Below are 144,179 nucleotides of genomic sequence, written 5' to 3'. Positions count from 1 at the left end.
AAACAAAACAAAAAAAAAGCGAAGCCACTTCCTCTTTCACGAACCCGCAATCTTCAGCAAATCTGAAGGATGAAATGACGCTATATTTAGCAACGTCCGTACCGCCACTATCTACGAACCCATTTGAACAGTGGGAAGACATGAGAAGTGTATTTCCACAATTATATAAGCTGGCTAAAGGATACCTGCCAATCCCAACCATGTCCGTGCCTTCAGAAAGATTGTTTTCGACCACTATGTCTAAAAAGCGAAATAGGCTATCACCAAAACAGTTGGACAAACTTCTATTTTTAAGAGATTGCACAGAGAAAGAATGGGAGGTTTGAAATACATAACCATAATTTGGATTTCATACTGTGAAATATTTATACTAAATAAAATGTTTGATTACTTGAAATATTGCTTATTATTTTCAATGTTAAAACATTCACAGGGCTTGCAGTGTATCTTCTACATAGGTATGTATTATGCTGTATGGGGCAGACTGTACTGTGTCTTGTGCATTAGATTATTGCTTACCAATTGTATCTTACGACTTGACTGGAAGTTGTAAAGTTTAAATTTCTCAGATCTCAAAATATGGATAGATATTGAATTTGTATGAGATGAAGTACAGTTTTAGCAAAAAATATCATAGAAAATTTGAAAACATACGCCGAAGTATTGATACTTTCAATTTTTCTACGATGATATTTTGTAAATGTTCGTATTTTGTTCGAAAAATCGATCGATACCGAACGTATCGATAAATTGGGGTACCGATACGTACTGTCGACACTATTGTGAGTACGGTACTTTTTGACCGATACTACTCATGAGTACAGTACCGATACTTTTCAATCGATCCGTGCCGTGTTCCTAAGTCTGGGCAAGACAATGCGGCGAAGTCTAGCTGGCAGTCCGCGCTGTCGCAGGCTATCGCCGCCCCCCCCCCCCCCCCCCCCCGTCTCCCGCCAAAGACCATTGTGCCGGGAGAAAAGACCGGGAAGAGACGGCCTCCGCTGGGAGAGCTTTGCGGAGTGACTCGTAGCTTCCTTACAACTTCAAATTAGTCTACTTCCATCGGAAGTAGCTCACAAAAATTCACTTCTTCCAAAAATACGTATCTATATATCATCCATTTCAAATACCATCATTGAGCTGGGAAAGACGCCGTCACCCTGTACTTGACTCACGCCGAATTCGAAAACCCAAGTTAACCATTTCAGAAGAGACAGCATCTCAGAAGAAAACACCGGCTTAAACCCAGCCATTTCGAAGTCAACGACACTTCGTCAGAAGATGATGAGAATGACGCTTATCGAAACGTTGGGGAATTTGAATGCAGACACTCGGATGGAAGTGATGGTGATTGTCTTTTTTTTATTTATTTTAATGGAACTGAGAATCTTTTCAGGAACAGTTCCTGAAAATCAAACTGTTAATCAACGTTACTACCTTGAAGTTTTACCTTAACTCTGTGAGAAAATAAGAAAAAACAATCTGAATGGCAGAAGAACAAGTCATGGGTTCTGCATCAAGACAACACACCCGCTCATGCCGCATTGTCTGTTAAGAGGTTTCTAGCGAAGTACAGCATCCCAGTGGTATTCAATCCACCTTATTCGCCTGACCTAACACCATTCCCCATGGTCAAATCTGCAGTAAGAGGAACAATATTTCAGTCCGTTGAAGCAGTGAAAGGAAAAGCAGCATGCGTCATCAAAGAGCTCACAGAAGAAGACTTCTAGCAGTTCCCATTAATGGCAAAATTTGCCTGGAGCGTTGCAGGGGTAGAGGAGGGGTGTATATTGAGGGTGGTGGTAACTAAATATGTATGTTTTTGAAATAAAATGTTTTACAGGAACAGTTCCATATTTTTATAGCCACACCTCGCATTTTCGCTGGTGTTGCGGCTGATATTTGCAATTACGTTTTTACAATGGGTTGCTGGACTCGGTTCAAACAAATATGTTCATGACTTTCATGCAACGGAAATCGTCAGTTTGTTTCACTGTACAAAAAAAATGATTTTTAAATTGGAATTTTAAGTGTCCATTCGGTAGAGCAGTCCTAAATTAGTCTAGTGCGATATTTGTTTAACCGTCATGTAACAAAAGGGACATTAAAACCTGAAGAATAACCAGTACTCCATCAGAGACTGAGCAGCGCTGTCACAAGGTGGTAGACTCAGTTAGCACGAGCTGGGACGGTACACGAGTGTATATATATAGTTATGGTTTTCTGTTAAGTTAAAAAAAATGGCTCTGAGCACTATGGGACTTAACTTCTGAGGTTATCAGTCCCCAAGAACTTAGAACTACTTAAAACTAACTAGCCTAAGGACATCACACACACCCATGCCCGAGGCAGGATTCGAACCTTCGACTGTAGAGGTCACGGGGTTCCAGGCTGTAGCGCCTAGAACCGCTCGGCCACCCTGGCCGGCTAAATTCAAAAGAAACTGTAAGTTTAAAAGGAACTGTAAACTGTTGGTATATTTCACCATTTAAAATCAGTCCTACAAAACTGGATTCAAATGGTTCAAATGGCTCTGAGCACTATGGGACTTAACTGCTGAGGTCATCAGTCCCCTAGAATTTAGAACTACTTAAACCTAACTAACCTAAGGACAACACACACATACATGCCCGAGGCAGGATTCGAACCTGCGACCGTAGTGGTCGCGCGGTTCCAGACTGTAGCCCCTAGAATCGCTCGGCCACACTGGCCGACTACAAAACTGGGCATTGCAGACCTGCCCTTGGTGCGTTCTTCTCCCAGGTTTTTCTTTTTTTTCTGGCCTAGGAGAACTCCAAGAAAGAAACCTCATCCTAGGTGCTAGTGAACGAAAGCATAAAAGGAAACGAGCAACACTTCTTCAGAAGTACTTGTGTATTCTTCACGCAGCAGATAAATAACGAATGACACCATTTCACAAATATTGAGAGGCACCCACATGCTTTGCTCATACTGTGGCATCAAGCAGTCAGGCCTGCAAGATGAGTGGTATGCCAAGCGAGTGGATTTATTCTTATTTATCAAGTAACATGAATGACTGACTATGAGCTCTAGTACTCACAATTAAGCTACAAATTATTCTCCTGTTTGAATATTACGCAACGGAAACGGATAACGCACATTTAGTAATTTACACAACTCTGATTGTTCACTACGCACTGGCAGTACCACATTTTCTTTCTTACCAAACGGCTTTGATCAACACGTGGCCATCGCACTGAATATGAATGGCGCACACATTATAAATTCTGGATATCATGACTACATACTATTCGAAGAACAAGGCCACCAATCTTTTTCTTTTCACTATCTTTTTTATTCCGATAAATTCTATTATGATTCAAAGATAACCTAAACACAACATAACGTTTTATACAACAATAATTGCACATGAGAAACTCCGCCCAGTGGGCATGGCTTTACATTGGTGATTCTCTATCTTATGGTCTCGTAATTATCTAACGCTACAGTGCACTTTCTGGATAGGATGGTGGATCTTTTGCTGTATCTCACACTTCGACTCTCACACCCATCATCACGAAAATTTCCTCCAGACCGAGCGGTAAAAAAAGGAACATGCATAACCCACTGCCTCTGAACCTATCTTGCTACTCTCCCACGCCAACCACACATATTTAAATTACATGAAATACCTCACACTGGCAACATATAATACATCACAAAGTATAGTCACAACGTTAGAATCACTTCAATTTCAGCTTTCCCACTTCAAATAGTATTCATCCCAGTTTCACACGACACTGTCCCACTTCGTAACTTTTCTTTCCTACTACGAACCCTGGAGAATATATGCACGTCTTCCTGTGTAATGCAAGCCAAGTGGCGTTGCTGGATAGACGGCTGACTCACCTTGCTTCTGTCTCAGAGTATTAGAGTTTGAATCCAGCGTCACACGGAAACATAACACACAAAGGTAATATTAAGATCATATTCATCTTTCCTACCACGAACTATGGAGGATATATGCACGTCTTTCTGTGCAGTGCAAGCCAAGTGGCGTTGCTGGATAGACGGCTGACTCACCTTATTTCCCTCTCAGAGTATTAGAGGTTCAATCAAGCGTCACACGGAAACATAACACGCAAAGTAATATTAAGAACATATTCGTCACACACGCGAGTCCTCAACTGATACCATGGACGAGTACTTCTCTTTATCCTTTGTCTCATACACAGATTGAGACTCACACAGTACTCACCACGTGGGAGTACTCATCTCTAATTTCAAGTCCAGCACACGCCATTTCTTAAATATTTCCAACTTATAGTACACACGCAAGTAATTCAGCTTAACTTAAGCACTCGGAAGTATTTCAACTTATTGCTGCACGTGGTTTCATTGTGACCGTTGGTCACTTCAGAAGATTACTACGATCCCCTTAATATTACCTGCCTGACATTTAATTCTCTCCCCAAAAGTTCCTGAAATAGAGAAATAATTATTCCAAACTACTCTTAAGTATTTCACATGCATACCATTGTCTCCACTCTTTTGTCTTTACGGAGCACACCTAAGACAGGTCTTACCAACACAAGATCCAGCGCCAGAGTGCTGAAACATGGCCGTTCTTCAGGTCATCTCGCAACTCCGCTGAGGTGGGGGAACACCATGCTACCGTATTGGCCAGCCACATTTCAGGCGCTCAAAGCTCAGGTAAATTTCATCTCTTTGGTTCCACCAAAGGTGACCAAAGGACCGTCTCAAAGATGATCATATATTACACATTCACTATCTGCAGTTAGCAGACGACCATACATTCATTCATTTCACAGATCTCACCAAATTGGATATAGGGATTTATTTTGTAGGAGTGCACATGTGATCAATGAAATAAATAAATTGTCCTTCTTTCCTACACTGGTATCCGGCTTCGGTGTATTAAGTGAAATTAAGTTGTTATTACAAAAATATGTTGTTCTGACAAGAATAACGAAGAATGTTGTACCTATTTTCAATGTCGGGCGGTACTGTACCTTTTCAATATATGCACTAAATAACTGTCCTAAGATGAATTCAAATCCAGATATACAAGGTATCCCAGGAGCAACATCAGTGTTCACAGATAAGGCAGGAACTATCATTCGGTTAAAAAAGGTGAAGTAATCATGGGATCTAATATGAATACCGTCTTTGACATTCTTCGACACTTTGAAACAAACGTCTTCTACTGTAAGCTATTTTTTTCAGTATTTTAAGAGGAGGTAGTGTGGACCAAAACAAGAAAAAGTTGTCTAGTAAACATGGGCTCTGAAATGTATACCTTAACAGCTACGAACTCTCATTAGGGGGAAGAGGCGTGTTTCTCAGTGCCGTAGGTCAACAAATACTCGTAGCTCTTAAGGCAGTGATTCCCAACTTGGGCATAATTACTCCCTGAGAGGTAAAATGAAATTTTCTGAGGAGTAAAAACTAAACGACTAGATTCTGTTCCAGTCACGAAACTAAATAATTTTCAAAAGATCATTACCATTACAACAATTCTGTAAGACTCTAATATTGATTATATAAGTTATCAAAAATTACTTTCTCTAAATTAGTAGCATTAATGAGGTGAAGGTCACACATTCCTCACATAGTCCACCCACTAGACATATTGTGCTGCAATTTGTCCCTTACATTGCTGATGATAAAAGTGAGACATACACGTAACAAATGCTAACTATCACAAGAAAATGTCTTCTCTAAGTTGTAGCTAGTACCTGCAGTAGTCCATAATAGTGTGTGTGTGTGTGTGTGTGTGTGTATGAATGTTCTATCTCCGATGAAGGCTTTGTTGGCCGAAAGCTCATTTTCTGACAGTCTTTTTGTTGTGTCTATCTGTGACTCAGCATCTCTGCTCTATGGTGAGTTGCAACTATCCTTTTCATAATACTGAATGACAGAATAAAACAGAAGGTAAGCTAGACAAAGAAATTAAGAAACGTAATGCGCAATTTCACACTCGTGCTGTTTTCATCAATCAAATAAGCGAGAGGATTAATAAAATCTCAAACACATAAACTGTGGCTGTTAATGCATCTAAAGAAATGCATCGACAGCAATGCACAAAATTAGAATCTGTTGCAAATGAACAGTGTAAACTTAACAATAAAATTTCCAATGGAAAAACCAAATAATAGTGGTTAGGGAGAGAGATAATGTGAATTGTTCAGATCTTACGTAACGTTGTGGCAGTTGTGGACCATTGATTGAAGTTTAATTTCTTTGAGTTTTGGTGTACGGCTTGGTATCTAGCTCGTCTCCCCAAGGATGTACAACGATGCCGGCGTGGCTTCGTCGGCAATTCTCTCTTCATGTCGACTTCTCCGAAAAGGTCCATATAAAGATGCAAGTCGAACCGAGAGGGAGATATTAAGCTGTATCTCGGCAGGACTTCTGCATATTATAACTTTTAATTAACACAATATTGGAAGCATTTTTATCGCACCGCCTCAAAAGACAGACACCCTGGTCGGTGGAAAAAGCAATTGAGGTACATAAAAAAATTGATAGTATTGCTTTCTGTCAGCTCACACTGATGTAATCATACCTCTCTACGATACCTTTGCCGCACGGGGAAGGAGCAAATAAGAGTCATTACAAATATTTATTTACATGAGTGGGCCATTTAAAGAACCTACATAAAATCTAGAGACAACACAAAGCTGATTCAAGTTAAACTCAGAGAAATCGAAGAAAAGGTAGAAATCTTCTCCAGATACAGGCTGTGACTAGTCATGTTACTAAAACAGAAAGGAAATTAAATAGACATTAGAAACATGGTATGAACAATAAAAGCGAAAAGACAGTATTCGTGTAGGCGATTACGAAGATTATTTTAGTACATGCAGGTTCCACCAGTTTTCAGTAAAAGGCAACATACATCCTGGGGCATTCATTCGACAGCCTGAGAATATTATTCCTGAAACCTGACCCGAACTAGAACATATAAAGTGGGTTATTAGCAGATTTGAAGGCGATATCATACCACGGGGAACAGAAGTGTCGTACGTAAAACGTAAGGCAAATTTGTATACGTGTTTCTAAACCAATATAGGTTTAGTAGCACACAGAACAGTGTCAGAAACGAACTATTTGAAGATAGAAGCTTCTCTAGTAGTTCTTATAGCATTTATAATACTGAAATTCTTGGTATCAGTACAAAAGAAACATATTAACGTCAACAAACATGATGCCAATAAATTGATTGATATACTTGGGCAATTAGATTCGCTATCTGACAACTGACAAGCACAGGAGCAAGAGGTGGTGAACAGACAGGTGGAATGACCAAGAGCAAGGCAGAGACAGCGGTGCTGACAGGAATGAGATGCATTTCATGGCCGAGAAGACAGTAGACAAACGTGAAATAGCTACAGCCACTCTAAAAGACGGAGAGGTGCATTTCAGTGGGACATGAGTAGAGGAAATTATCATGGAAGCAACAAAGAGTACCAAAATAGTGAAAATCGGGAGCACTCGCCTGAAAGAGGTAGAAATCGTGATGTGCCTTGCAAGGTAACTGATGATTATCAGGTCCCCAAGTTAACTGACATTATTTCATCTCCGTTTCGTATTGTCAGTTCTTCCTCTTCTTACATCCAGAACTTCATCTATCATCTTTATTATTCTTCAGTTTCAGAGATGAGAAAAGGGGTAATAGCGAGCCAAAACGTTATGACCACCCGCTTAATAGCTAGAGGAGCAGATAGTGGACTGACGTAAGTATGTCCTCCAGGCTGTTTGGATGCTAACATCTTCACTGAAAATTGAACAATATTTATATGACACTGGCCCATGCTAATTATTTCACCGTAATGATTTCTTCACCACACCTGTAATACTGCTGCGACACAGACATGGAAAAATCAGTATATCTGATTTGTAACTGACTCGTCTTTTTACTGCGTCCAAAGTTTGGGGGTCAGACCCCCCACCTTTACCACTATATAAGCTAACTAGTTCATGGTGCACCCATAATAATGCTACATTAATAATCTTCCCTTGTTGAAATTCCACTCGGCTAGTTTGACTTGACCTGCTTCCCTCTGCTTTTTGAGTCGCCAAGGAATGTGTCGGAATTTTTACTTCGCTGCTCCCAATATATTATTTCAAGGCGCGACATTTTTTTCAGGCTATAGTTTATGAGATACTTATTAAAATATCAAAATGCCTTTGAGGATATTTATGACAATGTCAGTGAGTGCAGTATTTTGTGAATGCTGTTTCAGCTAATTAAAAACGCTAAGTTAATTAAAAACGCTAACAACAACTCAAAGTTGGGTATGGTAAAAAGCAGATCGTGCAACTTAGCTGCCCTGCGACAGAATCCGACGTAGTTTTTAAACTTGACACAATCTAGGAGTTAGCTTCACTCAAAGCATGGAAATGCAAAGTAATATAATAAAAAATAGAATTCCTGGAAACAGATAATAAATTGTTAATTGCGGTTCTTGTCATTTATTTGTCATCAATAATTTATACAGTATAAACGATTTACGAACATCAAATAAAATCTGTACTTTACTATACACCATACGAAAACTAACGTCAGTAACTGCTGTAAGCAATAAGATATAAATTTTAATTCCCTTTCGATTTTTCATAAAATTATATTCCATAATTTTTTTTGTTCTACTATAGTGAGACATTTCATTTATTCTGTGTTTCATTTTTTGAATATTATTCATTTAAGTAATGTTTTTCAATATTGCTTTACCTTTCCTAAATTTACTTGTAAGATTTGCTAAAACTGGGTAGGAATAATTCCATGGCGGTAGTTTCACTGGGAGGGGTGCGGGTGGAGGCGTAACTCTGGCAGTGCTGACTGGGGTGCAGGATCACCTCCGTGCAGCTGCTCTCAATGTCTAAACAAACTTGCTTTGTTAAAGGTTTGCCCCACAGTGAAGAAACGCTAGCTGCTATCACACCGCCGGCCGGTGTGGCCTTGCGGATCTAGGCGCTTCAGTCTGGAGCCGCGTGACCGCTACGGTCGCAGGTTCGAATCCTGCCACGGGCATGCATGTGTGTGATGTCCTTAGGTTAGTTAGGTTTAAGTAGTTCTAAGTTCTAGGGGACTGATGACCACAGATGTTAAGTCCCATAGTGCTCAGAGCCATTTGAACCATTTACTATCACATCGCTTACTAGTAACGTCAAAATATTCTGACTTTCACTGGTTTTGCCACACAGTTCGGAGAAATGACGCTAAGGCCTGCACCTATGTCAATTGCCACAGTAACCAGGAACCTTCCAATAGTGATAGTAATTGACAATAGATTTACTACTGCTACAATTCTGCTTGAGACTAACGAACCAATAGTTTGTCAAGCAAGTCACCTTTGTAAAGCTGGCACGTGTTTGCTACTGTCTCTTGTTACACCACTAACCAGTCGTTCGGGACGCTCACTGGCGGTCTAAGTTTTCCCTGTTCGTTCTGTCTCACGTGACTTGTGGCCAGTTTGCATGTCCCTCGTTTCTGTTTGTTTTTCGAGGGCTGTCTGGGTTATTTCGGCACCAGTCATCACTGACATCTTGGTAGGTGGGGTCATAACTGTTGCTATGTCTCTGATCCCAGCACGTGTTATTGTGTCAGAAATCGAGTTTGTCACGCCACACCTCCCATTTAGTGTCCAATGTCGTCTTGAGTATTCCCCGCATTCCTGTCACATGCACTCGTCGATTGCCTATGTTGGGAAAACAAGACCAAGTCGCTGAATGCCGCATGAAACTCCTCGACATCGTGTTCATGTACATCAAAAGTTTTTCACGGATATGTGTTCGATTAGTCTGTACTGTGCGCAACATATCTGCCAATGGCATATCTCTATCACGGTACTTTGCTTTGTTGAAATACTTACCAAATTATAGGTGCAGGTTACTGGTAAAGTTCCTATAAATCTCTGGGACGACAACTTCACTCTGTAAGTGCATACCAGTGCTCCAGCATTTCATGAGGAAGTCTTGTTGAAAACTCGAGTATTTCCTACTGCTTTCAGCAGCATCAGCCATCCACAATGGAGCATCACCCTGCAGGTGATCAGGTACAAAACGAAAGTGTTGCTTATCGTTCTAGTTGTTTGACAGCATGCCACAGAACGATTTTATAAAGACCACAAGGTGGATGTCTTTTTGGCCTAGTGTGATAGTGGGTGTTGTAGAATACCGTCATCGACAACGAGGAGGATCAGAACGCTTTGCCCTAGCCCCCACGTTCAGTCACATAAGTGTGCTGTTATCAACCTGCACAGAACTTGCTTGCTCTTCTTAGGCGCGTAGACCTGCGAGCTCTATTCGTAGATTTTATACTTTACCAGAAACACCAAATTTTGGTTTGTGAGTCTCAGGGCGTAACTGTAGCAGTAACAAATCGATTGTCAACTCCTATCAATATGGTTCAAATGGCTCTAAGCACTATGGGACTTAACGTCTCCGGTCATCAGTCCCCTAAAACTTAGAACTAATGAAACCTAGCTAACCTAAGGACATCACACACATCCATGCCCGAGGCAGGATTCGAACCGACGACTGTAGCGGTCGCGTGGTTCCAGACTGTAGCGCCTAGAACCGCTCGGCCACAAGGCCGGCAACTCCTATTATTATCGGAAGGATCCTAGGTGTAGTGGTAACTGACATACACTGATAAGCCAAGCCGGCCGCTGTGGCCGAGCGGTTCTAGGCGCTTCAGTCTGGATCCGCGCGGCTGCTACGGTCGCAGGTTCGAATCGTGTCTCGGGCATGGATGTGTGTGATGTCCTTAGGTTCGTTAGGTTTAAGTAGTTCTAAGTTCTAGGGAATTGATGACCTCAGATGTTAAGTCCCATAAGCTCAGAGCCATTTGAACGATTTTTTTGATATGCCAAAACATAATGACCACCTGCTTAAGAGATTGTTTGTTCGTCTTTGGAATGAAATACACCACTGATTCTGTGCATCAGGTTGGTTGGTTGTTTGGGAGAAGAGATCAGACAGCGAGGTTATCGATCTCATAGGATAAGGGAAGGATGGGGAAGGAAGTTGGCCGTGCCCTTTCAAAGGAACCATCCCGGCATTTTCCTGGAGCGATTTAGGGAAATCACGGAAAACCTAAATCAGGATGGCCGGACGTGGGATTGAACCGTCGTCCTTCCGAATGCAGGTCCAGTATGCTAACCACTGCGCCACCTCGCTCGGTGCGCATCAGGGATCCGATAGTTTGTTGGTAGATTTGTGGAGGTATGTGGCACTAGATGTCTAGGCACAGGGTGTGTAATTCACGTAAATAACGGGCCGCTGATACGTGTACGCGGTGATGGCCCCCGATAGCGAACCAGATGGGTTCATAAGATTTACATCAGACGAATTCGGTCGCCGAGATACCACCACGAGTTCACTGTAGTGCTCCTCAAACCACCGTAGCATGGTTCTGGCTTCAAAACACTTACCGTTATACTGCTGAAAGATGACGTCGCCGTCTGACATCAAGTATGAATGGATGCAAGGGGTTCGCAAATGTCAGCGTGTCTTTGACTACTACCACATGTCCCATGCAAGAGCAGGAAAATGTCACCCATGGCATAATACTGCTCCCACCAGCCTGCGTCCGTGGTGCGCTGTACGTTTCGAGCGATTGTGGAGACGACCATCGACGTAGAGCAGCAAAAATATATTTCACCCGAAGAGCCGTCACGCTTCCATTGATCGACGGTCGAATCCCGATGGTCCTGAGCCCATTGCAGTCAGTCGTAATTGACAGTGTCATTGGCTCTACATGTGAACACGTAGGGGTGGTCTGCTGCGGAGCCCCATGTTCAACAGTGTACACCGAAACACTTGTCTGTGCACCAGCACTGTGCTCTTTAGGCAGAGATGCCACAGATCACCATCTGTCCTACTTTACACAGCAGACAAGCCTCCGAACGCCACGTTCTGTGAAGAGTCGTGGACATCCAACTATTTTGGACATAGTGGTAGTTTCACTGTCCTTCTACCTATTTGCATAGGCGCTCACGACAGTAGCAGGTAAACATCCGACCAGCTTCGTTGGTTTCGAGATATACGAGGGTTACTTAGAAAGTAGGGAACATTTTGGCACTAAAAGAAAAAAAGAAGTACAAGAAATACATTTTATTATATACATCTGAAAGAGCGACTGACATACTACTTTTCCACATAGTCACCAAACACATTGAGGCACTTACCATAGCGGTGCACAAGCTTTGAAAGACCTTCGTCGTAAAATTCTGCCGCCTGAGACTTCGGCCAGTGAGTCACACCCGCCTGGAATTCCGCATCGTCGTCAAAGCGCTGCGTTGCAAGCCCTTCATCTTGGGAAACAGTTTAAGTCACTTGGTGCAAGATCGGGGGCTGTAGGGAGTATGAGGGAAAATTTCCCCTTTGAATGAATTAAGTAGCTCTTTAGTGTGATTTGCGATGTGAGGTCGGGCATTGTCGTGCAAAAACAAAATTTTGGACGTCAGCTTCCCTCGGCGTTTGTGTTTAACTTGTGGGAAAGAAAGCGAAAGCTCAGTTATTGTGAAGCGACGGTTTTCGCGAATCGTTTCATCAAGTTTAGCGACAAGATCGTCAGTCACAATGCTCGGGCGTCCACTCTTCTCTTCATCATGAACGTTGGTTCGACCATTTTAAAACCGAATGCACCATTTCCGGAAGGAACATTCACTCATTATGTTGTTGCCGTAGACATCGCACAGTTCACGACAAATTTCTATAGGTTTCAGGTTTTTTGCCAACAAAAACCATATCACAGACCGCACCTCACAACTGGCGGGATTTTCTATTGCAGCGACGTTTCAAATTCGAATATCGGAAAAACCAGACATGCAGAGAAGTTTCCACTGTCACGGATGGATGCCGACTGAGCTGCCGAGCACGCACACACCAAAATATACGCGATCAGCGGGCGCCTAGCGGCGTCAGACGGAAACGTTCCCTACTTTCTGAATAGCGCTAGTACGATCACAGGCTCTGCGTAATAATAATTTGCCCTTTGTAAAAGTCGCTTATCTCAACGGATTTTCCAATTTGCAGCCCATATCATCGCTAGGTGAACTCCAGTCTGTGTCTGCTCCGCTTATATACCTTTGCTACCGTGTCACGTGCCCGCAACGCTACCAGGCGGCGTCCGATGTAGCGGTGTGCAGTGGTAATAATGTTTTGGCTTATCAGTGGATGTCAGTTATCATTGCACCTAGGATCCTTCCGATAATGATAGTAGTTGACAAGGATTATCAGTGTAAGTGCAGACCTTAGCGTCATTCCTCCAGAACTGTGTGGAAAAGTCAAAGAAGGTCGTCTTTATCATATTCTCTGACGCATAGCTTTATTGTTTTAACTCCTATCTAAACGTTTGTGCCTTTCTTTGAGTCTTTGAATCTTTGTTAACGAGTTTATTTACCTCGTCAACTTTCATAAGCTCACCATTTACAAACCTGGCAATTAACTTTTCTTCAATGATATTCTCTGCTTTGCCTTGCTGTTCAGAGAATGAATCAAGAAATCTCTTTCTTAATGCTTCGTACTGATTTCCGTACCAGTCTTGTTGTGGGTCAGTCCTTTTAATAAGTTCTTGTCCTGGCTTTTGTATAAAAATGCAATTAATTTGGCGAGAGCGAGAGAGAGGTACGACGATAACACCATGATCAATAGCACCTGTAGAAAGCACCATGCAGCCCAAGACAATAGGTGCTGCTTTCCATCTCCTGTGACATAAACTAGAAATGATTAACTTAGAGTGTTCTCTTCTTGTTAATGATAATTACCTCTTTTCTCTGGTAGTGCGACGACGTCGATGACTATTCGGCGGTCGTCTTCTTGAAGATTATTCCCGTGCATCCGAAGATTTGGCTTAGTAGTTCGTGATGGCATACACGGGGAAAGAGGTGTACTTGAAACTCGTAGAAATAAAATACTTCTCTTCCAAGGGCTATCCACTTTTTATTTGTTAGGCGCGTATAGAACAGGGCAAGTCTGTACATCACGGCAGACGAGAGCGGAAGAGCTATGTTACAAGCATTAAAACAAAAGAGATGGTGTTAAAACAGATGAAGGTATAGTGTTTTTAATTTTACCGCCGCCCTCTCAGATACATTAATGCGGCGAATATGAATTTATGTATATTTGATGCACACATGAATGCGGCGAATATGAATTAATATATATTTGATGCATTCAACTACCTCCTATATTAATTAATACATTTCGTATCTCTATGCAGGTAAACCTAACCTAACCTACACAATTGCACCCTATTGGACACTGACGTGTTCCACGATCACTGGACAACAGTATACAGGAGCGGTGCCAATCCAGCATTTTACATAATTTTTTTGCCCTGTTTGGGTACGAAAGACCTTCATTTATCCCTGCACAAGGACGTGTCAGCGTTATAATACGTACATTTATGTTCGCAAATAATTTAGAATAAGTGGATTTGGAGGTCAAAGTTTTTGCTCCCCTTGTTGCAGTATAATCGTTGCCTGTTGCCGGCATGGTTAACCATATGCACGTCACTTGGTGTACGCTGCGAGCGTACTTTATGAGTTCATTGGTACCGCAGCTACAGATAGGCTGTATGAGGTTGTAATACCATTTCACTTTGTATCACAAAGTTTGTTGCGAAAGTGTTCATCCCGTTGCTTCAAAGTGGTATGTTGTAGCGTGTGCATACTTATCGGTACTGCGACGAGTAGGCTCATCATTTACGGCCCAGGGCAGTGGCTCGCTGTCGTAATTCACATGTTTCAGTGATCGAACCCCTAGTTTGTGGCATTTGTTGAGTGTTCGTAGAACTTCACAGTCCTTTTTTGAGATTCGATCTTTCAACGTAGTTCTGGTCTTACAATGGAATACATACAAATGAATTTTGCAATACATCATAATTGTCTTAACCTAGGTAGCGGTGTCTAAGGATTTACTTGCTTTGTTTACTCGCTAATTATTCTGTATATAAACATATTTTTATGTGTTAGTTATATTTGTCACCTACGAGCACCGCTCGAAACTATTACTACTACAAACCTTTTTTTATATTCTTTTCTTCGCATGGACATTTTCTTCTTCTTCTTGCGTTACGGCCTCTGTAGGCCCACGGGTAGCCCCTTCGTGGACTGCATTTTCCTCTTCTTCTCCCAGAACCTCTTCATTCTTTCTCTTCTTCTCTCCCGCTCTTCTTCCGAGATCTTCAGTTTCCGTTTCTACTGGCGGCTCCACTGGTGACATTCTAATCTTTTCCTGTATTCTTCTCTGTCATTGATCTCCGGCAAATTTGTAGGTGTATATTTGTTCCTCTAATTTTCCTTTCCTTCGACCTTGATCCCCAATTCCAACCAGTCCTTCCGAAGTTCAACAACCCACTTGGTTCCTGTCTTTCCCCTTGTCCTCCCTGTTGTTTACCACACTCTCTTCGTCATTCTGTCCATGCGCATCCTAACTACATGCCCAGCAAACCTTGTCCTTTTGAGTCTGATTTCCCCAGATATTGTTCTCATATTCCGGTACAATTCTTCCCTAGGTCTTCGCATCCACCTCTCTCCACCTCTTTTGGGACCTAGTAATTTTCTCAATATTTTTCTCTCTTCTTTCTCTGGTTGTTCTGCCCCATTTCTTCCTAGTGTCATCGTCTCAGCAGCATATAATACTGCATTCCTCACTGTTGCCTTGTAGTGGCTTATCTTTGCCTCTGTGGATATATTCTTTTTATTGTATATCTCTCTCGTCATGCAGAAGGCTGACTTCGTCTTCTTTATCCTTTCTGTTATTCCCTCCTTGCTGCTGTTCCTTCCTGTTATAAATTCTCCCAGGTATTTAAATTTGTCCACTATTTGCACAGTGCCTTCCGGTGTTTCCCAGTCTGCAGTGGTGTTTAATGTCTTTGTCTTGTTATAGGCGATACTCAGTCCCACCTTACTTAAGTTGTCGAGTTGTGTCTTTGCGTCTTCTTCCGTCTTACTTACTATTGCTATGTCATCTGCAAAGGATGGGCAGTCCACTTGGGCCCTGTTGTCCTTTTTGTCCTCCACATGGGTCTTTGGAATTCCTATTTCCTCGTTTATTGTTCTCCACTGCCTGATCACTTCGTCCAGTGCTATATTGAACAACAATGGTGACAATCCATCTCCATGTTTAACACCAGTCTTGATCTCAAATTCTTCTGACAGTGCACCTCCGAATCTCACACTTGCTTTTGTGTCCGTCAGAATTTCTTTTATGAGTTCTTGTGTAGTTCCATCAAGTCCTCTGTTCTTCAGGATCCTAACAAGAGTCTGTCTGTCGATGGAGTGATATGCCTTTGTGAAGTCCACGAAGGTTATTACTGTCTTTTTGTGTTTTAAAGCCCTGTGTTCGATCAGTTGCTTCAGGATAAATATCTGTTCTACACAACCTCTTCCCTTCCTGAATCCCGCTTGGTAGTCGCCAACTGTACTTTCTACCTGTTCTTCTACTCTCTTGAGCAGTAGTTTTGACAGCACCTTGTATCCAACCTCTAGTAGCGATGTTCCTCTGTAGTTGTTTTCATCTCTCTTGACCCCCTTCTTGTGTATTGGTACTACAATTGCATTCTTCCATCCTTCTGACAACTTCTTTGTTCTCCAGATCTGGTGAATTATGTTGGTCATGTTGTCTATTGCTTTCTTGCCTCCCCACTTCATTATCTCGGCTGCTATACCATCTTCTCCAGTTGTTTTATTATTCTTCAGATCGCTTATGGCATGTGCGACTTCATCCCTGGTTGGAGGGCGTGGCTCTCTCTCTTGTGTGTCAGTCCCCAGTTCCAGTCCTTCTTCAGGTGGTTCACAGTTCAGCAGGTCGTGAAACTGCTCTGCAAAAATCCGACAGTTCTCCTTCGCACTGACAGCCAGCTCCCCTTTCTTATCTCTTATAAACAGTTCTCTGCCCTTGTATCCAATCAGACTCTTTTTGAATTTCCCGAAAAAGTGTGGACATTTTCAGCATTTTATAACGATTTTATGGTATTTTACAACCTTTGCTTTAAATAAGGCATCAGTCAATCCAATTTAAATTTGACCTTATGATATTAACAGGACAAGTGTACATAAGTCTCACGTGACGTGAGCAAACCTCCCTCCATACATCGTATCTTACGCGAGCGTCTGTCATTCCAGATGCTGAAGAGAAGAAAATTTCACGGCATGTAAATCGCGATAAGCCATCATAGTCTACTAGCAGATGTCTACTACTCTACAGGAATACAGTCCTTCGTTTTCTATAAGATAACCATTGAGTACATTCTTTGTGAAAATTTACTTGTTTTTGTGTTAACTCACTTATTTAGTGTTTCCTACCTACTGGTGAATTCTGACAGTGTACCGCCGTATTATACAAGTCATTAACGTCAGCTGTTTGAAAATACTGGCAATAATTGTCCTTCAGTGTTTGTGACTTAAAACTTTTTTTTATCACAGGTGATCACTCTTGTGTATTATGATGTGTGTCAATATGTCACTACGAACATTGTATCAGCAATTAGCTGTAAAGCAATGTTCGGTTAGCTCATGATCATATGCAAACACACCCATGAATATACATGCTAGGCGCTCTTATCAGCAACTTATAGTATCTGGTCTAACCCCATGCGCTTTTGGTAGTACGATACCTCAGTTTAATTATTATAACGTCTGACGTACTGTAGTCTTTTCATACACAGATATTCATAAACATGTGATTCTTCAACTTCTCCAGGCGTATTTTATGAAGAAATAAATCTCGGGTGAACAGCCTGGTATGAGTGTGCATAGGACACAATATTTTGGCAATCGACCACGTTGCCATCATCAGGTGCGCTGTTGTACTGACCGGCGGTGGGCCGGCGCCCTGTATATATAGGACAATCCCCTTCCCGATCCTCCCTCAGGCGCTTCCTATGAGTCGGTGCGGTCCGCGCCCCGTGCGCGGTCCCGGTGCAGCGTCCGTTCTCCTGCCGTCTGGGCGCTGCGTCCTAGGTCTTCTCGTCCAGGAGAGTCTGCCGGCACCGCTCTCGTTATTCTTCCCTCCTCCCCCGAGGTCGGTACACTCTGGGAAATATCCCTTTTCTTCTGAATCCAGGTGATGGCGTGTTCCCACGCCATGCTAAGGATGTAGCCGCTGTCACGATTTAGTTGTGGCTGCCTTACACTGATCTCTATGCCTTCTTTGATGACACAGTCCCAGTATTTGGAAGTCTGTGACAGGACTTTGGTTTGGTCATAATCCACGCTGTGGAGTTCCGACAGGCAATGCTCAGCGATTGCCGACTTACTGGGCTGTTGCAGTCTAGTGTGCCGTTGATGTTCTCGGCATCGGTCCTCAATGGTACAAATGGTCTGCCCTATCTATACACTACCGCATTGGCAAGGTATCTGATAAACCCCTGATTTACGTAGACCAAAGTTGTCCTTGACACTACCAAGAAGGCTCTTGGTTTTGCTTGGAGGACGGAAGATGGTTTTCACTTGGTGTTTACGCCTGAGGGAGGAGCGGGAGGGGGATTGTCCTATACATACATGGCGCCGGCCCACCGCCGGTCAGTCGGCAACGTGGTCGATTGCCGAAATATTGTGTCCTATGCACACTCATAAAACGCTGCTCATCCGAGATTTATTTCGTCATACACACACATTTTTTTTAATAATTATAGTTAATTATATTACTGTGGGATCCTTTTGCTTTTGAACCCAGCCGGCCGTTGTGGCCGAGCGGGTCTAGGGGCTTCATTCCGGAACCGCGCTGCTTCTACGGTGGCAGGTTCGAATCCTGCCTCGGGCATGGATGTGTGTGATGTCCTTAGGTTAGTTAGGTTTATGCAGTTCTAAGTCTAGGGGGCTGATGACCTCAGATGTTAAGTCCCATAGTGCTTAGAGACATTTGAACCATTTTGGTACCTAACACCTGACCACTGAGTTCCCTGTTCATCCCAGGACGTGTCAGTACAACGTTCACTGGAAGAAAACTTAATACCAATTTAAAACTAGTTACGTAGTTGCTCGATGGCTACTAATACATCACTTTTTAACTATAGACATATCCATTTTCCATCAATAGTCAGCTGCATTCATCAGTCATCTCGTGTTACAAGAGCGCAAATTTTTATGTTGCAGTTGTAATTTTGATTTACCTCTTGTACCTGAAAATAAAAGTGTTGTTATAGGTGGAGCCCAGTCTCATTAACTTTCGCAGCTTATTCAGGATTTTACATCTATTCCTTCCTTCCTTCCTTGTACATAGATATCTTCCTACAGTGTTTAGTGTAGCTTGTATATAGTCACTTGTAAGTGTATGTATAAGGTACATAATATGGCGTGTAGATATTTTTTCGTAATTAGTTTTTTTTATTTTGTTTGCTGTAAATATTCCTGAGATTATCTTTTCTCTCCTTTTAGTTTTAGCTTTATAGTGTAGAATCTTCATCTCTATAATAGTTAACTTATATTGTAAAGCCTCTAAAACACAGCTTGATTGGCGTTCATTTGCTAAGCTGCTTCAGTCTGCCAGCCATGCAATGCGAGGGGCTCGCTGCGCTGTGCGCATGCGCAGCGGCTGTTGACTTGGAAGCTCGTCCCACTGCGTGTGCATAGTGTCTCCCTCTCTTCACTAATTCACGTGTTTTGTGTCTCAGGCGTATTACTACTGTGCGTTTAGGAAGTACACAGATTATTAAAATAAATCTCGCGCTCGGCGATGGAAATGTTTTCAGCGCTTTCTATGGCTCATGGGCATTTTATCAAAATCTTAAATAACTAAACCTTACATTCTATTCAATTAACAAACATGAAATAAGTATTTGAAAATATTTCTTTAATATTAAGTGTAAAATAGTGATACACAGGTTCAAATGAACAGTTTCGTCTCATGTATATACACAATACTTCTTGATTTTTGACCTATGCTAACTTTTCCTAGTGCACAAATTGCCGCAAATCCTAATGTGGATAGAGAGTCCGTCGTCCTTGCCACTGTTCACGTAGGCTAACCTGTAAGCGCCTGGATGTGAGATTTTAGATATGACAAATGGCCCTGTATATAGACCATTTGCGATTTAACTTCCCATACGTTGTAGATGTTTGGGTGTGTTCTTAGGAATATCTGTTGTCCTTCATGAATCTGAAAAGTGCGATCTCTTTCTTTGTTCTGCCTTTTCCCCAAGATTGACCAATACTTGACGTATTTTACCCTCAAGCGGCATTTCCTTTCGAGGAATTTTAGGCAGTTGTTTCTCTCAGTCATCTACCTGTCTTCTTCCAAACAGTAATTCATTTGGTGTGAAGCCAGTAGAGATATGTGAAAGAATGTTGATAATTTGCTGGAATGGTGTAACATACTCAGTCCATTTTGTGTGTTTTTGATTGGAATAGGTGCGGATTAATCCATTAACCTCCTTAAGTATTCTCTGAATCAGGCTTGCCTCTGGTTGGAAATGGGACTCTAGCATATGTTTAAGGGGACCCGGAACGTCCTATACCTCCAATGTTAAATGTAAGGAACATTTTCTTATGAAGTATTAACACCAGAATGATGAAACTTTTCGAATATAATATTACAATTATTTAATTCCATGTACCATATGGATTTTAATTTATTGGTGTTTTTTGGGAAGATATTAATTATTTTGTTACTGAAACTAATTGACACCTTTTTGGCATAGTATCTCTGAAATAAAATCTGTTATCAATTATGTATCACAAACAGGCTATCATAAAAGGTGTATATTGGCACTGTTTACATTCCTTGAAAATTTTAAATCTTTATCTCTAATAGTTTAGCAGAAAATGTTCCTTATATGGCAAAGAAGTGAACTTGTGGAAAACGAGTTTCAAAGTTTCACTAACATTTTAGTGGAGTCTAGCACCATAAGAGGGGTTTTCACTGTCACTAGACATCTCCCCATCTAGCCTTCTTTTCACACCTTTCATTCTTTGTCTGGCTTGCCTCTCACACTCCTTTTCTTTCCTTTCAGCATCCTGTTTCCTCTCATTGTATGTCGACATCATTGCACTCACCATGTACTTTCCAGGCATCACATCCAATTTCTGCAGCACATTGCACTTTATATTACCTTTGTTGTACATAGCAATGGCATCATATACTCCAAAATGAAGAGTATGAATTTCCACAAACACATTTTTTGGGATTCTGGTCCAAATTACATTATTCACACTCTCATTTTGATTTTGTTTAAGTCTATGGAGACGTTTCTTCTAAAGTTCAGTTGTAGGAAGATCTCTGAAAACTAGTTTTATAGCCTTCATGACAGTTTCTGGTAGACTGTGATGATGCTTGTATACACGTTCAGATCCCTGATATGCGTTGTACTTGCTTCAGGAATTGGGTCCTAGCGGGCATATTCCATGTAGTGGTTCCTCGTAAGTCGATAAGGTGTGGTAGTAAAGTGCCATTACAGCCTTTTCCATTACATCAACACTGTGAGTATTTTGTCTTATTGCCAGTCCATAGTCTCTCTGCAATCTGTTGATTACCTCGTCTGTCAATCTTTTAGCTCCACCCAAAGGTTTTCCATCACTGAGTACTTGGCCTTTCACTGTGGTCTTGAGTCGACGCAGCCTTGTTTCCTATACGTTTCTGAATGTGATCTATGCACTCCTGTTTAGTAATGGTAACATCATTTCCATAAGGTTTCAGCTCAGATACAGCAGCAAAAGACTTCGAATCACCATCACCCAGGAGCTGTAGGTATCTGACCTTGTACCACAGAAGAGAGTGACTGAAAATGTCTTTCACACCGGAAACTTCCATGGCCCGACTAGACCCACTGTAATTCCTTCGACAGTTTTCTGCATGCTCATCCTTCACTCTTTTAGGACACCTACAGTGCTTGGATTTAATTACAACATCTATAACTTTTGTAGTATCAGCACTTGTTGCCGTTATTACCCTATTATGTGAAGTGTGCCCGAGCTTCTGCCACGTACCATCTAGTGCGACAGTCAGGTCCCGAGGATTTTGAACATCTGGAATTTCTTCATTCACCGCCACAGCCTCCTCCACCGCTTCTTTCATGGATTCTTGGGCAATATCTTCAACACAGGATCCAACAACCGAGTTATATTTTGAGAATTTCGTTGGTAGTGGTGGTAGATTCATTACACCACAAAACATTTGACCAGCAGAGTATTCCTTACCGATTGACCTTAGAGCAAAGACACATCTAATATTTACACCATAGTACTTGCTTTTCTCACTATCAGTTTCACCTTGGCCTATTTCGACATATTCTGAGTTCCAAAATGAAGCACTGTAATGACAACTAGTACAATGGAGACAGATTTCTGCTGCAAGTCCTATGTGTCGCTTGACATTTACTGACATACTCAACTTGCAACATTCCTTACACAGTACTGAACTCTCAATCACCTTTGAGAGCAATGAAATGTTAATTATTTCGTTCACATTGTCCTCACTACACTTCTCCAATAAATTGCAGTATTTTTCAGTTGATCCATGCAACTTCTTGCTTGTGCTAGAGACAGGAGTAGATTTCACTTCATGAATAACCTCACTATTTTCAGAATCATTTCCCAAGGTCGGAGAAATTGTCACAGTTCACTAGTGTACCTCGGAGGAGGCTTCTTCCTCTTGTAATCTCTGTTACTAAATCGAGGCATATTTGATAAGTTCCAGTTACGCAATAGAAATACAACACAAATCGTGCAATAACCACCAAATGCTCAATGTAAACAACAGTATCCAAAGACTACAAGACGCAGACAAAACAATTGCCTATCAAATCGTGTTGGCAACATAAAATAAAGTCTTTGGAAAGACCGGAAGTTTTGAAAAACGATGTTTTCAATGAACAGGTATCCATGGAAATTCAATGTCGCGACGTGCCCTCTACAGCACATTATTGAAAATTATATTTTCAATACTTGGAGTTGAGCTACAGGTAAGATTAATATGTCATTTTAAAGAGGAAGATATGTAGTATTTTATTTCACAATAAACTGAAAACTCAAAATTTCATCATTTTTAGGTTCCGGGTTCCCTTAATTCTGTTTATGTTAATGAACTCTTTCTATCGTTTATCCACAAAATATGATGCTTTCCTACTCTCGAGAGATAGTTTTCTGTGATTCTTCTAATGATGTTACTTGCAGTCACCGACCACACAGCATACAGTCTGAGATATTTTGAAAAACCATCATATAAAGCAACAATATATTTTATGCCTCCTTTCCCCTGTGGGTAGGGCCCAGCCACATTCAAAGATACTATTTCTAAACGTATTTTTGGCCATATTGGGTGCAAGCTCAATTAAACTGGGCTTGTGCAGACAACCTGTCGGAGGGGCAACCACAGTTATGAGAATTCATCTTGGGTATTAATAACTGCGTAAGCTGTATTTTGGTCCTTTATTACTATACCACTACCGCCTTCGTGGCGTTAAAGCCACATCTTCAGGTGACATATGATTAAAATATTACAGCGGTAAAACTCGGAATCTTTTTCCTAACAGTCGTTGTCCGTCAAACACAAAACACCGTTAAAAAACGGTTTGCCGTAGATTAAAAATTGCCAAATTCCATTATAGTGGATAGGTCCAAAACAAATTCTATCAAAACGTACAGATTGGAGAAGCGATCACTATGATACGATTTGTTTTGGACCTATCCACTGTAGTGGAATTTGGTAACTTTTAATCCATAACATATCGTCTTTTAGCGTGTTTCGTATTTAACGGACAACGAATGTTGGGGGAAAGATTCCGAGCTTTTACCGCTCTAATGTTTTAATCATGTGTCAGCTGAAGATGTGGCTTTAACGCCACGAAACCAGTATTGGTACAGTAATAAAGGACCAAAATACAGCTGAAGCGGTTATTAATATCCAAGACAATCCGGGATTGTTTGAATGTTTTGTCTTTTTCCACCTAATACACTTTCGTATCACCTGAAGGACTTAACGTCGCAAATTAGGATAGTAACAGTAGGTATTTACTTTTGTAGTGCACTTGTAATCGCTGTATTGACTCCAAATGTTGTGAGTATGTAACATAAAATGGTACACATTGTCTTCTGGCAAAGAAACACACCGCTGGCTTTGATATGGGTGGTGTGTCGATGAAACATTACCCCCTTATAAATCGTACAAAATTTCTTTAAATTACCACCTCCGTTTTGTAATAGTTTCAATCTTATCCTTCGCCATTTCAAATCTGCTTGTTGAACTGTTCCATATTCTTACACAGAGGTTAATGTAAAATGGCGGTTGTTATTGCGTTAATAAAACCCTGATTTCTGAATTACGTTCCATAAATTTTAAGAATTTATCAAGTCCCTGAGGTAGCCTTGGCAAGGCATCTGCAATTTCATTTTGGTCGCCTTTAATACATACAATCTCAAAATTGAAATCCTGCATATACATCACCACCTGGGTGTTCTCCGATGTAACAATTTGCAAGTTAAAAGAAAGGACAAGAACTGATGGTAGCATTGTCTGTCCCACAGGTAGTATTCAGACTTTTTAAATGACCATATTACCGTGAGAGACTAGACTTCTGTTACAGAATAGACCGTTCAGACTCGGATAACGTTCGACCAGCGTAACTAATCACATTGGGGGTAAGATCTCCAGCCTCATCAGTGATCTGGAACACACAAGCGCCTAGCCCTTGCGAGGACGCATCGGTAGATAAATAGAAATCTTTAGCCATATCAGGGTGGCGTAAAATATTGGCATTCAATAGGACTTCCTTAGGCTGTCAAAATCAGCCTGACACTGGTCAGTCGATATCCACGGGTGGTTCTTTCTTAGAAGATTTAACAAGGTATCACTATTAAAAACTTCTCTCGGTACGAATTTTCTAATACAAATGACACTAGTCCGAGATATGCCTTATGCTGCTTCTTATTCTGAGGTAGATGACAGCGTTTGACTGCGTCAAGTTTCTTAGGATCTGGGAGAATACCTCGTGGAGATATTATGTGGCCAAGGAATTTAACCTTTTCTTTACCAAAATGGGATTTCATTAGTTTAACTGTGACTTCTAACTCGAAAACCCATATAGAACTTGCGCTAACACTCTTGGATGTTATGCTCAGATGGAGATATGCTATTAGTATGTTGTCGACATAAGCAATGATCCTGCTAAGTAATTCAGGCCCCAGGACTCAATCCAGGACGGAAATGAATATGCCCGCGATTACGTTCAGGACGAAAGGTAAGAGGCGGAATTCATAACTTCTGCCCCCACACACAAAGGCGTATGTTTTCGGCTATCCTCATATAATGCGGTCTGCCAGTACATGGCTCTAAAAACTATTATTGCGAGATATTTGACATTACGGACGCGTCCTAACTGATACACTAATTTTATTTATCCCTCGGAAGTCAAGCACGAGGCGGCCACTACCATCTGGCTTACTCACAGCCAAGATAGGACTACGATATGGGGAGAAAGAAGGTTGCATAATTTCCAAATCTATTATTCTACTGATTTCCTTTCTCACTGCCTCCTTCTGCGTCCGCGGAATGGGGTATGAAGAGAACAGAAAGTTTCTTGGGGATGTACCTTCATTTCATATTTATATCCTTTTATTATGCCAGAGCGTCTCCTAAAAATATGGGCGTATCTGGCTATCAGTTCCTGACGTTCCTGTTTTTGGTCTTCGGTCAAATACGCAAATTCACTAACCTTGTGTACGATGTTAGAGTCCGTGTCCTCTTCTGGTAGCTGTTCAACCTCCTGTATATTTAAAAACGTGACAGCTGGGTAAAATAATTATATGTGGATATTTGAGGTGTGCTATTGTTTATTTTTATTGGTGTTTGTTTTAATCAACTCTACTGAGGATTATTGGTCGTTTAATATAAAATGATATTTCCCTTTTCCTATATCAATCTGTGCCTGCTATTTCTAAAAGGGCCCATACCAATAAGGCAATTTACTATCCATTTCTCAACTTTTAGGAAAATAATAAAGAAAAATTAGTGATTTTAACAAGGATTAATGCTTGCAGTTTGACTGCCTTAGGCTTGTTTCCTACTGCTGCAGTTGTGAACTGGAAGTGGTGGTAAGCAGCCTCGCTTTTGCAGTTCATCATATTGTCACTAACGTATCACGTTAGTATCATATGTACATTTAAGTCGAATATTTGGGGATTAGTTATTGCTTGCACTGTTTCCTCACTTTCCCCTTATGGTTAATGGTATCTTCCTGGTACAATTCACGTTTGATATCTCTGCTCTGATCATATCCAATAAAACAGTTTTTAATTAGCTTTATGCCCCCATCCCCTTCACTGGTCGTCGAACGGGGGCCTGTCGAGACCTGTTTAAGTTTTTCTGGCTAACAAGAGTATTGACCTCATTTGAGGTGATGTCAACTACACTGAAGCGCCAAAGAAACTTGTATGGGCATGCGTATTCAAATACAGAGATATGTAAACAGGCAGAATACGGCACTGCGGTCGGCAATGCCTATATAAGACAAGTGTCTGGCGCAGTTGTTAGATCGGTTTCTGCTGCTAGAGTGGCAGGTTATGAAGATTTAAGCAAGTTTGAACGTGGCGTTATAATCGGCGCACAAGTGATGGGGCACAGCATGTCCGAGGTAGCGATGAAGTAGGGATTTTTCCATACGACCATTTCAAGAGTGTACCTTGAATATCATGAATCCAGTAAAACATTAAATCTCCGACACCGCTGCAGCCGTAACAAGATCCTGCGAGAACAGAACCGACGACGACTGAAGAGAATCGTTCAACGTGACAGAAGCGCAACCTTTCCGCAAACTGCTGCAGATTTTAAAGCTGGGCCATCAACAAGTGTCAGCGTGCAAACCACTCAACCAAATATAATCGATATGGGCTTTCGGAGCCGAAGGCCCACTCGTGTACCCTTGATGACTGCACGACACAAAGCTTTACGCCTCGCCTGGGCCGTCAGCACTGACATTGGACTGTTGACGACTGGAAACATATTGCCTGGTCTGATGAGTATAGTTTCAGATTGTTTCGAGGGAGTCGACGTGTACGGGTACAGAGACAACCCCATGAATCCATGGACCCTGAATATTAGCAGGGGACTGTTCAAGCCGATGGAGGGTCTGCAATGGTGAGATTCGTGCGCAGTTAAGAGTGATATGGGACCCCTGATAGTCTAGATACGACTCTGACAGGTGACGCGTACGTAAGCATCCTGTCTTATCACCTGCATCCAATCATGTCCATTGTGCATTCCGACGGACTTGGGCAATTCCAGCAGGACACTGCGACACCCCACACATCCAGAATTACTACAGAGTGGCTCCAGGAACAATCTTCTGATTTTAAACATTTCCACTGGCCAACAAACTCCCCGACATGAACATTATTGAGCATATCTGGGCTACCTTGCAACATGCTGTTCAGAAGAGATCTCCACCCCATCGTGCTCTTACGGATTTATGGATTCATGGTGTCAATTCCCTCCAGCACTACTTCAGACGTTAGTCGAGTCCATGCCACGTCGTGTTGCGGCACTTCTGCGTGCTCGCTGGGTCCCTACACGATATTACACAGGTGTATCAGTTTCTTTGGCTATTCAGTGTAAGTGTACGTTGTTGGTTTGGTTCCTCCAATCGGTGTCTTGTGCAGCTGTAGATTCGAAATTTCGATGGCCTTACCCACTATTTGCAACGTAATTGTTGTTATGTTGACTAATCAGATGTTGGCGGATTGCTTGACTGCCTGTTTGCGTTTCGTCCTTGCTGAATGCGGCACTGGTTAGTAACACCAGTCGGCGGTGCTTTGTGCTGGCTGTACCCTCTCTGATCAGTATAGCACGATCGGTTAAAACTTTGTCCTTGATTGTTCTTTTAACCCCGTTTATATTTTTGGCCTTTCCCGTTGCCAAAGTGGTTCCTGTCAGCGTTGTTGCGAGATGGGTACGGTTGCCAACCGTGTTGGTTATTCTTATCATTTCCACCTTGCTGTTCGCTCTTGGGGGCTCGACCTATGCGTTGTAATTTTATGTTTGCGCTGACCTTTTCTCAAAAATAAGTTCAATGGAATCAAGTACTGGGAAAAAATAATCTACGTCATTGTAACGTCCCCTTAGAAAAATTGGGAATGACAGTGCTGAAAAAACTCTTATGTTATTTGATACAGAAACAGCTGAGTAAGAGTGAACGTACTCAGATAGTTCTCTCCTTACTTATTCTGATCATCACTAAACTGACACACAATATTATTTTAGCGCAACGCAATCTGACTTCCAACAATCCCTGCAAAAGAATGGCCCTGACTACCAACAACCTATACCTTTCATGAGTCACTTACCTCACAAAAATCTTCGTTACTCGAACTAAGGCAATACAGCGAGCGCCAATACTGACAGGTAAATAAAAGATTCTAACTACTGAAGGCATAGTTAGCAAATGAAAGATTTTGATAGAGAACAAACAACGTATTTACCTTAATAGTGTTCAAAAGTTATATGTATAATTTTATGACATCTAATTTAAAAAATTCCTTTTTCTGGCGGGCACACGTCCAGATCGTCCGCTTATAGTAACTTCTCAAAACTCTGACATCTCTCTCTCCACATCCACCACTGCTGGCGGCTCACCTCCAATTGCACAACGCTACGTGCTGTTCACATCCAACTGCCCACCACTACACAAGCGAATATTCCAACAATGATTCCAACCAGCCACAAAAATGGTTCAAATGGCTCTGAGCACTATGGGACTCAACGTCTGAGGTCATAAGTCCCCTGGAACTTCTTTATTCAATACCATTACAATTATACAAATATAATCCACTGCCTTAATTCATTAGTGGGTCCTAACAATGATACATTTACATTAAATTTTGCAGCTTAGTGTACTGTTAGTGTGTGAGCTACAGTTAATGTTAGTAACAATGGGCAACTAATGTCTACTTGTACTATTTATACCTAATTACTATTACTAATTTAATTATATATGTATTCTGCAGCGTCACATTGTGCCAGTGAAGAAGATATAAACCTACTTTTTCACGCCCTGCTCTTCGAGCTAATCCCGAAGAGCATGCCCCTGGCACTGGGCGGGCCTCGATGTTAATTCGCTGCAGTCTCTATCTTAATTTCCTATAACTAAGTCCTACAAACTAACCTATCCTACGTCATGTCCGGTGTGTGTGTCACAATTAGTAGTTGTTCCCCACTCCCCCTAGTCCTGCACGTGGCGGATCCCAACTTAGATGTAGTCGGCCAGTCCACGAACAGGCGGTATGGGAATAGGGCTCTTTGACGCAATTGGTGGTTATTGTCGCTTATTGTTTACTGTATCTCTCCTAAATAGTCAATTAAAACTTTTCGAGATACCTCGTTTGCCAAGGTGTTTAGAGTCTGAAAAGTCTCCTCTCGTCTAAGTAGTTGGTGTGTGTCACGGTTGGGTAGTCTGTCTCGCAGTGTGTTGGCGATATCATTGAAGAGGGGACACTCGTAAACTACATGCTCAGGCGTGCCTTCCGGATCGCCACAGTCGCACGCTGGTGTTGCCCTTTTCCCAAATCGACATAGATAAGTCGGGTAGGGTCCATGGCCAGTGAGAAAGTGGATCAACCCTCGCGTGGGCTCGAAGTACTTCCCTCACATCGGGTAAGAACTGGAAGGTTCTTCGTCCAGTCTCTTCTGCCTCCCAAGTCTCCTGCCAAAGCTCCTCCCCTCTTTTCCTTATCTCTCTTTTATCCCCCACTCTGGTACCCATAATATCAGCAATCTTCTCATAGTTTCCCTTCTTGGCCCAATACCAAGCCGCCTGTTCTCTTATCTTTATGTCCAGGGGGCAGAGCCCCATTATGACTAATAGGGCCGCCCCTGGAGATGTTCTATACCCACCCACGGATCTTAATACCACGCTTCTCTGTACCCTTCTCACTGCCATGGCGGGCACTACCCTCGTGAGCCTGTGCGCCCAGACTCCCGAGCCACAGCCCACAACTGAGGTTAAGATACTATTATGATATAGTCTAATTAGGTGTGGAACTCAGAACAACTTAAACCTAACTAACTTAAGGACATCATACACATCCATGCCCGAGGCAGGATTCGAACCTGCGACCGTAGCGGTCTCGCGGTCCCAGACTGTAGCACCTAGAACCGCACGGCCACTCCGGCCATAGATTGCACACAGCGCAGTCAGAGATTTTCATACCGAGCATTATGTGGCATTACCAACATAAAAATCTACACAGCCTACTTACATCATGTTCTGGAATGGTAATTAATTTTTCACGGATGTGGATGGGCGGACGGTTTTCCAAAATCTTTAACACGTCAACATGGGTGATCGGGTTCGTCCAGTATCGAGTTTTTTTCGAATACTTCTCGAAGTATTTTATTAGCCCCTCATGATTGCTATTGAATGGTGACAGATTAAAAACTTCACGGCGCGAAATTTATCCAAAAATGCTGTTTCGAACTGTTTATATAACTGTGGCATCTTTCGGCCATGTTGTGGCCCATAGCGAGATATCGCCTTTTGTCTCTCTTTCCAGTTTGTAGGCCCTTATGAACACTACCGGGTTCGTTCCTTTGCCTTCTGATGAGAAAAAAATAGGGAACGGTCTAAGGCGTAATAAACCTTCTTCAGCTAATAAGTGGAACAATATGCTGCACTGTTGTTGACGGTGTGGCTTTGTTTTGATACATGGGATTGTAGTCTGAGTACGGCTGAGCAACAGGTACAGTAGTCGCCAGCACCTGCTGATTCTTGTAACTCGTATCTACTTCGTCTGAAGGGCTTGTAACAAAGTGCGTATATGTACTAGGATTATCTATCCGATCTAATGGCACTTGTCTGCTTGGCGTCGGATTTTCTTTTATTACTTTTGAAACATGATTAGGCCGCTGCTTTAATGCTCGAATACATCTTAGCCAATAGTTCATTCTCTTTTTCCTTCATCACCTCCTCGACTACTTCCATGTAAGTTCTATGTTCCTGAACCGCCTTTTGCGCCAGGTTACTATCTTGGTCTAGTATACCTGCTTCAGCCCTATCCTTTAATTCTTTTACATCTTCGGCAACTCTTTCCTGCTCTTTTTGCACAAACTCAGTGTTTAAATTTAAATAATTTAGTTGCAATGACAATTCGTGTATCTCTTCTGGTAAACCTATATACACTGACTGCAACTCGTTTACAGCACTGTCTTACATGTTTGCGATTGTATCTGTTGTATTTTAGTTTGCACATCGCTCACATCTTTTAACTCACCTGCCATTTGTTCTTGTCCTCGTCTACCGATGACACTTTGTGATTCAAGTTATTTATATCCAGGGATAAGTCAGTGAGCATCTCTGCTTTTAATGCTTTCCGATGTTTACAAGATTACACGTTAATTCATTGGACGGGTCAGCACGTAAATTCTGACTACAGTCGTCGAACTGCTGTGTTAAACTACCCTTACGACCGTCAAACGCTCGTTTTTCTTCATTTTTAAGAGTTTTGAAATTTTGTGTTTGTTTTTCAGCAAATTTGTCAAACGTTCGCTTTTGTTCCTTTGTAAAATTATTTTTCAAATCATTGGTCTGTTGTGCTTGTGTACTGAATTTCGCATCAAAGTATCTCGTTATCTCTTGCATTAATTGCGTCATGTTCGGGGTACCGGGTGTGTCCATCATTAGATGTCTGTGTCACAGGAAAAGTATAAATCAACGAATCTGCGCTATCGCTCCTTTCGTTCTCGCCACGAGAAAAAACGCTTCCCGGCGAAAACTGAGAGGCCGTTTCGTCTACTGTAATCATTGTAGCATCACAGATTACAACATTGCTGTCGTCTTTGTCCATAGCATTTAAAGGGTAGAATTGGCTGTCGTCACGGCGTCCGACATTTCCAACTTCTCTGTTATTTGTTGTTAAGTCCGCTTTGGCGACATCTTGTGTCCGCATGGACTATGGACCTGTCTGATGTACTCATTTTTTCTACTTTCAATAAAACAGCTAAGCATCTGAAAATTGTGGAATGAAACAGCCTTTTCACATAATTGTGACGACATCACTTCACAGCCTAATCTGTGGTGCGTCACTGATTTATATTACAACCCCCTATTAGAGTGATCTAACTGAAGCACATACTTCTCAATATCAAAATAATTTCTTAACATAAACTTCCATTTTTTTGAAAAGAATCCTTCAGATCGGGATATAAGTTGGGAAAGGTGCTATGACTACTCTTCGAAGAGGCGCTATTAAGTGCAGTCATGCAAGAAATACAACACAAATTTTCCAACCTTCTAGTCACTCTTTTCGGTATTCTCGATGTTAACTCTCCAATTAATCCTCTGTAGGCCATGCCTCTCCTCCTTTACGATGGCAACATGAAACGAAAAGAGACAATGACAATTACTATAATGAAAGATTACAAAATATACAATTATGTAACATTGAAACAAAAACCTGATTCTTTCTCTCCATGGCACCGACCAAGGAGCTGTCGCTATTGTATAAAAATAGAATTAATTTGACGAGAGAGGAGGTATGACGATAACACCACGAACAACAGCACCTGTCGAAGTTTTTCTTTTAAACAAGAACCATGCAGGACATGGTTAGTGGGTTGAGTTGTAGATTAAATTGACTAAACGGCATGGTTTTCAGTCCCTTTTTCCTTAGTAACACAGGTCTCGCATTAAAACATACCCCAAAAGAATCCTATCGCATGAAATCCAGGGAAGGAACAAACTGCGTAAAACTGTATTTGTAACCACGCTGAAGAAGAAGACGAAAGTAGCAAGCCAAAATTGGAAACATTAACTAAAAGGAAAAAAGCGGTAGAAGGTGTTAAAACAATTTAGCAGACGGCCTTGGCTGGCTGATCGTAATAATAAAAAGGATGAGCTAGCCACTATATAACACACTAAAATCTCCAACCTAAAAACACAAGGCAAGAGAAATATAGATAGTGAAAAGAAGAACATCAAGTCGATCAAACAGCACCAGAAAGAGCGAGGACGAATAAAAAATGCAGGTAGGGTGATGGCCTGGGAGATAAGGCCAGGCGCCTACCCTTCGGCTGAGGGATAAAAACAACCCTCTCGAATAAAACTTAAAACTAGATCAGCCGTTGAGGCATTGTCACCTAACATCATAGGCAGTGCGTCAGGGAGGTTAATAGTCTGCCTCTGGGTGGATAGATTGGGACAGTGCAACAAGATGTGGGCTATTGTCAATCGAGAACTGCATCGATACTGGGGTGGGTACTCGCGGCGGAGGAGATGACAGTGAGGCTGCCAAGTGTGGCCGATGCGGAGCCGGCAAAGGAAAATGGAGTCCCCACGAGTGGCTCGCATGGATGACCTCTACATACTCGTTGTCTCCTTTGTAGCGCGTAATTTATTTGGCGTAGTTAGGATGTGCCATTTGGTATTCCAGATCCCAAGTACTTTACAGCGGAACTCTGATCGGAGATCAGTTTCCGGTGTGCCAATCTCCAGAGCCGATTTACTGGTAATCTGTTTGGCCAGCCAGTCAGCAAGTTCATTTCCTGGGATTCCGATATTTACTATGGTCCAGAAGAAGGCCACTGAAAGTCCACGATGTTCAAGGGCATAAACACACTCCTGGATAGTCATTACCAAAGGATGGCGAGGGAGCATGGTCGAGAGCTTGTAGGCTGCTTAAGGAGTCACTACAGATGATGGACTCACCAGTGCAGGAGCGGATATGTTCAAGGGCGTCAGAGATGGCTGCCAACTCTGCAGTGAAAACATTGCAGCCATCCAGCAAGGAGCGCTGTTCAGTGTGTCCAGCGTGAGCATAAGTGAAGCCAACGTGACCACCCACCATTGAGCGATCAGTGTAGACTATTTCTGAGCCCCAGAACTCGCCGAGAACAGGGAAAATTTGGCAGTGGGGGGCCTTGGCATGAACTGAGTCTTTTGGACCTTTCGATATGTCCAGACAAAGCTGTGGCCGAGGTTTGGACCATGGAAGTGTACGTGAGTGGACTCGGAGGAAAGGTGGTAGAGGGAAAAAATCGAGTTGAGAAAGAAGGGACAATACATGGACTATTATCATAATTCCTGACCTAGGCCGCCCTTGCGAGAGATGGATTACCCTGATTGGGCAAAGGAGAAAGTAATTCAGATGTTTAGATGAGCTACAGACATGTGCAGCATAATTAACAAGCAGTTGTTGGCGTCTGATCCGCAATGGAGGAACCCCAGTCCCCACGAGATGGCTGCTCACAGGGCTAGTTTGGAGGTCCTGTATTCGCAACGCTGAGGGCGATGCCGAACCATAAGCCAGACTCCCATAACCAAGGCAGGACTGTATTAGGGCTTTATAGACCTGCAGAATAGTAGAGTGATCTGCACTTCAACTAGTGTTAATCAGGCAGCGAAGGGTGTTAAGACGTTGCCAGCACTTTTGCTTAAGCTGAAGAATATGGGGTAGACAAGCTAGCTGGGTGTCGAAGACCAGTCCTAAAAACGATAAGTCTCCACTACGTTAAATATTTGGTCACTAAGGTAAATTTCTGCTTGTGGTTGGACAGTACGACGATGGCAGAAATGCATGATGCAAGTCTTGATGGCTGAAAACTGAAAGCCGCGGGTGATGACCCATGACTGCGCCCTTTGTATGGTTCCCTGCAGTCATCATTCAGCAACATCGATACTAGAGGAGCAAGAGTGAATGTAAAAATCATCAGCAAATAGGGAAGGTTATACTGAGGACTTCACAGTTGTTGCTAGACCGTTAATGGCTACTAAAAATAGAGCAACACTCAATACAGAGCCCTGCAGGACCCCATTCTCATGTATATGGGCTGAATTGTGGAAAGCACTGATTTGAGCCCAGAAAGTATGGACCGACATAAAATTATGTATGAAAATCAGTAGTGGGCCCTGGAGACCCCTCTTGTGTAATGTAGCGAGGATGTGATATCTCCATGTTGTGTCACAGGCCTTTTTTAAGTAAAAAAAAGACTGCAATAAGGTCGACGGGCAAAGGCTGTACAGATAGACTCTAGGTACACCAAATTATCAATGGTGGTGCAGCCTTGGCGGAAACCACCTGAGATGGAGCCAGAAGGCCCCGAGACTCAAGGAGCCAACACAGGTGCTGGCTCACCATGTGTTCAAGCAACTTACACAGAACATTGATGAAGCTGATGGGGCGGTAGATGTCAATTTCTAGGGGGTTCTTACCATGTTACAACACTGTGACGATGACGCTTTCCCACCACTGCGATGGGAACGCGCCCTCGCTCCAGATGCGGTTGAAGATGGCAAGGATGCAATGCTGGTAATCCACTGAGAGATAGTAAAGCATTTGATAGCGGATACAGTCAGACCTTAGAGCTGTATCACGGCAATGGGCAAGGTCAATGAGGAATTCCCACTCACTGAATACAGCATTCCATGACTCAACGTGGCATGTAAGAAAGCACTTTTGTTCCATCCGCTGTTTTAGGGTATGAAAGGCAGGCTGATAATTCTCAGACGCATACTTTAAAGCACAAAGAGAAGCAAAATGTTCACAGATTGCTTCTGGGTCGGTATAGTTGGCTCAATTTGCGGAAATCCCACGTACATCTGCAGAGGTCTAGAGTCCATAAAGACGACTGACCTTTATTCAGACCTGAGAAGGAGAGGTGCATGATCCAATGGTTGAAACGTACCGCACCCTCCTCCTCTTTATTAGTTGGCATGCCCGAGCACAGAGCCGTTTAAAAGCAATGAGGTGTTCCAGCGATGGAGGCCGCTCATGACGTTGGACGTTGGACAGCCAGCATACGATCTCCAATGGTTTCCATGATTTCTGGAGACCACCAAGGCACTGTCTTTCGCTAGAGGGATCCTGAGGAACTGGGTACTGACAAGTCAGCAGCAGAAACAATGGTCGCTGTTGTATTTTGGACCACCCTATCGATATTGCCATGTGGTGGAGATCCAACAGTGGCAGAAGAGATGAAATCAATCCAGTCAGCTTTTTTGAGAGTCCACCTGGGCAGGCAGCCAGTGAAGTCTGGCTGGAGTGGGCACAGAAAGGTCTCAAAGTGATCACTGCCATACAGGTTGCCATGAACTCTCCAGTGAATAGATGGTAGAAGACCAGGCTGCAGACTGGAAGATCAATGGCCGAGTAGGTGCCATGTGCAACACTGAAATGTGTGAAATCACCAGTATTTGAAAGATAAAAATCGAGATGTGTCAGTATATTTCCACATCTTTCCCATGGCCAGTGCTCATGGTTCCACCCCACAGAGTGCTAGGAGCATTGAAATCAGCCAGAATTAGAAAAGGTGGGCAGAGTTGAGAAACCAGTGCAGCCAATACATTTTGAGGTACTTCACCATCTTGGGGGAAGATAGACATTGCAGATGTTAAGACCCTGTGTAGTCCTTACCCTGACAGTCATAGCCTCTGATGTTGTTTGGAGAGGCACATATTCGCTATATACAGAGTCAAGGACATGTATATATGCTCCACTTGAGTCATAGTCAGTACGGTTCTTGTAATATACCTGATAGCCATGAAGAATAGGGGCCCACAATGCTGGAAACTAAGTTTTCTGTAGGGCAATGTGGAAAGCAGGTGAAGAACTTAAGAGTTGTCGCTACTCAGCCAGGTGGTGGAAAAAACCGCCGTAATTCCACTGGAGGATTAAGCTTTCAGTTTATGGAGAGGGCATGAAGGGACTGAGGAGGCAGTATATGCCACAAGGTCACCTGCTACGGCCAGGTGAGTGCTTCTGGTGATTCTGAGACTCTGGAGAGATCTAGGTCCTTGTTGGACACTAGGATCTTCACCTCATCCTCAGAACTGGAGCCTGCCAGAAGTGGTGGTGTGGAGGCCACTGGGACCTTTTTCATCTTTATAGGCTTCTTCTTTTTCTCCTCATACTTCTCCTTAGGTTTCGCTGGCCAGGTGGGTTTCTCTGTGCTTGTCTCAGGAACTGATGATGAACATGAAGCCCTATGAACAGCAGCTTGTGACCCCTTCAGCCACTGGCTGGTGTCCAGATTCACAGTAGCAGAAACCTCAGTAGGTAGTGTCCTGAGGAACCTCTTCCTGGCAAGAGAAGCTCCAGCTGAGGTATGGGGAATGATGTCCCTAATGGCTGGAGGAGGGGGGGGGCGGGCGATAGGCATTGCTCCCAAAGAAGGTGGGAATGAAGTCACAGAAGAAGGAGAGCCACAACCATCAAGAGGGCAGGAATAGTTTGGCAGCTCTGTGGGTCCACTTCAAGAGGCGTAGTTGATGGGGATGCTGTTTACATAAAGGGCGTTGTCATTGTAGCCATAGCATATGATGTCATGTGTGCAGGATTAAGATGGTCATACCTCTTTCTTGCCTCTTTGTAAATCACGCTGTCAGAGGTCTTATATTCCATTATCTTCCTCTCTTTCTGATAGACTGTGCAGTCTGACGAACAGGGGGAATGGTTCTCTCCACAGTTGACACAAATTGGAAGAGGGATACAAGGAATGGTCGTGAGTGATGGACAGCTGCATTCTCGACACGTGGGGCTGGCATTACATCAAGAGGATGGGGTGGAGCATAGGGTTTAACATCACACCGATATACTATCACCTTGACCTTTTCAGGCAATGGATCACCATCAAAGGCCAAGATGAAGGCACCAGTAGCAACCCTGTTGTCCTTAAACCCACTATACACACGTCTAACAAAGTGAACACTTTGTTGCTGTAGGTTGGCGTGCAACTCGTCATCGGACTACAAGAGGAGATCTCTATGGAACATAATCCCTTGGACCTTGTTTAAGCTCTTATGGGGGATGACGGAAACTGGAACATCAACCAGCTTCTCACAGGCGAGCAATGCCCATGACTGGGCAAGGCAGGCTGTTTCTATCAGGACGGATCCATTCCTCATTTTGGACATTTAGGCCGCTTCCCCAAACTTGTCCTCTAAGTGCCTGCGAAAAACAGAGGCTTGGTTGTTTAAAACGATTTCCCATCAGACCTTGTGTAAACTAAATGTTGGAGGGAGTATATCTCTCCTTGGTCCTGCGTTCCTCCCACGGTATAGACAGGGAAATGAACGGTTTTGGGTCGTATCTGTCAGCATTATACTGGCCTTTTCCTCGTGCAGAGACTGCTGGGGTCATTTGGTAACTAGAATCGAACAACTTCATCCACTTCATTGCGGGTCATCCACCCTGATGCCACACACTCTGATCAGGGGCTCTCCCCATGGGCGCCACCCAGCCATAGCAAAGACCACCTGGCGCGATGGCCATTGCAAGGAGACATGATGCCCCAAGAAGAAAGGCATCTACTCCTTGGCATATGTGGGGAGTTTGGATCTCAGGCATCAGCAGCGAGATCCCTGTGTTGTCAGAGGGCTACAACGAAGAGGATACATGACGACCCCTCCACTACGGACTGGCTACCATGCTGGATACTGTGTGGAGAAAGATCCATTATTATCATGCGTGCAGGACATGACAGCACATAATGGATGTAAAGGATGTACCCAAAAGACTTCCTTGCCGAAAAATCTGTAAGATGGGTGCAATTACATTTCCACTACAATAATAGGTACAGAAAGTCTCAGTGCACGATAGATACAATATGCACCGCATAAGGGGTCCTTCCCCAAATGGCCTGCACTTCTGTAGAATTAGGAAAGGTGGAGGTCAAACCCAAAAAATACACCATAACTCATGAAGCCGAAAGATAGGAATATCCTTTTAGTCGCCTCATACGGCAGGCAGCAATACCGCGGGTCTATTCTAGCCCCCAAACCCGCAGGGCGAGGCAGAACATGATGACAGATACTGCTTTCAGTCTTCTGTAACATAAACTAGAAATGATTAACTTAGAGGGTTCTCTTCCTGTTAATGATAATTACCTCTTTTCTTTCATAGTACGACAACGTCGATGACGATTCGGCGGTCGTTTTCTTGAACATTATTCCCGGGGATCCGAAGATTTGGCTTAATGGTTTGTGATGGCATACACGGGAACAGGTGTACTCGAAACTCATAGAGTAAAATGCTTTTCATCCTCGAGCTATCCGCCTTTGATTTGTCAGGCGCTTGTAGAACAAGATACATACGTACACCATGGCGGACGAGAACGGAAGAGCTATGTTGCAAACATTAAAACAAGAGACGTGGTATTGAAAGAGTTGAAGGTATTGTGTTTTTAGTTTTTCCGCCGCCCTCTCAAACTATATTAATGCGGCTAATATGAATTAATATATGTTTGGTGCATTCAACTGGCGCCTATGTGAATTAATACACTTCGTTTTTCTATACAGGTAAACCTTATACGTGCAGTCACACTTTTCCTGAAATTTTTGGCTCACTATTTCTGCCTGCTTTCTGTGGTAACTAATCTTGTGCAGCTGCAACTGCGTCTACGATGGCGATCTTTTCTTCATCTGCCCTTCGCTAAGCTGCAGTTTTATCTACTGTCGCAGCTGTGTTGATTATGACATGGAACTGGGCAAGTGAAGTGATGCATTGTTCTGTGGAGACCATATTCGCAAAATTGAACTATTCCAGAAACGAGTTTCGAAAAGGTAAAAATAGATAAAATTATCTACCTCAAGGATTTAAATATTTTCCCTCATCATAAAACAGAACTCAACCAGTCCTGAGCTGCTTACATATCAATGCTTGCACATGTTCGTGAAGTCCACTACCACTCGCGCTTGCAGACTACAAACACTAATATCGGACGCTCTAGGCGCCAAATAATCTCAAACTACGCTAAAACTTAACTACTAACTTATTACTGCCTGGCGAAAGCCTTTTTATATCTGATTAGACATTGTAAACTTGCTCAGGTGCTGCCCTTCACAAAAGATTGGTACCACTCTTCTGCCTTGCCATTAATGCTTTTCTCTTTCCTTTTATTCCGCGTTCTTCTATTTTCCTCCTCGTCAGATTCCCAGTAGGTTTCTATTGGGAAAACATGTAACGGAGATCACATAATGTGTTTGTCTTGTGACTGCTCTGATGCTGCCCACCATAATTTCGTCTCCTGTGCCTACCTCTTCATCTCACAGTAGCAACGGTTTCTCAATTATTTGCTGGATGTGTACCCATCTCCGTCTTCCTCTACAGGGTTTAACACAGTTTTCCGTATGTTCCTTTCCTCACCAATAATACGGAGAACGCCTCATTTCTTACTTCAGCACTCCATCTGATTTTCAACAGACATTCATAGCACCACAACTTAAACGCTTAGATTTTCCCACGGTCTATGATTCCCTTCTATACAATATTATGCTCCAGACCCGTATTCTCAGAAATTTCTTCCTCAAATTAAGGCAGATATTCAATACTAACAGACTTCTTTCTTCCAGGAATACACAGTTTTCCTGTGCTAGTCTGCTTCTTCTGACTTCCTTACTTCATATATCGCGTGTTATTTTTCCCGAGGTAGCAGAATTCATTACTTCATCCACCTCTTGGTCATCAGGTGTATCTAGCAATGTCATCAACGAATCTTTTCGCTCTCAATTTCAATCCCACTTTTGAAACTTTCTTTTATTTTCGTAATTGCTTCTTTCACCAATGGCGGCGAAAGACTGCAGCTCTGTCTTATACCCTCTTTAATCCGAGCACTTCGTTCTTGATCTTCCGTTTTTATTGATCATTCTTGGTTTTTGTACAGGCTGACATTACCTGTCTTTCTCTACGTCTTAGACCTATTTCTCTGAAACTTTCGAATATCTTGCACCATTGTACGGTGTCAAACGCTTTTTCTGATTCGAAAAATTCTATCGAAGTGTCAACATAACAATTGTTGTTACATATTACTACTAATACTGAACAATCAATCGTCACCTTCATACTATCCGTCATAGGCTCACATACGGATTTTTTTCAGGAATCGGACTTTTTTTAAAAAAAAGTAGACAATGTAGTCGACAAATATAATTGTAAGTCACCAGCACAGTTGTGTTTTGTAGTAATTTTATGTAACCATGCAACAACATTATATGTGTAATTAGCCATCCCACAAAACGTATGTGGTTTCTAAGCAATTTCGTGTCAGATATTATTGTTCTACGTTAGTTACTTTTTATTCCTTTTTTTTACAATAATATATAGACGAAAGAAGGGAGCATGTGCAAGTAATTCCGCTGCTTTAACACTCCCTGTTAATTTTAATACTAACGTTCTGTTGTTGAACTAAATATTCAATATTATGTAGTATGGCAACAGAGTCCCGTTCCTTACAGGGGTGGTGTGGTACTACAATGTACAGTTCATTATGAGTGATGCATAGGCATGGTATTGAAATCAGTAATTCGAGTTAAAATTGTGAAAGTAAATATTTATTGATTAATATTTACAGCCTTATTTACATCTATGCAGTACCTGATATAGTTACTTGTTCTGATGCTAAAAGCATTGCGAAATATGGAAAATAATTCCTTATATAGACAACTGAAATATATTCACTTTTAAAGAAGGAAAACCTAAAAACTAAACTATGAGTAAGTTATCTTTATAAAGCAAGATTTCGTCTCATGAGCAACACTATTAACCTTCTTCAGTGCATAATTTAAAACGGGCTGGAAAGAATGTTTTCAAAAACGCGCAAAATTTTGCAGCTGTCTCTACAACACTTGTTGTTACCTCTGTGGTTGAGAGACGTTCCTCAACTTTGAAGAGTGTCAAGTATTTTCAGAAGCATGGCAAACAACACTGGCATTATCAATACTCTCCGCTGGAAAGAACATTATTCCAACCCTGCCTACTTTCAATCAAAAGATTAATGACTTGTTTATTTCAGAAAGGCAGAATACTCGACTTTTTGTGCAAGTGTAGGCCATAGATGTTTCTGTATCGTGTACAAATGCTGTTTTTTGCAGTAAAATGGTATGTATTTCATATAAATGTCTCAATGGATGTCATGTACATGGAAGATTGTGAATTCACAGTCACAGTATAGTCACTTAGACACGAATATCAGAAATCTTAGAACATTACTACATCAAAATAACAGAAATTCGCTGACAAAATATTAATAGAAAGAAAACAGAAAATAACAAAATTAAATAGAAACCGGTACTGTGTGAGGAGCAAGTAGCATCAATTATCAACATTAGTGAAGAAGAGGAAGTTTGAAGCATACATTCCAACATGGTCCACAGGCAGGTTGCAATTTGCAGCATTCACATGGACACAAAAAATGAGGAACTATTGGAGCAGAATTACATAAAAGTCATTGGGACACTCACTAAGAAATTGTTTAGTGATAATGCCAGAACCAAAATGAAACTATGAATGTAGATTTTGACTTTTGATGGATAGACTCTCTCACCTGTTTTTCTATACGGAAAATTATTAAAGATTTTATTACAACCTGACGATCCTTAAGCGAGACTCTAGAAAGTTAACAGCCTGAGCAGACGTTGATGGAGCCTGGTAGGGCAATAAAAGCATGAGGTGTTTTTATGGTTCTTAGCTCGTAGAAACAGGAATTTGGGAGTTGGAAGCAATTGGCGGCGAGCCCATCCCTCAGTAAATCTTGCTGGACAGGCCTACAGCTGTACAAGGCAGACAGAGCAGCCCCTAGTCGAGACAGGTCTCCAGCAGAACAATGCTGCTATACCTGCATTGGCGCCAGCCGAAGGCTGGGCTGGAGGCAATGGACTGAAAGGACGCATCTACACAGTGGAGTCGTAAACAGGGCATTGTGTGCAGAGATGAACATATTCTAAACAGTACCAGTGCTATTTAAATGGCGTATAAGTTACAACTAACAATACTTTATACAACTTTTAAAGTGGATTTGCAGCGTTTAGAATATAAGCAGCATATGAAAACAGTTGTGGTATTGTGACTGTGTTTGTATGATGCAACAAGCAACTGTCAGCAATATGTATATGAACATAGCCTGTTGCACAAGGTGCTTTATATTTTTAAATATTTTAGCGTTGACAAACCTTTTATAATGTGCTATTTTTTCCATTTGACTTTCTGTGCGTGAGTTCAGCGTAAAATGGAGATGTTTTACAACAAACGTTTTTAGGACCTGAATATGACAGCATAGTCTGTTGAAACCGGCTGTCTTAAATAAAAAAGTATTTTATGCGATCTTGGTCGTTGAATGGTTTTTAGAAAAAGGCATGGTTAACAAAAACTTTGGACTCCAACTACCAGAATCGCTCTTTGGTCAGAAGTAAATTAGGAAAAGACCATGCTTATATGACGTTAATTAGAATGAAAGGCTTAGGAGGTTGCGATTTGTGAACATCACAAAAATTCGATCATATAAGAACAAAAAAAAAAATCTCTGCAGGCAATATAGTCTACGCAAGCTTAGCAGCGGGTGCTAAGCTAGTAAGTATATTAAGGATATGATAATGTAACGACAGAAGTAGGCAATTTTGTGAACGACCATTATGTCAGATCAACTGAAGTGGTACGCCATATTTGTGAATTTCCAATGCATTTTCAGTCGCACACTATCATTAGGTTTGATATTCATTTACCACATAAACAAAACGTTTACTTCAGAGCAAGACAAGGGCGGAATGCAGTTAAAAACAAAAAGGAAAAAAAAAACAAGTCGGCATCATCCTCTCCATTAAATTAAGGTGACCCATGGGCGAATGCTTACTGTTCTCCTGACATTCCTTTGAACTATGTTTGGGTAGATGGTTAAAAAACAGAAGAAGAAAGTACATGGTGATGATAAAATTATTATACTCGTATGTATGTATGCATGTAGTGTCTCCAAGGAATACAGAACTTTTTCTTTTATGTTTGCTATTATTCCTAAATCATTTGAAGATATTGTAACTTATAATGGAATTGTTTACAATACATTTACTGGAGCATGTCATCCTTACAATATTGCTCCAAACAACAAGGATTGGCATGAATGTGTAAATGAAGCAAAGGAACCCGAATTCATGAAAGCAAATGCATCATTTATTTGGTATAATTTGTGAACTGAACGTACCAGCAAAAGCCTTAGCATTGTGACTCGAATTTATTTGTGAAGAGGTCTTATGGAAATACAATGAAAAAATTTCTCACAACGGAGCACTATTAGGGATTAATGATATTCGAAGTGGTCATAATTTGATATATTGATTACTTGGATTACCTGTTCCAATGTTAATGCCAGAATTTACTGAAGTAGATATTTTAGATACACTCCATAAAGAGTTACACTTTAATGAACTTTAAAAAATATCTGTGAACAGTGTGCTACGAATGACCATGTTACTTGTGAAGTTCAGAACCATGACAAAGATTCCAGTGTGTTTTGCTTAACTGCTCATGAAGTTTGTGGTAAAACGTTCACACAAACTGATTATTCATAAAATAAATTAGCTGAATCTTCGTTGCATTGCAGCAGCCTTTAGTGGTATAGCTTCAATTTTTGTATTTGGATGTAGATTCTCACACAATGCATTTAAACTGCCCATTCCAATTTTGGAAAATTCAGTCCCCATTATAACATCAAAGAATACCTATGGTCAATACATTACCTCCTGTTCACTGATTCCTATTTATGAAGTTCCCATGTGTCCACTTCAAGTACTGAAACTCATAGACAGATTATTTAGAGATCTGTGTAGAGATGAATGAAATAAACATAAAACTTTTGGAGATAGAACTGATTTTTGACAAATTTTACCAGTTGTTGCACATGGATCACATGCAGCTTTGCTTGAGAACTGTGTTACAAGTTGGAATGAGTTTCATAAATTGCATCATGTTAGTTTAACTCAAAATATGAAGGCTTTGCCACATGAAGTAGAATTTGCTGGTTTTTTTAAACAAACTGATAACAACCAAACAAGGAAATATCCACAGTTTGGTGACAATGTTATTCAAATATCATATTTATTAGCCAGTGATCAAAATAATATCGTTAATGGTATTTATAATAATATTGCAGAAAACATTTTATCGCAGTGCATGTTAAATTCAGTTATTGTAGCGCCAAGAAATGAAGATTGTGCCATAACAAATAACAATATACTCATTCTGTGCTAGGTGAAGCAAAAATTTATCACAGGTATGGTAAAATAATTTGATAATGTAAACAAAATTAATAATTACCATCAAGTAGAATTATTGATTTCTCTGCCTGTAAGCGGTTTACTACCACACAAATTATGACAAAAATAAATTGCATTATTCATCTTATTAGAAATGTAGATATGAAAGAAGGATTAGTTAATGAAATCACAATATGTGTGAAATGTTTATGTAATAATGCTGTTGATTGAGAAGTTTTTTTATCGTTCAAATGGCGCTGAGCACTATGGGACTTAACTTCTGAGGTCATCAGTCCCCTAGAACTTAGAACTACGTAAACCTATCTAACCTAAGGACATCACATACATCCATGCCTGAGGCAGGATTCGAAACTGCGACCGCTGTGGCCGGATGGTTCCAGACTGAAGCGATTAGAACCGCTCGGCCACACCGGCCCACTGTGAAGTTTTAATTGGAATCACAGACAATAAGCGAATATAGAGTCTGCATGGGCATATTATTTACTCAGGTACAGTTTCACCTTTTCAGTTTCAAAGAATCCAATTCCTAACTATTCCTGCATTTGTTATTACCATTAATATGTCACAAGAACAAACATTCAGAAAGGATGGGATTTTATTAAGACAACCAGTTTTACGCATGGTGAGTTATATGTTGCAACAAGTAGAGTTGGATCTGTCGATGGTTTGAAATTTTATATTTGTGAACATAACAAGCAAGGGCATTAACGAATGATGAAAGAATATTTACTACAAATATTGATTACACTTAGTTTTTGTATCGTTAAATTGTAGAATAAAGCATTTCTTCCCTCGCTTGTGTCTTTCGTTGTCTCATGCTTCTGCTTCTCCCTTTATTATTCCTTTACTCACAGCGTTCAGGTAACACCTATAAATCTGCATAGTGTTCAGATAAGAGTTAAGAATCTACATACAAATAAATTCCAACTACTCATATAAAAAATTGAATTTCGTTATTTTGTAAACACAACTAGTCGAATTTCAACCACAGGTGAGAGTAATTTGTTTAATAACACAAATTTCCAATTTCAGGAGATGATTGTACAAGAGTCCTAGTCTGTGCCAGTCCTTTCTGAGCTTAAGTCTACAAGGTGTATGGGACAAGTACTGAGACTGATTTTTTCTACCGAAGTTTTTATTCTTTCAAACAACGATATAATCCTCTTCAAAGTAGTTCCATTCGGCATATATACACCAGTGCAGTCGTTGCTTCCAGTCTTGGTAGCAGCGCTGAAATGCTTCAACTGGTAGGACCTCTAACATAACGCCACATTCTTTTGAACGTTGTCCAGAGACATAAAATGACGTCCGCTTAAGACGTTTTTCAATTTCGGGAAAATAAAAAAGTCACATGGACTCAGATCACGAGAATAGGTGGGGGGGGGGGGTCTGTGGAACAACAGGAATATCTTTCAGCGTCGAAAATTGCGTGATGGAAGAGGTTGTGTGACACAGGGCGTTGTGATGATGCAGTATCCACCTGTTTAGAATCTGATTTCACTCACTTCACTCTTTCCCCGAGTGTTTCAAAGATATTTTTGCAAAACACTTAGTTGACAGCGTGTTCTGGAAATACAAAATTCTTATGGATGATATACCTACTTTGAAAAAAGCATATCAGCATTGTATTGATCTTTTATTTGCTGCCGGCCGGAGTGTCCGAGCAGTTCTAGGCGCTTCAGTCTGGAACCACGCGACCGCTACGGTCGCAGATTCGAATCCTGCCTCGGGCATGGATGTGTGTGATGCCATTAGGTTGGTTAGGTTTAATTAGTTCTAAGTTCTAGGGGACTGATGACCTCAGCTGTTAAGTCCCATAGTGCTCAGAGCCATTTGAACCATTTTTATTTGCTCATCCGAGCTTTTTTCGGCCGAAGAGATATCACAGCGTGCAACTCCTCACTTTGCTGCATTGTCTCAGGATCATACTCAGAAACCCAGGATTTATCACTTGTAATCACACGACTAAACCATTCGTGGTCATTGGCAGTTCTCTCAAGAAGATCAACACACAGGTTTCTTCGGTTGTCTTTCTGCTCAGTTGGAAGTTTTTTCGGCAGCATTTTTGCACATACCTTTCACTACCCTTAAGCGGCAGTCTGATCTCACAAAAGCACGCACTCGTTCGACGTTTTCGTCGGTTTTTGAAGTTGAATGTCTCCCCGAGCGAAGTTCATCTTGAACGTGTTGTCGCCATTCCAAAAATGACCTGTGCGAGCGAAAAACTTGTGCTCTTGATAACAAATGTTCCCCACAGGCCTGTTTGAATTTTTCAAAGGTCACAGTCTCAGATTCTCCAAGTTTAAGAGAAAACTTGATGGCATAACCTTGCTTTATATGCCGCTGTTCCATTTTCGGCGCTCTCAAAACTCACATGGCTGCTGAACAGAGCTGAAATTCGGACTGTGCATCAGGAAGGAGTAGTAGAACAACACAGCGTTGCCGGATCGCTTGCATTGTTGCCAGTCTCGTTACTTTTCTCGCACACCTCGTGGTTTGCTTGTGGAGTCACTTCACCTGTTGAGTCAGCCTTCCTGTGCAGCTTGCCTGGTTTGAAGGAAGACTATCTTGCAGGAGTTGCGACTAACAGTTACCGAAGCTCATTTCAGACTAATGGCTGGCCATGAGAAAGACATTGTTGCTGTCTGAAGTGAAATGTGTGTGTATAAAATTTTGAACCCTGTATTCGCTATAATTCGTTAAAAATTTAATAATGTATTCTTAATACTGTGCTGTATACACAACAATAATGAATATTCCGTTATTTTCTACACTTCCTTTAATGCCAGTAAGATATTTTCTTCAATACCTTGCGGCATGGCGAATTATATTGGTTACACAACTTATAGAAATTGTAGAGATTATACTGATGTGTTTCAGCCTACAGCAGACTGTGCTGACTTTATAACGTAATTGGCAAAGCGTTTTAGTCTATAAGCGATTAAGAACGAAAGGTGCCAGTGATTATGGCGACATAGCAAACGATACTACTATTTAGACAGAGACTGAGGAGAACCATAGACCACTAGCGAGAAAGGCACCACAAAACATGTGAATCAGGTTGTAACAGCAATAACGACTTTTAATTTAAAAGGTGTTGCTATCATCAATAAATATGCTTGGCAGAGTTATTTTATCTTAATGCATCAGTTTGTAATTTTTAGTGGTTTGCAGCTACTTAAAAAAAAAAACAAGAGAGTAACTAGAATGTTCACTTGCAAATACTGTTAAATATAAAGTATGAAAGTTTTTAAGGGTACTACCTATGAGTAATGTCCCTTGGATGCCAGTTCGATATGGGTCATTGGCACGTTTGGATGCATACCTGCCTACAGTAAATTTTTATAGTTTTAATGGATGTTTTTTCTGGTAGAGATCTTGAGACCACATTTAAAATTTTGAGAAGTGCAACAAATTCAATTGTGAAAGCGTTTTGTGAGTATTTTTAGGTTTTTTGTGTATTTTAACTAATAAAGGTTTTGAGGCACATTTGCAGGATGGGGTTGGATATGTAGCAAAAACATAGGTATAAGTTCAGAATATAAATAAAGACTTGCATAAGATATTAATTAGTATAAGCAGTTGTATCGATTGTGGGTGCAGCTGCTGAAACATTAGAATAATTACGCAGTTCAGTTGTCCGGCCGATAAGACGGCGCCTTTTTGTTCTGGAAGCCGTTCTCATCGGACGCATATCTGCCATCGCTGCACACCGCCATTATTCTATGAGACCCAGTCTCACTAGGCTCACTCAGAGTTACACAGCAACAGAATTGATGTATAAGGTGAGCACAAAGTCTTGCCCTGATTATAAGAATTTATTAAAGAATAACTGTTACATAATAAGCTACATTTGATGCCGTTACATAGCCGGCCGAAGTGGCCGTGCCGTTAAAGGCGCTGCAGTCTGGAACCGCAAGACCGCTACGGTCGCAGGTTCGAATCCTGCCTCGGGCATGGATGTTTGTGATGTCCTTAGGTTAGTTAGGTTTAACTAGTTCTAAGTTCTAGGGGACTAATGACCTCAGCAGTTGAGTCCCATAGTGCTCCGAGCCATTTGAACCATTTTTTTGATGCCGTTACATAGGTTTGTGTTACTAGTTTTTTTAAGACCACTTACGTTAGTAAACCTCAACGTGTGCTCCCTTGGTAGCTCGAAGAATGTCGAGGGGGTATTCCAGTTCCCGCCAGGTGTTTCGTAACATGTGTTCTGTCACAGTACCCACAACAGCTTGTAACCTAGCTTTCAGTTCGTCGACGTCAGCAACTGGTTTGACGAAGACTCTGTCCTTGCTATAGCCCCAGAAGGAAAGTCAAGGGGCGTAATGTCTGGAGAGTGGGGTTCAGGCGTATTTATTACTGCTTTGAATACTGTGCTTGGTGATGAGTTGGTTGAGACTGTTACACATTATGTCGATGATCGTTTGATAGCTACTAAGACTTGGAATGAACTTCTTCAAGCAGTTAAAGGCGAAGAGGAACAGGTAAAAGTCATTGGATTTGCAAGCCGTACTTTAAGTGAGGGTGAACTTACTTATTCAACCACTGAACTTGAAACTCATTCTATTGTCTGGGCTTTCAAAAAGCTTAACTATTATTTGTATGGTAAACACACGAAAATTTATAGAGATCACCAAGCTCTGATATTTTTGTTAACATGTAAGTTAGTTCATCCTAAATGATTACGCTGGGCTTTATCTCTGCAGAATTACTCATTTGAGATTGTATACATTAAAGGTCGGTTTAGTGGACCCCTCCAGCCCGTCTTCCACAAGGTATGGATGGTTGTAACACTTTTCTTGATAATGTGAACGACTACAGAATACTCCTAATGCAGGATAAACAGTATTACCAATATTACATTGATTTGTGTAGGAATATGGCAGCTTTACAAAAATCTGATCCTCACTGGTACAAGGTAAGAGCTTTAGTCATAAATCAACCTGACCATCCACTGTCTAGACGTTATCTGATATATAACGACGTGTTATTCTATCGTCGTCATCCTGATGGCTCTAACTGGTGTTTGTGTATTCCCAAGGGCTCGGAACACAATCTGGCACACACACTGAGTTTGGGGACATTGCGGAACGACGAAATGCCTTGCAAAGCTTAGCACATATTGTTATTTCGCTAATATGAGACAAAAAATTCACAATGCACTTAAAACATGCATATCTTGTCAGACATCTAAACCTCAGAACCTATCTTCAAAGACAGATCTACATTCCATACAGCCCAGCAAACTTCTGGAGACTGTAAGTACGGACATAAGTGGTCCCAATCGAGTATATTTTAGCATTTTATGACATATTTTCTAAACATGTTTAGTTGTACACCATAAAATCTGCAACTGCTAACGCAGTCATCAGATGATTCTCACGTGACTACATTCCTCACGTGGGAAAACCCTTGGCAATTTTATCTGACAGCGCCACGTACTACACAGGGTACAAGTGGTGTAAATTCTTAAAGGACAATAGCATTAAGAGCATCTTTATCTCAAAGTTTAGGCCACAATCTAACCCTACTAAACGAATTTTCAGATAAATGAACAGATTCATGGAGACATATATGCCTACACAGCATTCTAATTGGGTAAGTTATTTGTTACTGTTTGAAGAAGTTCACAACAACCTGATAAATGACACAAACTATACACGTGACGAGCTTATTTTCGACCACAAAGAATCATATAAGTGGAGCAATCCGCTGCCAAAGCTTTCACCTCAGCAGCTGTCGCATGATGAGAAGGTAAGAGAAGTATTAACCACACTGACGCAGCATGCTAATGCAAGATCAGATACTACTCTAGTACTATTAAACGAAAGCAGGAATTCAAGGTAGACATGCAAGTGCTATTGCGTACTCACGACAAATCTTCTGCACTAAAGTGGCGCAACGCGCTGTACGACGGTCCGTATGTAACTGTCAATATACCGTATCCTATTGCATATCTGTCGCAGAACACAAAAACAAACAGAATCATTGGGCTTTACGCTCATCGAGACTTAAAGAGTATTTCATTCTAAGGAGTAAACGTATATCTATTAGTAATGAGTAAGTAAACTGTATATTTATAAAACACACGTACCTCAGTACTACTGCAAGGAAAATAGGTAGCATAAGAAATTTTATTTCAGCTGATCCAGCCAGCAGCAGAAGAAGAACGTAGATAAACAACTTCAGCCTAAATTTTAACGCAGATGTTACGACGACATTTACGCAAGTGTGATGAAAATATTTTTGAGACACGCATTTGACTAACTATAACTAAGATAAAAACTTTGTAACTACGAAACTGTAAACAGCAGCGTCTAAACTATTAATTTCTTGGCAACAGTTCCTGAAATTATAACAATCACTTTAGTGTAACGAAAGAACTTGAAGGACTCTTTCCCGCCGGCCGCGGTGGTCTCGCGGTTCTAGGCGCGCAGTCCGGAACCGTGCGACTGCTGCGGTCGCAGGTTCGAATCCTGCCTCGGGCATGGATGTGTGTGCTGTCCTTAGGTTAGTTAGGTTTAAGTAGTTCTAAGTTCTAGGGGACTGATAACCACAGCAGTTGAGTCCCATAGCGCTCAGAGCCATTTGAACCATTTGACTCTTTCCCTTTATTCTTTACAGGATGCTATAATCCCTACAATAAAGTAGTCCAAAAATCAAAGAACATTGCTCCTGCCTTCAAATTTCGCATTATTCTGGGAGCTACATTTTGGTCAACAGGTCTTTGTATTTTAACTGCCTTGTCTGTAGAGCTGTCACTGCACCACATAAACATTGACACAATGAGTAAAACAAATTCCAAGAAACTTTTTGTTGATACCGTACTGTAGTATTGTTGATGAATGTGTAGTGCTTTCTTTCCCAAATACAATCTTTACATGTCACTGTAAAATGAATTCCCTACACATAGCCCTCACTGTTTATCAAATTAATTAGTTAGTTTGATATGAGCACAGAATTGTACACCTTTTGCTGCATTCATATGGAATGAGGTGCTCAAGGCACAGCAGCAACAGTGGCTGAATCATAAAACGTTGTAAGTAAGCCATTGAGTAGAAATCCACTTCCGATGCTTTTTCTAATTTGCAGTTTTGATATCCTACTAGATAATATATCCTAAACTAACTCACATTGGCGAGCAAACAAGTGTGAGCCGAAGCAATAAATCCAATATATTATTTATGCATATCGTGATAGAGCTCAGTTCACATTGTTTCCGTGTTTAATACAGATATATCTCTACTATAGTTATTGAGTTCTGAAGACAGACCCAAACTGATATTTTAGACACTACTTCTGGTTTGCAATATTGATTTTTATATAGATTGTGAGTTAAATACATCCATTCCTTCTTTATGTACCATTTCTGTGTGTGTGTGTGTGTGTGTGTGTGTGTGTGTGTGTGTGTGTGTGTGTGTGTTTCAAAATAATAGCAGCTCCATTGAAAAAATCACTACTCTTCCTCATTTGATCATACTAAGAATCTATGTAACTTCACCTGTTTCAGAAAATACCTCAGCTTCCTACATGCTGGATTATTTGAAACCTGTTTAAAATGAGCTTTTGTGTTAATCTAGATTAATTCTAATAAGTATTGCTTACGAAGTACTGTTCTGTTTCGCTTTTGAATATTTGTTGACTTCCAGTTTCCTGCCTGGTGTCTACTGGCAAACTTTCAAAGACTTTTGCCTCAGAAAATAATTCTGAACCCTTGACAGGGACCTCTAGTGAATGTACAAATCATTTTTACTTCCAGTACTATTGTTATGAATTTCACATTTCATCTTATTTTCACTTTCATTACTAGCCAAAAATACTATGAAAGAGTAAATGTATTGAATTTTAGCGCAAAAATCCTAAGGTCCCTGAAAAGGCTTTTGATAAATGTTTGGTTTTCGATTTCACATGATTTTGTTAGTGTATACTTCTTTGAAATAATTAGTTTTGGACCATAGATACTTTGTCCCATAAGATTATACCATATTACAATTTTTAGTGAAAGTATGCAAGGTATGTTAGCAATCCATTCTGCAGGTCAACTTAATCAGAGACTATTCTGTGAGCAATGGACATTCTGAGCAGTTTGGATAATTTATCCATGTGCTGGTGCTACCTCAGTTTGTTATGGATGCATAGAGTTTTTAGAATGGCCCAATTGATATCTACTTTGGGCTCCTGCAAGTCGTTTTTGTTTGTCTGGATTCCAAATTTATGAGTTTGTGTAAGATTAAGTATGGAACTGTTTACTGGAATTCATTGTAAGCCTGTCACCTTACTTGTTTGTTTGTGTCTGGCATGGATGTGTTTGAGCCTGTACTGTTATCCACAGCAAAATCACTGTTTTCCTATACTGCCCATTTCACCTTCAGGAAATCGTTTGTATATGACCAGGACATGAAGCTTACAGGTCACTATATGCAAGGTTTCCAAACTCTGAATTTAGTTTGCATACTGCATCATTGTTAGTAGTAGGGTAAAGAGAATTCTGCCCCACTTTTGATATCAAATTGATATGCAAATTAATTAATTGTGACAGCTGATTGATTTATGACCTTAACCTATTGTTCTGCTAAGTGGTTTTTCATGTAACCCCTCCCCCACCCTTTTACATAATGTTATACTAATTGCTTTACAACCAGCTGGGAATAATCTGTCCTTCTGAGAAACCCCAAGCTCTTCCCCTTCCCTTAATCTATTGTTATGCTAATTCATTTATGTCTCCATGCAGATTAATTTATGACCCCCTCAGGATAATCTTTCTGGGAAACCCCCACCACATTCCCCCCCTCCTCCTCTTCCACCCCTCTGGGAAATCCCCAACCCCTACCACCTCCCGCTGACTGACACCAGCACACTTTCGATATCAAATTAACTGACTAATTTAGTCGATAAATTAATTAACCCCTCCCCTCAGGGGAACTTTATATAAAATATACAATGTACTGTATATTGACATTTATGGCATGTACTGTAATGGTTAATGTAATATGGTGGCTTAAACCATTTTAACCATCATCCATGAAGATGGTCCAAGACTGGAACCAGTTGATATTTGGGCTTAAAATAAACGCAGCTGATGGTTCAAATATGCATTTTATACAAACAGTATTTACAATGTGCCTCTGTGCACACTCTAACAATCACTGCCACGAACTGTCAGCTAGCAAATACCTTCCAGAACAGTTGCTGCATGGTTTTAACAACATTCTGCTGTACATCTATTGAGTACATACCAGTTGACTGCTGTGTTTGATGATTTCCTGGAAAATGGAACCATCTGCCTCTAAATTGACATGGATCTGTGGTAAAGGATGATAGAAAGTAGATGGAGCAATCGGTTGAGAGGGACGGTAACGTGGTATGATTTAATGGTAGACTGATGATGCATTCTAGAAAGATGGAGATGTTGCAACAGGTCTTTCAGCACACATTTCATCGCTTTTTCCATTGTTCTCTCGGGTATTATAACCTGCATTTGACTCGTACACAGCTGTGTATTCCATGTGTAACTTAGAGCGTTATCTACCTGCGATGGTTAACAGCAAATCTCTCCATACCGCAGTCAGCAGAGGACTTCAAATGCATGTGTGATGAATCTTGCTTGCCAAACCGATGGAAATCTATTTTGGCACTGTCCTCTAGACGAACGAAGATGTATGCGAACTACTCCATTCCCCTGCCACATCTTGGATATAAACCATGTCTTCAGTTTAATAGCTGCAGTGAATCTAAGTTAATGACATGGATTTGTGAGGTACTGCAATCCCTGTGGATACATTTGCTTCATAGCTGTCGTGTGTGGAAGAGACAGTCTTCTGTTCAAGCAGTTAAAGCAGCATGGTATATGATTTCACATGTTAAGCGTCGCTTCTATGCATTTGTCTATCTCCTCATAAGATGTCGTTGTGTAATGCATTTTTTGAGGCTGACAATCATTTTACAGGACTGATGCGAGCATAGTACAATTTCCTAACCATAATCAGATGTGATCATTGGGCGCTGTATACCTCTATACCTCTGGAAAGCTATATAGTGCATAGTTCACAAAGAATCTATGTTTTGTTTTTCCTTGATGTAGAAGGTAGTTGTTTTATCATCTTAAATTTCTCATCATAGAAGACAGATAGAAAACTTGCAGGGTGAATGTATATCATGTATCGAAAATATATTTCCTGTATTGGAGTATTAACAGTGTTTCATTCCACACAACTAATGTAACAGAAACCACAATGCTTTAACATTATAGGATGCTTAAGTGCAGAACCATGTAGCCTTAGGAGTGTGTGTCTATGTTCTACAATCATTTCTCTGTTCCCAGTACCTTCCCTGTTGGTTGGTTGGGATTGGTTGATTTGGGGGAGGGGACCAAACAGCAAGGTCATTGGTCCCATTGGTTAACGAAAGGATGGGGAAGGATATCAGGTGAGACCTTTCAAAGGAATCATCCCACCATTTGCCTGAAGCAATTTAGGGAAATCATGGAAAACCTAAATCAGGATGTAGGTTTGTACCGTCGTCTTCCCGAATGCGAGTCCAGTGTGTTAATCACTGTGCCACCTTGCTTGGTACCTTCTTGGTATATAATCCAAACACCACAACAATTCCACAGAATTGATAGCCCAAGTGATTTAAGTAAAATGTTTCACACTACTTCTGTCTGGAGCTCCATTATGCGTAAATCATAAGCTTCTTCTTCATCTTAACCATCAGTACTATCAAATGTCTCAGGCTCACATCTACCATACACCAATAAGGAGTGATAAACTCCTAAGCATGGAAGATCATGTGTAATTGGACAGGTGATGTGAGTAAGATTGTTACAGAACAATCTTCATAAAATGGCAGTTACAGTACTTTAACCTCGCAGAATGTCAGTTACAGTATTGGAATGAGAATACCAGTCTAAATCACTAGCATCGGTCAGAACAAGTTTGGAACACGTTTTATACTCTTTGTGAAAGCAAATTATTGAAGTGTATTGATTACGTGGAACTGAGCTTGTTCTTTTCGTTCTTGAGACGTCAAATGTAGTGGGCAAAGTATGCACCTACTTCTGGTTAGTTTCAAATGAAATCAAAGACAATGCTGCAGGGAGGGTTGGTTAAAGACAGAAGAAAAGTTACAATATGCCTACAGAGAGGCCATCTAGAGTTTTGCTCGGGGTCCTTAGCCGAAAGGTTCAACGAGTGGGCAGCTCATTTCAAAATAGAGGGGAGAGTGCTAGATCTTTGAATCTGCACTTTCTCCTACGAATGTGACAATAATTTGTGCCTCACATACGTATAGGGAATGAGACAAATCTTAATAAAATCCTACCGAATTTAAAAAAGTGTTTCAACTAAGGAAAAATAGTTCTTGCACCTCCTCTTAGCTCATGGATATTTCCTACACTAAGAAGCAGTATTTGTGTCATGTGATGTAGGCAGTGTAACAGAATTCACAATACGTCCACATGTACATGATCCTCGCAAGTAATGGAGGGTGCGATTTAGCAATAATACAGAAATTGAGAACCATGCTGCACCATCACTGGCTGACAGCATTACGAGATCTATGCAATGAGGCGTTTCGTTAACGTAACAACTCGTCAATGGTGGTGGTTTGGACTTCGAGTAAAATGCATTGAAATTACGAAAAATCTGGTAAAATTAATAAAAATGATGGAAAACGCGTAAAATTTGGGAAAATACAATAAAAAATGTGGAGGGATGAGGCTACTTTTATGTTCACCTGGGTGTATGAAAATGAACTATTCCTCCACCAGTAGGATTGACAGCTGATGTTGCATACTACCTGTGCTCTATGGGTTTAAGTCCTGCAGAATACCCTAGTTCCACATGTGATTATGAGCTGTAAGTCATAAAAATGATAGACATAGTTTATAGTTCATAGTTTTACTCTGTTGGGTGTTACAAAAATAACGAAGAGAGAGAAAGAGAGAGCAACTGTGCTGTCAGTGAGTCTCTGACACCATTACACTGTGGTATTTCTAACATAGCGATCATAGGAGTCTCATGACGAAGATCAGGACCTGTATAGGGTGATATTATAGACTGTCATTTGATAGTCATGAATTATATGCTATGGTTCTGAATTTCTTTCTGCAGTCCGCATATTGTCCTCTTGTACATTAGGGTACCATTTGTGACCGTCCTCTTCCTAGTCAGTGATGGGTGGAGGACTAGACAGCCTTCTAACTAATAGAACAGTGTTGTCAGAAAGTGATGGGATTTCGAGAGAATTAGCAGGGGTCTGTAACTTTGCAGGGGACATCTCTTACTCATGGAATTCAAATGGTTCTAATGGCTCTGAGCACTATGGGACTTAACACCTATGGTCATCAGTCCCCTAAAACTTAGAACTACTTAAACCTAACTAACCTAAGGACATCACACAACACCCAGTCATCACGAGGCAGAGAAAATCCCTGACCCCACCGGGAATCCATGGAATTCATGCGAATTCAGATACTATATATCGAGGTCTGGAAGATTCGTGAGACTATGGCAGTAAACGAGACTGCCATGAAAGGAGGGTTGAGAGGTGAGCTCTGTACCACTTCTTCTAAGTGTTGTGGGCAAACATATTACAAACTCTCATATTCGTCTGGCGGAATAAGTACAATAAGAAAATTAGGAGCTAATATGAAGATTTTTACTGAGGGACTATCAGCAGCAGAAGTTCTGTTTTTTGCTTTCTTAGTAAATAAGAGGCAACATTCTGCTGTGAGTTTTGCGTGCCTATAAATGGGTGGAGTGACATCTTAATAGACAGACTAAAATTACATTTACATATATATGCTTACTTCACAGTGTGTGCCAGACAGTACCCTGTGCCACAACTAGTCATTCCCTTTTCGCCGGCCGGTATGGCCGTGCGGTTCTAGCCGCTTCAGTCTGGAACCGCGTGACCGCTACGGTCGCAGGTTCGAATCCTGCCTCGGGCATGGATGTGTGTGATGTCCTTACGTTAGTTAGGTTTAAGTAGTTCTAAGTTATAGGGGACTGACGACCACAGATGTTAAGTCCCATAGTGATCAGAGCCATTTGAACCATTTTTTAACCATTCCCTTTTCTATCCACTCACAAATAGAGCGAGGGAAAAAGACTGCCTATATGCCCCCTTATGAGCACTAATTTCTCTTTTCTTGTCTTCGTGGTCCTTAAGCGTAATGGATGTTGGTGGTGGTAGAATCATCCTGCCATCAGCTTCAAATGTCGGTTCTCAGAAGTGTTCCTTAAAAAAAAAAAACAACGTCTTTCTCCGGGGATTCCCATTTGAGCTACCTGGCAAGAGTAATCCGACTGCTGAAAAAAGTTACTCACCATACAAAGTGACTGTCATGATTAATTAAATTAATTAGCAAATCAGTTTGATGTCAGTGCCATGCCGCTGGGTGGGTGGAAGTGAGGGTTAGAGTACCACGGATATATTTCGGAAGTTGGAGCGGTAATCAGCCATTTTTTTTTATTGCGGCGATATTGTTTAACGAATTTTCAATCTTCCACCTACACAGGGAGACAGGACCATCGTAATAAAATGAGCTATGTTACCGAATTTATATAGTGATACATACACTACTGGCCGTTAAAATTGCTACACCACGAAGATGACGTGCTGCAGACGCGAAATTTAACCGACAGGAAGAAAATGCTGTGATATGCAAATGATTAGCTTTTCAGAGCATTCACACAAGGTTGACGCCGGTGGCGACAACTACAACGTGCTGACATGAGGAAAGTTTCCAACCGATTTCTCATACAGAAATAGCAGTTGACCGGCGTTGCCTGGTGAAATGTTGTTGTGATGCCTCGTGTAAGGAAGAGAAATGCGTACCATCACGTTTCCGACTTTGATAAAGGTCGGAGTGTAGCCTATCGCGATTGCGGTTTATCGTATCGCGGCATTGCTGCTCGCGTTGGACGAGATCCAATGACTGTTAGCAGAATATGGAATCGGTAGATTCAGGAGGGTAGTACGGAACACCGTGCTGGATCCCAACGGCCTCGTATCAATAGCAGTCGAGATGACAGGCATCTTATCCGCATGGCTGTAACGGATCGTGCAGACACGTTTCGATCCCTGAGTCAACAGATGGGGACGTTTGCAAGACAACAACCAACTGCACGATCATTTCGACGACGTTTTGCAGCAGCATAGACTATCAGCTCGGAGACCATGGCTGTGGTTACCCTTGACGCTGCATCACAGACAGGAGCGCCTGCGATGGTGTACTCAGCAACGGACCTGGGTGCACAAATGGCAAAACGTCATTTTTTCGGATGGATACAGGTTCTGTTTAACAGCATCATGATGGTCGCATCCGTGTTTGGCGACACGCGGTGAACGCCCATTGGAAGCATGTATTCGTCATCGCCATACTGGTGTATCACCTGGCGTGATGGTATGGGGTGCCACTGATTACACGTCTCGGTCACCTCTTGTTCGCACTGAAGACACTTTGAACAGTGGACGTTACATTTCAGATGTGTTACGACCAGTGGCTGTACCCTTCATTTGATCCCTGCGAAACCCTACATTTCAGCAGGATAATGCACGACCGCATGTTGCAGGTCCTGTACGGGCCTTTCTGGATACAGAAAATGTTCGGCTGCAGCCCTGGCCAGCACATTCTCCAGATCTCTCACCCACTGATAACGTCTGGTCAATGGTGGCAGAGCAACTGGCTCATCACAGTACGCCAGTCACTATTCTTGATGAACTGTGGTATCGTGTTGAAGCTGCATGGGCAGCTGTACCTGTACACGCCATCCAAGCTCTGTTTGACTCAATGGCCAGGCGTATCAAGGCCGTTATTACGGCCCGAGGTGGTTGTTCTGGGTACTGATTTCTCAGGATCTATGCACCCAAATTGCGTGAAAATGTAATCACATGTCAGTTCTACTATAATATATTTGTCCAATGAATACCCGTTTATCATCTGCATTTCTTCTTGGTCTAGCAAATTTAATGGCCAGTAGTGTAGTATAAACCTGATACTTACAACTTCTCTGCACTGTTACCTTCAAAGGCATCGTATGTGAGAAAGCATTTGGTTACTTTAAGAGAGTTGGAAAGCGAGGAAGCATCCTGTGACAGAGCTAGATCTTAGCATATCATCATGAACTAAAACTAAGTTTAATATTCTAGTCTGTGATGCAGTACATAAAAGATATTAAACTGATTAGAACAGATTTTTAACTGATGAGATGATACTTTGAGGAAATATAGCGTATGCCATACAGTTACAGGATTTTTACAACAAGTAACGATAATTTAGTGACATGAAAACGCGTGTGTGCTCAGATTTCTTCTGTCTTCGAAAATAACTCGTATAAAAACGATAAATCTACATTTAACGAGAGAAATTTGAGATGTGTGGTCAACAACATCCTTGTCTCGGATTGAGTAAAGTGCATTTTCTTTAAAACTGGGGAAGTCTATGTCGAGGTGGTACTACAATTACGAGGGCTATCCACAAAGTACATTACGTTTTGGAATTAAAAATAAATAAAGTATTGGAAATTTTTTTATTATATACAGATGAAAGCCACACTTAAATACTACTTTTCTACATAGTTGCCATTTAAATTAAGGCACTTATCGTAGCGATGGACGAGCTTGGAAATTCCTTCCTCGTAAAATTCGTCCGCCTGCGCCTTCAACCACGTGGTTTACCTCTTCTTGAAGCTGTGCGTCATCATCAAAACGCTGCATAGCCAACCACTTCTTCATTGCTGGGAATAAGTGGAAGTCGCTCGGTGCCAGGTCGGGACTGTGCGGCGGATGAGGAAACAACTCCCACTAAAAGATTTTCACGAGTGGCATTTGCCGTGTGGGCCTGGGCGTTGTCGTGAATCAGCAAGATCTTTGAGCCCAACTTTCCCCTGCGCTTGTTTTGTATTGCTCTTCTGAGGTTGTGCAGAGTTTGGCAATACCTTTGAGAGTTTATTGTAGTGCCTCTTTCCAGGAAATCCACAAAAATCACACCTTTTCTGTCCCAAAAGACAGTCGCCATCACCTTCCATGCCGACATTGTCTGCATGCATTTCTTGGGTTTTTGGGGGGAAATTGTGTGCCCCCACTGCATTGACTGCAATTTTGTCTCGCAGTTCACATGCTTAATCCATGTTTCGTCACCAGTAACGATGCGATCGAGTAATGAGTCGCCATCTTTCTCGTAAGCGACCAAAAACGCTGCAGCCATTCGCTGATTTTTGTGAATCTCTGTCAAGATTTTTGGTATCCATCTTGCACAAAACTTGTGGCAACCAAGCTTTTCGGTAATGATTTCGTGCAACAAACTTCGTGAAATTTGTGGAAAACTCATAGAGAGTTCCGTTATTGTGAAATTACGGTTTTCACGGACCGCGGCATCGACTTTTTCGACAAGTTCGACAGTCACTATGCTGGGTCTTCCACTTCGCTCTTCTTCGTGTGAAACGTCCCCTTTGAACAATAATACACGACTGTCCTTTACCTGACACACAATATTTTTTAGCGCAACGCAATCTGACTTTCAAAAAAATCCCTACGAAAGAATGGCCCTGACTAACATTAACCTATACGTTTCACAAATCACTTACCTCACAAAAATCTTCGCTGCTCAAGCTACTGCAATACAGCGAGCGCCACTACTGCCAGCTAAATAAAAGATTCAAACTACTGAAGGCACTAACTACTGATAGGGATAGTTAGCAAATGAAAGATATTAATAGAGAACAAACAATGTATTTACCTTGATATCATCATATATAAATATAGCAGTTCATGACAAATTTCAAAACTCCGCCATCTCTCTCCCCACATCCACCACTGCTGGCGGCTCACCTCCAACTGCGCAACGCTACGCGCTGTTCACAGCCAGCTGCCTAACACTACAATGGCGAGTATTACAACAATGCAAAACAGCCACAGACTGCACACAGCACAGCCAGTGATTTTCATACAGAGGTGGCGTTACCAATAAAAAAACCTAAACAGCCTACTTACATAGAGAAAACATAAACAGCCTACTTACATAGAGAAAACATAAACAGCCTACTTACACGTGAACGTTAGTTCGGCCATTTTTAAATTTTATGACCCATTGACGCACTCCACCTTCAGTGATTATGTTGTTCCCATACACTTCACAAAGCTGCCAATAGATTTCTATCGATGTACAGTTTTTTGCAGTCAGAAATCTTATTACAGCATGCACTTCACACTTCGCGGCATTTTCAGTTAACACTGACATTTCAAACTGTCACAGTTACTCAACGGAGTACAGTACGAACCTCTCACTAGCACGGCAGGATGCCGACTGAGCGGCGGAATGCCATGACACTAAGATGGTCGCGCTAGCCCCGCCCCTAACGGACACAAACGAAAACGTAATGTACTTTGTGGATAGCCCTCGTATAACTGTATGTTCAAGCCGTGCCTGCCTGTCGCACAAAACGCTGCGCCCAGCAGCACAAGTGGGCACCAAGTTTTGGTGGACCGGAAGTCACGGATTAGCTTACCCTAAGAAGGGCGGTTAGCTACAAAGAATGCTCTTCCTGTCGGCTCACGCCCGCGGCCGCAATTCTCGGCGGCGGCTTTCTCTGGATGACTGATTAGCAAAGTGATGTCTGCAGGGCGAGCGGCTACAGAAGCGGACGTGTGTGTTGTGTGGAAAGACTCAATACGACGGGTGTTTGTGCTGGACGGTATTTGCCACCATGTAATTTGATCTGTTGACCGCTTGGAGACAGTCTCTCCAGCCTCTGAGCATTCACTATGGCCGGGGTGTGGATACCGGGGGATGGGCATGCAGCTGCCAATGTGTGTGCTGGTCTTTCCTGACAGGCACCCACATGATGACCCGCTGTCCCAGCCGGCAGCACGGCCATGGCTCTCGGGAGTCAGCGGACGGTATGCTTTTCACAATCACGAGTGTGTGAGATTGGTACCATTTCTTCAGCAGACACGTTTAGTGAAAACGTTGTGGTAGAGGAGGGTGCTTGTGTTGCCAAATGTAGGTGCGTTCAGGTCCTCAGATATATTCAGCACTACCATGTATTTGTGGCAGAAATTTAATTACTTGATTTGCAAAATGTTTGTGTGTGTTTGTCTAAGCCAGCTGGAGTGGTCGAGCGGTTCTAGGCGCTTCAGTCTGGCACCGCGCGACCGCTACGGTCGCAGGTTAGAATCCTACCTCGGGCTTGGATGTGTGTAATGTCCTAAGGTTAGTTAGGTTTAAGTAGTTCTAAGTTCTAGGGAACTGATCACCTCAGATGTTAAGTCCCATAGTGCTCAGAGCCATTTGAACCATTTTGATTGTGTAACGTTGAAAATAAGTTTTTATGAAGTTGAAGCATTCTGAAGTGGTGGTGAGTGTTTTAAGCAATCTATTTGACTCCTGTAAAATTTTAAACAACTAATTTGATAGGTTAGTGCAATTGAACAATTTCCCTTTTTTTATTATTGAAATTGCGTCAATTCTTCCTTTGTCCCCATCATTAGCTAATAGGAACACAATATTTTGAGGAGGGATGATAAACTCTCTCTCGGTGTTTGGAGATGTTGATTCACACATACAAAGAGGAAGTAGCTCTTGAGGGGGACAAAGACAGGGAGCGAGTCTGGAATTTCCCGTTCAATAGAATGCCACCACTTGATCTTTTGTCTGGGGCCGCAAGATTAAAGGAGGCCGACATCTGATCCATGCTCGGTGGTATTTTGTGTTGGGATCTGTAGTTAGGACATTTGGCAGCTTTTGTCCTCCATGGCAGCACCCAAATGACAGACACACGTGCGGGAGAACCCAAACGGCGGCTACTATACCGCACTTCATTCCATTCCTTGGTGCTTATAGTTATTTTATCTTGGGAAGCGGGCGTGGAAGGTGTAGATCTGAGCTCTGCCCAAATGGGAAAATACAACAGTGCGGTAGAATCACAACTGAGTGACTGAGCGGATCCGCTGCTGGCTTTAAAATGCACCCGCGATCGTTGATAGGCCACCAGGACAGGGATTGTATGTAACAAGCGCTGCAGCGGCGGTAGCACATTAAAGACGTCTCATATAGCGGTCTTTATCGAGGTCCATGCCTTCCGGCAGTCTTTCAGAGTTCTCGAGCCGGGATACCAGACTAATTTCCTTCTTTCCACAGTCTCCGTCCATCTCCTCATCGCCCTCTCTTAGTCCATCTCATCCTCCTTCCTCCTTCCCGCTCTCCCTGTCCATCACATAAAAATATATGTAATTCGAAAGAACAAATACGTGAAAAAAAAATTTGGCTAATGGTTTGAATTATCCACTATCGTAGTTAAAATTGTAAATTGGTGGTAAGATCTTATGGGACCGAACCGCTGAGGTCATCGATCCCTAAACTTACAGACTACTTAATGTAACTTAAACTAACTTACGGTAAGGACAACAAACACACCCTTACCCAAGGGAGGACTCGACGGAGGGAGGGCTCCGACGGAGGGAGCCGTGGGGACCGTGACAAGACGCCCTAGACCGCTCATTTTTACAGCAGAGCATTTTCTTTCTCACAGTCAGTTTAACAGAAAATCTGTGCAATGTTGTTTAACGAATATTTAGTCTATGTCTGTATGAATGTTTAACAGAGTATCGTCTAAAATTTGAAGTATATCGATCAAGAATTTTTCGAGCTTTTTGCTAGCAAAATTTATATAATGTGTGTGTGTGTGTGTGTGTGTGTGTGTGTGTGTGTGTGTGTGTGTGTGTGTTTATTAAAGTAATGTGTAAAAATCTGAAGAAAACTGGTCAAGTATATTTTGAAATTTTTGGTAAAAATGTTTCCATTTGTACAGGGTAAACATTAATAAAACTGGCAAACTGAAGGGACGGATTTCTGATTGACAACAGAGAAAAAAAGGTCCTATGAACATGTGTCCGGAAATATATCGTCGCCGCCGTAGATGGTGTTATCAAATGGAAGTTCCTCTGACCAGGTGACGTGTGTTCCTTGTGTGTTGCAGGCTGTCTGATTGATGCAGCATACCGTAAGCAGCAGAATGGTCCGGTATTCATGTCGGGAATAATGCTGAGATGGTATTTGTGTACAGCCAATCAGATGGAACGGTCGAGCGGCAGCAAGTGCCCTAACAGACATCAACCAAATGGTTCAAATTGCTCTGAGCACTATGGGACTTAACAGCTGAGGTCATCAGTCCCCTAGAACTTAGAACTACTTAAACCTAACTAACCTAAGGACATCACACACATCCATGCCCCAGGCAGGATTCGAACCCGCGACCGTAGTGGTCGCGCGGTTCCAGACTGAAGCGCCTAGAAATGCTCGGCCACACCGGCCGGCAGACACCAACCACATCACAGAACATTTCAAGCTCTTCTTGGGCGCCTGTCTGAAAGGACCCATGATCTCACAAACTCCCCAAAAGATTTTGAAATGTTGTGTGATGTAGTTGGCGTCCGTCAGGGTACTTGTTTTGTTATAGCCGTGCAGCCTCTCGACCGTTTCCACCTGCTTGGCCGTACACAAACACCATCCCTGCTTGTTCCCGACGTGAGTACTGGACCATTCTGCTGCTTACACTACGCTGTGTCTATCAGACAGCCCACAACACACAAGGAACACACGTCACGTGGTCAGAGGAACTTTCATTCGTTAACGCCATCTACCATGGCAATGAGGCATTTCCGGACACATATTCATAGGACCTTGTTTCCTCCATTTCCAGTCGGGAACCCTTCTTTCCTGTTTGTCGGTTTTATTAATGTTCGCCTTAAAAGAACTTTTCGAAGCGTGTGTGTGTGTGTGTGTGTATAAAAATACGCGGATATTTGCATGTAACATTATGTAAAAATTGCAAAGCAATTGGTGAAGAAGTTTCAGAGATTTAAGACTTTGAACAAACGAATTTTTGCTAAGAACTTACTCCCTTTATATATTATATGCATATTTGCATAACATATGGCGCTCCCGTAGGTATTCGAATGCAACATTCTGGCAAAATTACAAAGCAATCGACGACAAACTTTCGGAGATTTAAGATTTTGAGCAAACAAACGCTTACATTTTTATTTATGTAGATGACACGCACAGTTAAGATGTGACCCTATTCCTGCCTTAACTGCTGTAAATTTTAGTTTTTATATTAACATTTTATGACCCACACAGTCGATGGCCTTAACGTAGTCTCAGAAAATACTAACAGGGTATTTTTTCTTACTTCGTTCTTCGAAAACCGAGTTTGCAAGATCATATTATCACTTTTTTCCCAGGGAATCTTTCATGGGAGCTTCAATGAATAGTTATTAAAATGTTATTGTCAGCAGAGATTCAGCTTTCTGACGTGAGCTAACTTGAGCAGAAATGAAAACTGATCTCTGCTGGTGGAGTATACAGGGCTTGTCTCAGCAAATGTAATGAATCTGTTTTTATGAAGTATATTTTAATTGTGTAGAGATTCTCGTAGTTATAACACTGGCTTGAACAACATTTTCATGAGACAATCACAATTAGAATTTTGTTTCAAATGTGCAAAGTAGTAGTCATAGCCACAATGAGGACTAGCCATTGTCAGTGACAGGCAATGAGACTATGCTACTATGTTGCACATTGAAGACCATTTGATACAGATGTGACTGGGTCTGCTGCTTTTTATAGCCCATCTTCTGTTTCTCTGTTTTCTGTAACTGTTTTATAGCCCTCATTGAATTTAGTGGCACATGACTTGGATCCAACATTGTCCATCTTACAACTACTGCCATCATGGAGATGAACATCACACAAAGAGAGACCATGACACACTTCTTCCCATAGTTCGTCCAGTGCAGTCTTTCTGAACAACGTGTCTGAATCAATTTTTATGATTATGTAATTGTGTTCTTTTACCTTATTACTCAAACCGGTTGTTGTGGATGTTTTAATACTATAATTTGACCATAAAAGCAATAACATTAATTTTTGTATTTTAATCTGCTCCGTGAAAGAACTGGGGTTAGAAATGAATTATTAGTTGCAGTTGCAGTATAGCCCTTTTTTGTGGAGGAATTTACTACAGAGATAGAAACAAAGTTAGCTGTAATTAACCTTAGGTGTCCTTGATCAGTGTCAGTCAAGATGGAAACCTATATTCAGATTCCACTTACAATGACTTCCCAATCGTTTCTGTCCAAATTTCTGGGATGTAGTGCCACAGAAACGGAGAAGCTGGTAGACTGTTCGTATACTACTGTAGTGAACATCAATGGAAAACGGATGAGGGACAGTGAACCGACTAGCACGCAACAGTGTCCGCTCTTCATCACAGAATCTGGAGGTCAGATTTTGCCCTCTCTGTAAAACAGAACAGACGTTACATAACAATGCTACTGCAGGCACAAGTTTCTCGGAGCACGTCGTTCAGCTCACATTGTTGAACACAGAGTTACATAGCAGATGACCTATCAGTGTTCCCTTCTGGATACAACGATGTTGCCTATTAAGATTGCAGGGGCACAGGCTAATCGAGATTGGACCATGAGTCATTGGAGGCGTGTTATCTGGTCAGATGTTTCATCAGGTAGATGGTCGTGTCTGGATACGCCATCATCCAGGCGAACAGCTTCTCAAAACATTCACTGCACCATGAACACAAACTAGTAGGAGAAGTATTATGCTTCGGCGGAACATTCACTTGGACCTCCATTAGACTGTGGTAGTAGTCCAAGATACTATGACAGCTGTGGACAGTGTACACGCCATTGCAACCATCTGCATCCATTTATGTTTGATGTCTTCCCTGACTGCAATAGCATCTTGGAGCAGAATAACTGTCTGTGTAACAAGATCAGATTTGTGCACCAGTTGTTTGAAAAGCGTGATAGTGAACTCACGTTGATGTCTTGGTCATCAAATTCGTCTGATCTGAAATCGACGTAAATTGTGAGTGGCGCTGGAATTCGTGATCTGTGTGTAGACATCTGATGTCGCATACCTCAGGAAACTTACCAAGGACTCGTCGAATCCATGCCACATAGAATCGCTGCCGTATTGCATGTTGGTCCAAAGCAGGACCAACAAGCTGTACATGGGCAGGGAGAGGGGGTAAAGGTTGTTGGATTCTGCTTATGGCGACAATATATAGGAGGTCGAGCAGTCAGGAGTTGTTAGTGGGAATCCAGGGCTGCTGTTAAATGACAGAACAGAAAACTAGGTAAAATAAATTGAATTTAATTCAGATACCAGGTGTAGGCCAGTCTAGGAGGACGAACAACTAAATAAATGGGCGGTTCCTGTCACGTTATGTTGGTGACCAGTCATTAGGTGGGGAGCCGAGGGCTCTGCCTCTCAAGAAAGATGTCTGTTCTAGCCAAAGTCTGGATCAGAAGAGAGTGAAGAAACTGTGTTCGGCACTGCAGAATCCTCCAGAGTCCATACCCATGAGCCGTATCTCATGTTCGCTGTTGGCTAAAACCAGTGACGTGAATTTGCTAGCAGCTTCAGCAGAGGACCAATGCGTCTATTGTCAGCAGCTTTAGCTGTACAGAAATGACATGGTTCTGAAAGCCAGGCAATTTGTGTCACATAGGCACAGCCGAAGATGCTCTGGGAGAAAACTTGTTAAGTTTTCACTGGGCCTTAGAAATAAATTTTTTAAACCAGTTCCCTAAAATATTACTTGACTGGCTGCCACACTGTACAACGCTGTTAAGCATAGTTTCCTGAAAGCAAAACTGTTACAAATGTTCTGTAATAGGAACAGGTGAAGAATTACCACAAATTAAAAGGACACTTGGTATCAGTTCCTGGAGTGTCTTAGCACTAAAAATCACTGTGTAGTATGTACAGGATTACAATAACGGTAGTACATGAAATGAAATCGCCATAACTTCTGAACGGTTTGCGTTAGGACGTTCAAACTAAACGGTTGGGCACGGGGATAGTGGGAATTAGTATGCGCAAGCATGGTTTGGTTTAACAATGAAGCCCACTTTCATTTGGATTGGTTCATCAATAAGCAAAATTGCTGCATTTGGGGACTGAGAATCCGCATTTCACGATCGAGAAATGTCTTCACACTCAATGGGTGACTGTGAGGTGTGCGGTGGTTGGTCATGGAATAATTGGTGCGATATTCTTTGATGGCACGGTGAATACCCTGAAGGTCTTGGAAGACGATTTCATCCCCGTTATCCAAAGTGTCCTAATTTCGACAACATGTGTTTCATGCTAGACGGAGTTCTACCCCATCGAAGCAGGACAGTGTCTGATGTCAAGGAGGAGCACTTTGGGAACTGCTTTCTGGCTCTGGGGTACCCAGAGGCCACTGGCATGGGCCTCGATTTGCCGCCATATTCTTCGGATCAGAACACATGAGACTCCTTTTCGTGGGGCTATATTAAAGACAAAGTGTGCAGCAATAATCCCAAGACCATTGCTGAGTTGAAAACAGCCATTCAGGAGGTCATCGACAGCATCGATGTTCTGACTCTTCAGCAGGTCATGTATAATTTCGCTATTCGTCTGCGCCACATCACCGCCAATACGGCAGGCTTATCGAACATGGCATAACCTAAATCCAAATATCTATAGTGACGTCACACGTTGAATAAAGTGTGTGCACGAAGTAGTTTGTTCCTAATTTATGTTTTTTTCCATATGGTTCAATAATTGTTACCCTTACGTTCTAAGAAATAAATAAAAAATAAAACCAACGCATCTTGAAGGAATTTTCTGAATGGAACGAAAATCGATAGATGTGATATGCTCGTACATGTACAAACAAACAAATGTTTGATTTTTCAGAAAAATTGGATGATTTATTCAAAAGAAAGAGCTTCACAAACTCATCAAAGCAAAAACGCATTGATCCTCCTCTGGCCCTTAAGCAAGCAGTTATTCGACCTGGCATTGGTTGACAGAGTTATTGGATGTCTTCTTGAGGGACATCACGCCAAATTCTGTCCAATTGGAGCGTTAGATCTTCAAAATACCAAGCTGGCAGGAGGTCCCTGCCCATAAAGCTACATACTTTCTCAGTTGGGGAGAGTTTCGGCTACCTTGCTGGCCAAGGTAGGGTTTGGCAAACACAAAGACAGGCACTAGAAATTCGGATTGCTATCCCACCGATTTCTGGGGCGTCTCCAGAGAAATTTTCGCTGAACATTGGGGCTCAGTTCAAAGTGAAACTTATCACTGAAGACAACTCTACTCCAGTCAATGAGGTCCCAGGCCAAAGACGTGTCTGGAGATACCCTGGACAGTGGTGGGATACCAGTCCGCCTTTCGCTCCTCATATAGCTCGACAACCAGGAGTGATGATATGAGATGCCATTTCTTTCCCAAGCAGGACTCCTTTGGTTGTAATCTGCGACACCCTTAAGGCAAAGCGGCACTTTGACGATAGTGTACACACCATTTCATTGCCCTTCACAGCAAGCCTTCTTGGGCTCACATTTCAGCAAAATAAAGCCTGCCCGCACATGGTGAGAGTTTTTACTGCTTGTCTTTGTGCTTCCCCAAACCTTCCTTGGCCAGCAAGGTAGCCAGGTCTCTCCCCAATCGAGAACGTTCGCAGCATTATGGACAGGGCCCTCCAATCAGTTCAGGATTTTGATGATCTAACGTACCAGTTGGACAGAATTTGTAATGATAACCTTCATCAGGACATCCAGCAGCTCTATCAACCACTGCCAAGCCGAAAAAGTACTTGCATAAAGAGAGGCTTAGTATACTATATTATGCAACATATTAAGTCCCCATTAAAAGCAAGAGTCAAAATTAGAAAATCAAGAAGACTCTGGCTATACCACCCTTACACATATATTTGAAGCATGAATTACTTCATCCCTATGTCAAGAATTAGACATATAGCATCCTGAAAGGTATCAGATGAAATACTGTCATACTCATGGGCCAGAACTTCCATTACTCCACTACTACTATTTACATAACAGTATGACTTGCACTGAGCGACTTATTACCCATGGCTGGCTGCGCAGAATACATTGAGTTTTACATGGAGATATTATCAGCTGTACACACCAGCTGCACCGCGCTACTGCATGTACATTATGCGTAGCATATGGGGGGGGGGCTCCCCCCTATGAATGCTGCACATTGATCTTGCAAAAAGCCGAGAGGTTTAGTATACTATATTATGGTACATATTAAGTCTCCATTAAAAACAAGAATCAAAACTACAAAATCATGAAGACTCTGGCTATGCCGCCCTTATACATATGTTTGAACCATGAATTACTTCATCCCTATGTCAAGAATTAGACATATAGTATCGAGAAGGTCATTGACTTGCTCAATTTGTGTAGCTCTTTCTCTGGAATACATGATCCAGCTTTTCCAGATTTTTCTGTAAATATACATCACATCTACCGATGTCCGTCGAATTCGGGTAATTCCTTAGTGGTGCGTCGCTGGTGGTCTTAAAAGTGTGGAACAAGACCCAAAGGGCAGGCCGGTAATGCAGCTCTCGCACTAGTGCATACTCTCCTAGAGAATTGGGGTGCTCCACACTGATTATTTCTATCCATGTTCACCTCTGCCAGTTAATAAATAAAGGTCTTTACTGTAACTCTGATCCAGGCCTCATCCAATGTGCTGGGTCATCAGGATCGTTCTCATGATGCATTGTCTTAATGCATTCTTTTTTAAGTAGAATTTAGTGAGAAATCGAGAGTACAAATAAAGAGATCTTGTATTTTCCGATATCGGCTGGAATGGCATATGATACATGCTACTTATTTTCACTGAATTCCTCACAGCAATTTACCACTGTAATTCATAAAGAAGAATAGTAATTTCTTTCAAATGGTCATGTCAGTAAATCTACAGTGTCTTCCAAAACTATAGTGCTAAAAACTTGTTATATCTGCTGCTGAAAACGAGTATGTTTGCTGTAAAGTTGATGTGAATCGACGAGGTAATTGTTTTGGTGAAATCGTGACACAAAACCACATGAAATTAAATTCCATGGCGTGTTTGTCGACCCACACGCTCAGTTGGCCACGACAGCGGTACTCTGGGGCTCTCAGACTAGGCACAGGGTACGTCTGGTAGTGTGTGAACTGCAGCAGCACCACTCCGAACATTCCTGGGACGGTGCAATACACGAGATGTCGGTCTGCTGTACCGGGCGCAGCAGGTGACAGCCGCCAATCACTGTGACAACAGCTCACAGGGGCCGCAGAGGTGGTGGAGAGAGGTATTCGTTGACAGCCAGCTAGCGAGCAAGAAACATTGGACGTTGAGCGCCAACGAGATACGTAAAAATGTTGATTATATACGTCTTTGTTGAGAGCCCGGAGCCAGGCAGCGTGTTTGTAGAGTCGCGACAGTTTAATGAGGCTTGACCAAGCTGCACGTGGCCATCGTCTACTAGGGGAGTGGGCGGTGTCTTTTGGGTAGTGGATGGTGTTTTTCTTAGTGTCCAGAAGAATACAGCAGCCCCCAGCCAGAGACGAGGAATGGTGGGGAATTTAGAGCAATAGTGGAGAACTCGTGTTGTATACAGCCGTAAATTTTTCTGAGGTGTGCTGCTTTCCTTTGCCTATACAGGGTGGTCCATTGATAGTGACCAGGCCAAAAATCTCACGAAATAAGCGTCAAACGAAAAAATTACAAAGAACGAAACTCGTCTAGCTTGAATGGGGAAACCAGATGACGCTATGGTTGGCCCGCTAGATGGTGCTGCCATAGTTCAAACGGATATCAACTGCGTTTTTTTAAATAGGAACCCCCATTTTTATTACATATTCGCGTAGTACGTAAATAAATATAAATGTTTTAGTTGGACCACTTTTTTAGCTTTGTGATAGATGGCGCTGTAATAGTCACAAGCGTATAACTACGTGGCATCACGTAGCATTCCGCAGTGCGGACGGTAATTGCTACGTGATACATTACCAGTGTTAAAATGGACAGTTTACCAATTGCGGAGAAGGTCGATATCGTGTTGATGTATGGCTATTGTGATCAAAATGCCCAACGGGCGTGTGTAATGTATGCTGCTCGGTATAATGGACGACATCATCCAAGTGTTCGCCGGATAGTAAAAGTTATTTAAGGAAACAGAAAGTGTTCGGCCACATGTGAAACGTCAACCACGACCTACAACAAATGATGATGCCCAAGTAGGTGTTTCAGCTGCTGTCGCGGCTAATCCGCACATCAGTAGCGGACAAATTGCGAGAGGATCGGGAAACTCAGAAACGTCGGTGTTGAGAATGCTACATCAACATCGATTGCACCCGTACCATGTTTCTATGCACCAGGAATTGCATGGCGACGACTTTGAACGTCGTGTACAGTTCTACCACTGGACACAAGAGAAATTATGGGACGATGACAGATTTTTTGCACGCGTTCCATTTAGCGACGAAGCGTCATTCACCAACACCGGTAACGTAAACCGGCATAATATGCACTATTTGGCAACGGAAAATCCACGATGACTGCGACAAGTGGAAGATCAGCGACCTTGGCGGATTAATGTTTTGGTTCGGCATTATGGGAGGAAGGCTAATTGGCCCCCATTTTATCGATGGCAATCTAAATGGTGTAATGTATGCTGATTTCCTACGTAATGTTCTACAGATGTTACTACAAGATGTTTCACTGCATGACAGAATGGCGATGTACTTCCAACATGATGGATGTCCGGCACATAGGTCGCGTGCGGTTGAAGGTGGATTGGTTGTCGAACCACCATACCATGGCCTGCACGTTTTACCGGATCTTACCCCCGGATTTCTTTCTGTGGGGAAAGTTGAAGGGTATTCGCTATCGTGATCCACCGACAACGCCTGACAACGTGCGTCAGCGCATTGTCAATGCATGTGCGAACATTACGGAAGGCGAACTACTCGCTGTTGAGAGGAATGTCGTTACATGTATTGTCAAACGCATTGAGGTTGACGGACATCATTTTGAGCATTTATTGCATTAATGTGGTATTTACAGGTAATCACGCTGTAACAGCATGCGTTCTCAGAAATGATAAGTTCACAAAGGTACATTTATCACATTGGAACAACCGAAATAAAATGTTCAAACGTACCTACGTTCTGTATTTTAATTTAAAAAACGTACCTGTTACCAACTGTTATTCTAAAATTGTGAGCTATATGTTTGTGACTATTACAGCGCCATCTGTCACAAAGCGAAAAAAGTGGTCCAACTAAAACATTCATATTTCTTTACGTACTACACGAATATGTAATAAAAATGGGGGTTCCTATTTAAAAAGACGCAGTTGATATCCGTTTGACCTATGGCAGCGCCATCTATCGGACCAATCATAGCGCCATCTGGTTTCCCCCTTAAGCTAGACAAGTTTCGTTCTTTGTAGTTTTTTCGTTTGACGCTTATTTCGTGAGATGTTTGGCCCGGTCATGATCAATGGACCACCCTGTATAATAGGTAGTCGTTTAGTTTGTTAACATTAGGTGGGTAGTAGCTGGAGGCTGATCCTGGTACAGTGCATCTCTGTCTGTGGCCGTTGCTAGTCTTATCGTGATTCGAAATGCCGACTTGTATCCCTGTGAAGGACTAATTTTATGATATCTATTTCTTGATTATCGCCCACGTGTGATGTCTCCTGGACCGAGTAAAATTACCGATTTGGAATATATGAATCTGTTAGAACAAGTTTTTTATTATTACTTTTGTGTGCCCATCGTAAGAAAGAATGTTTCCTGGGCAGAATGTTGCTTATTTCTGATTTTATGTGTTTAAGATATTTCTGTTGGTGTTCCATAAGCGTCCATGTTATAATGTATGGTTGTAAATAAATTATTTAAAAATACAACCCCCAGCCCAAACGCCAATCCACCTAAATCCCGTGCTACACAGCCAACACTTCGAGGAAATAGTGTATGTGATCCTTTATAGCTAATCCTGCCACTTGGTTCATAGGTCTGTCTCGTTCCACAATCTAGTAGTCGTAAGTATCCAGAAGGTCTAATAAGCTGAAATAAAAAAAAAACATCTGTGCATCGTGTGCATTCTGCTACATTATTCGAGAATATGTACACGATGAGTGTCTGGTAGTAAGTGCCAAAAATTAAGAGAAATACAAAACCTTAAAGCGGAATATTTTCTACGTTCTTTTAGTATATGAAGCAGTGTGGGGTGGGAAATTGATCTGGAAGTGGAAGAATAGTTAATACTTTATACGAATCTTAACCAAGCTTTTACTGTGTAAGACATAAAGGAGCATAATATACAAAGCAGACCGATACCAAACTAGTTTATTTTTCCAGAAACATGGAAATACTAAGTTTATATGTGGCAAATGCAACGAGAAATGAATGTAATTACAAACAGCATTGGATTGATGGACTGGAATGTCAATACGTTTGTTTAACTTGCTTGACACGATTTCATTGTGCAAGCGATGTTGCTATCATTATGTAGTAGTTCTTGAAGATGACGGGCGTGACGTCATCGCTGGCGAAGTTTCTATTAGGCCTCAGACTGCGGTACGGATTCTGCGAGGGTGGCAAGACAAAGTTCAATGCCCTATGATGCTGAAGCCTTTCTGCATCCTTGAGTACTTCCTCCGCAGTGTACGACGTAACCGCGACTGGGACACTAGGATCTTTCAACAGCGCTGTCACGGTGTCGGACCAGGAGTCTATATCCTTGTGACCATTCAGCCTGTACAGTCCAGCGTTGTAGGCACAGATGATGGTGGGCGGGATGTAGTCCTGCGAAGCGACGTACTCGTGGTAAAAGGTCTGTGGAGGGATTACCATTTCCACGGTGCGGAATTTCTCCTGGCACTGAGGGCACAGTGTGGACTGCTTCTGCAGTAGACCCCGCGCTTCCGGTGGCAGACTGCACACCTCAGGCCCGACGAAGACGAGGACTAGAGCTTTCAGGCTGGGAATTAGGTGCAGCAGGAATGCCTCCCACTTGTCGGCTCTTTCCATTTCGAACGACCACTCTGCGCCCACGAAATGGACTACCAGCTTCTCCGTAGTTCCGCTGACTTTATTCGACTTTTGAAGTGCGAAGAGAGCTGTGAGCGGCCCGGTGGCAATTTCGGAGAGTACTGCTCGCTCTAAGGGACTGGCGTCCACACCGCCGGAAAGCTTCAGCAGATCCGACTGCATGTCACCACTGAGCGGCTGGAAGCTCTCGGGGAGAAACACTGGCAGCTGTGGGTTTATGACGCCGTTTCTGCTCTGGTATATAATTAAACTTTTGTACAGTTGTAGGTCGTGACACCACACGTCGTGGTTTGGCGGCCTGTGTTCAGGCGAGCAGTAGCTCACCATACTGCACGACTCACAAGTGTGCAGATTGGCGGCAGAAGGCAAATGACAAGTATGGCACACATTAGGATACAAAATAATTTCCTGTTCGTATGGCTCCAGTTGACGGTTTAGAATAGCAGAACACTCGAGGAGTGCGTTCATTCTATATCCCCTATATTCTTCTGCGGAGAGACCCACAGCTGGAGCGTAGAGATTATCTGTGCCTCTTTCTTTGCACATTTCGCTGACAGCTTGACAGAGATCTTTGTGCGCTGACCAGTCAGATTTCTGATGCTCTTCAGAGCAGTAGCTCATTAAGTGGCACTGTTCACAGACCTTCATCACCTCCCTCTGCTTTGACTCTTTGCAAACGTGGCACGTTGTTGCGAGAAAGGTATTTCTCTGAACCGGTGTGTATTCGTAATCGAATTCTTCATCGCCTGGTTGTTGTAGGACATCTTCCAGTCTCGATGAACGCAGTTTAGTCAGTTCCCGGAGGTTTTTTGTTATGGTTTCTAAGTATTTCTCCGATTTCTCCACTTCTGACAGAGCATTAGATTCAATTTGTTTCTTAATCTTAAGCTGTGCTCGTTCTGCCAATTTCTTATTTAGCATCTTCTGCTCTCTGGCTTCTTGGCTAATTTTCGGTGGCGACACTTTGTTCGTCACTTCTTTCACAGAATCGCCACCCGCATTTTCCGTTCCCGTGTTGCCCTCACTGCTACTGACGCTCGCGTCTACAATGTTCTCAGGACCAATTTTTGACACATCCTCCTTTGCCTCTGCCGAATCTAGTTTCTTTTTCTTGTTTCTCTTATTCTTCGATTTAACTTCGACGAAATTTTCAGATTGGTCCTCGGTCCCCTCAGAGAACTGAGCATCTTGTTGCTGAGGTTTCTCGGGCTTAGTTGTTGCCTTTGAATCAGTTTTCTTTTTATTGGTCTCGTCCGTTTTCGTTTGCGTTGATGGAATATTAACTCTCGGTTTTTGTTCTTCTGGTTTGGCGACTGATGTTTCTTTTGATTCTGCAGACTTGCTCTCTGGCAGTATGCTGGCATCACCGTCTTTCTCTATCCCTGAGGCCCCCTTCTTCTTGCGGCGGTTCCGTTTCTTAGCAGATGCTGTTTGGGTGGTTGTACCAGAGGCTTGTTTTGCTGGAGTTTCATCCGACGGTTGACCATCTTGCGTCGTTGTAGGAACTGGCTGTGTTCCCTTACTCGCCTTTGCTTGGCCCGGCTGGGAATCTTTTTGCTGACCTTTCGACTTATTTGTTGGCGGCGCGATAGTTTGTTGTTTCTCCTTTGCTTTGCGTTCGCCGCCGACAGCCGTTACATTCGTATCTTGCTGTTTTCCTCCCTCGACGTTTGCATCGGTAGAATTATCTCCAACTTTGTTCTTCTTCTTATGACGATTTCGTTTCTTTTTCTTTGAAGCTTCTTGTTCTTCGGGTTGTGACTCAGCATTTATTACTTGTGTTTTGTCTGACGAGTCTTTCTCAGCAGTTACCGGAGACTTCTCTACCGTGGGCGACTTCCCTGGTGAAACTTTAGGTCCTGTACCTGCACTTTCACCAGACACATTCTTTCGATTCTTCTCCCCAGGCGCTGAAGCAGTGTCGCGGTTTGATTCCTTTTCCTTGGATGGTGAAGCAGGTGCCGGCTTTTTCTTTTCATTGTTTTTGGGCTTGGCAACCTCTTGTGGTCCCTTATTGTCATTCGCCTCTGACGGGCTAGCGTCTTCTGAAACCGATTTCTTCTGCTGACGATTCTTCTTCTTGCCGCTCGATTTAGATTGTGCGTCATCCTTATTGGGACCTTCTTTGCTGTCTTTGGGATCCGTTGCGATCTTAGTTTGCTGATTCACTTTGCTGCCATCGTCTTTGACTTGGGCCGAGTGATTAGACGCAACTGCTTCTAAAGTTGGAAGTTCAGTCTCTAGGAGTACGTTAGAGGGAGATTTTTTCGAATTTTCCGTTGTTATGGACAAATTAGGTGCTTCTTTCACTTCTGGCGAAATCTCAGCACCGGTAGCCGTTTTAGTGGCATCCTTCTTTCCGCCTTTGCTTGCTGGCTTCACTTCCTTCAAATTTGGAGCCCCTTCACTCTTGGACACACCCATCTCGTTTTTCTGTTTACTTTTCTTTGACGGTGCATTTTTATTAACTTTCTCGTTGGGATCGGTTTTTGGTGATGGTGGCTTCTGCTGATTTCCTGGTGCTGTTGGAAATTTTTGTTCTGACGTCTTTCCATCAGCTATTTGGTCTTTCGATGTTTCTCGTTTCTCTGTCGATTTTATGTTCTCTGTCGCGGGGGCAGTTGTATTTTTGTTAGAGTCCTTCGGTTTTGGTGCCTCCGCATCCGTTACCTTTTCGGAGACTTCGTTCCCACTATTTTGCTTAATGAGAGTCTCCGACGTTGCTCCAGCAAGCTGAGTTTTGTTTGGTTCGTCTTTTACTTCGTTCACTTTTGCTGCAGTGTTGTCTTTCGTTGTTTTGGGTTCACTACTAGACTCTTGTTTTTCTGTTACTTTGTCCTGAGTGCTTTGCTTGTTATCTATTTCCGACGGCTTTTTGATATTAGGATCTCCTTTCTGTACAGAATTCGTTTGGACGCTTTCCTTAGCCACTTGGCGTTTGTTCTGTTTCTCTGCATGCTGTTTAGAGGGCTGTCCATTAGATGCTGCCTTTGCTGAATTTGACGATACCTTTTTATTCTTATCTGCAAGATCTCTTTCAGGATCTTGTACCTTTGGTGGAGCAATAGGCTGTGAGCTCTTTTCCGTCTGAGATTTTTCTATGGGCACCTCTCGCGTTTTATCACTGGGTTCAGGACTGAGGGAGGGGTCACCGACCAGTGGTTGTGGTAAAGGCTCACTGGTAGGCTGAGGAACTGTGGGCTGTTCCTTCGGAGGTTCACTTTGTACTGAAACACTCGGCTTTGGTTCACTGTTTGAAGCAATAACCTTCTTGGGTGGTGGAGGCTTTTCCGCTGGAGAACCAACGACTCCCAACTGCGGAGGTGCCTGAGCTATAGGAGGCTTACCTGGTGGGGAGACCATGACTCCCAACTGTGGAGATTCCTCTGAAGTAGGAAGCTTTTCTGGTGGGGAGCCCATAACTCCCAACTGTGGAGGTGCCTGGGCTGTAGGAGGCTTTTCTTGTGGGGAGACCAGGTTTCCTGTCTCAGGAGATGCCTGAACTATTGGTAGGGAGCCCACAACTCCCAACTGTGGAGGTGACTGTGTTTTAAGAGGCTTTTCTAATGAGGAGCCCACGACTCCCAACTGTGGAGATGCCTGAGCTGTAACAGGCTCTTTTGATGGAGAGTCCACAACTCCCAACTGTGAAGGTGACTGATCTGTAGGAGGCCTTTCTAGTGGGGAGCCCACAACTTCCAACTGAGTAGATGCCTGGGATCCCATCACAGGTTGCTCCGCGGTTTTGGACTCGTCGCTCTTGGCGTTAGGTGGAGGTGGTGTGGGGATGGCTGCAGCTGCAGCCGGCGAGTCCTTCGGCTTGGCCGCCGCTGGTGGCTGTGGCGCCGGCCCTGCTCCTGCTGACGTGGGCGGCTGTGGGGGCGCAGCAGCATCTGTTTTTTGGCCACTGCCAGGACCTGTGCCGGGCTCTGTAGTCTGTTTCTCGGAAGGCGCCGATTTCGGTGGCGCCTCATCACTTTTTGTCTTGCTCTTCGCCTTCTTCGTCATTTCTGCAAAAGAGAAATTTGTATCGGTCAGTCTCTTATTCAAATATTATTAAAAATGAACATTTAATACATTGGTTTCACAAGCTGCGACATTGTCGCGAATATAACAGTGACCCGCATATACAATAAGTTTCCTTTAATTTACGTCTATGGTCAGAAACTTTTTGTTAAAAGATTACTGGTTTCGGTCTATAATGACCATCATCAGATCTGTTTTATAAAAACAAAGTCCTAATGTACTGCAGCCATAGTGCCACTAGTTTCTGACCATAGACGTAAATTAAAGGAAACTTTTAATACATGGGTATTCTTTCAACCTTGTGATGGAATATTCTCGATTCCCATTAAAATTTATGTACATCAACGGTGGGCATTTGCAATTTAATCAATCAGCTCACTAGGCCTGAATCTGTAGAAGTGGAGAGGTTTTGGTCGATAATCATTTGTTTTTGGCTGCAGCCAACGTTACCTAACTGACAATCTACTTCGTGCTGTTTCCTTTCCTTGTGATAGGTGAACGTAATTGTTGCAGGTAGGATCTTTATCTAACATTAGCTTAACGCCCACTGCTTTTCTCGTGTAGACTGTATGGCCTGCACAGATTTTTTTGTTATTCTTCAATTGAAATTTTATGTCGTTCACAAATTGCAACACCATCTAAACTTCCTACACTAGCTGAAGCCATAGAAGCATGGTCATTTCCAATTTTACTTCTGGCCAAAAAGCAATTCTGGTAGCTGGAGTAAAACGTTTTTGTTCGTCATGCCTTTTGTGTCCTTTTCGGGATATTTCCATAGAATCTTTCACTTCCTAACACATATTTCTTTACATCTAAGCGAGAAGTGAAATACGTTTCCATATATTTAGCTTTGAGATTTTTTAATATATGTAAACATTTTCTTACAAATTTCCATGCCCTATTTCACCACCCTAGGGACAGTATTTCCAAAAGCAGCGAAGCTCACAATGTTTTATTGCTAACAGAGAAGCCAAATACAAATTTTCGTAGATTAACCTTCGAAAGTGCTTTCATATTGAAAAAATTTCATAAAACTTTTCATCCTCTACTTCACACACTTAGGGGGTTGAATTTCTAAAACCAGTGAAACACATGTTTTTTATTTCTAACCTAGAAGTCAAGTATCAATTTTTATAGATGTAGTTTTAAAAATGCTTTAGTTGTTTCTTTAATAATGATTTCGTTTCAAAAAAACTTTCACCTACTATCTTGCACTCTTGGTGGTTGAATTTATAAAAATGCTGAAGCACGTATTTTTTTTTAATTTCTCTCCGAGAAACCAAATACCAATTTTCGTAGTTCTAGTTTCAAAACTGCCTTAACAGCGACGTATTTTCAAAAAGCCTTTCATCCACTATTAAATCCCTTAGGAGTGGATTTCGAGCACTCTCTCCTTAAACGATGCCTACAGTAAAAGATCCACACTCTCTATAAATTTCTACTTAAAAACTGGTACCCAGTAAAAAAAATAAAAGTTGTTTCATGAGTGGGAATAAAATGATATTGGGTTCATTAAAGTTATATATATACGAGGGCTATTCGGAAAGTAAGGTCCGATAGGTCGGGAAATGGAAACCACGGTAAAAATCTAAAATGTTTTATTTGCAACAGTTAGATACACCTTGCAGCTACTTATCTCCATAGTCGCCGATCCGACTTAGACGTGTATCGTAGCGTTGTACCAACTTTCCAATACCCTCGCTATAGAAGGCAGCCGCCAGTGCTTTCCGCCAATTCTCTACGCTGGCCTACGGCTCGTTGTCTTGTGCCAAAATGTTGTCTTCATAGCCAGCGGTTCATGTGAGCAGAGATGAAACTCAGAGGAAGACAATTACGGGCTGTATTGTGGGTAGTCAAACATTTCCAATTGAAAACGATGCAGGAGCATCTTCATTGCCCCTGCAGAATGCGGCGGAGAATGGTCTTGAAGAAGAAACAGCACGACAGTTATGTAATGTTAGCTGCATAGCTTCAGGCGAAATTTCTCACCAGGCCCTCGTACTTGGCAGCAGACACTATTTTCTAGACATCTTTACGCACTCACTGCGAGCTCAGAAATGGGAAGAGCGACGTGATGGTAACTGGGGTTATACTAGAGACACTACCCAACACATCTGTGCAAAGCTTTATCGGATTGTCATAGTCGTTTCCATTTCGCGACCGATCGGACCTTACTTTCCGAATAGCCCTCGTATATAGTAAACTGACTCGTTTCGATAAAAGAATCGTTCAAATGATCGATGGAATATGATGTAAGTTACTAACTAGCCGGAGGGTGGAGGAGGAAGGGAGTGGCAAACGATATGTTGGTAGTGTGGAAAAATGCTGTCGAATCCACCCTGCAGATACACCCCTTGATATGTAACATGACAAAAGAAGGCCATGGCAAACCAACTCCACCAGTACCTTGTCTAGAACGGTGATGAAGGATTCCTGCATCTGCTCCCCACGCTCATTCCCTGAGTACGGAACTACATCAAAAAAGTTTTGCATCCCCCCGGTTCCTAGAACTCCTGAAGATAGACGTTGACTGTGGATATTGCATCACAGACACAGTCCCTCTGACTGTTCAGAGAAGTCACTAAACCCGCCCAAAGATGTAAGCAACCATGCATGAGCAGCGCCTACTAGACGGAAGGGGTCCGACAGCCAATCAGTTCCAGTCAATCCACCAAGAAAGAGGTCCACGGCCCGTGTTGTCTGTAGTTCAACCACTCCTAGACGGTCAATACCACGGTTCGATCGCGTCTGCGTTGCTACTTTGTGCCAGGAAGAGCTCTCGACAGGGGAAGTGTCCAGGCATCTCGGAGTGAACCAAAGCGATATTGTCCAGACATGGAGGAGATACAGAGAGACAAGAACTGTTGATGACATGCTTCGCTCAGGCTGCCCAAGGGCTACTACTGCTGTGGATGACCACTACCTAAGGATTATGGCTCGGAGGAATGCTGACAGCAACGCCACCATGTTGAATAATGCTTTTCGATCAGCCACAGGACGTCGAGTTATGACTCAAACTGTGTACAACAGGCTGCATGATGTGCAACTTCACTCCCGACGTCCATGGCGAGATCCTTCATCGCAACCACGACACCATTCAGCGCGGTACAGATGAGCCCAAGGACATGCCGAATGGACCGCTCAGGATTGGTATCACGTTCCCTTCACCGATGAGTGTCGCATATGCCTTCAACCAGACAATCGTCCGAGACGTGTTTGGAGGCAACCCGATCAGGCTGAACGCCTGTGACACATTGTTCAGCGAATGCAGCAAAGTGGGGGTTCCCTGCTATTTTGGGGTGGCATTATGTGGGGCCGACGTGCGCCGCTGGTGGTCATGGAAGGCGCCATAACGGCTGTACGATACGTGAATGCCATGCTCTGACCGATAGTGCACCCATATCGGCAGTATACTGGCGAGGCATTCGTCTTCATGGATGACAATTCGCGCCCCGTCGTGCATATCTTGTGAATGGCTTCCTTCAGGATGACGACATCGCTCGACTAAAGTGGCCAGCATGTTCTCCAGACATGCATCCTATCGAACATGACTGGGATGGATTGAAAAGGGCTGTTTATGGACGACGTGACCCACCAACCATTCTGAGGGATCTACGCCGAATCGCCGTTCAGGAGTGGAACAATCTGGAGCAACAGTGCCCTGATGAACTTGTGGATAGTACGCCACGACGAATAGAGGCATGCATCAATGCAAGAGGACGTACTACTGGTTATTAGAGGTACCGGTATGTACAGCAATCTGGGTCCACCACCTCTGAAGGTCTCGCTGTATCGTGGTACAAAATGCAATGTGTGGTTTTTACGAGCAATAAACAGGGCGGAAATGATGCTTATGTTGATCTCTATTCCAGTTTTCTGTACAGGTTCCGGAACTCTCGGAAACGAGGTGACGCAAAACTTTTTTGATGTGTGTATTTTGGCTATGGTATGACAACTCCTGTTTGGCAATGTTCCAGCGTTGAATGCAATGTAATGGAGAGACGCACAAATCGAGATGGAGGATTGAATATAATTCGAACCTCAATACATGGTCACAAAATAATCAAGACATAAGAGAGAAGTAAAAAATAAACAATATCCCAGCAAGGAAAAATCATTGAGAAGCGTTGATCCAGCACATCATGGATCAGATCATCTGGTGCGGATTTGAAGTCAAGTCAAAAATGTTCAAATGTATGTGAAATCTTATGGGACTTAACTGCTAAGGTCATCAGTCCCTAAGCTTACACACTACTTAATCTAAATTATCCTAAGGACAAACACACACACCCATGCCTGAGGGAGGACTCGAACCTCCGCCGGGACCAGCCGCACAGTCTATGACTGCAGCGCCCAAGACCGCTCGGCTAATCCCGTGCGGCGAAGGCAAGTCCAACGCCCTAACCATTACACCAGCTTCCTTAGCAAATGTTTCTCTCTGATACTTCGTCATATGTGTTGCCGATGGCTGAAGTTACCAAGTAAATACGCCTGTTGTAAACTTTTTTACCGTGGGACATCTGGAACGCAATATTAGTTCCCGGAGACTTTCCGGTTCCATTGATAAGAGTTCAGTGGCACCGAGGCGTCATCGAGACCCGAGAGACAGTTTCCCTCGACGAGTGTTCACGGTGTGGGGTCGTCGTAATTAAGCGCGAGCTGTTTAAGGAGAGAGACATTATTGGCGCCGAGCAGCCCCGAGCCCCGGTGTCAGCGTCCCAAGAATAGCGGCGCTGGCAGCAGGCGCAACCAGTGGCGCAACCCGCACAGCTCGATTCGCCGAGATACGGCGACGTCACAGCCTCGGGCCCCGCGGCCCGCGCGTACGGCCGCTTTTTATATCTCACCTCCGAGTCGCGCGGGCCGCTGTCCGAGCTACTGCAACCAGCGCCTTTCACGCTTCCGACACGTTTTACCATATGTACATGTTTCTCTAAAAGTTATAGACTTTTGTTACGGTGTATAACGCACCATACACAGTGCTTAAAGTAAACTGTTTAAAGAATGCAACTCCTTCTTCTTTGCTAGGTCACGACTGGAGTGTCCACGCTCTTCTTTTCTGACTTATTCCCTAATCTGCTGGTAACTTCGTCCTTTTCAGGGCTCCATGCCTCAATCGGTAAAAACCGGACCTTTATAGCAGAGCGGGCCACAGTGTGCCAAACTTTACGCGGGCCGAGTGTGCGGACCGCGTGCAGGCCAAGGATCGGCCTATGTCGGCTTTATTCGTTCCTTTCCGGAAGTACTCCGTACAGAGCGACGTTTCATTCAGTATTGCGGTGTGGCACTTTTCGATCGCCAGATCTCGCTTCACTTCGGCAGAAACGAGGTGTCAGAACTGCTTATCTTTCACTACATGTTCATGATATGAAGGGTGTTCAACGGTCCACTGACTGTTGCACAAAAAGAGGCTGGCTAGCTATCTGTCGTTACAAGCCTTTAAAAATGAATGGAATGACAGAAAAGAGGAATGAGAAGGTCAATATATATGCATCAAAAAAAATTTTGCATCACCTCGGTTCCCGGAACTCCTGAAGATAGACACAGTCCCTTTGACTGTTCAGAGACGTCATTAAACCCGCCCAAAGGTGTAAACAATCATGCATGAGCAGCGCCTATTAGACGGAAGGCGTCCGACAGCCGATCAGTTTACACGTTGTCTGTAGTTCAACCATACCGGTGTGTACAGCAATCTGGACCACCACTGCTGAAGGTCTCGCTGTATGGTGGTACAACATGCAATGTGTGGTTTTCATGAGCAATAAAAAGGGCGGAAATGATGTTTATGTTGATCTGTATTCCAATTTTCTGTACAGGTTATGGAACTCTCGGAACCGAGGGGAAATTTTCAAAACCTGTCTATATATATATATATATATATAGACAGGAGCTGAAAATTTTCTATGAAACGAGCTTGTAATACCATGCAAAAAATTTTTAATGATTTAGTTGACTTTGAAATAACACAAAATTACTAAGATTGTCACAGAGGGTTCATTGTTGTGTACATCAAGAAGCACTTCGTGCTCAATTTACAGGCAAGTAGCATGGAAGGAAATTGATGATATGAATAGTAAAATTTCTGAAGCCACGCACATTACTCCAGTGTCAGTTGCAAAAGAAGTTCTCCATGGAGCTAAACCAAGAGCATGGAGACTTCATATATACTGAAGCACAAAAGAAACTGATGTAGGCGTGTGTATTCAAATACAGAGATATATAAACAGGCAGAATACGGCACTAGGGTCGGCAACGCCTATGTAAAACATATGTGTTTAGCAGTTGTTAGATCGGTTACTGTTGCTGCAATGGCACGTTATCAAGACCTGAGTTTGAACGTGTTGTTATAGTCGGCGCACGAGCCATGGGACAAAGTATCACCGAGGTAGCGATGAAGTGGGAATTTTCCCGTACGACCATTTAACGAGTGTACTGCGAATGTGAGGAATCCGGTAAAACATCAAATCTCCGACATCACTGCTGCTGGAAAAAGATACTGCAAGAACAGAACCAACAACGACTGAAGAGAATCGTTCAAAGCGACAGAAGTGCAACACTTCCGTTAACTGCTGCAGACTTCAGTGCTGGGCCATCAGCAAGTGTGAGCGTGCGAACCATTCAACGAAATTTCATCAATATAGGCTTCCGGAACTGAAGGCCAACTCGTGTACCCTTGATGACTGCACGACACAAAGCTTTACGCCTCGCCTGGGCCTGTCAACACCGACAATGGACTGTTGATGATTGGAAACATGTTGCCTCGTCGGATGAGACTCGTTTCGAATTGTATCCGCCGATGGATGTGTACGGTTGTGGAGACAACCTCATGAATCCATGGACGCTGATGTCAGCAGAGGACTGTTCAAGCTGGTGAAGGCTGCGTAATGATGTGAGGAGTGAGCAGTTGGAGTGATATCGGACCCCTGATACGTCTAGATACTGCTCTTACAGGTGACACGTACGTAAGCATCCTGTCTGATGACCTGCATCTATTCATGTCCATTGTGCATTCTGACGGACTTGGGCAATTCCAGCAGGACAATGCGACACTACACACGTCCAGAATTGCTACAGAATGGCTCCAGAAACACCCTTCTGAATTTAAACACTTCCATTGGCCACCAGACTCCCCAGAGATGAACATTATTTAGCATATCTGAGATGCATTGCAACGTGCTCTTCAGAAGATATCTACATCCCTTCGCACTCTTACGGATTTATGGACAGCCCTGCGGGATTCATGGTGTCAATTCGCTTCAGCAATACTTTAAACATTAGTCGAGTCCATGCCACGTCGTATTGCGGCACTTGTGCGTGCTCGCGAGGGCCCTACACGATATTAGGCAGGTGTATCAGTTTCTTTGGCTCTTCAGTGTATTACTGCAAAGTACGTTGTTTAAGTCAAGGGGCATGCCTGAAAAGATTTTTCTATTTAAAACTCGCTATTGTTGAATTCATGAAGGAAAATGCAGTGCAGACGTATTTTATGTGAACATTACTGAACCTGCTAGGTGAGAAACAACCTTTTTATCATTTGATGGAAATGCATGTAAGAAGAATATCTCGTTTTAGAAGGGGCACATTACGACAAACGCAGTCTGGTTCCCTAAGCTCACCGCCATTAACGAAAACATGAGGTTTGAGTAACTCATTGTGGCCTTGAAAGAATTTCAAGGATCGTTTCCTAAACATTTTGAGCACACTGTCAAACTTACATCTAAAAAGTTTTGGATGGTGCTGAGCCACAGTCATGCATATTTTTTGAAAGAATAAACCGCCCTTTGTGTAGTACCGTATTTATCTTCTGTACTATCTAGATTTCAACTCTTATGCCATAATCGATTACAATACCAAAAGTTCTTAGACCATTAACATATCATATCTGTTACGGCAGTTCTGCTTTGGACTGCCTTAGCAGCTAAGACGTGTTAGTGGTCGAAGAACTTTTACAACTGTGTCGATAATGGCATAAAAGCGCATATCTAGACAGTACAGAAGAGAAACAGTAATGTTGTTGTTGTGGTCTTCAGTCCTGAGACTGGTTTGATGCAGCTCTCCATTCTACTCTATTCTGTGCAAGATTCTTCATCTCCCAGTACCTACTGCAACCTACATCCTTCTGAATCTGTTTAGTGTATTCATCTCTTGGTCTCCCTCTAAGATTTTTACCCTCCACGCTTCCCTATAACATACAATCAAATGACGGTTTATTCTTTCAAAGCCAGCCGGTGTGGCCGTGCGGTTCTAAGCGCTTCAGTTTGGAACCGCGTGACCGCTACGGTCGCAGGTTCGAATCCTGCCTCGGGCATGGATGTGTGTGTGGTGTCCTTAGGTTGGTTAGGTTTAAGTAGTTCTAAGTTCTAGGGAACTTATGACCTCGGAAGTTGAGTCCCATAGTGCTCAGAGCCATTTGAACCAAACCATTCTTTCAAAAAGTATCTTACGACTGTTTTGAGAACGTTCGACCTTTCAGTTGAAAGAGCTCCTGTAGATATGCAGAGGTAACTAATTATCGAGCAAGGTAATTGATAATTTAATTGCAAATCCGTTTACGTTAAAACTGTTCAGGTCATCGACATTGCTTCACTCAGGTAGAGTTTCCACGGCCCCATAATGAGGTTGCAAAAGTGCTACAATTTTCGATCGACATATTTGTGTGACGGACCTTTTCTCGATTATGAAATTATGTAAGTCATGACTACTTGGCAACCTGAGTGAAATTGTCTGCGTCTGCCGATATGCCAACACTTTGTACCAGACAAAAGTTATACACTAATGGCCATTAAAATTGCTACACCATGAAGGCGACGCACTACAGACGCGAAATTTAACAGACAGGAAGAAGATGCTGTGATATGCAAATGATTAGCTTTTCAGAGCATTCACACAAGGTGCTGACATGAGGAACGTTTCCAACCGATTTCTCATACACAATCAGCAGTTGACCGGCGTTGCCTGGTGAAACGTTGTTGTGATGCCTCGTGTAAGGCGGAGAAATGCGTACCATCACGTTTCCGACTTTGATAAAGGTCGGATTGTAGCCTATCGCGGTTGCGGTTTATCGTATCGCGACATTGCTGCTCGCGTTGGTCGAGATCCAATGACTGTTAGCAGAATATGGAATCGGTGGGTTCAGAAGGGTAATACGGAACGCCGTGCTGGATCCCAACGGCCTCGTATCACTAGCAGTCGAGATGACAGGCATCTTATCCGCATGGCTGTAACGGATCATGCAGCCACGTCTCGATCCCTGAGTCAACAGATGGGGACGTTTGCAAGACAACAACCATCTGCACGAACAGTCCGACGACGTTTGCAGCAGCATAGACTATCAGCTCGGAGACCATGGCTGCGGTTACCCTTGACGCTGCATCACAGACAGGAGCGCCTGCAATGATGTACTCAACAACGAACCTGGGTGCACGAATGGCAAAACGTCATTTTTTCGGATGAATCTAGGTTCTGTTTACAGCATCATGATGGTCGCATCCGTGTTTGGCGACATCGCGGTGAACGCACACTGGAAGCGTGTATTCGTCATCGCCATACTGGCGTATCACCCGACGTGATGATATGAGGTGCCATTGGTTACACGTCTCGGTCACCTCCTCTTCGCATTGACGGTAGTTTGAACAGTGGACGTTACATTTCAGATGTGTTACGACCCGTGGCTCTACCCTTCATTTGATCCCTGCGAAACCCTACATTTCAGCAGGATAATGCACGACTGCATGTTGCGGTCCTGTACGGGCCTTTCTGGATACAGAAAATGTTCGACTGCTGCCCTGGACAGCACATTCTCCAGATCTCCCACCAATTGAAAGAGTCTGGTCAATGGTGGCCTAGCAACTGGCTCGTCACAATACGCCAGTCACTATTCTTGATGAACTGTGGTATCGTGTTGAAGCTGCATGGGCAGCTGTACCTGTACACGCCATCCAAGCTCTGTTTGACTTAAGCCCAGGCGTATCAAGGCCGTTATTACGGCCAGAAGTGGTTGTACTGGGTACTGATTTCTCAGGATCTATGCACCCAAATTGTGTGAAAATGTAATCACATGTCACTTTTAGTATAATATATTTGTCCAATGAATACCCGTTTTTCATCTGCATTTCTTCTTGGTGTAGCAATTTTAATTATATCACTTACAAACTCACAAGGGAAGAATATATATATATATATATATATATATATATATATATATATATATAATTTTATTCGGAAAATTGCAAATTTTGTAATGAGATAAAAATCCGAAAATGTGGAAAAAAAATATTTTCCTTTCTAACTCCCCTTAAGCGCAATAAGGAGAAGATACCCTAACCAAGCAAAGCAACCGCCATACCAAAACAGCACCTCTTCCGTATTTCGATGTTGGCGCTACACATGATGACCAGTAACATTCTCTCGCTAAACCGGAACCTTCCATCGGATTTCTACAGGACACAGCGTGATTCATCATACCAAATCCCTCGTTCCCAGTCACCCACTGTCCAGTTGCGTCGTTTTTGCAGCTTCTCAGGTATCTTAGCATTGACTACGGAAAATTTGTGGCTTATGAGGAGCTGCTCAAACATTGTAGCCCATTCTCCTTAGCTCGCTACGCACAGACATTGTGCTAACTGGACTGCAGGTAGCGCTTTGCAACTCACGAGTGATTTATTCCACTTATTTTTACAACCACCCTCCGCAATGCTCGGCGGACCTTTTATGCCAGTAAACGAGGAATGCCGGGTCTTAGTTTAGCTGTGGTTGTTCTTCCGCATTTCCACCTAACAATCGCATCAACAGTCAACTTCGGCAGTTGTTCAAATGGTTCTAACGGCTCTGAGCACTATGGGACTCAACTCCTGAGGTCATTAGTCCCCTAGAACTTAGAACTAGTTAAACCTAACTAACCTAAGGACATCACAAACATCCATGCCCGAGGCAGGATTCTAACCTGCGACCGTAGCGATCTTGTGGTTCCAGACTGCAGCGCCTTTAACCGCACGGCCACTTCGGCCGGCTCGGCAGTTGTAGAAGGATTGAAATGTCGCTGATGGATTTGTTACTCAGGTGACTTCCAATGAATATTCCACGTTCGCAGTCACCTACCTCATCTGGCCGACCCACTGGCTGACCCATCCTGCTGCTACTAACAACAGAAGACTCAAACTCCCTGCCTCATTTTAAACTGGCGGGTTCACCTTTTGTGACATCTTGTGGTCAATTCCTCATTACATACAGGTGTCGGGTTACTCTCGACCGGATAGTGTGCGTGCGTCATTCCGAGAGTTCATTTTTCTTTTGATACCTTTCTGTATATTGAGCAAGCAGTAAAGGAAACAAAAGAAAAATTCGGAGTAGGTATTAAAATTCATGGAGAAGAAATAAAAACTTTGAGGTTCGCCGATGACATTGTAATTCTGTCAGAGACAGCAAAGGACTTGGAAGAGCAGTTGAATGGAATGGACAGTGTCTTGAAAGGAGGATATAAGATGAACATCAACAAAAGCAAAACAAGGATAATGGAATGTAGTCTAATTAAGTCGGGTGATGCTGAGGGAATTAGATTAGGAAATGAGGCACTTAAAGTAGTAAAGGAGTTTTGCTATTTGGGGAGCAAAATAACTGATGATGGTCGAAGTAGAGAGGATATAAAATGTAGGCTGGCAATGGCAAGGAAAGCGTTTCTGAAGAAGAGAAATTTGTTAACATCCAGTATTGATTTAAGTGTCAGGAAGTCATTTCTGAAAGTATTTGTATGGAGTGTAGCCATGTATGGAAGTGAAACATGGACGATAAGTAGTTTGGACAAGAAGAGAATAGAAGCTTTCGAAATGTGGTGCTACAGAAGAATGCTGAAGATTAGATGGGTAGATCACATAACTAATGAGGAAGTATTGAATAGGATTGGGGAGAAGAGAAGTTTGTGGCACAACTTGACCAGAAGAAGGGATCGGTTGGTAGGACATGTTCTGAGGCATCAAGGGATCACCAATTTAGTATTGGAGGGCAGCGTGGAGGGTAAAAATCGTAGAGGGAGACCAAGAGATGAATACACTAAGCAGATTCAGAAGGATGTAGGTTGCAGTAGGTGCTGGGAGATGAAAAAGCTTGCACAGGATAGAGTAGCATGGAGAGCTGCATCAAACCAGTCTCAGGACTGAAGACCACAAAAACAACAACCTTTCTTCCAATCACATTTCAAAAATAGCTAAGTAATTTTCCTGTTTCATTTTGACTGTCCGTGATTCGCTGCCGTATAATACCACAATCCAGATAAAACATTTGGCGAACTTGTTTTTTAATTCTATCTTTTTCTGCTGTTAACAAACTCTTCAGCTTTTCAAAAGATCATTTGCCCATAGATAGATACCCTACTTCTAGTTTCCTCCACATAATTTCCTTCTTCTGTCACCACATTTCCTAAGTTTCTAACGGATATTACTTGCTCCCAAAGCTTTCTAAAGATTTTTTGACGGAATTTTCATGTTTGTTGATTCGCATCACTTTGTACCTTCTCCCTTTCTGAAATACTCTTTTTTCGCCTTCACGATCCTCTCCATCAGAAATTCCCATTTTTCCTCTGATTAAACGAAAACTGCTTGATCACCGCATTCTTTTTTATCCTTCTCCTCCAAGAACAGAATAGATTTAAAATTTTACAGCCTTGTCCAATAGCGACCATTAAAGGGCAGACAGCTGTAACTTATTCAAAATATTCAAATGTGAGTGAAATCTTATGGGAATGGGACTTAACTGCTTAGGTCATCAGTCCCTAAGCTTACACACTACTTAACCTAAATTATCCTAAGGAGAAACACACACACACATATGCCCGAGGGAGGACTCGAACCTCCGCCGGGACCAGCCGCTCAGTCCAGGACTGCAGCGGCCAGATCGCTCGGCTAATCCCGCGCGTGTAACTTATTATCAAAGTTGGAAAAACTATTTGGAGGCAGACGAAAATGATAAGTTCTTGGGTGGCACTGAGTTGGTGTTGGAACCAAAGAAATTTTATTTTGTTTTATTTATATATCTTGCATAAAAAAACGTACGTCGAAAGGCACAGCGATCTATGAAAAACTTTCGTTTTTAGAGTAGTCATATTGTGCTAATTTCATCGAAATGAGTTAACTAGATACGAAGGCATCATTAATTGAATTTTTCTGCTTTCAGTAGTTTTTTTGTCTACTTCTTCATTGGACCTCTAGAAGGTGATCCACGTAACAACGATGACTGCAAAATAAAAGCCAGAAAGTGTGCAATACAGTACTGGACGTTCGGCAGTTGAAATTGTATGAAACAGATGACCCCACTGGCATATCAGAAGAAAGACTACGTTTCATTTCACAGGAATAACTAATCGTGAGTAAACTTTACGCAACGCGCGTGTCAAATTTGTTGGAAGATGACCGACACCAAATGTGAAAACAAATATCCCTGCAAGTCTGGATCGTCTGAAAAGAAAGTAAACCGATATCAACCGCCAATTTGTTACTATGAGTGAGAAATGGACTGAGCGATTCAGAAACGAAACAGATATGAAAGAGGTTAATAGAGGCCATGGACCTACACCAAAAAAGGCGACATCGATTTCATCTTCCGAAATGAGTGTGGGCATTGTTTACTGGGAGAAAAAGGCGTTCCTCCAACTATTACTAATAACTGGCGACCGTTAACGAATATTAAGAACCAATATTGAAAAAGTACGGAGCAGAGCTCCAGATTATAATACGCAAAGAAATTTCTTCACGAATTTGAAGTACCAATTGTTAGAACAACAACCAGATACACGCACCGGGGCACACAGTGGCTTCCAAGTATTCCTACATCTAGAGTCAACTGTCTCTGGAAAACTTTTCAGTCCAGAGCAAACTTATAGCCGTAGATAGGCGTTTTGAAGGTTGTGTAGAAATGTAATTCAGGAGTGGAATCTCCTCACTCCGAAGTCGTTGAACAAAAGTGACCTGATACTATTTTAATAATTATGCCCGCTACTATACTTTCGCTATTATTATTGTTCATATACGCATTATTGATCTAAAAATATTCTTCACAGTCTGGTCAAGAGCCTTTCGCTTTGCCCATGTATGAATTATAACAAAAATAATTATCGCGCCTAATAAAATTTGCTGCTTATTGTTCGGACAGGAGCTGATCCATCCAGCGTCTTTCAAAAAATGGTTATTCAAGACCAGCAGTGCTGACGCCCATGGCTGACTACGCAGTACTTCTGTCACTCGGCTTATATGCCAAGCTAGCTTTCGATATTCTGCAGCATGACAAAATCATTTGCATGTACAAGTTCGTTAACGGTTGTATATGCAGCTCATTTTGGACCTTCTGACTTCTAACGTGCTTCTCCGTTTACAGCCCTTAAGAAACCTCGGTAACTCCATTTCAGCTGCCTGTAATTTTTCCTTCATCTTTCCTCCCAGTTTTGCATCTTTCCCACCCCAGAAAATATTCTGTCTCGTCCAAGAGTGCGAAAGCTGCGTTGTAGCTGAGGAGTGAATTCGGTAGGAAGTGAAGCGAAGAGACGAGCAACAGAAGTGAGTTCCTGGAGCCTTGGAACTTGGGCAGTTCAGCTAACACAACCGAGATACAAAATCAGGAAGGGAAGAAGGCCTCGTTCTGTCCAGCCAAGGAACCAGTTGAGTCTTACACTAATAAAACAAACCTATCCAGAAATGACAACGCTGACCCAAAATTTAGGCCGATCATTAGGACACTTGGCGGCTAGTGCAGAAAAAGTAAAAGATCAAGATTGAGAGAGGATGAAGACTGCGTACATTGTTGATTAACACCTTACTCAGGGTTACGGATGCAAATGAATGAAGCTTAAGCAAACGTTAATATATGATAGAGGGCTAAATAAAAATTAGTATTGAGTACAACTATTTCTTTGAATACTTACATGTATCTATAACCATGAAGTTGCGGCCTAAAGATTTAAGTTCTTTATCATTAATGGTATGGGTGAAAGAAATTTACAGCATTGTGTGTAGTGCGACAGATACCATCTTCCAATGCACTGAACACATATTTCACGACTATTTGGTGTTTCATCTGGACTCGTTGAAACCACAATCGACAGAGATGTCTCAAGCATATCACAACTCGGCTAACGTCACTACGCAAAACAAGATACTAGAAAACAAAAGGAAATCCGTAACGAGCAATAAATTATTTTACTTAATATCAAATGAAACTTTTAAAGGTTTCATTCTTCGTCATCGGACAAGTTTGGACTTAATTTGGCTACACTATCCGAGGCGATGTCCATCTGTGTGATATTCTTGTGTTGCGAGTGAGAGCACTATACATCTACATATCAAAATGCACTGTTACTTCAGTTTAAAATTAGAGTGTCACGACAGTTCATTGCCTAGAAATCCACGTAGTTCTGACATACATTCTCACCAGTTCGAGCTGAGAATGAACCGGGACTCAAAATGTTTGCCTTTTGCAGGTATTCAACATTAATTGAGCCGTTCGCCTAGAATGAAACGAGAAAGGGTGCTGCCGTATTACAGCTGTGGGTAGGGAAGACAAGAATGCTCAGAGACTGGCGAAACCTTTTTCACGAAGGTAATTATCCTAGACCATGTCCTGGTCCAGCATACGCTTTTAACCAGTCAGGTTAACCAACGAGGCAAATTTCCAAACCAGTTCACATTACCAAACTTCAAAAAAAAAAAAAAAGATAATAATTACACTCGTTAAAAAACAGTCGCCTGTGTTACTTCTGTGGATCTAGCTAATAACTTTCTTGAAGGAAGGCTCTCAGTTTGTCTTAAATTCACGATTAAGTGTTGGCTCACTACAGCTGACTGTACTCATTCACATCCGAGATGGGTTTGGTTACGTCATTCCGTTTGAAAAGTTGGTCCCTACAGACGACACGAGGCGAGCGTGTTCGTTGGCAGCGCGCCACATGTGCCAGAACTGAAGGAGCTCTCGTGGTTCTTCGAGCATTTCAACACTGTAAAAAGTTTCCTCTGGTTTATTTTTTTAATAGACAACCCGCTGATAGTGATGTCATCAAATACTTTGATATAGTTCAGTTGTGACCACGAAATCGGTTGCAGCTTGAAAGTATCGGCTAATGGGTCGCCTGGATTGGTTTAGAAGAGCGACTAAAAATATGACTCAGGACACACGAACCGTGTCTCAACCATTTCCAATGTAGACCACTACCCCATTATTTCAGTCTTCTGTGTTCTATGAAGTGATTTTTTTTGTTTATTTCGGCCAATCACATATTTTTCGTCAAGGAATACTTACAGTCCTTTGCTGTTGTACAAGAATATTTACCATGAGTAAATGTTTACCGGATGCATTCGGAATTCACTGTTCTGACTGCCACAAAAGATTAATTCTAAAAAAGTAAGACTTCATTGAAAGTGCATCCTCAGTTACTACATAACGTAAACATTTAGAACACACAGCATTTGGATGGAATTTATCAGTTACACCGGCTACTAATATAATTAGGTACGATTGACGACAGTTCGTCACACGACTGGCGACATCAGTACCTCATTATATATGAAGGACGACTAAAAATTTCTAACGTGATGGTGTGTAGAAGTTACGTAATACTATTGAGGAAATGCATTACAAAATACTGGACTTATGTTAGAAATAAACCTGTTTCCAATTTAGTTCATGATTCGCTGTCGTTGCTGTGTTCTGCGCCCCAGATACCAGTTTGATGCAGTTTTCCTAGCTACTTTATTCTGTGAAAGTCTCTCCATCTATGCATAACTACTGTAATCTACATTCAAATGCAACTGCTTATTAAAGTCGAGGCTTGGTGTACAACTTTCACAAAAAAATGTTCAAATGTGTGTGAAATCTTATGGGACTTAACTGCGAAGGTCATCAGTCCCTAAGCTTACACACTACTTAACCTAAATTATCCTAAGGACAAACACACACACCCATGCCCGAGGGAGGACTCGAACCTCCGCCGGGATCAGTACAGCTTTCACCTCTCACATTTCACTGCATTCGTAAACTGAGGATTTCTTTATGCCTCAGAATGGTTCTATCAATCGAGCTCTTCTGCTTGTCAAGTTGTGCCACAAATTTCTTTCCTTCCCAATTTGATTCAGTTCCTCTTCATTATTTACCAGATCTACCCGTATAATCTTCATTATTTACCAGATCTACCCGTATAGTCTTCAGCATTCTTCCGTGTACCATATTTCAAAAGCTTCTATTCTCTTCTTGTCTGCTACACTCCAGACAAATACCTCTACAAAAGCCTTCCTAAATTTAAATTTCTCTTTTTCTTAAACTTTCTTGCTATTCCCAGTCAACATTTTAAATTCTCGCCACTTCAGCCATCCTTAGTTATTTTGCTGTCCAAATAACAAAACATATCTACTATTTTCAGGGTCTCATTTTCTAATTTAATTCCTTTCATGAATCAGTTAAAAGGTCAGTTTTGAAATGCTCCGCCACCTTGGCTTATTGGTACGGAAAACCAGTAAATATGACTACAGACAGTTTTCTAAATTACTTCATCAGACTATCAAAACTGGTCCCTCTTGAATAGCGCAACAGATCTACATTTTTATGCCATGGGCCTTCATACGATACGTAGTGAAGGACATACTCGAACTTGTGCATCAGTATCAATTTTAAGTGTAAGCCCCGGTCTCCTGTATTTTGACGTCACCGCCATTATGCAGAATGTATGTGAGAAGAAACTTCTTGGAATATTCAAACTGTGGATCGAATTGGAATCTTGCCTTTCTTAATGACTGAGCAAGCCAGTAACGACTCACGGCCAGTCCTCACAGCTTTACTTCCGGCACTGCCTCTGTGTCTCGATAGCTCATCCGGTTATAGAATTCCCGCGAAAGGCAATGTCCGGCAGACGATTTTAATCTGCCAGTTAGTTTCAAAACACTTGCTGCAGAGTGAAATATTATCCCGAAAATACTCCTTGACTGTCACTATTTTTAGAGAAATGTTTCAGTCAGCATAAGGTCTGTCGTGTAGTGTCATCCAATGGATTTTGTTGAGCATTACAGTGATCCTCGCCGGCTTCCTGAGTGGTCAGTGCTGCTGACTGCCACGCAGAGGACCTGGGTTCGACTCCAGGTACTGCCAAGAATTTTTTTCCTGGTGGGAATGCTGGAACGGGATGTACTCAACTTCATGATGCTTATTCAGGAGCTACTTGGCTGAGCAATGGTGGCTCCACGTCACGAAACCAGGTAACGGCCGGGAGAGTGTTGTGCTGTCTCCATGCCACTCCATATCGCATCCAATGACGCCATCGACGGAGGATGGCGCGGCGATTGGTCATTACCGATAGGTCCGCCAGGGCCTATGGGAGGAGAGAACACGCGTGCGTGCGTGCGTGAGAGATGAGAGGGGGGGGGGGGGGGCATGAAGAATAGACACTCGAGGAATCAGTTCCTTATCGTTTCTAGCCTCAGCAATCGCTTCCGGCAATCCAAGTTGGTAGGGTACCTAAACTAAGGAACAATACTTAAGAACGGATTACAGGAGCCTTCTGCAAACGATCACCATCGCGAAAGAACTATCCTTGCTGTGGATAATTTTAAGGAATGATGGCCACAAAAAATCAAATGGTTCCAAGCACTATGGGACTTAACATCTAAGGTCATCAGTCCCCTAGACTTAGAACTACTTAAACCTAACTAACCTAAGGACATCACACACATCCATGCCCGAGGCAGGATTCCAACCTGCGATCGTAGCAGAAGCGCGGTTCCGGACTGAAGCGCCTAGAACCGCTTGGCCACAGCGGCCGGCTGTTGGCCACAGCTAGATTTGTAACTAGTCTGTTCGTTGTACATTGACCATTGAAATCCAAAATAAAGAAAGTCTCAGTAAAATCCTAACATTATGCTTAAGTAACAGGAAAGTCATGATCTTTGACAACGAAGAAAATAAAGAACAATATAATGTAACATGTAGTCGCCGTTGTGGTCGGTAGAGATGGAGCAGCAGAACTACAGTCACATGTCCGTGTAATTTCTGAGCGAACGCATTGTACCTAAAAAATGCAGTAACACAAAATTCTTGCGAAAACTTTGATTTTTTATCATGTCTTTGATTTCGTGAACTTAAGTAAAATACTATCCACAGAATGACTTTCAAAACGTCAGTAAGCTGTATGTTTAATAAATAAACACACGCATTAGGGAGAAAACGTAGAGAGCCGGAGAAACAAATCATTTTTAGGACAACGGAAATGACAATATGAATTTACTTCTGTAGTAACAACCACTTCAGGGAAGTAAACTGTCCACAAAAAAGTAGCAAGTTGAAGATAGAAACAGTTAAGAATGAATTATTTTTAAACTTATATGTACTGGGTAACAAAACTCTATTTTTCAAGTAGCACTCGAGTAATTTAGAGCTCGTGAGTCTTACTGCGATGTGTTCTTACGAGAAATATTAACACTTTGAAAACCGGCCACTTAGAATATTGGCCCTAGGAAACAGTCCATTTATACCGTTTTTTAAAACGTACTGGTACATAAGTAACTGATGTATCTTAGGAGTAAAACGTACTAAAACGGCCAAGTTTAAAGATTTATTTTTCGGGTCTGCTTTAATTCCCTGATATACAGGGTGAAGCGAGATTCGCGCACTTGGGCTTCGCAGCGCGAATCCTCACATGCCAGTGATAAAAAAATGTCCGTCGCAAAATTTCGTCCAGCTGGTACATCTGACAGAAAAAAGAAGTTAAAGGGTGGCAATCGGGCAACACTGTAACCACTGTAACTACCTCTGTTAGCAGATGTCAGTGCTGTTGTACAGCTGGTGCAGTGGATATAGCTTTAGATCTTGGGTTGGGGCATATGTTTTTTATTTGGTAAATGTAGTCGCAGGTGGTACGGTATCTGGTACGGTATCTGGCATCTTAATCGTCAACAGCCATTGCAGTGGGTCCTCTAGAAAACATTTGCATTTATATACTACAGTTGTAGAAATGGAAGATTGATCAGTTTTGAAAGAAGTCCTTTCCACGTCATGAGCGCGAATTTACTTGTAACACTTCATCTACTAGATGTGAAACATGTTTTCTTTGTACCCTCCTCCAGTGGTCCCATAGAGTAGTACCAACTATTATTCTTGCATCATTCACGTCCATTACATTTCGTTGGGGCCTTACGTTACCAGTAGGACTAGCAATGTGCTTTGCGAATAATGCCCAAACTCGGTTGCTATTTGCATGTGTTGCCACCACGATCCCACTAATTATGCCTTTCAACATAGAGTCTGGTAACCGCATGCTGTTTAGTACGTATCTCAATGCATTATCATTATTATTAATATTATTCTATCGATTAGACTGTGGAAACATTGTATCTATCACCGTTAGGAAAAGAGTGTAATTCGAAACCAAACATTTCACAATTAGCGGTGTCAGGATGAATCATGCAGAAAAATGTCTGTCAGAGGGAAAATGTTCGTTAGGTTGAACAGAGCGCAGGACTGACGGCGTGTTTATACTGTATGCGCTGTCCACCAGACAGGGACTAGTTGCAAGCGGAGTACCGCGCCCGTGACAGACTCCAATGTACACGCATACATGTATCGAATTTTCTCATTGTAAACCTCTAAACCAGTGTGGCAGAGGTATGGCATACACAAACGATGGATATGTGAATACGCTTCTGGTCCTTGGTGCATCTGATACCAGGCTGGTGTTGCCACTCGTGAATATGCTTCTAGATATCCTCGTCGATGCCATCCAGATAAAAATGTGTTTCGTCGTCTGGAGCTGCGCCTTCAGGAGTCAGGTTCTCTCCTTCCACCACTGCATGACAGAGGTCGTCCACGGGCCCGCCGTACTCCAGCTACTGAGGAAGCTATTCTGGAGGTCACACACCAAGAAACCTCAGTGATGTACACGTAGCCTAGCAAGGCAGCTGCTTGTCTTGCAATGCACGGTCGTTAACGTGCTGCACGAGCATGGGCTGACCCCTATCATTATGCTTTCACACAACACCTGCATTCTGCAGATCGCCATCAGCAGATGCAATTCTGTGAATGGTTCCAACAAAAACAGGAAGCCAACGATGACTTCATGAACACCGTAAAAGGTCGGATGAAGCAGCATTCACTCATGAGGGTGTCTTCAATATGTACAATGCCCACCATTGGTGTGAGGTTAATCCGCAGATCACCTACGACCGTGGATATCGAGTTCACTTTGGTATCAACTGAGACTTACTGTGATTTAGCGTTAGTTTATTTTCTACAAGCCATGAACTTAGGTCATGCACTCCACTATTTGAAACCGAGCCAATGTTGCACGCAACATTCTTTACTACCAAGCTAGTGTCATCAGCAAACAGAAATATTTTCGAGTTATCCGTAATACTAGAGGGCATATCATTTATATAAATAGGCAACAGGAATGGCCCCAACACTGATTCCTGGGACACCCCCCACTTGACCATACCCTACTCAGACCCCACAGCACAGCCATTCCCAACATTGTGAATAATGACTTCTGCTATCTGTTGCTAAAGTAAGAGGTGAACTAATTGTGAGCTACTCACCATATTCCGTAATGGTCCAACTTTTGTAGCAATAATTTGTTAGCATCACAATCAAACGCCTTAGTTAAATAAAAAAATATGCCTAGCGTTCGAAACCTTTTGTTTAACCCATCCAGTACCTCACAGAGAAAAGAGAATATAAGATTTTCAGTTGATAAACGACTTCTAAAGCCGAACTGTACATTTATAAGCAAATCGTGTGACATAAAATGATCAATTATTTTTACATACACAGACTTTTCAATAACTTTAGCAAACACTGATGGCATAGAAATAGGTCTAAAACTGTCTACATTATCCCTTTCTACCGTTTTATAAAGAGGCTTTAATACTGAGTGCTTTAATCGCTCAGGAAACTGACCATTCCTAAAGGAAAAATTACAAAGGGCTAACATGTGCAGCACAGTACTTTAATATTCTGCGAGGGACTCCATAACCATGAGAGTCCTTTGTCTTCAGTGATTTAATTATTGACTCAATCTCCCCCTTGTCAGTATTACAGAGGAGTATTTCAGACATCAATCTCAGAAAGGCATTTGCTAAGAAAGCTATATGATTCCCTGTAGAAACTAAATTTTTATTTAATTCATCAACAATGCTCGGAAAATGATTGTTAAATACTTTACATATATCTGATTTATCAGTAACAAAAATATTTTTACTACGAACTGACTTTTTATATCGTCGACCTTGTGCTGCTGACCAGACACTTCCTTCACAACTGACCATATGGTTTTAATTTTGTCCTATGGATTAGCTATTCTATTTGCATACTACATCCTCTTTGCCTTCCTAATAATATTGAAGGACCGTATAATACTGCTTGTAATGAGCTACTATAGCTTGACTGTGACTACTTCTAACATTCTGATATAATTCCCGCTTTGTTTTACATTATATCCTTATCCCACTGGTGAGCCACCCAGGCTTTCTAATACTGCTAGTACCCCGTTTAGAACGTTCTATTAGAAAGCAACTCTCAAAGAGCATGAGAAATGTGTTAAGGAAAGCGTTATATTTATCATCTATGTTATCGGCACTACAAACATCCTGCCACTCTTGTTCCTTGACAAGGTTAAAAAATCTCTATATTGCTGTTGGATTAACTTTACTACATAGTTTGTAATTACATGTGACATTTGTTTGCGTGCAAAAGCCTTTTAGTACTGAAATTTGTGCATCTAGGTCTAGAAGGCCATTCACCCTTTTACTGACAGAATGCCCATCTAGTAATGAAGAATGAATAAAAATATTGTCTATGTCTGTGCTAGTGTTCCCCTGCACCCTAGTTGAAAAAACACAGTCTGCATCAGATCATATGAATTTAGGAGATCTACCAAAATCCTTTTTCTTGTACCATCATATACAAAATTTGTACTCAAGTCACCACATATAACTAATTTCTGGTACTTCCTACAAGTGAATGAAGAACCCTCTCTAGCTTGAGTAGAAATGCTCTGAAGTCAGAGTTAGGGGACCTACAAACAACAACAAGCAGAAGTTTAGTTTCACTAAATTCAACTGCCCCTGCACAACATTCAGACATCCGTTCAGTGCAGTGCTGTGATACGTCTATGGACTCAAACGGAATACTGTTTTTTGTGTACATAACCACTCCCCCACCTCACAAGGAACTCCTTCATGAACAATCAGCTAATCAGTATCCTGGTAAACGAAGCGTCTGAATTGTCGAATTATTTAAGTGGGGTTCCGACATACCAATAGTTTCAGTGTCAACCTCTATAAGCAGTTCACTAACTTTATACCTAATACCTCTTATATTTTGATGAAATACGCAAATTCCTTCTCTATTTGGAAACATGACATCCTCTGAAGGTGAGCACTTAGTTAGAGGGACTTCCTTTAAGCAGGTATACCTATCAGCTGAACTTCAATCTAAAAAAGGTGCAGCTCTAACACCAACCACTACAGGAATTTTTCCATGGAACTTGTTGTCCATTTATTTATGTTGAATTCATTCTATTCCCTCGTTCCCGCCAGTAAGAGTGAAATGTCACCCAAACGGTCACCAACGATCCCAAAGGGCTTTGGATACGACATTAATTTCAGTCATCTTCGATTATTTTTCGTCACCACCCTCTTACCACCACCCAACAATAATCCCTACACCTAGGGCTGATAGATATGTTTTTGCTTTACTGTTTTTCCAGATATGAAATGATAAGTATGTCAAACTTCCTAATCCGTCGCATAGCCATTTCGCCAAAATCATGCAACGGCTTCAAGAAAGAGGCATCTTCACCTTCAGCGGCGTGACTGTGGCGCTTCAACGAGACGCCGCATGTCCCAACTGGAAGAGACTATACTGCATCATGTCGAAGAGAACCCGTCAACGAGTATACGAGCAATTGTGCGTGCGATGGATGCTGCTCCGAGCACCATCTGGTATGTTACCAGCTCTAACAGTCACAAGGCACGCGGATGAGGCACGAACCAGGTGAGAGAGGTAGGATAGACGTCAGATGACATCAGCCAATCCGATTTAAGCTATTCCCACCGTGACCACCCAGTTGCAAACGTTTTTAAACGGCTGTAGCACAGGTATGGGTTCATAGTCAAAATACAAGGTGTCGCAAAAAGAATGACCCGATTTTAACTTGTAATAATATTGAGACAAATGTCACTAGGTAACTGAAACAGCGCTAGATGTAATTGGCATGGTCTAGAGCTTCAGAAAAAATCCGCTAGATGTTGCTTTGGGAGCTGACCTGGAGCGTGCTACCAGTCTCGCGCAATATGGCGTCCGCCCAAGAGAAGGCGTATTGTGTTATTGAATGTAGTCGTACTCAGTGATAGGAGTTCAGTGGGCGTTTCATATTCGATTTCGTGCTAAGCCACCATCACCAAAGAACATTCGACGGTGGTATAAACAGTTTGAAGAAACAGGATGCCTCTGTAAACGCAAAAGTCCTGGCCGGCCACGCGTTCCTGAACAAACAGTGGAACAAATCCGACGAGCATTTGAGCGGAGCCCCCGCAAGTCTACGCGTCGTGCCAGCCGAGAACTTGCGTTACCGTGCAGTACAGTGTGGCGTGTGTTATGGAGTAGTTTAGCCCTCAAACCATACCGATTACAACTTGTACAAGCTCTTCGAGATACTGACAAAATGAAGCGAGTGGACATTAGCAATGCTATTTTAGAGGACATGGAAGATGACACTTTTATGTCACGGTTGATATTCAGCGATGAGGCAACTTTCGATATTAGCAGCAAGGTTCACCGTCATAATGTGCGTGTATGGGGGCTCTAAAACCCTCTTGGAACAATTGAACACGAATGTGATTCATCAAAAGTGAACTTTTTGTACTGTTTCGCAAAGCAAGGTTTATGGACCCCACTTTTTTAAGGAAGAAATCGTAACAGGACAATCACATCTTGCAATGCTACGGAACTGGTTATTCCCGCAACTTGACTCTGACAATTTCATCAATGGAGCACCACTGCACTGGCACGACAACATGCGCAGTTTCCTCAACGTTGGATAGAGCTTACAGGACCGCGAGACCAGGCTTAACACTCTTGGCCTCCTAGGTCCCCTGACTTAACACCATGTGATTTCTTCCTGTGGGGATATGTTAAACGATGTGTTTACGTTCTTCCCTTACCTCGTGACATTGATGAACTAAAACCCAGAATATCAGCTGCTGCAGCTTCAGTGACAAAAGAAACCTCTAGATATCGTCCGTGCAGCCAATGGAGGACATATTGATTTATGATGGATTTTTATAAACTACTGTCTTTTCTGAGTAATTTAGTATGCAATTTGTTAGTGTTAAGCCCTTCTTCCTAATAAATAATTCTATTTAAAATCGGGTCATTCTTTTTTGGACACCCTGTATTATGTACTTACTCCCCTCTACAAGTCCTAGAAGTATGTATCATAAATTTTCGAACACCCTGAATATCTATCTTTTCTTTCAAACTATGTGAGCACTCGAAAGCAGATGCATTCAGTAATGTGTAGCTACAGTTCTGATACTGCAGAGACTTCCTTATGAACTGATTAATTACTTTGTTTAGAAGTTACCGTTGTGAGGCTGGAGACAGCATTTGCATTCAATAAATCTCACTACTGGATGAAGTGTCGCGTAGTAGGGCCATCAGATGTATTTTGTGGCTTGTGTAGTCGATAGGCGAAGCATGAAGCTACTTGGAATATCAGTGTAATTCTCCTCTTCGAGAGAACTAGCCTGTATTCCTAGACACCCAGAAGCAGCTAGCAAGCAGAGCCAGGCAGACGCGTGTTATTTTAGAGGCGCTCGTAAAAAAGTGGGCGTGTTATAGAGCGCAGCCTTTATTGCCCACACGGGCTTTGAGCGTGTGACAGCGGCTGGCGCCCCTCCAAGCTGACAACGAGGCGGCGCAGCTCGCGATCTCCCCAGCTACCTGCTGAGTCACGTTCCGCCCTGTGCACAGGTCCTCCGTCACAACAATAAACACACCGTACATGCCTAAGCCGGGCAGTGACAAATGCGGGCAGCTTCTGGTTGCAGAGCGGCCAAAGCTGTATTGCGCAGTACGTTACAGCAAGAAGTCCGAAAAATGTACAGGATCTGTGTCTTTGCTCGGTGTCTTACGAGGGGAACGTATGGACTTCTCCTCACCGATTTGATTCATATTTACGGTATCTGTAGGCCACGACTAGGGCTTCAACGAATATAAATAGCTACACGCAATTCTCAATCGTTTTCCAGAAAATCGAGTTTGTACATTTTACATGTGCTTACATAAACTGAAGAGCCAAAGAAAGTGGTATACCTGCCTAACATGGTGTAAAGCCCCCGCAAACAAGCATAAGTGCCGCAACATGACGTGGCATGGACTCGGCTAATGTCTGAAGCAATGCTGGGGGGAATTGACACCATGATTCCTGCGGGCTGTCCATAAATCCGTGAGAGTACGAGGGGGTGGAGAGCTCTTCTGAACATTCCAGATATGCTCAATAATGATCATGTCTGGGTGGTTTGGTAGCCAGTGGAAGTGTTTAAACTCAGAAGATTGTTCCTGGAGCCACTCTATAGCAATTCTGGATGTGTGGGATGTCGCATTGTCCTGTTGGAATTGCCCAACTCCGTCGGAATGCACAATGGACATGAATGGATGCAGGTTTTTTAACAGGATGCTTTCGTACGTGTCACCTGTCAGAGTCGTGTCTAGACGTATCAGCGCCCCACACCACTCCAATCGCACACGCCCCACACCATTACAGAGCCTCCGCCATCTTGAGCAGTCCCCTGCTGACATGCAGGGCCCATGGATTCAAGAAGTTGTCTCCATATCGTATACGTCCATCCACTCGATACAATTTGAAACGAGACTCGTTCGACTGTGCAACATGTTTCAAGAGGCGAGCGTAAAGCCTAGTGTCGTGCAGTCACCAAGGGTACACGAGTGGGCCTTCGGTTCCGAAAGCCTATATCGATGATGTTTCATTGAACGGTTCGCACGCTGACACTTGTTGATATCCCTACATTGAAATCTGCAACAGTTGCCGGAAGGGTTGCACTTCTGTGTTGTTGAACGATTCCCTTATGTCGTCATTAGTCCCTTTCTTGCAGGATCTTTTTCCGGCCGTAGTGATGTCGGAGAGTTTATGTTTTACTGGATTCCTGATATTCACGATACACTCGTGAAACGGTCGTACGGGAAAATCCCCACATCATCGCTGCTTCGGACATGCTGTGTCCCATCGCTCGTGCGCTGACTATAACTCCACGTCCAAACTCACTTCAATCTTGATAACCTGCTATTGTAACAGCAGTAACAGATCTAACAACGGCGCCAGACACTTGTTGTCTTATATAGGCGTTACCTACCGCAGCGCCGTATTCTGCCTGTTAACGTATATCTGTACTTGAATACGCATGCCTATACCAGTTTCTTTGGCGCTTCTGTGTACTGCATATGGTCGCTAATGACCAAAGATTCCGCAGCCCAGCGAGGAAGCGCTTACTTTCATAAGCGCGAGGTCTGTGGCTCGAATCTCGCTTCCGGTGCTGTTTATTATATTTTATTCCTACATAATTCTAACAACAGATTTGCGTGGTAAGAAGCAAAATTGTGCGATGATCGAGAATCACTTACTAATGTACCATGCACAAGCAGATATTCGGCATTAACTAAAAGTGCTGTATGTCGCAATAATCACTGCCTCCCAAGCTTTTATGATCAGAATCATCCTGATACGTACAGTGCGCCATAGGTTACACATTATAGGCATCTTCGATAGGGTTCATGTCTGGAGAACACGCTGGCCACTCTAGTCGAGCGATGTCGTTATCCTGAAGGACGTCATTCACAAGATGTGCACGATGGGGGCGCGAATTGTCGTCCATGAACACGAATGGCCTTCAGCCTGACCGGGTTGCCTCCAAACACGTCTCCGACGATTGTCTGGTTGAAGGCAGATGCGACACTCATCGGTGAAGAGAACGTGATACCAATCCTGAGCGGTCCATTCGGCATGTTGGGCCCATCTGTACCGCGCTGCCTGGTGTCGTGGTTGCAAAGATGGACCTCGCCATGGACGTCGGGACTGATGTTGCGCATCACGCAGCCTATTGCGCACAGTTTGGGTCGTAACACGACGGCTTGTGGCTGCACGAAAAGATTGGCGTTGCTGTCAGGGTACCTCCAAGCCAGAATCCGTAGGTGGCGGTCATCCACTGCAGTAGTAGCCCTTGGGCGGCTTGAGCGAGGTATGTCATCGACAGTTCCTATTTCTCTGTATCTCCTCCATGTTCGAACAACATCGCTTTTCTTCACTCCGAGACGTCTGGACACTTCCCTTGTTCAGATCCCTTCCTGGCACAAAGTAACAATGCAGACGCAATCGAACCGCGGTATTGACCGTCTAGGCATGGTTGAACTACAGACAACACGAGCCGTGTACCTCCTTCCTGGTGGAATGACTGGAACTGATCGGCTGTCGGACCCCCTCCATCTAATAGTCGTTGCTCAAGCATGGTTGTTTACATCCTTGGGCGGGTTTAGTGACATCTCTGAACAGTCAAAGGGACTGTGTCTGTGATGAAATATCCACAGTCAACGTCTATCTACTGGAGTTCTGGGAGTTCTGGGAACTGGGGTGATGTATAACTTTTTTGGATGTGTGTATGACTTCACTGATTTGATTGAAACTTCTTGTACTTCCTCGTGGCGGGACACGGGCAACACTATGACATGATATGGGCGCCACTTGGAACTGCTAATCAGATCCACTCGGGTCCAATACATCAGTCATAGTGGCCAAGAAGCAATAAACGACCCACCATAAGCAATCAGGTGATGCGTCGGTAAAAATAAGCAGCAGGTGAAAAAAAAGTATCCTTACGTTCGTATCGCTATAATTGATATTCCACTATCGAGATGGCTGAATGGGCACGTCCCGAAAGCCTAATTAAAAAAAAAAAAACCGAACAGTAATATTGCGGAGTGATATACCAACATCCTGCCTTCATGGTGTTGTAATCTGAGTGACCGATTGTGTATGCATGATACCATTGTAATGGTAAAATTGGAGAATAAAAAGGAAGAGTTTAAGCAATTTTATAGAAATGCATATTGAGAATGTTACTTCTCTAAAATTTCAGGTTCTTTCGAGCCCAAGAATTCGATATTTTCAGAAGCATTGAAAACTTCTTATTAACGTCTACATGTTGTTCAAGATGATTAAAGTACACCGATAATATTCTTCGACATGATTCCGGCCAGTGTTAAAATTGCGCGGTGGCAGTGTGTGGATAACTACGGCGCCAAAAGCACTACGCGAATAACATGTGGAACGTAACATGGGTGCGAATTCCTACACGAGTCGCCGGCTGGTACTGATATATTGACGGGAGCCAAAGCCAACACACGAGATGCCGCCTGCTGGCACACTCTCGCGGTCTTGGCGCTTTGATGCTCGCGGCTTCAACACCAGTCGGTTGGCAGCGCCAGCGCTTATCCATTCCAGACATCGCTACTTGCAGTGCAGACCGAAGCTCCGTAAACGATGTTAGAACCAATGTTTTGTTTAGTGTCCTGGACCATTACCATTAATGGAAAACTCGGGGTTATCTAGTACCTTCTTTTTTTCTCTCCTGTGCCATCCTCTTCATCTCAGAGTAGCACTTGCAATCTACATCCTCAGTTATCTGCTGGATATATTCCAATCTCTATCTTCCTCTACAGTTTTTGCACTCTATAGCTCCCTCTAGCCCTGATTTCCTAACAGATGTCCCATCATCCCGTCTCTTCTCCGTGTCAGTGTTTTCTAAGTATTTCTTTCTTCTCCGATTCTGTGCAGAACCTCCTCGTTCATTACCTTATCAGACCACCCAACACCTCGATTCTCTCGCTTCGATTCTCCTCTGTTCCGATTTTCCCACAGTCCATGTTGCATTATCACAAAAAAATGGTTCAAATGGCTCTGAGCACTATGGGACTTAACATCTGTGGTCATCAGTCCCCTAGAACTTAGAACTACTTAAACCTAACTAACCTAAGGACATCACACACATCCATGCCCGAGGCAGGATTCGAACCTGCGACCGTAGCAGTCGCGCGGTTCCGGACTGAGCGCCTAGAACCGCTAGACCACCGCGGCCGGCCACTACCACACAATGCTGTGCTCCAAACGTATATTCTCAGAAATTTCTTCCTCAAATTAAGGCCTATGTTTGATACTAGTAGACGTCTCTTGGCCAGGAATGCTCTTTTTGCCAGTACTAGTCTGCTTTTCATATCCACCTTGCTCCGTCCGTCATTGGTTATTTCACTGTCCAGGTAGCACAATTCCTTAACTTCATTTACTTCGTGACCATCAGTCCTGATGTTAAGTTTCTCGCTGTTCTCATTTCTGCTACTTCTCATTACTTTCGTCTTTCTTCGATTTATTCTCAATCCATATTCTGTACTATTATATTATCCATTCCACTCAGCAGACCATGTAATTCTTCTTCACTTTAACTCAAGATAGCAATATCAACAGTGATCGTATCATTGATACCTTTTCACGTTGAATTTTAATTCCACTCCTGAACCTTCCTTTTCTTTCCATCACTGCTTCTTCGACGTACAGATTGAACAGTAAGGGCGGAAGACTACATTGCTGTCATACACCCTTCTTAATCCGGGCATTTCTTGGCCGTCCATTCTTATTATTCCCTCTTGGCTCTTGTACATTTTGTATATTAACCGTTTCTTCCTATAGCTTACACCTATTTTTCTCAGAATTTCGAACATCTTGCATCACTTTACATTCTCGAACGCTTTTTCTAGCTCGACAAATCCTATGAATGTGTCTTGATTTTTCGTTAGTCTTGCTTCCATTATCAACCGCAACGGCAGAATTGCCTCTCTGACGACTTTACGTTTCCTAAAGCGCCATCTAACACATTTAATATTGATTTTGCGGATAAATGCCGAGGCTGATGTCGATGTGGGTGTATTTGCGAATGTTCGCAAAAATGATTACTTTGTAGTTCAGTGTTAAAGGACATTAGAATATTACGATTTTCGCCTAATTGCTTGACATGCACTTAAATGATTAGTGAATCTATCAACGTCTGTCTTACCTATATTTACAAGCACACGGCACAGCGCTTGTTACACTGGCAAATGAAGCACGTGTAATGATTTAATACTGTTGTGAATTAACGTGCATTTTAATAGCGAGCCTTATGACTAGTATTTAACAGTACCCAAGATGTGACACAAATTTTAAGACGACTTAATTTGACTTTCCAAAATTGTGGAGATTATTCAAGAAATTTCATAAATTCCGTTTCAGTAATTGCGACAGATAGTTTTATTTTATAGATCGTATCAAGATTTTGACGGGGTATGTTACTATAAAATGTGGTCGTGCTTGGCCTCCAGTTTTTTTAATCATGGCGTGTGAATCACAGGGCTTTCTTCATTGACCACAGAAAACCAAAATTCTCTTGCCAGAGGCAACACTGCCGTCAGAGTTCCGGTGTACTGAACAGGTTAAAGCCGTTACAAATAGATAATACCTTCGATTATGCGATTCCGATGAGGACAGTTATCAAGACTAACTGCAATGTGTCGTGTAAACAACACTAGTCCCGCATTTCCTGGAGAAATACGAGGCTAACTACCGACTTAGACGTTATTCAACCAACAAGAACCCATACGCCCTCATTCACATCGCGTCGTTAACCAAATCGCACCATCCCAAACGCGAAATGTCGTATCTGCATACGCATAAGGCGCGAAACAGAGATGCGAAATAAAATAGCCTACATATTCTATAGATAATAGGCTGCGCGATAAAAAAAAAGAAAAAAAAAGAAAACTGTCCACCTCCGAACCGCAACTGCTAGACTTATCCAGAATCGAAGATATTAACTGTTTGTAAACGATTAGATGCAGTTAAGGAATTTTGCTACCTAGGTATCAAAATAACCTATGACGGTCGGAACAAGGAGGACATCAAAAGCAGACTAGCACTGGCAAAAAGGGCATTCCTAGACAAGAGAAGTCTACTAGTATCACACACAGACCTTAATTTGGAGAAGAAATTTCTGAGAATGAAATTTGGAGCACAACGTTGTACGGTTGTGAAACATGGACTGTGGGAAAACAGGAATAAAAGAGAATCGAAACATTTGAGATGTGTTGTTACAGAAGAATGTTGAAAATTAGATGGACTGATAAGGTGAAGAATGAGGAGGTTCTTTGCAGAATCAGCGAATCATGGTACTACAGGGAGCTGTAGAGGGTAAAACCTGTAGGGGAAGAGAGAGATTGGAATGCATCCAGCAAAGAATTGAGGACCTAGATTGCAAGAGGTTGGCACAGGCGAGGAATTCGTGGCGGGCCTATCAAACCAGTCAGGACACTGATGACGAAAAAAAAAGAAATAAAACAGTTTAACGTGTTCAGTACACCGGTAATCTGACGGTAGACTTGCCCCTAACAAAAGAATTTTTGTCTACTGGAGTCGAGGAAGATGGACCTTGTAATTTACATTCCACGACTAAGAAACCACTCTCGTAAACTGACATACGACCCGGAGAGCGGTGTGCTGACCACATACCCCTCCATATCCGCATCCAGTGATGCCTCTGGGCTAAGGGTGACACGGCGGACGGTCGGTACCGTTGGTCCTCCATGGCCCGTTTGGGTAGAGTTTTTTATGATTCAGAAACTAGAGGCCAAATACGACCACATTCTAAAATAAATAACATACCCCATCATGTTCTTGACACGACACATAAGTTACAACTTCCTGTGGCAATTACTGAAACGGAATTTGTGAATTTTATTGAAAAACGTCCCCAATTCAGGAAAGTCAGATGAAGTCTTCTTAAAACTTGTCGTCACATCTTGCATACGTTAGTTCACAGTAATGTTAATCATACAGTGTAATAAGCACTGTCCCGTGTAAATATTTCTAAGAGAAACGTTAATAGATTGTCCATGTAATTCAACTATGTGAAAATCGTAAGAGGGCAGTGTCCTTTACCACTGATCACAGAGTAATAATTATTGCGAGCATCCGCAGACATTCATATCGATCCAGGCTTGTATCCGCAAAGTCAATATTATTCCCGATAGCCGCCATTTCCGCAGTGCGCAGGCATGTACCCTACAGTACCTGCCTCTAAACTCTACGCTAAGCCATATCTGTACACTGAACTCAAGAAGACAGGAAGCTTTGTTACAGGAGTGTAAAAAGATACTGGATAACTCCGCGTTTTTCGCAAATGGCAATGATCCAAATGTTTACATATGACAGGCTCAAACTCAACGAGCAATAAAAATTGCTGCAGAGCTCCTTGAAGAAGGTTTCTATATACATAATAATTGGGAACAAATATACATCAAGCAAGCACAACATCAGAGCAAATCTACCTAAACACCCGCAGTAAAGAATCAGTTTTTGATTTCCCCGATGAACGTGGAAGACAGATGATAGATTCAGCACAAATCGCGGAGTGTACAAGGACTTTCTTTCCAAATGGGAACAAAGTATTCCCGGCACATCGTGCAGTTGCAGTGAGACACCTCAGAGCATCCAACGTTTCGTTGAGAAGTGTGCTTTAACGTCACTTACAGTAAATGCAAAGGACTTTTCGACACTGACATTGTGTGCTGTTGATTAGATTGAGAAATTATATTCAGTATCACAAACTAAACACCATACATATAAGATGCATTCACTCTTTGTTTTGTCTGTTTTTCCCAGGTACCATCGATTTACATCTTCACGTAAGTCTGGCAAAACTGAGACGTCATGAGGTGCGAAAGTAACGCTTTTGCTGTGTAGAGTCCATGTTTACGGCAGAGTGTCGTTTGTGCTCGAGGAAGTGTCAAGACAACTGTAACATATCTTTCTCGAGGAGAGACACCTTGATATTAATTCTATAAGGAACACCGAAAAATCTACCCCTCTCGGTATTCGGAAATGGATGAATGATGATGTGCAGTTGCTTGATCAGCAAGTTATAGCTATTCAAACTAACACAATGCTGTGAATTGTATGAGTACTAAATAAATAAATAACGAAAATTGTGAAAGAATAGGCAGAAACACCGGCGGTAGCGTAAAACTGAAGCATAATGATAGATCAGTCAGTACAGATTCAGTAACTTACGCAGGTATTGGATTGCGATCTTGGAGCGTCTGTAATTTGCCGTTCATATTGGCGCTCGAAAGGATCAACCAACGGTATCAGGGAATTAGTGTGGTCTGAAAACTTTCGGCATGGCAATTTCAATGGCAAATGAATAGCCAAAGTAAAACTATAAAGGCACATAGCCTCTTTTGTGGCTGTATGCGACCACAGGGCATACGTTGTGTATGGAACAAACCCCGCACCTGCTCCATATGCAGGTCACTTGATCATTGTGAGTGTAGACGCCGTGGACAATTTCCTATTGGAAACAGTCAACCAGCAGTAATGAGATGCGCAACTGTTCCGTTAGGGCGGGCAGGGCCCTCTATGGGTAAGTCAGGGCCTGGAAGTAGGAGAAGTGTGAACTGGAAGAGCATATGGAAATGGAAGCAGGTGTTAATGAAACTATCATTGCACAGCATGGGAACGGAATGGAGCGCATCAAAGAAAACTATAGCCGGCCGGAGTGGCCATGCGGTTCTAGGCGCTGCAGTTTGGAACCGCGCGACCGCTACGGTCGCAGGTTCGAATCCTGCTTCGGGCATGGCTGTGTGTGATGTCCTTAGGTTAGTTAGGTTTAAGTAGTTCTAAGTTCTAGGGGACTGATGACCTCAGATGTTAAGTCCCATGGTACTCAAAGCCATAGAAAACTATAAAAATAAATCAATGGAAGATGCTATCATCGTCACTGATAACATACGAGATGAGAAACATCAGAATGCACCTTTGGAAGTGCAAGAGAGGTGAAAGTAATGAACAATTGAAAAACGGTGGAAATAGCTATACTGAATACTCACAACGCAAATGCTACGAAGTATCTATGGCAGATGAAGGCACTATGCTGGAAAAATCCGTGGAAAGTGGGCCCACTAACAAGACCGCTTCTACAGTGCGACAGACTTCAATTATCTTCTTTGCGAAAGTACTAACCAGAACCCTGTTTATAACACATCAGGCAAGCAGCGAGGAAGCTGACAAGATTCCAAACTCCTGTATCAAATATCAAACACCGTAAAAGGGAAAAGAAGGCCAATGAAATCGCTCCCATCTCTATATGCGTGACAAATAATTCCATGAGCTCCAAATAAAGGCTTGGGGGCAAAACATTGTATCCTGGGCAGATGACCCAATGCACCCACAGAACGAAGCCTAACTTCGACGGTACAATAGGAAGTAATGATTAGCTGATGGTTCAAATGGCTCTGAGCACTATGGGACTTAACATCTAATGTCATCAGCCCCCTAGACTTAGAACTACTTAAACCTAACCAACCTAAGGACACCACACACATCCATGCCCGAGGCAGGAGTCGAACCTGCGACCGTAGCAGCGGCGCGGTTTTGGACTGAAGCGCCTAGAATCTCTCGGCCACAGCGACCGGCATTAGCTGACGGAAAATGACACGAACAATCCGTCTCACAAAAGGAGCTGCCAAATTTAATGAAACAAAAATTAAAAGTTTTCATAACTATCCAAGGAAAGAAGGATGGAAAATACTACAGAATCCGAAACTGGGAACAATACACAATTCACACTTTTACACAGTTATGTGGAACCAAGAATAACGAGAAATATCAAATACAGTACATACGTAAAGCACACCTAACTGCAAAAGACATTTTAGGTTAACAACATAACGACATAAAGAGTGTTAATTGGGATTTACACTTACGCTGGAATACGAAGTTATCATTTACAGTCATCATTCTTCAAATATTTTAATCATTTGCACTAAGTTTCTCACAAAAAGTGGGGATATACAATTCAGCTCGTCAAGGGGAAGTTAATTTTACATTTACCTTCCTTTAAATTTTTTCCGCTTTAGAAAATATTATTTGCCTTTATGGTATAGAACTTTTTAAAATTTATTCCCTGTGAAGCGGAAACTTAAATGTAATCAGAAGAAGGATTATAATTTTATCAGTGGACGTATCCTTTTTCTTTATTACTCCAATTTCTAAAGGAGAACACACAATTGTAAAGTACTGACAGACAATACCAGATATTTTTATAAAATGTAGCGATGAAGCTTGCCGATGACGGTATAACTGGAAAGCGAAAGGAGGAACTAGAGGAGGTGGTATGAAGGTCCGAAATAATTAAATAAAAAAAATCAGGTTGGGGTAAGTTACTTTAAAGGTTGGGCGAAGGAAACGACGTACCACCTCCAACAGGAGGACGATGCCTAGTGAAGCACTGTGGTACTCAGCCTTACTTAGTGCGTTCGCCATGTGCTAAATAAATAAGGCCCTCTGTTTTCGACGATGTGCAGCAATCAGTCGTTCCACTGCTCAGAATATGAATAGTATCCTAAAGCACACTCCAGCATTCGTTCTACAACCAGACACGTAAATCTCACGATGGCTTGCGGTTCAAGGACATCCTACTACGTCACAAATTTGTTCACTAGGTGGAATAACTGTAATTCTCTTACACTATTAAATCGAGTTCACCCCGTACTGTTTTGTTGGTGTGACGAACTATGATTTTTTTGGTACGGGCGTTACAGAACTGCACAATGGTACTGAGTATACAACACAGAAACGGCGAAAAGTAGGCCGAAGAATATTCTGGACTCAAGTCTGTACTATCTCCTTACAAGGAACAATATTAAAGTTTATAATGAGTACTATCTGATTCACAAACGATAATAAATCGTGTCAACACATAATACGCTCACGCACGTTACGGCGGAAAACTTAATGCGAGTGCCTTGTGTACCACGATTGAAGCGATGTTAGTCGAACCACACAATGCGACGGCGTTCTTGCGTTCAACTATATCGGTACTCACAAGTCTAAAGATAGTGCATGTTCTTAGGGCAGAACAGAGGCCAGAACCCATAAACAGAACATTCGTGGCAAACCACATGGCGTAATGGGAATCGATTCCTTGTAGTGGTTTTCCGAATATTGCTCTAGCCGACACAGTTGTCAAGACACGAACCAAACTCTGGAGATGCTTTCCTGCATCGTTGCACTAGCAGCTCTTGGAGACAGTACACAGAGAATAAGTGCTGAGCCAAAAGGTTATTGCAGCTGTAAAGAGGTTCGAGGGTTGTGCCTGCATTGTACACTCGGTAGGAGTATTTCCGGCGAAGGACTGGATTGTGGGGTCGAGTCGCGGTACAGCTATAGTTTTAATGTCTAGGGAAGTTGCCCGCCTCGCGGCGTGAAGGAGTGCTATGAATGAAGCGCCACTATTCTCTACCAGGCGTCGACTGTGTGCAACCTGGGAGCTTTCCTGAGAAGAAGAGGAGGAGGGGGGGGGGGGGGATGGAAAAGGGGATGGAAGGGGGAGGGGAGAGCAACAGAAGCGGACTGCGAGGGGAAGAACGGTGAAGAGGAGAGGGGGGGGGGGGGGGGGGCTCACACGTAGTCTCCTTGAAGTGCGACAATCATTGGTGGCCGAACCGAACAATAACCCTGGGTTCGGTGTGGGGCAGCGGTGATGTGGGTCGACTGCTGTGGACTTACGTGGTTGTGAATCACTGAGGGCTACGGCGGGACAAAGACTCTCCGTCGTTTCTAGGTCCCCTGTTTAATACATACAATATACATTGGCACTGTGGCGTAAAAAAATATGCGTTAGTGTAGTCAACAGTAAAATGCATTAGTATGGTTAAGTAATCTTCTTATATAGCCACATTCAGATTCCATAAAAACTTCAGTGTGCAGACTGCAGAGTGCACTGAACGCAGGTGGATGGAACCTGAATATAGGAAATGTACGAAAATTACTGAACTATACCACGTTATTTTACTGTTGACTGTACTAACGCATTTTACTACTCACGACAGTTTCAGTGACACACGATGACTTTTTATTTTATTTTTCACGTCATTGTGAGATTCGTTGCGATATTGGCTGATGTATGCAATATTGTGGTATGTGATGAACAAATAACAAATATTTACTTCAGCAGCAGCGCTGGATGATTCTAAAATATGACTTGTAAAGCACTACATACAAAAAAATATATATATATATTATGGGGTTTTGCGTATCTCAGTTTTCCATTCGACACTTCAGTCAGATATTTTTTCCCAAACGCATCTTTCGTGCTACACGTACATGCAAGAGACTCAGAGCTTACCCTGCTGGTCTTGGGTAAAGCTTAGTTACACACGGCGTACGATGTAGGAGAAACCTCTCTCTTTCGGAAACCGATCTTATAACGTGTCATTCTCACACCTCATTCTGATCGGTGAACCGCAGTCTCAACAGGCACGTTGCTCTAATCACTTCCCTGGGCAGCAAAATATCCGCGCCCTACTATTCAATCTCCATTTCGTCAAGCATCCTTCATAATGTCGGAACTATATTTGTATAGAAGGATTATCGAGGTTCGTGGATTTCAGTCCTTCCGCTTCGGGCAACGGTCCATGCGTATGATGGCGAGAATTATCTTTTTCCGTAGTTATTTCCACCCGGAGACAATATTTCTATGAGTGTAGTTAGAGAGACACGGCACTGATGCCTGCTACATGACATACACTGATCGACTTGAGGGCTTTTCAGATGCCACCTGGATGGTGGTGAACCTCTCGTGTACATTGAGGTACTACGATAATGTCTCTACTGCATCCTCTGCGCTAATGTGTGCTAAATGATGTTACTTATAGCCTCACATTCGCAATGTGCAGCATGTTTCAGGGAAAGTGTTACAGGAAAAATATTCGATTGGATGTTGATAACATTGCAGTCTTGGACTTGAATGTAAAGTTGTGGGCTTTGTTAAATATAAAATCACTGGACAATGTATTAGTCATTCCATTAAAAAACCACAATGATCAATTTGGAGCGCGATAGATGGTATGGATATGGTACCAGGCGGTCACTGAACTCCCATCGATGGCGTAAGTCATGGAATTGAAGTGTTATGTACGAAGTGTGATCAAAAAGTAACGGGAAGTTTTTAATTTCGCAGGTGTTTATACAACCTATTTTGAAAAAAAAATATCTCCTTGGGAAACATGTTCCTGATGTAATGTGTACATTTTTCGGTGTTGTTAATAATCAGTTTATTGTTGACAGTCGAAAAGATTACACGTGTTTTCGATGGCTCGGAGAATTTTTACTTTCAAAGAACATGGATCAAAAAATTTGCTTGAAAAATGGAATAAAGTGCATCACCATATTCGGAACGTTGACTGTGTCTTTTGGAGGATCTACTACACATAAGACAAGAGTTTACCAGTGGTATAAACTTTTAAAAGAGGGTCGAGAAGACGTTGAAGACGACGACCGCCCTGAATGGCCTAGCACATCACTTACTGACGACAAGGTGGACGAACCAAAGAAAACGGTGCTGGAAAATTGCCGAATCACTATCAGAGAGATTGCTGTGATGTTGGCCTATCCTTTGCCTCATGCCAAGCAGTTTTTTATGGATGTTTTTGGCATGAAACTGTAGCAGCAAAGTTTGTTCCCAAATTATTGAATTTTGACCAAAAACGACGTCGCCTAGACACCGCTCAGGAATTGCTGAATGAAGTCGGCAATGATCCAGAACTTCTAAAGAAGGTTATGAGAGGTGAAGAAACAAGGGTATACGAGTATGAAATCGCAACCAAGGTCCACTCATCCCAATGGAAAATACCTGAACAGCCAAGACAGAAAAAAAATCGACAAGTTCGATCACATGTGAAGGTTCTTCTCATTGTTTTTCTCGATTACAGTGGGATAGTGCATCATGAATTCCTGTCTTATGGTCGTACGGTTAATAATGAATACTACCTGGAAGTGATGCGCCGTTTGCGTGAAGGAATCCGAAGAAAACGATCAGAATTGTGTCAAAATCACTCGTGGAGACTGCATCACGATAATGCTCCCGGCCACACCTCAATGCTAGTTCGTGATGTTCTGGCAAAAAAATTAAAAACAGAATCACTGAAGGAGCTAAACGCCACAACGAAAAGTGAGTCCCAGAAATGCTTCCAAGACTGAAAAAAGCGCTAGCACAGGTATGTTATATCTGTGGTGGATTAAGGGGGACAGAGTTGATATTGATGATTAAATAAAGATTCTTTAAAAAATGCCGTTACTTTTTTATCACCCCTTGTATGTGGCAGTCGGTGGGATGGAATCAGTACAGGGAAATGGATCGACGTGGACACACAGCACGATGGCAGAAAAGAGCGATCGTGTTTTGATGACCACACCGTGTGTGAAGTTGCCCGATTATCCAACGTGCTTCGAAGTGGTGGAGTACCAATCGCAGTAACAAGAACAGTGGTCGTAAAGAGATTCAGTAACCGGAGTCGAGCCTTTTCAGTAACCGGTTTCACATTCGACAAGAATCGCAGCTGTCAGTGCAGTGAATAAAGGCCAATCTCCTGCAGTTTCCGAGCGAATATTGTGAATGTAATGTGAGTTTGTAGTCGGGTACCTCCAAAAGGCACTTGTTGACAGCAGCACATAAAGCAGTACGCCTTCGATAGGCCAAACAACACAGAAGCTGGGCAATGGAAAACTCCAGGTGTTTAGCACGCTCCGACGTGTCGAGATTTTACCTCTTCTCAAATGATGCGAGGCGTCTAGTACCACGGTAGCCCATTGAGGCATTTAACAAGCAGCGCTCACTTACGGCTGGGGGTGGTTCTTTGATGCTTCTGGGATGTTGTCGTTCCATGACCTGGTCCTAATAATTGCGGTTAGAGCAAACATGACCCACAATATTTATTCCAACACTCTCATTGACCCAATGCACTGAGCCAACCTATCGCTCCTCGCTAAATCACCCGATCTTAATCCCCCAGAAAATGTCCGAGCCTGTTTGGAACAGCGAATGGTAGTTCTAAGAGGACCTAATCATCAACGAATGGTTTAGCTGAATCTGGCATCCCTGAAAAAACTTTTGGACGCTGCTCCTCGAAGAATTGTGATCATTACCAAGGCTGTAGGCGGTTAAATAAAATGATCGTATGAAATTATTTGTCGGAAGACCCCGTTTCTGGTTTCGGGCGCCCAGTCCAAGTCTTTCTGTTAGACGCCACTTCGGCGACTTGCATGTCGCTGGAGTCGGTGTCACACGATTAGCGTGATGTCTCTCAGAAGTCACCAATTTCTTGTCCTGTTTGTTCATAAGGCTGAGTTACGTCTGATCACCATTGTAACTACAACCAGTGGCGTTCAATAAGTAACACAACGCATTTTCATTCTGAAAGGAGGTTGGTTTTATTCGGTATTCCTATACATCATAGTATTCCCCACTCTTTTGGCTACAAAACCCTATTTTTCAACATATCTCCGTTCACTGGCGGCCCCTCCCTACGAAGGTTAGAGCCCTTCCTCGGGCATGGGTGTGTGTGTTGTTCTTAGCGTACGTTAGTTAGTTTAAGTAGTGTGTAAGTCTAAGGACCGATGACCTCCTCAGCAGTTTGGTCGCTTAGGAATTCACAAACACAGTTGATCGTTGCACCAAGGGAGGACATAAAACTCTTCAGAGTCCCAGAAGACCATCGACATGACATTACTGCGGCTTTGAACTTTTTCTCCGGAGAAGAGGTGTGTGGCGCCACTCCATGGATTGCCATTTTGTTTCCGGTTTGAAGCGATGAGCCCGTGTTTCACCGCGTGTGGCGATGTTACAACAAAAAACTGTCACTATTAGCCTTGTAACGCACAAGCAGTTCCGCACATACGGTCTTTGGTAGCTCTTTATGGTCTTCTATTAGGCTGCGAAGTACCCAGCGGGCACATACTTTTGAGTACCAAACTGGTGAACCAATGTGTCAGCACTACCAACAGAGAGGTCTGTGATTGTATATACATTTCCATGCACACAATGCTGAGCAAAATTCTTTACAGAGCATTACAATACCTTCGTGTAAACGATATTTGGCGTCAGAATGTTTCGCCCTGCCGCTTGCTTTTTGTTTATAGTGATCGCAAATGCAGTTTTAATAGGCAACTGTCTTCCTGTCAATTGAAAAGGCATGCTTGGTCAGATGGTATTACGTTTTCCCGTGTCAATCAGCTAAGCATTAATTGTATAAAGGGGACATGCGCGAAACTTTCACAATTTTATAGTCGTAAATAACGCTCGTATTTGGAACAAGTGTAGCCGTTCGGATAACGGTAGTTGTGGTAATGAAGAGGAAGAATTTTTAAAAATGAACCGAACAATGTGAAATAATAATCATGAATTTATGATACATGCTTGTGTATACATTTCCATGCATATAATGTTGAACAAAATTCTTTACAGGGGTCTGCAATACATCTGTATAAACGATACTTGACGTAAGAATGAGATATTCGTGTACTTTTTGTTCTTCATTTTCTCCAAGGGATAGAGTTTGTGGTCACGGTTATTATCTATGACAATGCTGTGTACACTATACAGTTTATCATGTTATTAAGTACTTTAAAACAAACAAAATGTTATATGTTATAAAATGTTAAAAGCTAGTTAACCTTTCTAACGATACCACATTCATTCCTGTGCGATTAGTATATGTTGAGATTTTGACTTGAGAGGTAAATAATGTGATTATGGATGTGACGCATTTTTGAAGTTGATGATCTAAAATTACATCCTTTTACGATTATATTTAACATGGATCCAACAAAACGGACAATAAGTAGGAGATAAAGCAGCCAAATATTTCCAAAACCTATATTATTCCTATTGCAATAATGTTTATTAATAAAGAATGTGTAAAGTCTGGAGTGGGAAATAATCAGGAGTGAGAATACTGTTGGTTATAAACAGAAATAACTAATTATAAAGAGACTTTGACTAATCTTCCTCGAAAAAGTGGTAATGCGTAAAGAACACACGTTAATTAACAGCGGAATGCAGTCGCGGTACCGCACATGGCATTCTGTGAAACTAAACAATGCTCCAGGAATCTCTGAATTTAGTTGTTGTTGATCACGTTAGAAGAAGACTGTGATTCCACAACAGTTGGGAAACGGTTCGCAGTCTTCTTGACAACAATACTTCGAAAAAGGCAATAAAAGAAGTCGGAACGCCACACAACAGCGGCTCTTACGGCCTTCCTTTGATCCGCCCAACAGCGTAGTGCTCATTGTTATGGAAAGCAGAGCAGAGAGTGACCTACAAGAGTAAGATGACACAGCTCCATATCGAATGTTTGATGTTATATTTTACAAAGAGAAGATGTTAATTGCCACAGCACAGCAATCAGCCAGTCACATAACGCTATAGCTGGCTAAAGAAGAGGTTTTGTAAAATCACAGAAATGACAATTCTGTAGTGAATAATGCCCCTCTTGCCCAGCCCGCTCACCGAGGAAGCCTATGACCGGCATAATTTCCCATGAACGTCTACATCTACTTTGACATCACTACTCCGCAAGTGATATGAAAGTATGGCGTTTATTGGCGGGATATCCTCTTCGGGATTCGGCCGCGCGTTGCAAGTCTTTTTAGTTGACGCCACTTCGGCGACTTGCGTATCAATGATGATGAAGGACACACAACATCAGTCCCCTGCCGGGAATCGAACCCGGGCCCCCTTGCGTGGCAGGCGGTAACGCTACGGCTGCGCTACGGAGGCGGACACTCCGCAAGTGATCTGACGGTGTGTAGCGCAGGGCAATTCTGACACCACTAACTGATCTCCACTTCCCTGTTCACTGCCGAATGGGAAGAATGGTTGTAGGTAAGCCCCTGTTTTAGCTCTTAATTTCTCAAATATTCTTATCTCACAATGTTGCAAACAAAAAGATCCAATATCTATAGTGATTGCTAAAGTCACAGTACTTCCTGTCAGGCTAGCAGTGCTAAATCTACAGTTCAGTAGAGTTGCTGATAAGCATTCCTAGAAAGTGTGAGAATTCCGTAATGAATAAAAAGCTTGCCCGAGATTCCAAGAGGAGGTGAGTACACCCTCCTGATTCCCCCCCCCCCCCCCCCAACCTCTCACACCCTCCGTCCTTGTGGACACCTAGGTTAACCGAGCAGCTACAATGACGCAACTAATTGAACGTTCTGGCTGGTAGCAGTTGAAAACAGGAGCAGAACTAGGGAGCAAAGTGACACTGCTATGGGGGCCAACGATGGCACCTGTAGTTTATATCAAATCTTGTGGTTGTATTGTTTTGATTATAATAAATTTATCTTTCACAAACCTCTATTTCAGAACAGTATTTTGTAAAAACTGATTACTCATTGTAAGTTTCATCACAAGTTTTAAAACTCTAAATGTTTGATTTTTATGGCCGTTTGTGAGGGGGGAGGGCGAGGGAAAGGGGCGTTGTGTGGTGAAAGAGGTGCTTTCCGGCACCTAAAAGCTTAGAAATTAAGCGCTGCATTCAGGGGACCATATCTTTTCAGTATTTTTTCCGACGTCATGAAGGACCAATGGAGAATATGATCCCATCGATATCTAACTTCTAGTTCAATTAAAGGAAGCAAGAGAGACTAGCGAATAGAATCCATCTACGCCGAGGCCACTGTAAACGGGGCAAGTTCGGATAGGGGAAGCCTGATGGTATGGAAAGGCAAGTCCCCACGGAATAAATTAAAGAAAAAAAGGAATAAATGTTATTATAACCAACAATAACACAATGCAGACTGATATTACGCGACAGACACGGCATTACCTCAAGGAAATCTGCGAGAAGAGTGAAGTAATGTTCATGGTGGAGTTCGCATTCTGCGCGGACGAAATGGCAAGAAAGGCCATTCACTAATAAGCACTGCCAACAGGATGAAAATGTAACTTAGAATCGCTGTGTTATTTGGCGTCGCTCATCTGCTCAGTGCACCCTATTCACGTCGACGTTTCTATATAGTTCGAAAACCAATTATTTACAAAAAATAAAATTAAGCAGGGCACATTCCACACCATAACTCCATTCACATCGAAAACCTATTGCCGAAGAAGAGTAAAATATAAAACGAAACATTCAAAACAGTAGCTACTTATTGCTATAGCAAATATTTCCTAGCATTACAGGGTTCCCTAAGATGTTATATCCAAAATCGCACTGACGAGCAAGGCTCAATAATTAATTGCAGTAAGTGACACATTCATCGGTAAGATATAATACTGCCTATAACAAGCCACTTTCTCAGTTGTTATTTGTGACAGCTGTCGCTACAAGTTAAATCGTATTTTACTTAATACCTGCTCAAGTGCGATTCAGATTACACAAACATTAACTAAATTTGTATTGTTCAGTAGCTCTTTTGGTCCCATCAGCTATGAATCCTTTTCGAAGCACAGGACTCTTGCTTTCCTAAGTTACAAACAGATCCCTTCCGTGTACCAAATTTTCGTAAGAGTAGCTTTCTCTGGCAATTACGTTTAATTTGTTCATGTTTCTGTTCGAATCGTATTAATACTTGTGAAACATGGCATATTACCAGTGATTTTCGAAATAAAAATAATTACAGATGAACCTTGATTTGGATCGCCACAACACCAAGCAAAAGAATAACTTCCGTATTGCATTTACCTTTTTCTAGGGGTGAAAGTGGGGTTCTGTATTGCCGTACAGGCGTTTGTAATAAACTGCCGGCAGACTTCAAGAAAGTGATGATTTGAGGCCCAATAATTGTGCAACATCATCCTAGAATTTCATTCCAATTTACTTCAACCCTCAGTAAAACATTACGCATTTTGATGAAATCGTTCCGCTGGATGAGGTCTCCACACTGGCCGATAACAATGAACACTGTTGTTATGAAAATAATACTTCGATATTGCTGCTATTTAGGCGCTTCTCTTTAGGTTCAAGTACAGAAGAAAATACTACCAGTCCGAAACAGAAGCGACTTTTCCCTTGACGTCTGACATATACATTTCAACCACATATATAGAACATTAGGCAATGTTTTCAGAGGTAGGGAAATATTTATCCCAACGAACACGGCGGTGAAACACTGTAACAATAGCGCTCTGTCTTTTGAAATTCTCTGGAACTTGTCCAGGATCGGAAATAGTCGAAGGCCCCCAGTGACTGAAACAGCTGATGATGACCATGAGGTGATGCCATCCTCAGCACACTTCGGCGAGACCTCGATAACGTCAGGTGAAACTCGGAATGGTTGCACAGGAGTGGCAGCTTCAGACGATTCTCATCCAAGTGAACTACAGCGACTGGACTTCCTGCATCCCTTCGATAAGAACTATGGGAAGACAATTTCGTATTTAATGTCTAACACACTTATAACGGCAAAACTGCTGGCATAATCACTCTCACAGAGTGTCCGGAGTGATTCCTTCGAATATTGTCCTGCCCGTAGATATGCATTCCCAATATGGCAATTGTTCCACTCCCCACTGGCTCGGATGTGGAAGAAAACAACCAAAATCGTTCTGTCTGCTTGGGTATGGAATGAAAATAATGTGAACAGGCGTATCGTCTAAGAGATTGATTTTCTGGGGTAACTCATCACTTTAGAAAGAAAGTATCGAGTGTACAAATGCGAGCAATAAAAGTAATACGTGTTGTTAACCTGCTGTCGTCATGTAGATACCCAAGCAAGAAGTAAACCATTTTAACTTCACGATTACAGTTTGTATATTCGCTAATAAAAATCGTCATAAATAATAACCCACCTCAATCTGAGACGACCAGTGATACCCATCCCTACAACACTGGAGGAAAAAATGACCTTGATTACCCGTTATTAAAATGTCAGTGGCTCGGAAAGGAGTTCAATATGCAACAACAAATATTTGTGAATATTTGTCCAGTAACATAAAATGTTTTGACAGGTAGCAAAGCAAGTTTTAAGTCTAACGTAAAATCATTTATTCTGAACAACTCCTTCTGTTCCAAGGACGAATTTTTGTTTAAAAGCTGGTAATCTATAAAAAAATATTCCTTAATGTTAACACTAGCCACGTATACATATCCTGTAAAATTACTCGTTCCACATCATTTCGATGAAAGAATCGTTCAGATGCTTTATGGAACATGTAACTAACTAAAAAATAACTAACTACCCTTCTCACTGATTGCGTTAAGGAGGGTGAAGGAAAACTGGCAAGGATTATGCAAGTCTTACGGGCCAGCTAAATGAAATAATGCGTCAATTACAAAATACGAACAATTAAATGAAATAAGTTTACTGTTCCCTGTCGTTATCAGTGACTGGTAACAGTAAACTTATTGTTTCATTTAATGTCAATAATAGTCACGGTAAAGTCTCACCTAAAATGTTCGTATTTAAAGAACAATTAATATCTTGTTTCTTCACGACAATGAACTTTTCTACAATACTTTGATAGCAGCATAATGAAAGAATTTTAAGTGTAAGGCCGGCCGATGTGGCTGAGCGGTTCTAGGAGCTTCAGTCTGGAACCGCGCGACCACTACGGTCGCAGGTTCGAATCCTGCCTCGAGAATGGATGTGTGTAATGTCCTTAGGTTAGTTAGGTTTAAGTAGTTCTAAGTTCTAGGGGACTGATGACCACAGATGTTAAGTCTCATAGTGCTCAGAGCCATTTGAACCATTTAAGTGTAAGTAGCTGGAGCATTCTAATTTATCAACTTCTGATTTCCATTTATTTCCATATTTGTGCATATCAGTGCAGATGTTATGACAGCTGTAGACGAATATTTTTTAGATTGTAGAATCTCAACAAGATTTTCATATTGAGTGCCATAACCACAGATTTATTAAAAGAAAATTCATTTTGCACTTTCGCTGTATTATGATCCTAGCTGATTTCGGTGATGTGCCATTTCCAAATGTTTATTCTTATTCTCGTCATTTTACACCATCGTCCTGTGTGGTGTATTTAACATACGGATATCATTGAAATTTATAATTACTAACGTATTAGATACGAACAACGTTCCATACTCGTCAACGATTTAAGTGACACTAATGTCGTCGTTGCAAATTACATAAACATAAAAATGCATGATACATTGTACACGGTTTTTTTTGACACTATGGTTTGGTGTGTGATGTGCCAAAACAACGGTAACATAAGGGGACACTTAACTGCATGAAGTACAATATTACGTAGGGAGTCAGCCTTCTGTACGCTCTATGTATGAAATGGGAAGAATCTTCCGCATTAAACTTTTCATTATTTCTACAGTGATTGTCACAGAAAGCGTAAGGGAAATGTAAACAGCCGAACTATCTCAAGTCATTTTGTCTGAACATGGGTCACTTTTAGAGTTACACGATGGCGAAGAACGACTCTGGAGAAGGAAAATTCAGAGAAATTGTTGAAAATTCCAAGATCCACACAGAGTTGTGATAACATGCGAAGAAGAGTAAGAGGAGTTACTTTCCATTCGAGCGTTGAAGTCACCATAAGAGTTTAATATTCTACAAAAGCCTTTAAAATATTAGCATGTCACTTGGACGATCGGGGAATTACTGTGATTTAGTGATTGACTCGTACGCGAGCGGAACGAAGAGTGACGTTCGTATTGTTGTCCGTCCATCCCGAATTAGGTTTTCCGTGTTTGCCCAGATAATTTTAGGTTGTACCTTCGAAACTCTTTGCTCGATTTCCTCCACCGGTTAATGCTATGCGTTCGCTGTAAACAAACGGTTGAGTTCTAACCTTCCTCCATTCTTCGATCTCAAGCACCCGTAGTTTGTAATGGTTAGACCACTTGTTCCTCCTCGTCGTGTTGCATCATTACATTCACTTCTTTGCTTTACGCCCTCCACTGAATCTCTAAATCTGATTTTCATGTCTTAATCGAAAATCCGGGAGTGGGGGCAAAGGGGAAGTTCACTGTCCATAAGCTTCCTATTCCTGCAATGCAACGTCAGTTCAGTAATGTTTCAGAGACGCTTTCTTGTTTATGCGTTTCTGAAATGTGTACCTGACGTGGAAAACGCCAAAGAACCTAGCGTTAACACCAACGTAAAAATGATACATACAGCTACTGTGGGTGACAAAACAGTATTGTATACATATACCTATACATTTCGAGACACAGTTTGCTAAGTAACAACCAGTTCACATAAACGACGTGAGTGTACTAAGGTTTTTAAACTTGGCATACATATTGCCTCACAAACACCTGTGTCACACTATGTTTAACCTTAGGTTGCAAAAATAGGTCCTACTCTGTTGCCGCATGTTAGATGCTAGAAAAAATTACCATTGACGTAAAACTGCCTTATCTTATTAATATTTAATCTGATTCTTCCCACAGTGATATTAATGGCAATCTGCCAGTTGCATTGGAATGTGAAGGGCAGATCCCCTCCGCCGGCCTATGTGGCCGAGCGGTCCTAGGCGCTTCAGTCCGGAACCGCGCTGCTGCTACGGTCGCAGGTTCGAATCCTGCCTCGGGCATGGGTGTGAGTGATGTCCTTATGTTAGTTAGGTTTAAGTAGTTCTAGGAGACTGATGACCTCAGATGTTCAAGTCCCATAGTGCTTAGAGCCATTTGAACCATTTGAACAGATCCCCTCCACCCTCCAAGCACTAACGGTGCTTCTCGCAAATGGTAAATTACATTCCAACGGCACGTGTATCTCCTCTCTCTCCTAATATCTATCATCTACAACACAGAAACAACTGCCCACTGAATAAGTCACGGTGAGCGACACTATATTTTGTTCGTATCTGACAGGCAGGAGACCAAACCACTGGTATTGGCATGTAAGCACAAGACTTGAAACGTACGAAATCCCTTGATTGTGTAGTATCCACTTTCTACAGCTTCCAGTATCTTGAAGAGTGAATTAAAGAAAATTTTTGTTTGAATGCTCCTGTTACTTCTGGCCTATAGAGTCTGTTCACTTATACAGGGTGTACATAAAGTCCGGCAACACTTTCAATTATTTATTGCACAAGAACCAAAAATCGTACAGATATCAAACATATGTCATTTTGAAGAGAAACTTGAAAGTTTTCTTCACGTATACCGCCACAGTTTAGTTTGGTAATTTGCCGATACTCAGGGCTAGTCGCAAATATGGCGAGTTCAGGTGCGGAGCGAGCTTTCTGCTGTTGGAGTTCGACATAAAAAGTTTGCTACAACTGATGTTTCAAATGCAATCGGACTCTCCGTTCATCTTTCATGAGGATGGGGCTCCACTCCATTTTCATCGTGAAGTTCGTGGGTACCTGAACACGGAGCTGCCGCATCGATAGATCGGCCGTGCTACAGAAGGGGACAGCTGTTTCATGAAATGGCCTCCGCGATCACCAGATGTCACTCCGTGTGACTTTTTTTCTGTGGAACACTTAAAGATCTGGTGCATGTACCACCTCTATCACGTGATGTAGCAGAGCTCCGGGAGAGAATACGGGAAGCGACCGCCACAGCCGACGACTGGGACGGGTATGGCAAGAATTAGATTACCGTACTGACGTCTGCTGGGTCACTAGGAGTTCGCATACCGAATGTTTGTACAAAAAGAAAAAAAGAAAAAACTTTCAGAGTTTCTCTTGAAAATGCAATATATATGACATCTGTACAATGTTTAGTTCTTGTGCAGTAAATAATTAAGTGTTCCCGGACTTTGTGTACACCCTGCATTTATTGTGGCGGTAATTCAGCACGACATACATGCAACGAAAGCGTTGTATTTAAATTCACGACAACTTAGTTGTACATCACTGTTAAATTATTATCACTTTCATCGCTGATTTTTCTTTAAATGTCATGTAGAAACCTTAAGTAAGTTTTCGCCTGGTATGATCACACAGCAAGTGGTCTCCTAATTACATAGGAAGCGATCTAAAGCATTTGGCAGTAGGTATAAAACTTGGCGCCCTGCGACACTCAGATTTTAAACCAAGCAAGTAGCTAATTTCGTTATAACAGCATTCTCCATATCTCGGACGGAATAATCACAAGTATATTACAAGCGACAGTAAAATAACCACGGGTCAAGTTCTTTACCACCTATAGGTACAAATTACAATGCGACAATCTGTCAACAAAATTTTATTGAGTGACCTTGAGTGACGCCATCCACCGTATCTCTTTCTAGCCATACAACTGACGAAAGCGACGCGAAACTGTTTGCTGCCGTCACTGAGCAATACAAAAAAATCATTTCGCAGTACATTTACTCCTTAATTGTATTTGCCGCTATCAGTAAAAATCTTCGTTGAACAAACTGTCGGTGGAGGTTCGTATCCTCCCTGGAGCACGAGTGTGTGTGTTTGTCCTTAGGATAATTTAGGTTAAGTAGTGTGTAAGCTTAGGGACTGATGACCTTAAAAGTTAAGTCCCATAAGATTTCACACACATTTGAACAGACGGTGATAAAACACCAACCACAATACAAGACAGAAAAATAATTCCTGTACAGGTTTTTCAAGGGGGAGAAGGGGGTTGCTGTATTCCAGTGCAAAAGTGTTCAAAGTCTTCGCTTATAAGCGATATCAAGCTCGATTAGCAGCTCTGTAAGCTTTGCGCCCTTAGAGGTTCAGTCTGATCGATACGAATCTCAGGACAAGTGGATGAACTAAACGGTTAGACTCCCTCACGTGAGGGTCTCTCCAGATAGCTTGCGACGACGGAGGTTCGTGTAGCTTTTGTAAAGGTGCATCTTTTACGTAGTTGCTCGAATTCTTGCCTTACACCGTGTCGCATTCGTCATCTGACTGACGAAGGAACAAGCACATTCATGGCTACAGCAACCTCTTGCTGTAGGTTTGCCCGACTTGCATGATTACCTTTTATTTCGACCGTTGATCAAAATATGATTAGGTCAAGAAAATCTGATGTATTATAATTATGGACACACATGAAAGACACTGGCAAGGAGGGGCAGGACGACAGGACACGTTTGAAGTCATCAGGAAATAACTCCACGGTATAAGAAGGGACTGTAAAGGGTAAAAACTACAGGGGAAGACAGAGGCTGGAATATATCCAACAAATAAATGAAGGCGTATGGTGCAAGTGTTACTCAGAGATGAAGAAGTTGGCACGACGGAGGAATTCGTTGCGGGCCGCATCGAGCCAGCCAGAAGACCGATTTTTTTAAAAAAATTACGTCAGTGCACGTTGTTTTAAGGACTGTAATGTAATTGTGAGGAAGCTCGGGTGATTGGTGCACGCTCAGTAGATGGAGACAGAGAGGAGGGGAATGTACGAAGAGCGGGAAAGACTCAACCATTCCAAGATCACAAATACTTACGCGGTAAACACATTCCTCCTTACATGCACTCATGAACTGCCCCATTACGAATGTGTATCAAGTTGCACAACATCAACAATTCCGAAAAAAATTTCTGCACAAGTTCTTTGGAGGATTCAGTCTGTTCTGACATCGAAATTCTGTTATTAGCACTGAGAAATATTGGGATCCACTAAAAAATGTAAATCTTGGGCTAAAGACAACATTACAGTTTGTCTCAGAATCAAAACAGTCTGTTATCTACGGCTGTACTTAGATAGGTTCATCTGCAAACAAGAGACCTCCCAAATCAAACGAAAAGGGCCGGGAATATGTTAGACCTTGCGAAAACAATAGTTGGGTTCCGTACATAGATTTTTAAACGGTTCCTTAGAATGAATGTGGGTAGGAAACAGCTGACACTGGGCTTGCCTTGCTAGCACAGCCACGTACGTGTGTTCCAAACTTTGATCATTCGCCACTGCGGACTTCTACATTGGAATGCGGCTGACTAGCTCGAGATTGGTTTCGGTGTGGCTTTACATGTTAGTCATGGGAAGATTTGCCTGTGTTCAATTTCCGCGTTATACATTCACTCGAAAACGTGAAAATGCAATTTACGTTACACAAACAGCCATTCTGTCCTTCAAGCGTATCGATGCCTAGGTTTAGACAATAATCATCCGAGGCAGTCAGGGAGAATACTCACAGAAAAATAAATTTAAAGTATCCAAGACAAGGAGTTTCTTCAGTCCGAGCGTGTGTTCCTTCGACAGCATGATAAGCCATGACCTTGCTTCCTTTGTTAACCCGGCAGTAAACTCAGCTGGTCTGTCAGACCGCGGAGAAATCTTCACATTAATACAATGTCTGAAAATTGGTTAAAAGAAGCCATCTTGTCGTAACATATAAAAGATAACAATAAGAGTCGTCTGATGGTAATTAAAAATCGATGTAATCTGTAAGGGTCTGAAAGAGCAGCTACGTGCTTGACGTTTGTGCATCCCGTTTCAAGGCGCGTGCACTGCCAGGCTAACGCAGGAAAAACATTGGTGAGGGAGCATGATGGAGGAGAGTGACATTGCAAATTTTTCTGCAGGATGTCTATCGATAGGTCGAGCATACATCCATTCACACGAAAAGTATCACGCCCCACACTGAATTTGAAACTAGATTTGTTCTTCAGTTTAAAGATGATAAATACATAATCGAAGATATCCCTAAGTATTTTGAGCCACATAAAAACTGTTCAGTCTTAGATTTAAACTGCAAAGATGCTATTTTTAGAAGCTCATGGATCGCTGAGTCTGTAATGTAACGTTTCATAGTAGCGTAGAGATATGCGTATTCGAATTCGAAAAGATCCAACTAACTTCTTGGCAGACACACGCACAATCAAGACGTAAGTAGCTGCACTTCCTGTGCAAGGCACTGCGCACGGATGCAAATGAGACTCCGCGTAGGAGCGCAGATGTTGATGACTTTTCGAAACACTGAACACTCTGCATACGAAAGCCACTCCACAACAAGCATCTTGAAAAGAAAATTTTGCGAGATATCCGACATCGCGATATGTCGTAGGAAACATAAACCAGAATGTAGCGCAGGAAACAGAAACATGACTATAGTTCGAAATAACTGTCAGGAAAAGTGGCGATAAAGAAGCAAAGCCCCTGTAACTGGATGGCCTCGTTTATAGCAAACGAATGATACGGAACTCATTTCTGTGGCATAATCAAGTGATCACAGTGTACCTAAGTTCAGAATAACAGCCACAACTCGATGGGCCTCGATGGCGGACACGTGAATGTTTGCTTCAATTCTACACCTCCGAACTGCAAACCAGGTGTCCTTCGACGTTAAGTAAAGACAGCAGAATCTCTTTGCTAATGGTTGGCGTAAGATGGACCAATTGTTGCACCAAGAGCAAAAATTCAAATATGGGATGAGCACTCTACGTTGTGTATTTTTAGCGTATCTCTGGTGAGTGTCAATGATTCTCGGTTTGATTTGGATATACGACGTCGAATCTCGAAAGTGGTCAATTTATCTATCGGATCTACGGAGAGACTCTCGAATGTGGAAAAGTGTAAACTCGGCCATCGCCGGTGTTTAGTCTGCGTCGAAAGGTGTGGAACAGACACTCTCGCTGTAAACGATGTACGAAAATAACACACGAGGTGTGCAGCTGCCGGAGGCCTTCTGTCGCCAGAGACTTACTTGCGGCGTTGCGGCTGCTCGTCCTTCGGCGTCGTCGGGAACAATGAGGAGCGGGGTGGCACGCGGCTGGCGCACCCAGTGCGCATGCGCGCAGCGCGGCCGCCTATGATGGTGCGTGGGCCGCGATGCCAACAATCTAGACGCGAATAGAGCGCGCCCAGATGCTATTGTCCGCCTGCGCTTGATTGGTGGCCGGAGAGCGCCAGAGCTGGACCGCCGCCACCAACGACGCCGGTCCCGCTTTGCGACACAACTGAGTGCCTCATAGTGCTTTACACTGTCTGCAGTAATCTTCACGCATTTGCACGTGGCGGATGCTTCGACTGGGTCCGCAGCTGTTTGGCGGTTCTTCTTTCTCTACAAAATGCCCGCTGTGAAATTAAATTAGGTTACATGTACTTTCCGTTCCAAATGGTCCATAGTCAGTAGAACCTCCAGGCTGCAGAACGTGTCAAAAGGACAAGAATAACAATACACAACAAATATTTACAGTGAGAAACAAATGCGAGTATGCTAATGTACCTTCCACAGATCCCAAGTGGAATGATCGTCATGGATGTGGAATGAGTCACAAAAATTTTAAGCAGATTTTGATTTATGAGATAATAAACACTGAATAAAGAATCATTTTACAACACTTATTTACAATGATCGCATTACCGCTCTGATTTTGTGCAGAAGTCAGTGTGTACAAATATTCACGTTATTTTGTGTTGCCGGCCGAAGTGGCCGAGCGGTTCTAGGCGCTACAGTCTGGAACCGCGCGACCGCTACGGTGGCAGGTTCGAATCCTGCCTCGGGCATGGATGTGTGTGATGTCCTTAGGTTAGTTAGGTTTAATTAGTTCTAAGTTCTAGGGTCTGATGACCTCAGAAGTTAAGTCCCGTAGTGCTCAGAGCCATTTGAACCATTATTTTCTATTAATAGCAACACACGCACACACAGATCAGTTATTTCTACTAAGAAATTCATGAGTGGCGTAGGAATTGACCACCGATAAATCCTTTCGGCTAAACTGAACTGTATTGATAGTTAAACTTTTTTATGGCTGCTGACAAGTTATTGAAAATGTGTGTTCCTGAATAATGGAGAGCTTTTTGGACCAAAGAAAGTGACCTCAAATCTTTGTGCAGATTATTCTTTTTGTAGTATTGATTCCATGAACTGAGCTGTTCGTTTGAAAAAGAGACAAATATTTTAATGTCAAATTTTATTAAGGAATAAATATACTGTGCAGTGGTAGTTAATATCCCTAGTTCCATATACAGGCCTCTGTAGGATGTTTGCACCACGAATAATTCTTATTACGCGTTTTTGTACCCGGAAAGCTTTAGCTTGGCTTGATGAATTACCTCAAAAAATAATCCATACGACATTAAGGAATGAAAATAGCGTACTATGTCAGACTTCTCGGATTTGGAATCAGAACTGCAAATATACAACACGTCTTTAGTTAGAGAACAAATGAAATTCAACTTAAATTTCGGATGTTTATGCTGTACTTTTTTGTGACGAATACGGACAACTATTCAAGTTGCAAGAAATAAATTTTTGGGCAACAATAATCTCCTTCACTGGCTGTGGTGGCTTGGACCAAAATATTGTTTTATGTTGTCCTTTTTACTACTGCACATTTTTGGCATTTCAGGAGACTGAAACACATCAAAATATAGCACGCAATATAAAACAGTCAGAGGCGATCTAGTTGACAGAATAAAATTAAAACGAAATAAAAGATGACGGGCATGGTATTTCAAATGAACAGTAGTATGCTGATTGTTAAGAAAAAACTGTAATTTATGCCAAAATTACACCAAAAAATTTCATCCAAGTGGCGCTCATTGTACTGAATATAATTTTCGACACTGCATCTGCTTCCTGTGGATCATCCTGTATAACCCGTCAAATACAGACGAAACGTTGTGTTACACTCACAATGAACGTCGGTCATACATTGTCTACTGACGTTATGAGCGTAAAAACACCCAGCAAAATACCATCTTCGTCGTCACGGAAACTAAATAATTTCTCTCAATGCTTTCTTTTAATAAATGCTTTTGCTGGTTCCTTTATAAACACGAGAGAGAGAAAGTCGCAAGGAAAGTTAGCAGGGATGACGACATTGTTCAAATGCTTCATTATATCATACAGTGAAAGCTTTCTCGGCCGGATGCCATAGTTGCTGTTGAATATTCCTGGCTGTATGGTTCAAATGGCTCTGAGCACTATGGGACTTAACTTTTGAGATCATCAGTCCCCTAGAACTTAGAACTACTTAAACCGAACTTAACCTAAGGACATCACACACATCCATGCCCGAGGCAGGATTCGAGCCTGCGACCGTAGTGGTCGCGCGGTTCCAGACTGTAGCGCCTAGAGCCGCTCGTCCACTCCGGCCGGCTTCCTGGCTGTATGACCGTGGCCGGAGAAACTTTTCGGTTCCTGACGTTTCGCCCACAGCTGCGCTGGACATGGCAGGACGCTGAGTCTAACTCCAGGCACCATCCCCAACAAAAGAGAGGTGCCATTAAAAGGCTTGTTGACAGAGCCAAAAGAATTTGTGCGCCGGAAAACCTGGACACCGAAATATAACATCTGAAGCAGGCTTTCGAGAAGAATGGCTTTTCAGACAAAGAAGTAAATAGGGTTCTGCGACAGAATAACGGCAGTAAAAAGAACAACGATAGAACACAGTGGTGGAAGAACGCGGTTTGTCACCCTTTTATCAAAAGGATAACAGACCAGGTCGGTAAGATTTTACGGAAACATGACATCAGACCGGTTTTTAGACCAATTAAAAAAATATGTCAAGTCCTCCGATCTGTAAAGGACAAACTACCTGCTCTGTCAGCAAGTGGGAGTACACCTTGTACAAACTCTAGAGGTTGATCGATGAGAGGACACGGAACAAAAAAGGTCTAATAAACTTACGCTTGGAAATGCATGGTTTCCGTGCTAGAGACCATTTATTCAATCATACTTTGTTACAGAGACTGCAGTCTAATAAGTGCTGCACCGTGCAGCCCAGTTACAGGATGCATGGTTTCCTCCTAGATGGTGGTACTGTTCCTCATACGTCATGACCTAGCGCCCTCTCCTGCTATAGTAATTGGTAATATTGTGTCCGATTCACTTCTCTTGCTGATTCACCTTGTAGTGGATGTGATACAGCGTTGCACACAATGATTCCGTTTTCAAATCGAGAGCTTGCCGACACGATGTTTACTTACCGAAAGGTAAATGGCTACGGGCGGCGGGCAGCAACGTTGTATCAGAAGACGTATTCCCGCGATCAACAATCACAGCAATCAGTGTTTGCAACAGTGTTTCGCTGTTTGGCTGAGACAGGGTCGTCTCATAAAGTACGAAATCGTGAAGGACGTACCCGAAATGTTCGGACACCAGACTGGGAGGAAAATGTGATTTAACACTGTGGAAGGCGACCACCGTGTCAGTACCAGACAGTTGGCCCGCCAGTATAGCGTAAGTCAGACGACTTTGTGGAACATTCTCCATGACAATTATTACTACCCTTATCACTTACAGCGTGTGCTGAGCTTACTAACGACAGACTTTCCACATCGGGAGCAGTTTTGTCACTGGCTTCTTCACCGGGCAACCACGATTCGGGGATTTGTGTCATCCATTCTATTCCCAGACGAGGCCACCTTTACGTGGAGTGGTATCTTCAACTTTCATAACAGTCATCTGTGGATCGTATGCAGAACTCCTATAGTATGGTGATAGTGAATCATAAGCATCGGTGCAGCCGGAATGTGCGAACCGGGATAATGGGCAACCGAATTCTGGGACCAGTCTTCCTTCCACGTCACCTGACAGGCATGAACTACCGTAATTTCTTGCGGGTAACTTTGCCTCCACTGCTGGAAGAACTGCCGTTGATGACTCGAAGGGGTATGTGGCTGCTCCAGCCCACTTCGCCGTTAACGTCCGGACGCATCTCAATCGTGTCCTCCCTGGTCGATGGATCGAACGAGGGGTTCCATTTGCCTGAGCTCAAACTGTGCGATTTCTGGTTATGGGACCATGTCAAAAGTATCGTGTATACAGAGCCCATTCCAGATGTGGAGACACTGGAGCAGCGCATTCATGCTGCCTTTGAAACTGTCCGGATGCGCTCTAGGCGCTACAGTCTGGAACCGCGCGACCGCTACGGTCGCAGGTTCGAATCCTGCCTCGGGCATGGCTGTGTGTGATGTCCTTAGGTTAGTTAGGTTTAAGTAGTTCTAAGTTCTAGGGGACTGATGACCTCAGAAGTTAAGTCCCATAGTGCTCAGAGCCGTTTGAACCATTTTGTCCGGATGCCGCCTGGCCGATGTGAACGTGGGAGAACGTGCTACGGCGTGGACACGCATGTGTTGAGGAACATGGAAACCATTTTCAACACATACTATAACCGTGGCTGCATGGTACAGCACGAGTTACACCACAGTCTTTGTAACAATGTATGAAATCATGTATTTCCGGACATAAGTTCATTAGACCTTTTTTTTCCATATCCTCTCATCCATCAATCCGTAGAGTTTGTACACGGTGGAAAAAATCACTGTGTATAAGATTCCGCGCACTTGTGGAAAGGTCTGCTTTGGAACTACCAATAGAAGTGTGAATAAAACTTTGTAAGTACTTAAAAATCTTTGCTGACTAGGGGAAAACAAGAAAAATCGGCTGTAGCAAAGTAGGCACTTCAGACAGGAAACCATAAAGTGAAGTTTTTCTAAACCAAAATTTCATCTACTACGACAAACTATCATCCACGACTACATAGAGAAGCCATCGAAATATATAAACAAAAGAAGAAGCTATGAAATTCAATGATATACAGAGTGGTCCAGAAAAATGTAGTCAGTCGTTGATAGTTTTAATGGAACAAAATGACGTACCGTTTCAATTCTTGCACGCGGCGGAGGGAGGTAGGTTATTTTATGTGTTCAAAGTAACCCCCATTAGCAGCCAAACAACATCGATGACGCTGAACTACATCTACATCTACATTTATACTCCGCAAGCCCCCCAACGGCGTATGGCGGAGGGCACTTTACGTGCCACTGTCATTACCTCTCTTTCCTGTTCCAGTCGCGTATGGTTCGCGGGAAGAACGACTGCCGGAAAGCCTCCGTGCGCGCTCGAATCTCGCTAATTTTACATTCGTGATCTCCTCGGGATGTATAAGTAGGAGGAATCAATATATTCGATACCTCATCCAGAAACGCACCCTCTCGAACCTGACAGCAAGCTACACCGCGATGCAGAGCGCCTCTCTTGCAGAGTCTGCCGCTTGACTTTGCTAAACATCTCCGTAACGCTATCACGCTCACCAAATAACCCTGTGACGAAACGCGCCGCTCTTCTTTGGATCTTCTCTATCTCCTCTGTCAACCCGACCTGGTACGGATCCCACACTGATGAGCAATACTCAAGTAAAGGTCGAACGAGTGTTTTGTAAGCCACCTCCTTTGTTGATGGACTACATTTTCTAAGGTTTCTCTCAATGAATCTCAACCTGGCACCCGCCTTACCAACAATTAATTTAATATGGTCATTCCACTTCAAATCGTTCCGTACTCATACCCCCAGATATTTTACAGAAGTAACTGCTACCAGTGTTTGTTCCGCTATCATATAATCATACAATAAAGGATCCTTCTTTCTATGCATTCGCAATCCATTACATTTGTCTATGTTAAGGGTCAGTTGCCACTCCCTGCACCAAGTGCCTATCCGCTGCAGATCTTCCTGCATTTCGCTGCAATTTTATAATGCTGCAACTTCTCTGTATACTACAGCATCATCCGCGAAAAGCCGCATGGAACTTCCGACACTATCTACTAGGTCCGAACTACGGCTGTCAGTGTTGCCGGATTGATAGCCGCACAAGACACCTCGACGGTTTCTCGTAGCTTGTTCAGCGCAGCTGGCTTCTGTTGATCAACTCCATTTTCCAAAGTCCGTCGAAGATAGGAGCCAAGAAGTGTAAGGTCTCGAGGCCGTGTTGGGTACTCAACAGTTCCACCTCGACCTATCCATCGCACAGGTAGATTTTCATCCAAGTAGGCTGGACATCTCCGTGGTAGTAGGCGGAGCGCCATTTTGTTGTAGATAAAATGTTCCATTTCCAAATACCTATTGGATGACAGGTAAAATCGATGTTTGCGGCTTATGAAGATACACTTAACCAGTTACGGTACCTTCAAAAAAGAATGGGTCAATCAAACCGCTCGAAGACAGACCACGCCACACATTAACACCCGGTAAATTAACATGTTTGTCTACGTGAACATTAGGATATTCAGGAGCCCAGTAAACGCAGTTGTGGAGGTTTACAGTACCGTTTAGTTTGTATTGCGCCTCGTCAGACCAGATTACCATCCCTGCAATCCGTTCATCCTCGCGAAGCATTCTTTCAACCCACTCGCATCCTTCTATACTGATCGTCCTCGTTCATAGCATGCAGTGATCTTGGAATGTATACTTTTCACTTTGCAGCTTTGAATTCGTCGTACGCTTAATTGGCTTCCCCGGTTTCACGTGCACCCTGCTTCGCAAATTTTTGATGTGGCCTAGTAAGATGTTGCAACACAGAGACGCTGGAAGATGGACTTGTTGATGTTTTTGGTCGGACAGACCTTTCCTTATGCACGGCCTAAACAGTACTGTCAGCGTCAAATTTATCCCGAATACAATAAATTGTAGTACGTTTTGGCGGCTGAGATGCGTACCAGTACGCATTACGCCAATGCCATTGTACCTCCACCATATTTTTGTACTTCCAGTACCACTTCAACAAGACCTTGCGTTGCTCAAACGACTATCTTACTTCGTTCATTGCTGCATTGTCATTTGCTGCAAAACGCGCGCCATGATCTGATGAGAAAACAATAATTACGCTACCACGCAAAATTGCAACGATATGTTATTTTGTTGCAAAGATATTAATTATCAAATAATGTCTACATTTTTCTAGACTCTTGCATATGGGTAGTGGCTCTGCAGAATCGAGAGATAAGTTTTTATCCTTGACGAGCGACAATCGGTTGTTAAGTTTTACCCCAGATCACGTAAGAAACAGATTGACCGTCCTTACGGCGGAACAGGCAACCGTAAAAATAGTTTTCCCGTCGGTCAACAGATGTCGCAGGCGACGCTACAATGCCAACTGACCTGTCCATGTCGCGGAATTGGCAACGCTGTATTTTCGGTGACGTGAATGACGCTGATTTGTGTTCGGCTAGAGCATTGCGCGCGAAATGCATTCGTCACACAGCTGACTGTAGACCATGATCGGCTATGGTTTTTCCCGAGTTTTCAATCGAAGAATGTAAATTAGCGCCTGTAATTCTACAAACCAAGTTTATTTCTACTGTAGGGATACTTCTCACAATCATATGCGAAATGAAATAAATGAAAAGTAACACACAAATATTTCTCGTGAGTTACTGTTTAAATGCAGACTGTATTGCAGTCGCATAGGTTTTACACTCGCCGTCAATTTCCTCTTTGTTATAAGCTCTTCTGATAAGGATGATGGGGGTAAAAAAGATCTCCACGTGCAGGTTAACACTAGAAAGTTTTCAAAACCTTCTCAACGTCTTTGAAATATAATCCGATAATTTACTGACATATATTGCACTGAGCAGTGGGTTTCGCGTCCTGACATTACCGGCATAACTATTTATTTTGCATAGAGTATGTATAGGGATTAAGTGAGTTATAACGACAATATATTTTTCACATTGAGACTGTAAATAAGTTTAAGAAACAGATTTTGCTTCCTTTTTAAGTATTTCTGTAAGCGTTCTTAAGTATAGCCACATTTTGCATTTGATTACAGTTTGTTGTAAACGAATATAATTTCATGTGCGCACTTAACAACGATATCTTCGAAAAAAATAAATATTGTGAAACTTTAAATATCGTGAGTAAAAACAAAAAAAAAAAAAATCGGTGATGGTAAACATCTTAACTTTGCGGTCAGCACATCTACTATTGTCACAAGCAGTACTGTTTTGCTCAGATTTAACACATTACTTCTTTCTAGTTAAACGTGGTAGAACGATCAAGGAAAGGCAACGAAACTTATTTGTGCAGCCTAACGGAGAATCTTTATTTGGTACTTAAATTCAATATGAATAAACTACTTATTTTTTATAATTTTCAGTTTTGAGACAGTTCTACTACACTTGTCTTTGAACATTGTTCTGCAACTGAAATACAATTTACATTTCACAAGATGATTCAAAATGAAAAGTCTGTGTTCTCCACATTCCTCATCGTCCAACCAGTGAAAGTTTTCAAGTTTTGATTTGATGTAATTAACAATCCTAAACTTTATATTTCTCTTATAAATCAACTGTAAAAAACAGGACTCATATGCCTGTAAAGACATTTCAATAATGTTGCTAAACTCAACAGTTGGAGCGCTGAGTCCCACTGAAGAATGACACAAATTCCCAGTTGCGTATTTTTTATGGAGAATAAATAATTCCCTCTTCTCTTGAAGCTCACTGCTACAAGTGTCTCCTTACATTTCAAACAACCATACCTTTCGATGCATATGTGTGCTAAGTATCCAGCAAAATATGCTACTGAACACTGTTCACAGGAAAGGTCTTGCTGTGAGGAAGACAAATACTCGTCGGTCTCGATGGTACTCCGTTCTTCATCCGTAGAGGAACCAGGGGTGTTCGGAATTCCGACCTTTCCAGAGCTCTCCAACAGCTGAGATTCATTACCTTCTTTTTGCAACACACAGTTGTTCAGTAACAGCATCTTGTCAGTGTCATTCTCACAATTTGAAGCGTCAGAAGGCTTCATTAGTGAGTTAATAGTGCTTGTTCGGAACAAGCACCTTAGTGTTCTAACTGTTGGATTACGGTTGTAGCCTCCTTTCTGACGGTACACAGAAAATAAATTCTCAAGAGCATCTTGATTCAATCTGCTGGTCAGTAAAAATTTAATGCCGACAGTTTGTTCCTCAAGGAAAAACTGAGCAATAGCATTCACAGTCTGGATTAAACCCGTAATGCATGGTGGTGTCGTTATTTTACCTGTCTTTTCTTCAATTTTATTTATGGTACTTAAGACATCCTTTGCATTCTGTAGCGTTTCCATTACTATTGGACATTGTTCTGATAATGCACACCTATATGGATTAGAGGAAAATGCTGTCCTGCTGTTCAAAACGTCAAACAAGTTGTTCATGAATTCTATAAAAGTAGCTGTGCTCTCTGCTGTATCACTCGGCAATTCTTTAGTCGCTACACAAGTTCTGATAGCTGCAGCAACAGAGTGGCTGAGGAACTGGACTGCCATTTTTACAATCATTTTCTGGAATGAATCAGGTTGCAAATGACTATCAGTGAGTTTTACCAACATTCTGCTTTTTTTGTTCTTCTTATCAATGTCATATGTTTTCCTGACATCTTCGAATGAAACAACAGCATTGTTGAAAATGAAGTCGCCACTAAGCAGCTTGTTTCGTATGCTTTTGAATAAATGTGGGACATCATAAATGTAAAACAATTTCTGTCCATTTACAATAAAATAAGGTTTTTCAGGCGTAACATGTAAATGCTTCACAACACTTCGATTACTAGCTCCCTGATCACAAACGACTAATTTTGGCTCTAGGTTTGCATTTTGCAATAAAATAATTAGTTCCTGTAAGAGTCCCAATAAATCCACATGTTTTACTCCTGAATTAGACAAAAAATATGAAACAGGCAATTTCCAGATACTGTAGATGCCTCTGATCATAAAAACAAGTGCATAATTTGCAGGAAGTGGTTT

At 42.4% G+C, this 144,179-nt stretch overlaps 1 protein-coding gene across 1 annotated transcript; it reads right to left on the bottom strand.

Moving 5' to 3' along the window:
* Positions 1 to 75,152: 75,152 nt before the first annotated feature.
* Positions 75,153 to 134,507, bottom strand: LOC124794770 (nascent polypeptide-associated complex subunit alpha, muscle-specific form-like). Its single transcript, XM_047258396.1, has 2 exons — positions 134,370 to 134,507; positions 75,153 to 79,884 (listed from the first exon to the last, which is right to left on the bottom strand). Exon 2 carries the CDS (start codon positions 79,880 to 79,882, stop codon positions 75,302 to 75,304), a length of 4,581 nt encoding a protein of 1,526 aa, XP_047114352.1. The 5' UTR covers positions 79,883 to 79,884; positions 134,370 to 134,507; the 3' UTR covers positions 75,153 to 75,301.
* Positions 134,508 to 144,179: the final 9,672 nt, after the last annotated feature.

This window comes from Schistocerca piceifrons, chromosome 4 (genome assembly GCF_021461385.2).
Source record: "Schistocerca piceifrons isolate TAMUIC-IGC-003096 chromosome 4, iqSchPice1.1, whole genome shotgun sequence".
Classification (NCBI taxonomy): Eukaryota; Metazoa; Arthropoda; class Insecta; order Orthoptera; family Acrididae; genus Schistocerca; species Schistocerca piceifrons.
Note: the sequence above shows the minus strand (reverse complement) of the source record. Positions and strands in the feature narration are given on the sequence as shown.

What these genes read in the sequence shown, in the direction of transcription:
- LOC124794770 (XM_047258396.1), bottom strand. Translation starts at nt 79,882, where the DNA reads ATGACGAAGAAGGCGAAGAGCAAGACAAAAAGTGATGAGGCGCCACCG.